The sequence below is a fragment of the Anoplopoma fimbria genome, chromosome 3 (assembly GCF_027596085.1).
Source record: "Anoplopoma fimbria isolate UVic2021 breed Golden Eagle Sablefish chromosome 3, Afim_UVic_2022, whole genome shotgun sequence".
NCBI lineage: Eukaryota > Metazoa > Chordata > Actinopteri > Perciformes > Anoplopomatidae > Anoplopoma > Anoplopoma fimbria.
The window spans coordinates 17,517,783-17,657,431 of NC_072451.1; the positions used below are offsets into that span (position 1 = coordinate 17,517,783).

Consider the following 139,649-nt stretch of genomic DNA (forward strand, 5'->3'; position numbering starts at 1 on the left):
TGTATGACCTCAGCTTCCTCATATCATTATTTCAATATAACTCCACAGTTGTTGTTGTTGTTGTAATTAATTTTGTTATTCTCTATCTCGCCATTCACCCTACAATCAAATTTTGTCTTACAGTAATATATGAGTTGCTCATCTACAGTAGTTACTGTTTAAAATACAGAATTTCCAGATTGTTATGTTTCAGTACTGCATATTTGGAAACCTGCATGCATGTGTGAGAAATGTATGGTTGAGAGCCAGGTAAAAAAAAAGTATTATCATGAAGATACAGTTACATTCAAACCTAATATTGAACTTTTATGCTCAAATCTAATATCTTTTAATTTTAACAGGATGTTAGGACTCCCCAGTTGTTCACAAGATGAGTTTGAAACATAACAAATATATCTTAATTTTTTTGCCAGTTTTCACTTTTCACTCACTTGAGAGGACCTAAAAACTCCTTAAGGGAAAAAAAATAGGCCATAACATGTGATTAGGTGTCAAAGGTAGATGCATTTTTTGAGAGTCAAAAAGGTTGGGAACCACTGTTCTAGGCTAACCAACACGTGTGGAACTTTAAAACAGTAGCGTCGTTGTGCTCTTGCATATGTGGAAAATGTTGCACAGTATTTCTTTAACGCTTTGACTTTTAGAGACAGCATGAGCATCTTTTCTGCAACAAGTTCTCACTTCCAACTTGTGGTGCAACATTTCCATTTCATCTCCTCCAGAGCAGAAAATAAAATTTGATGGGTAGCATTGAAAACAATTGGCTCTGTGTATGACTTCTCCCGTCCTACTCTGTATGAGTGTCATTCCAAACAGCATATGTGAATATTGCCATAGGGGAACAAAGTGAACGCGGTGGGTTTACGAATGCCTCTAAAAGTGTCTTCACTGCTGTCCAGGGGCTGTGATTTATCTCCTCTCCGATGTGAGGCTGCACTACCTTCACTGAAACGAAATACTTTGAACATCTGGATCAGACGCATACATCTGTATGTGTATGTGTGTGTGCGTGCATAATTATTCACGCATCTTCTTTTTGATACAGAAACCCCTGAAATGATACTCAGCCTCCTACTCAAAATATACTTCACAAGAAACGATAAGTCATTTAGATTTTATTCTTTCCTCCCTCTGTTCTCACTGTCTTTAAGGCACACAGATTGACACATATTGTTGTGCATCTTTGTGTGTAAGATATAGTTGTGGGCTTAAGATAAGTATAGAAAGATACTTGGTCTCCAACCTTCAGCACACACATGGTCAACAGTTTTTTATATACTTGTTATATTTTAATAAGGAGTGATTTTGACCGTGCCTCCAGACCACAACCAACCTGAACAAAACCTGATACTTGTCCTATTGTTCTATCTGTGAGAGCTGAGTTACTAAACAGTCACTGTTGCCTTGGTAACCCACATTAAACGAGACATTTCTCAATCTAGCAGCTCTGTGAGGCTGTACTTCGGCACAATGGTGCTTGGAGCTAAATGCTAATATGAGCACGCTCACGGTGATAATGTGCTTATATGTTAATTGAGAGCAGGTATAATGTTTACCGTGTTCACCATCTTAATTTAGAGTGTCAGAGTGATGCTAGTTTTAAGGTATTCGGTCATGAACTAAAATAGCCTATTGGAAAAAACAAAATATTGACCTGACAATGACATGAGAGGAAAAGTCAGTGGAGTACCATAGTCATGTGACTTTAATGTTTGGGGACCATGAATGTCTGCACAAAATCTCATGTCAAACCACACAATAGTTGTTCAGATATTTCAGTCTGAACCAAAGTGGTTAACTAACCAAACAACAGACTGACCGACATTGTCATCCAGTTACTGTGGTCAAAAAAACCAGAGGGATTCAGAAACACACATATTTTAATCACAAATAAATATGAGGTGAAAGAGCGGACACTTGACAGTATTGGCCTTGACAGTAAACGGTGCTGAAGAACAACTAAAATACTCAGTCAATATAAATCAAGTTAAAACACAAGTAAAATTGAACTCATAGCATAAAACAGCAAACCAAAGGTCAGACGTTGACCTTATTGCAAATTATACCTCTAATAATGATTAACCCTAGCCTAGTAGTATTATTTGAATCATCATTTGAGTGTCCTCGGCAATTGTGTGTGTCATACATGTGAGAATATGCCTGCGTACATGTGTGCATGTGCTGTTTGCTTGTTTAATGGTCTCTAAATGCTGTTTCCATGTATTTTATAGTGCCTGGTGTTACAGCCTTTATTAAACCTATCCAGAGATTAGTGAAATGCTGGAAAGACATTGTGTGCTATTTGTTACTGCGGGGCTTATACTGTTATTAGGGCTGTCTTATTGTTATTTTTATAGCATGAGTCTGTTAAATATGCCAAAAGCGGCATAACAAGTGAGTAAGGGGATCTCAAGCAGAGACTTTTTAAAATCAATTTTTAAGGTTAAGAATACATTTTCAAGCTTATACTTCACTGATTCCATTAATCCCAAATAAGTATCACAGAAAAGCAACACTAGCAAGTGGGTCTGTAGGCGTAAACTCAATAGTGCATGTGCGTCAATCCAAGCTTAAGTACTTCAATGTATATTTATCCAAAACTCATCACAATTCATTTCATGGCAAATGTAAAAAATGAGTTGTGCTTTTAATGGCCAGCCAGTCACAGAACTTTGATCCAATCCTATACATATCTGGCGTGTCACCTTTGTTCTCCCATGGTTAAACGATATAAGACTATACAGCTGCTGTAGGCCAACCAGTTTTTGGACATTTACCAAAATATTAAAAAGCCTATTATGTAAACATTTTTGTAATTTTGGCATGCTTCGCCATAGAGCAAAGATTACAAGCAAAACATGTGAGAATAATTCATGGAAAACCTTGTCCAAATTTCACTGTTCCTTTAATATTTTTATATGAATACAATGAGTCCTTGTAAAACTTTAAACCTTTTAGAACACCCGTATATTCCATCACTTAAAATATTTGTAATGTTTGATTCATAGGCAGTATTAAAGCAATCTATGTAACATACTGTAAAGAGTAGCTCTTAAAGTTCAGAATAGCAAATATCTTTTTATAATTTATGAGAGCATTTCACAGTAGAAAATGTGCCATTTTGTTGTAGTTTTGTGTCTGTACATTTGTGTTTCTCTCATCAGTTGGTGCCATCTCCAACAGATCTACTGCTCCCCCAACTGACCTACTGCGTTACCTGCCCTCAGCATGTGTATCTGTACTCAGCATTGTGTCACAGTGTTCCCAAACAACTTGGATCCAGTAAATTGGCTTTTTTTCTCTCATTTCTCTATCTCTTTCTCTCTTTTTCCAAAACACTTTAGAAGCATGGGTGTTCCTCTCTCTCTCTCACTCACACACACACACCCCCTCACACACAGACATCACTGACATGCACACACACACCTCAGCTCACACGCCAGCAGACAAACACCTTAACCTCAAACCTCATGCTAGGTGCAGACAGGACCACACATACTGTCTCACACACAAAATGTTTGGAATGCCATAAACATTTATTTCGGTTGAAAAGAAGATTTTGTTTTCTTTTCATGAGTATTCTATGTGTGTGTATATATATAGGAAAGTTGAACTACACATGTAGGCCACCAGATAGAAAGAGATCAAACATGACCAAATATTTTGGGTGTGTTGTCCATAAAACCCGACAGGTTTATACATAAAATGAGCTAAACCCATTGCTGAGTCATTGCTTAACCATGAACCATTTCAAAGGGAGAGAGAAGTAATGTTCCAAATCATCTTGAATTGGTGCTTTGAGTCGCCCTAGGAGTTTGCTATCATAAAAGACGAGTCGTGAAATTAATTTATAATAGTGTCAAAATGCTAATCCTAACAGCCGTTTATTAGTTACTTATCTTTTTAGGAAAAAGCCCAAATTTTTGTATTGAAAGGTATCATGGTTTTGCAAAAAAAATTCTGAATTCTTTTTTTGTTTGTTCAGAATTTTATATAAACTAAAAACACTACCACCACTTCCTTTGTGTAGTAATATTTTATCTGATAAATCCAGTGAAGAAAAGCTTTCATTAACACAGAATAATATGAACTTCATGTGTCACGTCAGATCGTGAAAAACAGCAGGCTTGATAATATCCCAGGTCATTCCTGTGCAGTAATTTCATTGATAGGCCGTGAACAATCGGTGCTCTCCTGAAGATGCTATATTTCATTTTTTATTTCGGAAAAGCCTGGAGCTGTCATTTCCCAAAGCAAAGACATGTTTAATGTAACATTTACTATGTTTAACTATCGACATATACAAAACCAGTCTCTTGGTCTGTCTATGTCTACATGTGTCTGTCTGTGGTCACATTCTGTCTTACGGACTGTCCACTGACTGGGAGGTCCCTCAACCACAGAGGGCAAACATGTAGACACACACACATTTAAGACAGGGTGGAAATATATGGTCAAACCACCATGGGATTCCTTTCTCTTATTTATATATTTTCTTTTCTTTATTTCTTCCATACCATATTGTATATTGCTCCTTATGTTTCCTTGTCTTTCCCAACAAAAACTTTTCACATTGTGAAATATATCAATAAAGCAACAGAACTTACTTCTGCATTAGCACACATATATAAAATCAGACATATGCTATAAAAAAGGACAAGCCTGATTATAAGATGACAACCCATTTAGCAAGAAATGGGTTGTCAAATGTACTTTTTTAACATCACAAGCTTGACTGTTGCACAAGAGCCATTAACTCCATTTAAAACAACGGCTTTGGAATACACAAATGTGCTATCCTCGAACACAAGTTGACCCCAACTCTTTCTTGAAAAAAGCATCCTATCATATTTGGGTCAACGCAATACAGACAGGTAACATAAAATGAATGGCATCAAGATGGACAAAACTGGCAATTAAAGCAAGTAAACAGAGAGGAAGTTAAATGAAAAGACAACACACACAGTTATAAAATCAGCCAAGCAGCGAACAGAGAAAAGTGCCAGCGCCTTGCGGCAGGGAGTTGCCCAGCTTTTCAAAACCCAACCCAGATATTTCCTGGTTCTGACACCAGCTTGGCTCTCAGATCCCTATTGCATGTGGAGAGAAACAAGAGAAGAATTACTCTGACTGTGTTCAAGTGAAAATAATGAATTTCAAGGTCTGGTGACGCAGACTGTTGAACTTTTGGAAGAAAAAAAAAAGCTTTTATTTGTGAAAGCCCTTGGAAAACATGCTTTGTATCACAGTTGTTTGGGTCGTTGACTCTTAACATTTTGCAGCTGGTTTCGAGAAGTGACGGTGAACAAATCTATTTGTTTTTTGGGACTTTTATTCCAATAAGACACGTAGCTTGTTAAAAAACAATAAAACAAAAGGCTTTATCTTCTTTAAAATGAAAGAAAATCCATTCACTGTAATTAAAAGCATGTACATGTACCAGAACAAAATAAATATCTCTTGCATTGTTGAGCAGCAGTGCAGTGAGACATCTTTATCTGTGGCTTGTGTGTGTTAATCTCTGACATTGGGTGAACGGGCCTGTTTTGGTTTCCACGGCAGCGGTGAGGGCCCCACAGTGCACTGGTCCTGGAAGTGGCGCAAACACAAACCACAGTCCAAGTATGTATGTGCGCTCGTGTGTGTGTCTGTGTGTGCAAATGGGAGTGTGTGAGACCACAGTTGAGTGTGTATGTGCTGCAGTGCCCACCTCTAAACTCAAAGGGAGGCTTCACACACACACATATGCGCCTTTGCACGCTCACACACACACATACACACTCTTGCCTTGGCTGTGCTCTCTCCCTGGGTGGTCTGCGCTGCAAATGTTTATGATCTAAACCAAGCTAATCCAACTGGCTTGTTTCAGTGAATTGAGAATGATTTACAAGACGCAGCAACAGGGCCAAGGAGGGAGGAGGAAATCAGAGGAAATCTTAGGGCTCCATTTCAAGTCACTCTGTGACGAGACCTGCACAGTTGTCTCTGGGTCTGCTCTCATGCCTATCTCCATCTGTTTCCACCTCAGCGCTGTGGCATTCTGTGTTTGAGTCTTTTCTCATTTGCCCCCCACTCATTGCTGAGACGGATGTCTTCATTTGAGAAATTAGCTGGGCTTTGACGTTATGCAAAACACAAGGGATCAGTGGATTTACAATTGCCTGTGAAGGCTCTCACCCTCATTCACAGCTTTTTTTTCCTTTTTCTAATTTCCCAAAGAAAAGAGAGAAAAAAAGTCTTGCTAACAATCAATTCTCTTCTTATAATGAACGTTCCATGTGCAGGACAAGATGACTTAAAAGGATGATGCTGTGGCAGCGTTTGCTGGCATGGCCTCTTCTTTCTTGTGAAGAGAAGAAAAGACATCCAGCTTTTTTATCTTTAGCAGACATGTTTGCGTCTTGTCATGTGAGCTTTCAGTGACACCGGTAAACTGCGGCCCAGTCCTCCAGTTTAGTTATGTGGAATGTCTTGAATACATCAGCATTCTGTGGTAAACCAGACGAGCAGTAATCTCTGTGAGTGTCAGTGGTTTTTAGGTTGACTTTTATTGGAGCTTTGGTTTTTTTTGTGCCAGATCCCCCTTTTTATGAAGAGAGAGGGATGCCACCTGCACACTGACAACACCTTGTAAACTGGGCGGATAAAGAGGAAAAAACAGTAAAACATAGAGGTCCTTTTGTATCTTGAGCATATTGGAAAGTTGTATCAAAAAGCAGTAAAAAAGAAGTTAGATTTTTTAGTTTTATTGGGAGATGACTTTTGCTCGGCATCTCATGAAAAGGTAAACAGTATATTACAATTTTACTTTAGCTGTCTTTAGGTTTTAGTGTGTTTGTTAGTTTGTTTATCATTCATAAATCAATTTTAAGTCTACAGTGAGTTACAAAAGGCTACACTGTCCTAACACTACAAATCACACATGAATAAACAAGTTAAGCAAGAATAATTTAGAAAATATAACACAATGTCACAGATTGTGCAAACAACAAATTTTCGTGATTTTTCGTCTATCAAACAAAAAGCAGAACATTTACTGCAGAATCTACTGATTTAACATATAAAGGTCAATTTAATAGCCAGTTATGAATACTTTTGTAAATGTCTTGCGTTGCCATGAAAGAGCTCCAAGTCTGATAAAATAAAGAAGTTATCTCAGTTTAGGCTTAAGGACCACATTTTTAACAGAAAGCCTGCATTAAAAACTGAAGGTGTGTGTTTAAAAGACGTTCCTGTCTAATGAAACACAGCTATGGGTCACATTATGGAGAAAAGAGGATGCAATGTTTTATGAGCTTGATCCAGGACATCTTGGCCTCGCTGCTTTTTTAGATCACCAACAAAATGCATTACTAAATTGCTAAACTACATGTTGGAAATGTAGCACTAGCACTTTAATAGAAGTGATTTATGATGCAACAATTAGTGGAGTAGAATTTGCATTTCTGTTTTGTCAATAAAGCACTTATACGTAGATACTTGTCAGAGCATCTCTGAGCATGAGTGTTAGAAAAATAAATGTTCTTTAATCAATAACACAAGTCCTTGTCAGGTAAATTTAAGAAATTTAAATTATAACTACATTATTTTGGCTGATTTTAATATAATTGTTTTGGATTTTTGTTTTTGTAATACATTTGTTCTTCCTGCAGTGTATGTTGTTTTTATACACGACACAGCAGTCTATGACTTGCTGCTTAAATGAGGATTGATCATTATTTATTGTCCACTACACCCCCATTCAGACATATTGAGCTGTAAGCATGCCTTCACTCCTAAAAAACTCAAGCTGAGCATGTGTCTAATCAATGCATGACTTAACTCTTAAAGGGTTACATCATCAGCTGTTCACACTACAATGACCAAAATGTGAGGGAAGTATGAGCCTGAAGCCTTTCCATTGTTTTTGACATGTTACAATAAAGCCCCTTTATGTCTCTCTGTCTGTACAGTATTGTTATCTCCCTGTCTGTTTCTTTCCCCTTCTTTTTATTCTCTATCCCTCTTTCCCTCCTCCTCAGCTCTTCTCACCTCTGACTCTTCTCTCCTCATTACTTAGGGACCCACTTTTTTCCAAGAACCTGTCTTTCTAATCTTTTTTCACTTCCTCTCTCTTCTTCCTCCAACATTTCAACCATCCAGGCTTCCTCCTTCCATCATTATCTTATTTCATTATTCTGGCAACAACAGACAGGCTGACATGCTTGTTTGTCTCCTTCTCTCTTTTTTTATGTCTCCTTCTTCCCTCCTTTCTCTCGCTCTTCTGGTTTCGCACAGGCAGCAACGAGCAGTCAAGCTCATCTCCTGGCCAGAGCAAACAAAACCAAAGCCACATTCCCCGGGCTCAATTTGCTGTTACGTCTCAGCTCTGTGAATTGGGAGTTTTCAAGCTTGACGTCTGGAGGAGCTGGGTGGCTTCTGGCTGCTAATCGGCTCACACCACTTTTTTTGTGTGTGTGTGTGTGTGTGTGTGTGTGTGTGTGTGTGTGTGTGTGTGTGTGTGTGTGTGTGTGTGTGTGTGTGTGTGTGTGTGTGTGTGTGTGTGTGTGTAAACCCAAAGAATAAGTTGTACTACAGTACCAGTCAAAGGTTTGGACACACCTTCTCATTCAATGGTTTTTCAAGGCTTTGATTTGTTTCATTGTAGTCATTCAGTTTCAGCATCTGAAAAATGAATCCGAAACGTGACACGTGAAAATGTATGTAAACATGTTAACAATAAAAACAGCAACTCATGAAACTTGTCAATAGCTCTATGTTAAGTCAACAACTTTTCTATGAAAATGATTATGATTATTGTCATTATTATTAATAGTAGCAATAGCAGTAGTAGTATTGTTGTTATTGTTGTTGTTGTTGTTATGGTTACCTTCTTGGGTGGTTGTGTAAAAGGATAATAAGCCTTCCGTATAAATGGTGTATGTTTTACCACCATGATGCTAAATTGTATTTTACGTGAGCTTATGTGGTAGGTTTTTATGATTGCAGTATAAAGAAAGCGCTTCTCTCTTTTTAAAAGAATATATACATATATAAATACTTGACCAGAAACTATAACTGCAAAGTAGAAATATAATAGTATAGTTAAAACTTAACTATATATATATTAAAGTTACTACTTTTCAGATTGAGACAGGGGCCAATCTGCCTAATGAGTACTTTCACTTTACTTTAAGTACATTTTCTTCACTTGTGGTATTGCTATTTTTGCGTAGATTATGTGAATATTTCTTACACCATCAGTTGCAGGCAAAGTCAAAGACAAATTTTCACTACTGGGGAATATCAAGTTGTTTATTGTTGCCGTTTAAAATGCAAATAATCAATGTAAATGAAAACCTTCTCTTCTCTGTAGGAACCACTTCACGGAGGAAGTAGTTTCCCACACGGACGCATTTCACTGAAAGCACCCAGGTGTCATCATTCGATGCTAACTGCTAGCTCATTTTACGAAGGCTCTGTCAAAAAGTTGAACAAGTAATTTAACTTCTTCCACCGACGCTTATCCGAGTGGGTGTTTGCTGTCCACAGGACGTGTCCGGCTGCTCGTGAGCTGTCGTTTCAGCAGCGGTATCGTTTGCTGCTCTGTGCTAATCGTTAGCTAAGTGCTAACAACAGTGACAGCAATAACTCTACATGCGTCCAGCGTTGCTGTCATTTCAAGCGGCTGCAGATCAATAGGGATCACTGACAGGTAACGTTACGTTTTAAGCTCAATGTTTAACCACTGAGCGAGTCAGCATGAGAATGTCCCCTCTTTGTTAAAGCCTTATTGTAGTTTCAGTTGGAAGTGTGCCTTGACAATATTGTGCCAGTGTACTAGTTGTGTCTAGATAAGTGTAAGCTTTGTTGCTGTGTTGAAGACCGCTCTAATTTTGACGTAGAAATAAATGATTTATGTGACATTTATGGGAGAAATATGCTTGCACAATACAACATAGAGTAAACAGTTTGTAATAGTGCTGTATTGAAATGTGTTATGAATGCTGCTGTGTTGAAACCAGCTCTTCCGAAATGCGCTCACATAAATAAATAAAATTGCATGCTTTTAGAGAGTGCGTACCTCATGTATTTTGTATTTCAACTGTCCATGTGAATTTAGAGAAAAACTATTTGCACCTTCCTCAGTGTGCAATAGTAATTTAGCTTTAGTGCTAAGTCACCAACAATGACTTGTTTAATTTACTACCAACAGGTGTAATAAGTGGCTCTCTTTGGTAAAATACTGAACCTCATAGCTGCCTCATCAACGTTTCACAAGGCCACTAAGGCACAAACATCATCTATATGAATACAAATTACACATATTAATCTGAGTTATGGTAGATTTTAAATTTATATGAATATGCCTATCTTAATCTATTCGTTTGTCCCTCTCTTTTAGCTTTCCTCAGCAAACATCATGGAGCTCCAGGCGGTGTTGATGGCGGCTGGTGGGGGTTCTCGCATGCCAGATCTGACATACAACACCCCCAAACCAATGCTGCCTGTTGGCAACAAGCCCCTCATGTGGTACCCGCTGAATCTGCTGGAGAGGGTGGGCTTTGAAGGTGAAAGCTCGAAGTATTTACTCTACTAAAACAACTACATTTGATATCCCGATTACTGTTAAACCTGCCTCAATTACTGCTACCACTACAAATAAATACTATGAGAAGGTTCATGTTTTCTGAAAATCTAAGGATACTGGTTTAAAAATGTCAATACATCAAATAATACTCCCTCACTATCCTTTATACTTTTGTTGCACTAATTAGGGCGGGACATCTTCATTTACCTGCCCTCCTTAAACCTGACCAGAGGCCTAATCAGCCAGATGATTGAAATCAACTGTGTCGGGGTGCAGGGACTTTACATTTTTAAAAGAAGTTAAACCATAGAAAAATAAGAAATAATTGAATGCTTCGCTCAAAGTCTTGCTTGTTGTCATCATTATGGAATGTGAGCATAATTTGTATTTTATGCTTCACATGATTTACAAGATAAAAGATGGCTGAAAGATGAATTTTAGAAACGCTGTGCTCTGGCAGCCATGTCTGATACTGTAACATTGCCTCGTCAGAGCCTCGCATTAATTGGATCGGATGGTCGTAGCCTCATGTGAGCTGTTAGCCCTCCATCCAGACTGTGTGACAGGGTCGGAAAGTGTTACAGGAGAGCATTGGCATTCTTGGTTTCCACATAAAATGTAAAGAAGCCAGTACTTCTACTATACGTTTATGTGGCCAACTTGGAAAACCTGGAACAAAAAATGTGCAAACTTGTCAGCATTAATGTGGAGAAAGAGCAACTTGAAGAGAAAATATCACCTCCTATTCAAACACAAGAACTATAACTTTTTCATTTAAAACCATAGAAATAGAATAGGAGTAGAACAGACATTGAACTGTTTCTGTGGTCATTTGACTAGAATAAAATATGATAGTTGTTAGTTGTTAAGGTGACAACACAAGTCAGTCGGGCCGTAAAATGTTGTCGTCCTACAAACTTAAGTATTTTATTTTAATTACCAAGAAATTAATATCAACTGTGAATGGAGAATACATTTAAAATGCATATTGCATTTATTGTGGCTGTTAAAGTCAGAGAGCAACCAAGGAACTACAAACTGTAGTACTACAGACTTTAACTTATCTATTGTGATGGATGTTCTCCTGAGAGATAGACTACAACATTTCAACTGTACATTATGGGATTACAAAATTAGTTGGGTACACCTTCTTTGACTCTGCAATGTTTTAATTGCAAAACCAAATTGTAATTCTTTATTCCATTCATGGTCAATGGTAGCTTTTCTGTTTGGTACCTACAAACAATGTGAGTAATCTCCACAGCAACTATGCTCTTTTCACTGCATTAAACAAGTTTACAACTGTGCTGCTTTTTCCAGTCATACTTTCACCAGCTTGTCATCACATCATCAGCCATTGTCAGGTGTGCATTTCCTGTCTCGATTTACAGTCTCGATTCTTGCCTCTTGTGCTGCAGCATGCAGTAGGTCCATAAACTCTGGGCTTATAAAGGGATTTGTTGCAGTATGCTATTCTTGCCAGTAAACAGGGCTGTTTGTTATAAAAGTCTGTAGGTCCTCGCTACCCTAAATAAAACTAGCTTTCTATACATAATCATCCTGTGTGGCCAGCAGTTTACTGTGTGCAGCCAGCTAGCCAAAGCCCTGCAATTTGGTTTTTACAAGGCTGACACAGCTAGAGTGAACAAATGCCCGGTAAAAACATTTTATGCAGACAAGGCAAATTAAACCAGACGGACTCTGCAATGTTCCAAATTCATAAAGTGGTCTGTTATCACCAACTTTATAAATAAAAGAGAGCAGTGGCCTTAGCCTGAATTCCAGTTTAGGGTGTATTATAGGCAAATGGACATCTTTCGTGGAACCTCTTGTTTGTAGCTTTGTACTGATTAAGGTGTTGTTCTTTGCAGAAAACATTTAACATTTAGGTTTACCTAATACGGTAGGTGCAGATGGCGTCTCTCATTTATTAAAGGATCATAGAGGAAGACCTTCATTTTTACCATTCTATGTTTCCCTAGAAAAAAGAGGTTAAGGGAAGTTTTTAAGATGATGTCCTAACCATCATTAAGATTTGTCTTTTTTTTAGGAGCAAACTATATTGTACATAAAACTTTAGTTGGCAACATGAAGTGTTGTATTGCTTTATGAAGATGTGCCATTATTTTTAATGAATTTCAGTGAGAAAAAGATCAGTTTAGACAGAATGATGCAAAGCTGATGAGCAAGAAAGGAGCACTTAACTGGAGCACTGCAAAATGATCTTGTCATTGTTGCAGCTATCTGTTGAGGTCTAATACTTATTTCCTGTGAACTGTTTTTTCAGAGGTGATAGTGATCACCACCAAAGAGGTCCATAAGATGATGAGCACAGACCCTAAAATGAAGGATGTGAAGATGAAACTGGATGTGGTTTGCATCCAGGAAGATGGAGACATGGGCACCGCAGACGCTCTCAGACACATCCAGCAGAAGATCAAGGTGTGTGTTCTCATTGTATATAAACACCATAGACTGCTTTGGAGTGCAGCATGCCAAATTAACTTCTCTCCAACAGAATAGTCTAACCTTTCAAGGTTTATACAACTCATTAGGTACAATTCAAGTAACTGACAGTGTATAGATCTTTTTTTTTTAAAGAAGTGGTTACAAGCTGGAAAAAATTAAGTTAACCAGCAAATTGTTTCTGGAAAGACATGATGCTTTTGTATTTTCGAAAAAGGTAATTGTTTAATGCTTTAAGCACTAATATTGATATTGTAGTTGCTAAATCTCATAATAAGGGCAGACAACACTACAACTACACACATGACTATACTTTAAGAAGTATTTTTTTTTCATTAGTCAGATAGTTAAACTAATAAATAACCAACCCAAAGTAGCAAACTTACATTTAATAGCAGTAATTTACGTGCAAGCACCTCGATCACTTTGAATACTTCGTTTTTATTATATTAAAATGTTTGTTGTTTATCTTGATTAACTTGTGTCCAGAATAAAGAAGACAAACTTGTTTTCTTCAAAATAATGAATTGTTCCAGCGTTTTCTAAATGAATGATTGTTTAGTCATTACGACCTTAAGATGATAATTTGATCAAGGTAACATGGTTAAGTTTTAAATAATGAACAACAGGTGAGTATTGCTTTATTATGTGGTGGGAGGGGAGAGCCAACACTTTATTATACACTCAACGATACCATTGTTTTGCAAGCCAGTGTTTTGTAATAAGTGGGATGTTTCTTGTGAAATGTCGACCCTCTAGGAGAAACTGGAGAGAGAAGTTGGGGGAAAAATGACAAAGGTTGAGGGGGAGTTTTAGGTGGGCGTTGTGTGTACTGCTGGGTGACCACTGATCCGTGCCTTTCCCTCCCCCGAATGGTCAAGGCTGCTGGAGTGCCTCATTTCACCTTTTTAAAACACACACAAACACGCAAAGACACACGCATATACACATGCCGACATGGCATCCATGACCCCCAACCCCATTTTCCAGACCCCCCTCTGTATCCTGCCTGCTGATCCCTCCATCCCTCCCTTCATCCAATTCTCTCTAAACAGATGAGGTCATGGTTAAGACTGAAACTCCCTGTGCTGCCAGTTTACCCAGTGCACCATTTATTTTTCATCCTGTAGTCATGCACATCTGTGCAACATTTGTGTTTGGGTATGTTCGGGTAAATGTCGTCCCTCTTTATACGCCATGGTTCTGACTGACCCCCAGAGACCATGAAGACATGTTTGTATGAGGGTTTTTGTTGATGTATTTCTAAAGCAATTGCCTTTGTTTAATGTTGGACTATCAATGATTCCTTAGGGTGGGCTAAGTTACGTTGAGTATATAGAAGGCTGCACTTTATATTATAATTACTGCTTCCTGTTTGGTTTCCTTACAATTCCTAGAGGTGAAAGGAAACATCGATTTACCTAATAATCCTCTATGATTCTGAAACCGATTACGAATATCCCCAAAAATAGTTTGTGTGAAATACAAAATATTGAGGAAAGGAAAAAGTGAGACATAAAAACTACCCACAACTGTGATGCTATGTTGAATGAGAAAAATAATTCAACCTGACTTCCATAAAGTCAACCTTTGGATGCTCAGACTCTTGCTTAGTGCAGTGCATTGAGCACTAGAGCAGTAAGGTAAATGAGGCTAAATAATGTAAATCAAGGTCCATGTCTGTCTGAAACAATGACAAAGAAAGCAGAGAAAAGTATGTGGGGAAATGTGGTAGTTTTTTTTAATTCAATAAGTGAAGGTAACGATAGTCATTTTAAACATTTTACCGGCAGTTTTCTGTAGTGACATCCCAAAAATGAAAAAAATGAAACCTAATAAAATACCCCAGAATTCCCACTTCCAACAGCCCCGGTTGAAAAACCTAAGAAATGTGTTTCCTGAGACCTTCTCTATTTAGAGAGCGGCGCATTAAATGACACTTGAAGACATAAGTGTGCTCCCACTGCAGCTCATTACATTGTTCACAGCGAAATCAGTCGGCTTTGCTTTTGGTAACGGATATATCAAACACTCAAAATGCCGAATTTGTTGTGACAAGTGAGTTTAATGTTTTTGCCATCTGGCATTTGAATGGTTCTGTACAGATTCTTATTATTCTCTTTGCTCAAGAGTTTTTAGATAGATGCATGCATAGTATAAACACACACACACACACACACACACACACACACACACACACACACACACACACTTAAACAGGACTAGCTCCAGCATGCTCCCATTGAGAATAGCCGAGTCCCTAATCCTTTGAGCAGTCAGCTCGATTAGAGGCATTGAGTTACACACACTCACACACTGGAGGGTGATGAGTGAGGAACTGTACCCATGGCTTGCCAAATCCCAGCACAGAGATCACTCAAACTGTCAAACTGACGCATGAGTACAGTATGGACACACACACATTCACTCATCTCTTTACACAAACACCCTCCCATGAGGGGATTTGGTGTAACCTATCAAACAAAATACTTACAGGAATCTGTGTGCACTGTGGGTGAGCAGACGAGGTCATTCCTCTTGATTATTGAAAAGAGAGATTACAAGCAGCATATTTTATTTTGTTCGCTCTTCAAACTGCAAAGTTACACAAAAGTTGAGGGATGTTCCTGATTATTGCTTAGGTCTTTCGCAATAAGCCCAACCAGTGAAAGGAGCACTTTACACGCACTTTTTGCTTTGTACGCCTAAAGACTCTTTGACATTTCTATTATCATTCAGGCTTAATCACCTGGCAGACTTGAGTGTATGCAGGCTAAAGGAACTATATATACATTGGGGTTCCAGATTCAAAGGTTCACCTTTGGTCTACATTTGTTAGTGAGCGATGTAAGACGCAAGACAAAAGGTGAAGAGAGAGCAGAGCGAGAGATGGAGCCGAGGCTTTTCATTTGAGAGGGACACGGCAAACGTACTTAGATGAGACTTGTTTTCAACCATCTTGCTCTCCACCTCCAACCAGCCTTTTCTTCCTTCCTGTGACGCACTATAGTTTACATTTTCTACTCTGCAGAATGTTGTGTTAAGCCAAGGTTTCATGTTAAAAGCAGCCCAACCTACACAAAGTATTAGATGGTGGTGGAAATGCGCTACTTTAATATACGCTAAGGACATGGAAAAATAAGAAAAATTTGAAGGTTGTATGAATCTTATGGCCGCCATCTTGGAACATAGTGTTCTGTTCTCATGATACGTCCACATGTTACTCCTGGAAAGACACATTCACTCTCATACGTAATACCATCTGAGAGGGAAAATATATGGCCAGTTCATTTATTTATTCCTGTTCTGTACATGTTATGTGATTTTATTTTTTATTTTTTTAAATAGGTAGCAGTTTTCCAGGTCAAACATGGAGAACTTGCCAACCAAAAACAGGGGAATAAATCAACTGAAATCCGCATAACGCTGCAGACTTTAGTGTTGATTCACAGTGGGATAAGTACTAGATATAACTTTTTTTGTTAAGCCTGAAAATATTTCAAAATAAATCTTAAATCTGGAACATTTTCAATATATTATACGTAAGTTTTTCCACAATGAAAAACCCTTGGTGTAGATAATATTTGATGGTGATAAAAAAGCAGGCAAGCTCAAAAACAAAATGGACACAATCACCATGCATACAAGTATTGTTAAAGTGGGTAGAGATTGTGTAAGCAGTAGTTTGGGACCACTGGGACAAGAGTGTGTGTGTGTGTGTGTGTGTGTGTGTGTGTGTGTGTGTGTGTGTGTGTGTGTGTGTGTGTGTGTGTGTGTGTGTGTGTGTGTGTGTGTGTGTGTGTGTGTGTGTGTGTGTGTGTGTGTGTGTGTGTGTGTGTGTGTGTGTGTGTGTGGTCTTGACCTGTCCAGAGATCGTGGCTGTTGAAAGGCCAAAGTGTCTCTGTCTCCCCAGCTGACTCCACTCTGCTGTCGCCTGAGTGTGTGTGCGCCTGTGTATGGGGATTGTGCAGGCGCATGTCTTTGTGTGTGTGCCGCATACTTGTGTGCTCTGGTTCTGAACATGTGTGCAGGCCTGCATGTGTGTGTGAGAGGGAGGAGAGAGTTGAAAGGTCCCGGGTTCCAGTGTCAGTAGATCTCCTGCAGACACCTCCAGCCTCGCCGTGGCAGCTTCCTGTCGCCAGGTCCAGACCAGGTTATGCTGGGAGTTACCTCTAGGTCAACTCCACGACCCCTGACCCCACTGATACCAGCGCTCTCCACACACACACTTACAAACAGAGCGCTCCACTCAGCTCTTCAACAATCAATCTTAGTGTTCATTACTTATAAAATCAAGTGAATTCTTTAATCCTTTGTAGATTCCATAACACTTCATCATTTTCAAATGTTCTAAATCAAATGGTAAATGCAATTTTAAAGCAGGATGGTGTGTCAAAGTGCTTCCTCTCCAATTATATTGTCAGTTGTTAGGAATGTAGTAGACAGAAAAAAAGATGTGCAGTTTTATTGGTTTCTTCATGTCATTCATTTTTCTTAATCAGGCTAAACAGTTCAGGTGTTGGTTGAGCTTTCTGAAATATTTTAAGACGCATCCTTTTACTTGTACTATGTACTACACTTATACACATTATACAGATGTGTTTCAGTGAATGCAGTACATTACATTTTTCCAGCATTTTGTAGATTGCATTGCTGCCCATCATCCCTTATCTCTTCACTCTTTCCTCCATCCATCTCTGCCTTATTATACTTCCAATGTTCCTCTCTTGTTCTTTCTTCATTTTTGACAGGGGTCGTTGATTTTTTTTTGCTCATGATTTTATCTTCCTTATCTAACACTGCCCCCCCTCCCCTTCATCTCTCACTCTTTCTTTTCCTTCTTCCCCTCCGTCACAGACATAGTAAAGATGTCTCTGTCATTACGACTGCTGGTGCTAATGGTGGGATTAGTTCTTATGCTGACAGCCTTCATCACAGGACAGACAGATGGATACCGCACACAGACACGCAAATGTGGGCGCACCCACATGTAAACACACACACACACACACACACACACACACACACACACACACACACACACACACACACACACACACACACATGCAGACATGTAATGTCCATGGAGGCCAGTTAATAGGATTGATGTCTGTTTTGTGCTCCCCGTTGCTGGTGGTAAAGTAAGTGATATGTCTATGGAATTCACAAGAAGTGTATTGATATATAGTTTAAGACCAAGATTGGTTTACACATTATTATACAGCTGGAACGCTGAATATAGTTTGAGTTTTAGGAGGGTGAAAATCTTAAAGAATATTCTTTTTCTGTCCTTCTTGAACAAATGATGAAGGGTTTCTTTTAAATAAGAGTGTCTTTTGTCATTTGAGTTTCGAAATCAAGCACCAAGGTCCTTGTTTTCTTTGTCTCATGATGTTAGATCAGTGCTGTTTTTGGATCGGTTCATAAGTCAGGCAGCCTAGCTTGTTGTTCTTGGTGAAAGAGGGAGCTGGGAAGTTATTTATGTGATATTGTGTCAGTCTCTGCCAGGAGAATAGAAAAATTAATTCAAACGTATTTGGTTTTTGCAAAGTTAGAGGTGGCCTTGATTTATTTTACCCACTTATTTTTCAGAGATATGATCGCTCACAGGCTGAAAAGTAAACACGTCAGATATGTCATCTATCCAGGACAGCAATAAATGGAGAATTACAACTAGTGCAAAAGAGTTGAACAAAATTTAATTTTCATTTAGCAAACACAGGTTTTGCTGTTCAGCTCATACAGCCCGGATTTACCACCAATGCACTTTATGTACAATCCCAGTAGTTCCATTAGTGCAACATTTCCAAAAGTCAACTGTTTTCTTGTTAGGAAATCTAAATATGTTTTTTAACATTGTCACTGCGGCCTGTTTTATTTGTTGCAGCGAAAAAGCCAACTTTCGTTTAGTCCTATCATATAAGTCGTTTTGTTGTTGGGAACCTCATTCATCTTTTAATGTCACAAGTTTTCACTTTTACTTAATTGTTTGTATTTGCTGCTGTGATGTCACTGTACATATAACAATATTAATGCAGCTAAAGGCAACTTGTCGTATTCAAACATTTTTACAATAGAGCACACTTTCAAACAAAATATTTGAATCAGATGATGAGAAACAGACACATTCTTAAAACAATGATAACGTTTTGACCGGTATACAAGCAGTGCTAACAAGGAAGAGCTCACTGTTTACCATGAACAGTTATTTCATCATTCCCCTCTGTCTCTGTCTCTGTCTCTGTCTCTCTCTGTCTCAAAATCCTGCTCAGTGAGCCAATTTCAGTTCAAGCTCTCATGTCCTGAGGTGTTTATGTGGAGCATTGTCGCCACATATATTTATGTGTAGTCTATGTGCGTGCTGAGACGACTGTCGTGAGTAAGGAAACCTCACTTTCTAAACATGACTCGCCCTTCAAACTATATCTGATACATTTCTGTGTTTTCATGTGTGTGCGTGTTTGCAGGGGAGACAATGGAAATGTCTGCAAATTCACAGTAGGTGGAAAGATTTTGTTCCAAAATAGAGGACAAGCCAGAATCTTCTATTTAAAAGCCTGAGAGATCCAGTATATTATGGTCATTTTGTCATGTCTTACTGTTAAACTGTGAAGTAAATAGACTGGTTTGGATGTCTGTCTCACTTTACTGTCTTTGTCTTCCCAACCTCCCTCTTCAGACTGACGTCCTGGTGGTGAGCTGTGACCTGATAACAGATGTGGCGCTTCACGAGGTGGTTGATCTGTTCAGAGCCCACAATGCAACGCTGGCCATGCTAATGAGCAAAACCCATGAATTCACAGAGACAGTCCCAGGCCAGAAGGGCAAGAAAAAGACAGGTAATAAGAAAAAGCAATCACAGGTGTATGATACTGTTACTGTAGATATTACCTTCATGCCATAATTCTGAAGTGAAGTATGAATGGTCTTGATGTATTCATTTTTAAAGAATTAATTTCAGTAAAACTCTTAATGCTTATCACTGATATGCACTTCCATAATATTTACAAAAAGAAAACGGGCTTCCTCATAAATTCATCCAAACCAAAGTGTTGCTAAATGTGTCTCTTACTCTGAGCCTTTTTTTTGTTAACATTAAATATTGTGTATTTTTTCCCAGCTGAACAGAGAGACTTTGTGGGAGTGGATCAGTCAGGGAAGCGGCTGCTGTTCATGGCCAATGAGGCAGATCTGGAAGATGGACTATCAATTAGGAAGTCTATCATGAGGAAGTAAGTCATTTTAAAAAATGCCTGGAGAGGTGGTTTATCTGGATTACAAAAACATATTTTGTCTTTTACCTCTAGTGATATATATATTTGTATCACCCCTCACCCCACTACAATAGAGCACAGCCATTTAAAAATCACATGTAGAAAATATTCTGCATAATCAACAGTTTTTACTGGGACAGTTTGTCCAATAGAGGGAAATGAAAACGGTTCACAACGCCTCTATTGCACATTTGTGTTATATTCATGGTTAAATATCGCTAGTAAGAAAATAGTTTGGTTATCAGGTGAGCTGACCCTTAAATGATCAGTGTTTGGGATAAATATGTCCTATATTTAAGGCTTAGAGAGCAGATGTCTTGGTTTCTAATCAGAGTCAGTGTGTTTAAGGCTGAAGGCTCTGAGGTGGGTGTGTGGGATTTTTGTTACAGGAAGACTACTCTAGGTAGGTTTTCCTTTCTTAGTCCTAAAATGCATGTATGTGTGAGAGCGGGTGTTTTGGGAGCTCGTAAATACTTCATGGAGCCAAAGCCACTGTAAATTCTGGCCAATAAGAGGGGGGCCAGAGCAGCTGCTCGCATGCCTCCCTGCACAGAGAAATCTTCAGCCACACACACACACATACGATATATATACACACATTCTGTCTTTTTCACATACACAGAAATGCTTATATGAACAAACGCGTAACTCGACCTCGAGGTAGACATTGATGGAGAGAAAACACTCTTGCGTTGTCATCTGTGTTATGGAAACACGAGCGCACAGCTAAACATTTATGGCTTACATTGATGGACTTATAACTTTGAAATAACCTCTGATCATTTATGCACACACGTCACACAACCATACAAGACAAATCTCTCCACATACTGCATTTATCTCCGAAGGTAATACATAGCAGGATAAATTCCAGAGTTGTGGGTTTTTATAACACCACTGGGTAGTTTTACAACATCGGACTGTTTTGCACATCAGTACCATCCAGTTCATCTCGTCATGGCAAAATGTGTGCTCACCAGTTTGATCCCAACTTAGTCCTTTGCACAAAAATGTAATCTCCATTGACATTATAGCTTCCACTTTAACATCATTCTTCACAGCCATCTGTGCTTACGTCCACACAACCTTTCATTCATTCTTTCATCCTCGTTCAAAATTAAGTTTTAAATACATTTTTATTGTTATTCTTTTACCTCGGCACTTTTAGATTTTTGTGCTGACACAGCACGGACTCCTCACAGTGCTTTTCTCAAATAAAGTCATAATTATTTTTCTTTCTTTCAGCCATCTCTCCCTTATTCTATGCATCCATTCTTTCATCCTTGTTCGTCCTCAGTCCTGTGTATTTTTTCTATCCCTCTTCTTCTGTACGGTTTCCACATGGTTGAGGTGTGTTAGCTCAAAACCATCTGCACATGTGAGATAGTTTCACCTGGAAATCGCTTAAAAGGTGTAAAAGGACTCCTGCAGAGCTTCTCCTCGTACATTATAACTCCACCTGTCAGGGTCACTTGGATGGAGGCCTGGAGGAACGGTTGACTGCATGTTAATTGACCGATTCCAAATTAAAGTTGTTCGAACCATGATACAGTTTCAAGCAAAACCATTGAGGTTCATGTTTGAGTAGTGTCATTAAATTACAGTCAGTATAAAACCTTCCACACTTTACCAATACTTGTGAATAATGTGTCTTTAATTAACGTGGCTGCTTGTGATATGTTTTAAAGTTCAAATAATTTAAAAACAACAAAGCTTGGGAGCGAGAAAAGGTTAAATTACATTTTTGAGAAACATATCTTAAGTGCATTGACCTTTAAGATATTGGACCTGGAGTTTGTGTGCATCTGTTTGCAATGATGGCACAAGACAGTTGGGCTAAAACCCACCCAATCAACACAAATACAACATGCTGTACCTTCCAAAACTGTAATAGAATAGAATTAACGCCAAAAAGTTCAATCTTGGTCTCATCAGACCAGAGAATCTTATTTCTCATAGTTTGGGAGTCCTCCATGTGTTTTTTGGCAAACTCTATGCGGGCTTTATGTCTTGCACTGAGGAGAGGCTTCCGTCGGGCCACTCTGCCATAAAGCCCCGACTGGTGGAGGGCTGCAGTGATGGTTGACTTTGTGGAACTTTCTCCCATCTCCCTACTGCATCTCTGGAGCTCAGCCACAGTGATCTTTGGGTTCTTCTTTACCTCTCTCACCAAGGCTCTTCTCCCACGATTGCTCAGTTTGGCTGGACGGCCAGGTCTAGGAAGAGTTCTGGTCATCCCATACTTCTTCCATTTAAGGATTATGGAGGCCACTGTGCTCTTAGGAACCTTGAGTGCTGCAGAAATTCTTTTGTAACCTTGGCCAGATCTGTGCCTTGCCACAATTCTGTCTCTGAGCTCCTTGGGCAGTTCCTTCGACCTCATGATTCTCATTTGTTCTGACATGCACTGTGAGCTGTAAGGTCTTATATAGACAGGTGTGTGCCTTTCCTAATCAAGTCCAATCAGTTTAATTAAACACAGCTGGACTCCAATGAAGGAGTAGAACCATCTCAAGGAGGATCAGAAGAAATGGACAGCATGTGAGTTAAATATGAGTGTCACAGCAAAGGGTCTGAATACTTATGACCATGTGATATTTCAGTTTTTCTTTTTTAATAAATTTGCAAAAATTTCTACATTTCTGTTTTTTTCTGTCAAGATGGGTTGCTGAGTGTACATTAATGCGAAAAAAAAATGAACTTTTTCGATTTTAGCAAATGGCTGCAATGAAACAAAGAGTGAAAAATTTAAAGGGGTCTGAATACTTTCCGTACCCACTGTATATACTAAATAGTATCACATATACCAAAGTCATGATCTGTCATCAAGAGTAACTGCACCAAACTTTAGGTTTGTAACACTGGTTCAAATATGTGAGCCAGCTTAATTAAGGAAGCATCTTTAAGACTAGCATGGTCTTAAGGGAATTACACACATTTTATTTTTGGCGGCAATAGTTCCATGCCCTGACAGAGCCGTAAGCTCTTCATCCCTGCTGGCTCTGTAGTGGAAACCTGACTAATGAGAGTATTAACAGTCATTCTGCTGTGTCTGAGTCATCGTCCGCTGTGGGGTTTTGGTTTAACTAAATAAGACATTATGGTGCATGTGTTTGAGAGCAAGAGAGATGTGACTCCTCTCTCCCACTGAGGACTTTAGTGGTACTTTAGTAGTCCGTCATTAATCCAAGTGTTGAGTCATCCTAGCCTGCAGAGACACTAAATTCCTGCTCCACTTGACACGGAGGTCTACAGCAACCAGAAATCACATGATGTTGCAGGAAAGCAAGATGTTTACCTTGTTTGGGAAATACAAGATGTTTGTTTGTTTCTGCAAAACGTGTAAACTAATAGGGTAGAATGTGGCCAGTGATCACTGATTTGATCCGTAGGACGAGCGACCCTTAAAAAATTGAATATATGTTTTAGTTTCCAAGTAGTCAATGTGAATACTTTCCTGCTTTAAAAACTTAAAGTTTAGGATTGAAGATGAGGAGGGACTGGATTTTGGGATTTAAAAAAACCAATATTTTATTTTATAACTTTGGTAATGCTATCCTTAAAAAGAAATATATTACAACTATTGACACATTTTAAGTTGTTTCATTTCTGTTGGTGAAGCCTAAAACAGGAAAATAATGATTTGTTTGCTGTTTTGTATTTTCTGGTGATTCATTAACATTTCAGTGAAATAAGAGGTTGAATATCATCTAAAGATTAGATTGAATGACCATTTTGTCACTACATTTGAGTCAGTGCAAGAAGGGCCAGTGTTGGTGTTTTCCCGACCTTAAATGATACTTGTGTATTTTTATTACATGCGTATAAGGCATGACTCAGATGTGAGGGTCATAGTATTTTGGAGAAAATGTAGTCTTTTTTTTGGGCACAGCTGTTTTATTTAGGTATTGAATGGGTGATTTGAATGACTGAGATCATGTCTAATCATCCTCTGAGTTACTTTCCAATTGGCCCAAACCATTTCCTACATAAGGTAAGGCAGCACCTATACTTTGATACTCCCTCATCGTCCAAATGCATGTGACCCAGCAAGTTTAGTCCTTTTACATCATAAAAATAGTCTGCGGCATAGTGTCAAATCAAACTATTTTCGCTATTGGTTTGCTTTTTTCTGTATCAAAAACCCCAAAAAAGCCTTGCATGAAATTAAAAGTGCAAACATCCAAAGGAAATTTTATAGTGGCTGGATTAATGTAATTATGGAAGAGGTCCGACTGGGTGCAGTGGGCAGAACTATCTCTTGATTGGGAGACTGACTTCGCTGTTAAACATGTTTCTGTGATGAAAGAAAAGCCTGACGTGCTGCACAACCCTTCTACCTGTTCTTCACCATGCTGCCCTACATTTACAGTAAGGGCACCTGCTCTTACTCTTGATCTCTCTCTCTGGTTCTTGCTCCTGACTAGTACCTGCAGGTGCCAAACGGTGACGTCACATGCTGGGTGTTCCCATAAATTCCACTTGAAGCCCACGATACACACGCAGGCACACACCTGGGAAATATTGTAGGAATAAATACATTTGACAAACACACACGGAGCGTGTCTGCGTGTGCACGCACATGTGTTTTTATGCTTTTTAATAAAATAGCCAAACACAGAGGGACACACGCACCGTTTGATTTATGGCTTTCAGCATCTGGTTGTAAAATACGTGTGACCAAGCAATCCTCCTGAGTCACTCTCGTTGTAGTGCAAGCCTGGTTAAGAGAGAGAATGTTAAAAGGAGAAAGGTGGAAAATTGTGGATAAGAGTTTTTGATGAAAGAGAGAGGAAGGACATGAGCGGAGCAGAGGTGGAGGGGTTGCATCATTCACTTTTCATATAATCCCATGCCATTTCCAATATCCTATCCTGGATCATTGCAGATATTTTATTTGACATTTATTTATAATTTCTATTTAGATGTTAAAGAGGAGTTTTAAAGTCTCTGAACACCCACACAGGTGTTTTCAGTTTATCTGTCTGATTAGACCTTCTCTCAGAACTGTGTGAGAGTAAATAGACTGTAATTGATCGACATCAATTGACTGAGTCTTCTGTAAGAACCTGTTAAGGCAGGACAAATTACACCTTTAGCATTCTTATTGGTCGATGGGGATTTTTGACCTAATAATCATCAAAGCTCCACCTACTTTCAACCTGAGTAGAGAGCTAATCATCATAGATAACTGGCAACACCTGTGTGGGTGTTCAGAGGCTTTAAGCCCTTATTGTGTAAAATCAATCCGTCTGTCTGTCTGTCCCATTGAGAGAATGTCTTCAAATTTGGCACACACATCCACTTGAACTCAAAGATGAACTGATTAGAATTTGGTGGTCAAAGGTCACTTCGACCTCACAAAACATAACTCGAGAATTCATATGCTAATTATGAGAATTTCACACAAATGTCAGGGATAGGATTACATTTTAAAGCGATGACATTTGCGGTAAAAAAAAAAAGAACATAAGTAGAACCGATATGTTTATACAGATGGTTGACAAATTAAAGGAAAACCATGAATAAAAGTAGAGAAGCATAATAAATACATATGCATCCAATCAGGGCATTTTTAGAATCAGAAAAACTTTATTGATCCCCAGGAGGGTATTGTTATGTTGAGTCAAATCTGATACACATGCCATGGACATGAATTTTTTTTTTTTGTTTGGCTACCACCCAAATTGCCTGTAAAATAACATAGAATCTCAGATTTAATTAATTGTTTCAATTGATTTGAGTATAAAAAACGTAAATTGGCATGCTTAAGATCTGAAAATATGAACAGTGAACCATTGTCTGCTTTTGATTTTGTCAAAGTTACGTTATTGTTGTGTGGTAATGAGGCCCAGACTTTTCAAATCAATCTGCTTTTACAACTTTAATAATCTAAATCAGTGCAGCATGCTTTGAAAACTGGTTAGCAGTAAATGGACTAAAACATGTAAAAGCACTGGTATGATCCTTTTAGGAACAATGCACCCCGCAGTTTTTACTATGTAGTGATTGAAAGGGCAGAGGAGGAGGAGGATAGGTAGTCAGAGAGGATGGAGGGGTGAGCACGGATTTGTTTATTGAAACCTGGAAGTCGACATGGTTTCCTTTGGCTCTCGCTTCGTAAATGTCACATGGTCAAACTGTGTGTTCTTGTGTGAATGAGTGAATGCATGATTGGGTGACGCTGTGTCTGTGTGCATGTGGCCCCCCGGTCAACATAAACCTGTCTCACTGGCAGCAGCTCTGCGGGGCGACATCTACGGTAGCTGACAGAGGACAATAGACAGATGTCACTATTTTCTGGCTTTTATGTGAGCCCATGGCTGTGTCTGGTTTTCATAAAATGTTCCTGTCCTATGTGCAAAGCGGAGGTAAATTAGAAGGGCTTTCAGTAAATGAGAAGCAAACATAAAACATAAAAACAGCAGGTGATGGAAAGACTCAAAGCAAATTGTCCTCAAAGTAGCAGCCATGGTTATAATGGTTGAAATGAAATAGAGTCACGCATGCAGTATGGTGGGACTCCACAAATGCATATTATGATGAATACTCTGGTGTATTGTCAGATAAAAGGGGCCATATTCACTAACAGTTCGTACGCACAAATCAGTGCTTATACCGTCCTTATGAACGTTTTACGTAAGCGACAATGATGAAGGCCCGGCCGGCTGTGTTAATGTAAACACACATCTGTCATTTTAGAATGATTCACAAAATGAGTCACCATAATACGCACTGTTGTGTGAACCAAAAATGGACTTATTTGGGGGCGAAGTAAAAACATTTCTACGCACATATTTGTGAATGAGACCCAATGCCTTTTTTAGTGCTGTGAGTTTTTACAAAGAAACTTGACCTGATGAATTTATAAAAAATCAAATTTGATTTTATTGTCCTTTCTTGACTCTGTTTATTTTACCTGCAGACATCCCAGGATGCACATCAAAACAGGCCTCGTGGACGCTCACCTCTACTGTCTGAAAAGAGCAGTGGTGGACTTTCTCGCTGACAACAAGTGAGTTCTTCAATTATTTCTTGTTATGAATATAAGAATGAACATAATTACATCATTTGCTATCCAAACATTTTTTATTTTTTTTTAAATAATTTGGAGTTGACCAGTGTATATCTGCAGGGAGCAGTATTAGTATTAAACACATGCACACACTTGCTATGAACCGACACAGTCTGTAGTAAGTGTTAAACATGGTCACATGGTGGGCAAGTCTTCGAAAGGACCCGTTAGCAGGGTATTCTAGCAAGGTGTTAATTTGTTTTACTATGTGCCACTGAGGCAGGCTGTTAGGCCTTTAGCCTCTGAGGTAAAGCAGTGTCACAGGGAGCCCTCTGTGGCTGCCTGGCAACACGAGCATGGTTACATTGGTACGAGAAATCTAAAAGACCTATATGATGTGAGCTTGTATTAAAATGTTTTGCACTTAAGATTAGGTGTTAGTATTGACATAATGGTATTAAATAGGGGTCATCCCATGATTCAGTTCATTTCTCGAAAGTCATCATGATTTGATACACCCACAACAAAGTTTTCAAAAAAGGTAGTGCTATAGAACATTTATAAGTCATTCTTCCTCACAAAAAAATCTTTTAATTTTCTAAAGTTTTTCAAAAACCTTTAGCTGCAAAATGCAAAGTTTTGCCGCTAAAAATCAAAGCGCTTACATTAATAAAGAAATCATCTGGTTTTACAAGCTGAGAATGTCCCCCAATTTATTCAATCATTTTACCAAATATAAATATGGTAATGTGATATTTTAGAGGCGGCATGATTGCCAAAAAGAAGAAGGAAAATAAGACAAAGTGTGTTCCTGGTGCTGAAGTTCTGAAGCGGTCGGTTCAAGCTGCTTTTCATCACAGCACACATCATGTGAGGATCTCATCCATTTACTGCTTATGGCCAAAAAAGCACATGAATAACAACCACAGCAGTGAAAGCCAAAATATACTTTCATGCTAAATGCAGCATGCTCATTATCGTGTTGTAAGAAAGTACTCCAATGCAGCAAAACACTCTTTATTACACTACATTTCAGTCTTCCGATTAGGCCAAGTGATGAGTTTTAACTGATATTGCAAATCATATTGAACCGCAACACTGTGTATTGATTCATTTTTGTATCGCAAAATATTGTGCCACAACCCATAAGACAGTGGATTGTCAAAAACAAATCTGACCAGTCTTCCCTGGTCTGCCCTCTAGACGATTTGTCAGAGGATGTCTTACCTCATCTCTTCCTATACATTAATATTATAACATTCTTGGCAAACTGCACACTTTAAGAGGAGATCTATGGTAGCACATAAAAAGACTCATGAGAAAAATAGAGTGTTTGATAAGAACAGGACTTGATCCAGATTCATCCCAGACAAGGTTGCGTGCTGAGGAACAGCATGGCGCCAAGCTTCTCAGAACAGGGTGGTGATGAGACTTTGCAAACATGTGTGTGCTGAACATTTTTTGGGAAATGGTCCCATTAAAAAGTGGGCGCTTTGCTAAAAGTTGGATTGTGGAAATCTGTCATTGTTTCCAATTAGAACAATTTCAAATGAAGTTCTAGTTAAGTTAAGTTTAGAGGATACATAAAATAAATCCAAAGCCAAAAAACAAAAAAGCGCCCAACTCCCATCTCTTCACCCCAGCCAAATATTTTTGGTATAGGCGAGAGGTACTCTTGAACATATTAATTTGCCATCGAGATGTAGATATAAATCTTACATCATTACATAACTAATGGAACTCTGCCGCCGCCATGTATCATCTCTATGGTTAGATGACTCATTTATTTCTTCAGCTCTTTTCTTGGACTTTCTTTTAACAGCTCCTCTCTCTTCCTTTCTCCACCATGCTGTCTCCTGCTCAAGGAGAGAAATGGACAGAGTAACTGTTGTTTTTCTCCTGTCATTCAGATGGAAATTCTAATCTCCCTTTAAAAGAAAGTAAGAGAGGACAAGTGAAGGGGGGGTGTGGGTTGGTAAAGAGGAACTCTGAGCGTAGCACAGTGCATAGAGGAGGAAAAAGACATTAAGACGGGGAAGTTACCTCCCGGTTAACACAGAGGGAGACTTGAAGTCATCATTTGAAACTGAGGTGCTAATTGTCATGACCTGCTTATATTAGATGTACATTAAATTAAGTAACAATAACTATATCATTGAATAAGCGTCTATTACATTTATTAATAATGTCCTCAATTACAGTTATGATACTCAAGCTTAATTTGACTTCCTGTTTGCAATTACTAAAAGTTCTTTAGGATTACAAAATCACTTTTTCAAGATAATCTAGATATCAGATGAATCAGATGTTGATTCGTATGATAGAATCAGATGTTAGCAGCAAAGCAAGAGGATGTGAATACGTAAAAATCTTGGAGTCAAATATTTGCAAGGTAATGGAAATGTGTTAACCTTCCGAAGGATATCTTTTTTTATTTAGTATTTCACTCACAGTTACTAGAAGTAAAGCTTTCTTCCCCAATTGAAGATGAGGAAGCCGTTATCTAATGATAGCACATTAAACCGAGATCATGGATTTAGTTATGGCTTAAGTGTGATACTGATGACTTTCTAGGATCCTTAACTGATGTTGAAATGTTATTTAATCTTTCCTGTTCTTATATTGTAGGTCCATCTCTTCAATCCGTGGTGAGCTGTTGCCATATTTGGTGCGGAAACAGTTTTCAAAAACAACCAACAGTCCCAAAATCAAAGATGACGCTGAGGATCAGAACCAGAAAACGACTGACGGCTCAACCAACCAAGGTCAGTTTTTGCTCTGACACATCCCAAAAATCAGAGATGAAGAATATACATCTATATATGTGTGTATATATATATATATATATATATATATATATATATATATATATATATATATATATATATATATATATATATATACGTATATATATACATATATATGTATATGTGTATATATATATATATATATATATATGTGTATATATATGTGTATATATATATATGTATATATATATATGTATATATATATATATATATATATATGTATATATATATATATATATATATATATATATATATATATGTATATATATATATATATATGTATATATATATGTATATATATATATATATGTATATATATATATATATATATATATATATATATATATGTATATATATATATATATATATATATATATATATATATATATATGTATATATATATATATATATGTATATATATATATATATATATATATATATATATGTATATATATATATATATATATATATATGTATATATATATATATATATGTATATATATGTATATATATATATATGTATATATATATATATATATATGTATATATATATATATATATGTATATATATATATATATATATATATGTATATATATATATATATATGTATATACATATATATGTATATATGTATATATATATGTATATATATATATATATATATATGTATATGTATATATATATATATATATATATATATATATATATATATATATATATATATATATATATATATATATATATATATATATGTATATATATGTATCTATGTTTTGCTTTTGCTCTAAGTCAACACTGACATTGAACATAAAAAGTTGACATAAAATGACAACTCTGTCTAATCCAGAGGCACGCAAATTCCCCCTAAACAGTGTGTATATGTGATCACTTACACTCTTCACTGTGCTCTACATGCCTCTCTCTATTGTCCAGAGCTCCTCATCTCCTCACGAGACGAGCCTCTCCTCCAGCTGGCCCAGGAGCGCTCCTGTTGGAACGACCACCGCGGTGACATGAGCGAGGCTTACCACGGAGGAAAGCTCCGCTGCTACGTTCACATTATGGACCAGGGCCTTTGCTACCGCGTCAACACTTTAGCTGCTTACATAGAAGCAAACCGACTGGTGAGTTGGACATAATCCCGCTGCCTTTTGTTAAACACACATTTTTAGGTGTGCATGTTCTGGACAACCTGCATGAGCATTTGAGTAAGACTGGAGGGAATTCTGTTGTATGTGCCTAGATATGTACAAGTATACATGGCTTTAATTTGATTACATAAAGTATTAGGACTGCAAAGATTGTTCGATTAATATGCAACTATTTCGATATCATTTCAAGCAAAAATGGCCAACATTCTTTGGTTCCAGCCTTTTATATGCTACAGTTAACTGTTATTTTTTGTTGGACAAAAAATGTAGTATCTTGAAGTTTCTGTTGGTCAAAAAACAAATTGCCACCATCACCCTGGGATTAATTGAGAAAATAACTCCAGTGATTAATAGTGTTGTCTCTTCTGCATCTCATATCCCTCTCATTCTTGTGGATGTTATTGTTTTTATTTTCCATTTTCATTTCTCATAATTCTGCTTTTGTTTTGCCTCCTTAATGCAGAATTGCATGCTTGTTTGAATGCTGTCATCTAGCCCATTGACACAATTCCAAAGTTAGTTAATCATCTGTCCATTATTTTAATCTCATGTCTCCCTCTCTTCTGTCTCCTCCCAATTAGGCCCCAAAGCTGTTTGAAGAGCCAGCGGTCCACCCATCTGCTGTCATTTCTGAGAGATGTCAGGTAAGTGTAATGGAGTAGAAGAACTCCTAATTAGCAGTTTTACTAATTGTCCTATATCACAGCTCACTCGCTATTATACAATTTTTATTTAGTCTAATCTGTACTTGGTCATCATTGAGAGGCCTGTGTATGTATTTATGTCTGAGTAATGTTTCTGTTTGTGCTCGGCGGACAGATGGGATCAGACAGCATCATCGGAGCACAGTGCCAGGTAGCAGATAAGACTTCAATAAAGAGGTCCACCATAGGAAACTCCACCACAGTAAAAGAGAAGGTCAAAGTCACCAACTCCATCATCATGCACGGTGTTACCATAGAGGAGGGGTGAGAACACACACATCTGTACACACACACATGCACACACTCGTTGATAACATGTACTTTGAAGTGAAGTTGCGAACACATTCATTAATCCCAGGAAAATAATTTCACCTTCGAGGCATGTTTACGAATCTAAGTTTTAATTGTCACGTCAGCTTTTGGTAGGTGTTAGTACATGAATTCGGAGTGTGACAAAGCTGGTAAAGCAGTGGAATTTAGTAAACAAAGATTTCAAAATAAGTTGAGTGATCTTATGATGCCAGGAAAAACGTGTCCTTGCACAATCCCCAAAATGACTTAGCTGTTTCCTTTTATCTGTTGACAATGTTTGGCTTTCACATATCTTCATTCACTGCGTACCTTTCCATTTAATTTTCTAGGTGCTCCTATGTGCAAACGTGGGTGTGTGTTCGGCCAGATGCTTGTGGATGTGTGTGTCCGTTGATGGGAGGTGTAACAGGTTTTGTTTTCTGTGCTCCGCGGGGTCAAACTGGGAGCGTTGCGTTAACAATGCATCTATTGGTGTGCAACCAGCCAGAGACCAGTTCCAAACAAACACAAAGCTGTTGAACTGAAACACACAGCATTCATATATTTCATTTAGCCGCTAATTTACTTGCCTACACCAGAGTTCCCACTGGTTATGGAATTCGTGGAACACTGGGGAGGATTGAAAGGTGTATTCCAGACTACAAATCTGAGCTATTTCATGATTGCATCACGAAGTAAGAAAAACTGAAATGATTATTCATTGATCAGTTCCATCAATACCAGCTAATCAAAAGACAGAAAATTTATTTTTATTTTTTTATTTTTTTATTTTGATAATCTGTTATGACATTTATTAGGTTAGTCCCTTAAAAGACAGTTTAGTTTTTTCCCATTTTCCTTATTTTCTTTAGCTTTAAGGTTGACAATATGGTATTTACAGCGACATATTTTCGTGACTGCACCATTCCATCCAATGGAAATCACTTAGAATCAGTTCTTGACATTGGAAGGAAAGTTGTTTGCGTTTGAAGAAAGTTTGGCTGTATAGTTGTAGAGACTTTTAATTAATTAGGTTTAAGGGGACACCAAGCATCTGCTGAATACATCTAATTATATTCTGAGTAATATTGTTATAATTTGAATAGTTTTTTCAACACATGTATTGCCTGTTTGTGATGGTCCCTAGTCATAGTTTCCTACATAATTTTTTACAACTGTTCTATCACATAAATTAACCTGGAAGGATCATTAATTCCAAATTGCAGGACATGGCAGATATTGTGTTTGCCATTATGTTGTCACTTGGGGAGGGAAAAAAGCCTCAGTCTGTATAGTGATGAATCATGATCAATCACTTTATTACACATCACAATTGTTAAAAGTATCAAGTAGTTAAAGTGGTCAACTGACTGCTTTGTTGCAACCTAAGAGGACTTGTGCAGAGAGCGACAGTAGCCACTGTAGAATTAGCATGTAGATTGATCTGCTCGGTCTCTCAGCCAGAAACTAGTGGAAAGAGACTCATCTTGGCCTCAAGTCTGGATTTTAATGCACTCATTCACGGGCTCCTTTTTTTAAAATCTCAATTTCTTACTCCTCCCTCCCTTTTCTCTATATCAAGGCCATCTCTCTCCTCTCTCTCTTTCTGTCTCTCTCCATCTCTTCTTAAAGCCTTTCAGGGACCCAAGCCCGCCAGCATGGGGACCCTCATCATGCCCATGTAGGTGCACGCACAAAGGCATGAAAGAAGGAGAGAGAAGGGAAGAAAGAAGCGAGGAGAAAGCAAGCTAGCACGCAAGAAAGAAACTGCAATACTTTCTTTTCTTTCTTTTTTTTTTAAGGACATAAGAAGGAAGGAGAAAGAAGGAAAGAAAGAGCCAGTGTGAGGGGATTAGCAGACCCCGGCCATGTCGCAGAAACCCCTCGCATTTCTGCGCTCTTTGTTTGGAGCTGACCAGAACTTGTTGACAAAGCGCTGCATGTTTGGGAAGGGGGATAGGAAGGGTCAACTTTACGGGGGGGGGGGGGTTGGCACGGGAGGTGGGGGTTGACGTGTGTGTGTGTGTGTGTGTGAGTGAGAGGGAGGAAGGGGTGGGGGTGGGGGGGGTCATGGCAAGGAGGAGCCCCGGTGTTAGTAATTAGTGGTGTTTCAGCTCCGCAGCTTCTTTGGTGGTCTCTCTCACTCCATCTCTCTCTAATGTTACAAAACTCTGAATCTTGTAATCTCCCATCCCCAACTACCACCACCACCACCTCCTAGGTAGTCACACACACACACACACACACACACACACACACACACACACACACACACACACACACACACACACATCCACATCCACATCCACACACTCTTTTCTCCCTCTCCCTCCAGGCCTAACCACCTGAATAGAATGGGCCAACACAAACCTGTCTGTGTGTGAGGTGCAGAGGGCCAAGTGTGTGTGCGTCACTGCACTGGGCAAGACCAACATGTGTTCTCCACCGGGCTCCCCGAGCTACTGAGGCGCACATTTCTCTAACCCACGCACTAACGCGTCCACGCCCTCCACGGTTAGCTGACACAGGACACACAAGACTGTCTGTGTCTCCCCTCCAAGAATTTTATGGTGATGGTTTGGCTGAATGTGAGCACGGTGGGTTGGCACTGCCAGCTCAGGTGGGACTGTAGCACAGCGCCAACAATGTCTTAACACAAAACACACACACACACACACACACACACACACAAACACACATAAACACATGTGGACACAGCGTGGGCTGCTTTTGTTCTTTAATATATATGCAAATTGTATGGTGATAATTTTAGTTAATTGGATGTGTTTGAGTCTTTGGAGCAGGTGTGAGGATCTCTTATTGCGAAACGGGCTGAATGTTCCTACTGGCACTTTCACCTCCAGAATGGCTATCACTACACAAATGTGGGAATGGAGAAACTTAACAGCCAACGGTTGAACGCTGTGGCTGTACTGGGAAGCTCCCAGTACAAATGTTCTTAACTGTGTGTGCGAGAACAGAATGTGAACCACAAACATGTTTGGATCTCCTGCAGGCCCAGGGAGCAAACAGCAGTCGGAAAATCATGATTTAACACCACCAAAACTTATCCTAGCAAAATATGAATCTTTAACTACTCCAGAGTTTGCAAAATCATCAATTGGTACCAGAAATGAGCCACTAGCTGATCACCACAGGCCCGTATGCAGTAAGTTAAGTTCAGAGATATCGTTGAGTGGCTGTGAATGTTTCATTATTGATTAATCTGTTGATTTTTTTTGTTTTTTTACTTTGTTTCAAAAAGTTTAAACAAACATTAAACTTTCAAGAAGGATGGAATTATTGGGAGTCTTTTGTATAAAACGGCATTATTTTTGAGCTGGATTTACCTAATGAAATTAAGCTTCCTGTGATTTCACATCACTTGTTATGACCACAATGTAGAAGAGAGTTATGAGCAATTGCACCAATGAGTGATGTTTCCTTGTTAAGGCCTTTACACACCTGGCACGGAACGAAGAGGATCCTTCTGATATTTCGCACCACAAATGAATCCAATAATGTTCTGTTGAATGGACATATTAGAAACATACCCTGAGGCTCCATAGTCCGAAACCAAGACAGCAAACTTTATTACTCTTTTCACTCTTGACAATGGCAGAGCATAACAGATCCACTCCTTCCGTTCTTACTTTTCAGAAAAACATACTGTGTTACCGTTGACCGTTGAGGGAACTTTAATTCACAAACTCAATTAAATAGCTAACAGTAGTTTAGGCTATATAGTTTAGGAATTGAAAGTGTTGACTACTCTACAGGGGAGAAAAAATCATCATAAACAGAAACATGTTTTTTCTTTCTATTCCTTTTCTATTATCTTGTGACACCATGAGGAGTACCAACAACCTTGTAAGGAACCACTGATTTAGAAATATCAGAACAATGTGACTAATGTATTTTTTTGCGTGTGGTTTCCAGGTGTAATATCCAGGGCAGCGTGATCTGCAGTAATGCTGTCATCGGCCGTGGAGCAGACCTCAAATACTGTCTGGTGGGAAACGGACAGCGGATCGAACCAGAGGGTGAGGTCCAATATCGTAAACACACAAAAAATAATGGCCCCAAAATATTTCATCCCATTCGTTTCTTGTCACAGTGATTTTCAACACACGATGCCTTGTTCAACAACCTCTCTTTGTCTCATTACCCAGGGAAGCTAAAAGTACATTTTAGGCATTTCAATGTAGCAGAACAAACAGTAGATGCCCATTTTGCATCTCCACATTAAATCAACTTGACAGTGAAAGAAGGGACAAAATAAGCAAAGTAACACCTCACATTCTAACACCATTCAGTACAACGACTTTACAAATAAATGCTATCTTGTAAAGCCCCCGGCCCTCCGACAAGGTGTTAATGTATGTGTGTGGTATCTCTAAGTGCCAAGTGTTCAAGCCAACTAGGAAAGTTTCTTAATTCTGAAGTCTGTGTGATGGAGAGATTTGTCAGAGTTTTTTTATTTTATTTCCTTAATCCTCTTGTCCCCAAAGCTGTGTGTGTGTGTGTGTGTGTGTGTGTGTGTGTGTGTGTGTGTGTGTGTGTGTGTGTGTGTGTGTGTGTGTGTGTGTGTGTGTGTGTGTGTGTGTGTGTGTGTGTGTGTGTGTGTGTGTGTGTGTGTGTGTGTGTGTGTGTGTGTGTGTGTGTGTGTGTGTGTGTGTGTGTGTGTGTCACAATGATGGAGAGGTTAGAGAGCAGGGCCAGAACAGGACCACCCGGAATTCAACAGCAGCAGCCTCCAGCCACATCCAACACTCACACACGTATAGAGAGCGAGCCGGCTACCAGACTAAGAGGCCTAATTGAGTGAACAACAGGGTGCTCTAAGTAACAACAGTGTGAATTTGAGCTAAACTCGCCTAATAAATGTTTGAGACTTTTTGCAGCATCAAAACTAATCTTGCTTCCCATGTTTTCCCCCTGGCCATCAACGAGCTGCAGACTTTATGTTATTGAACACTGGAACCTTGGACCCCTGGTTGCATAATTGTTTTGCGTACACTGCATGGCCAGAGTTCAGTCACACGATTGCAAAGTTCCAGCCTCTGTGTCTCTGATGGACGGACAGTCTCTCTTTGTCACGCATTTCAATTGTATAGTTTCTCTCTTTGATATTATTATGTAAAAGGCCTTGTTGTCTCTTCAATAGACATTTTAAAAGGGATCTGCTGTATATAGTCAAGTGAAGTCAAGTTTATTTAAATAGCCCAAAACCGCAGGTTTTACCTCAGGGAGCTTTACAGTATGTACAGCATACAGCAGTCTCTTATTCTCAAATTGAATACAGGAAACAAAAATAGGACCTCAGAAGGAGCAATAGAAGAAAGACCCTTCTCCCACGCCTGAAGAGGGGATAAAACCACATACGTTCTTGAATCACTGAGTTGTTCATAATTATAGAAATTTGGCGCATTAACTTTCTGGCACGTACAAGGTCCCATGTGGTGGATATCAAAATCCATTTCACCCTGAGCAGAATAAGAATATAAATATACCTAAACTAAACTTTTATCTTAGTCTTGGCTCATAGACAACCCTTTATGGCCAGTATCATGTTGAATACACTAAGACTCAACACTTTGTTTTAATATAAATATATATATATACATTTGTTTTTTGGGTAGAATCCCCATCTACCGGTATATGGATCAGGCTTTAATCACATTAGTTTCATCTAAATAATACATTGTCCTAATGATAAACCTGCTCTCCTGTTTGCTCTCTTATTGTAAGAAACCAAAGGCTTGTCTCTAGCTACTAATCTAGCCGGCTGACCGCAGGCTGCGAAAGACATTACACACCCACTCTGCTGCTGAAGCTGTTAGCAGCCAAGGACCACCCTGTTAGTTAGCCTCACACTCTCTCAGACACACACACACACACACACACACACACACACACACACACACACACACACACACACACACACACACACACACACACACACACACACACAAAGATACAGGTCGGTCAGGTGTTGATATTTAAAAGATGCACACCTTTCCTCTGGGTGCTATGATAAATACACACATATGCATATTTAAAACAGTGCACTGTGTCTTGAAGATGACACTATGTTCTTCTCTACTGGTGCATCCTAAGTACATTTAACTATTTACCTGACGATCAACTACATTTAGTTAGAATATGTGCTGACAACATCTGGCTTATTTCTCTCCTTTATTTGTTGATTTGGTCAGAGTTGGAGCTGTCTTTTATCACTACCCCAACAGGAGAAATTTGTAAATATATATAGTCCTAATACATTGAAACACTATGCAGGATAAGTAGCTGATGAATTAACAGACCCAAATAGAGTAACCCTCCCTTTGTCTATAGTCGCTTCCTCTGCTGCTGTCCCATGCTCCATTTGTCCTCCCCTCCACACTGCAGAGCATGGACTCCTTCTGAGCGGCAGATTCCTTCACACTAAAACCTGTCTGTGTGGATGGAACATTGGTCTCTGCCATCGTTTGCTTTGGATCAGTACCGGTGCTCGGAGATGGAGGGGAGGAGCAACGTCTGCTCTCCTCATGCTGAACTAGCTTTGGGTTGAGAGAGATAGCGGGAAAATGCTGGCAAACTCGATTTACAAGCGTCATCTATTTCTTTTTGTGAGGTTCAGGGGTAGCGGTCAGGATGACCTAAGTCTTACCACACTGAAGGTTCTGGGTGGGACTGATTTCAAATAAATCATAGCACCTTACGGTGGGTTTGCATGTTGTAGACCGATAAGTAGGGCTCTCCGAGACCATTCTTAGTCAATACTCAAAAGATTCTGTCAACAATTATTTTTTGATATAATCAACAGATCTGTAGTTTCTCCTCAAAGAATCACACAAAGCACCATTTTAAATCTTGTGTTTACCAGACATGTGCTCATAACGTTCTTGGAAATTTGTCATTTAGCATGAATAGCCTTTAAAAAATGACTAATTGATTAAACAATCTTTGTTGACTAAGACCAAAACATCTGACAAGTTGACAAATCGACTAAAAGGGGGCAGTTGTTAACTACAAATTGCATACATATGCCAGTCAGACATTGTTTTCATTTATTTCAGTATGGTTTCAAAATGAATAAGCAGAAATTACCTTATTGGTATCCTATTGGAGTAAACACTTCAGTGCCTTTAGATCTTTCCTAAGAGTTAGGTTTTCTCGGACCTGCAATAAACAATGTTAATAAACATGGATCCTTAAAGATTCTTGAAAGGGAATTAATTCAACATTCTAAAAATTGGTATAAAAATGTCTAAAATCAATCTTTTAAAGGTCTTAAAAGTGTTAAGACATGGGATGTAGGATTTAATGCATTACTCTGTTTTCTTACATTGTAATATGAAATGTCAAAATTATCGGTGGTATCTTTTTTTTTTAAAAATAATTAACCAAATGCCTTTCAGATTAATGTCACGCAGCTCATGGCATATGTACTGTCTGCTAGGTAGTGATGACATGGGGAAGTGTTTTATGTTACAATAAACATTTGAGCAAAATTCTACCTAGATTTAAGTAAATTATGGTTATTATGGTTATTGTAAAGACTTACATTTATTTCTGAGTGGCATTAAAAAAATTCTTTAATGTTGCTTGCATTGAGTTGTAGGAGCCATGTATGATTAAATCTCCTGTTGGCGAGGGTAAAGACAGGATCATTTTGCCCACAACTTGCTTGATAATTTCCCTAGCTAGTCACTTGACTTTTTTTTATTTATTTAATGATTCTTTTTTTTGTGGAGATTTATAAAGCTGAAAGTTCTTGCAGATTTATTAGGAGAAACATCAAAAAAAAAATTTAGATTTCAATAAAAAAACACAAGAATCACCAGAGGTTTAAAAACAACATCGGTACTTGCCTTATACATGTCTCTCTCTTCTTCAGCTGAGAGGACTAACGAGGTCATCGTTGGAACGGACCAGCTGATGGAGATCTAGCTCCCACGGGGATAGAGCGGCATCCCCTCATTAACCAATCAGAGAGCAGCAAGACACAGCGGACGACTAATTCATCAGCTGACTGACCAACCAGTCGCCTGGATCCAGCTTCACTCTCCTCTCATAGGCTTTTTGTACATTGTGTCCAAATAAAGACAAGTGCTTAAACCCATGAGTCAGCATGTTGGTGTTTTCATTGTTCATTTCAATTTCATTAAATTCAATTTATTTGTATGGTCCCAAATCACAGAAATATTTCAGTTAATCTTTTTGAAACTTTAGTGATTGGTCTTCTTCTTTATTTGAAAATATATACAAAAACAGTATGTTGAGTCACACACTGCAAGAAGTGGATGCCATCTGTTTGACAGAGAAATCTTGACTGTCAGTGGTAGGTGGATCTTTGTAATTGCTTTGCCACACTAGTTATTATCAGTCTGTTGCTGTCTCCTGTAATGGCAGGACTCAATTACTCAATTCATCCTGTTTGAGAGAGTGGAGCCTCGTGCACGTTTCAATGTGCATGGCTGTTAGCGTGCACACTGTGCAGCTGTGAAGACCAGAGATTGGGGGGGAAGCAGTGGGAGGGGTGACCACAATGGCGTGGGGGTTAAGTTTATTTGTACACAAAAAATGGTGTATGTGCAGGCCCCGGACCACCCAGCTTGATCCTGTATCAGTTAACACCGACACCCCGCCCTCACACACAAACACAGCAAAGGAGGAAACTGACTCGCGCCTGACACTTTTTTTTTCTGCTCTAATTTCCCTCCCTGCTCACTTTGCTGTCACCAGATTTATTGCATTCCTCCTGCAGATGATTTCTTAAATTACAGGTTTGAAGTTCCTTAGTCACGAAGGAAGAAGATGAGGACAGGGATGTCTGTGTGGGTGCTTTGTGCCTACGTGTGTTTGATTCTGTCCTCTGTTTTCTATTGTCAGCAGGAGTCATTTAGGCTGTCTCTTGTGGCCTGATTACATGATGTTGCTGTGTGTGTGTGTGTGTGTGTGTGTGTGTGTGTGTGTGTGTGTGTGTGTGTGCACACGTGCGTGTGCGCATGAGATCATGATGTCTCGTCTTCCCTACTACTGGCCATTAGATGTGCTTGTTATCCTTTCAGTTAAAGGGACATGTTTTTATCATTATTCTTTAAGAAATGACAATAACTAATGATGCTTTCGTCTGTTGCATAAACTATTCATATCCATGTACAGTATACGGCACCAAAATATGAATATTGTTGGGTATATATATATATATAAAGACTGGTCATGAATTCATAAAGATATGTTTTCATCCCCAGCCCCCAACACTGTCAAAAGTAGTTAGTTGATGTTTCTTGAACTTTTGCTCAGTTTGAGATATTCTTGAAACAGAAACATGTAACTTATTTTTTTTTTATTCACACATCAAGATCAGTTTACTCATATGAAGTAGAAACACTTGTTTAATGTCTTCTGTGCTTCTGGGGGAGCTTCCTTAAGTCAGAGAAGACAACCCTGATGATGTCATCAGGGTTATTTTGGGTTGGGATCCAGGACTTGTTTTTTTTTGTATTGGAAATTCTGTGTAGGACGTGTAAGAAATGCAGGATGCAACATTTGTCAACCAGATCTTTTACATCATACATTTATCAATCGATTTTTAGTGCGTTGATTATGTATTTGCCCACAATGAAATGCTCAAAGGAAAGGCTGCTCACAGCTGGAATCATTTAGATCATATTTAGTGGGGGGGGGATGACAGCTCCAACTACAATCCAAAGATCTTTGAAAGCAAGACAGCAAGTCTTATGAGAGATATTTAGTCTCTCTTTATTAAGTTTGATTTGCATTGACTTGCATGTGTTTCTCCTAAAATATGAAAGTTGATTTATTTTTGTTTTGTATACTAGCAGCTTGAACAGTGATGATAGTATGAAGGATGAATTTGGGATTGGGCAAGTAGTCTGCACATGGAGGAGAGCAAACCAAGGAGTCATAGTTGACTGGTTTCCTTGCAAGGATTGATTCCATAAATGTGAGTCCTGAAAAGACTGAACTGCTAAATAAACAAAGCATTATTTATGTGGCCCCACTGCTGAATTGTCTTCCCACTGTGTTTACTCTAGAGGTGGCTTCAGCTCACAGACAGAAATACTTAATTGTTCAGTATTTTTCCATTCCCCTTGTCTTACCTGTGTCCATCATCCTGTTGCATTGTTCACATTACATTCACACTGTGTACTTTTACATTGGAAGACTCCTCATTTTTCATCCTTGCATTATCAGTTATTCCCCTCTATATTGCAAATTTAAAACACAAGCAAGTGATTTTTGTAGTTTTGCAACCTGGTGTAGTCATTTTCTTTAGACGACAAGAAAGACTACATATTTCACCTGAGTTTTTAGCTAAAAAATGTGAAAACCACAGTTAAGGTTCACATTGTCCGTCTCTTTGTCTTGGCTTTGTTAACCTTTTTAGCGGTCTCACACTCTGACCTCTCTCTTCAAGCACATGATGAGATCTGGCAGCCGGGTGTGTTTGGGTAGAGGTTTGTATATTTACTCAAAGGCCCCAGAGTCCCCTCAATACAACGCCACGTTGGCTGATCCCCCTTTCAGCACATACATGTGTTTGCTGGTGTATGTGCACACATGTGTGCAGGCTTACCTGTGTGCGACCATTGTTAATCCTCTGGCACACAAACTAATCAATGCTGTCTCACACCCCTTTGAGTGAATGCATGCATGCGTGTGCACACATGCGTAAAGAAATGTGCATGTTTGCTGTGCAGATCTGGAGATCAGATGTTGAGCCTCAGATCATATATCAGGCTGTCTGTCACTCTTTGGTTTTGTAGCCTTGAGGAAGAAGATTTTCATCTAATTATGCATCTCAAACAAATCTCTTTAACACCAGAGAGAAGAGAAATGATCTGTGAAATAAAACATTTTCATGCAAGGATTATCATCAGATACACTTTTTTTAGCTGGCAGCACATTTGCCCGCAAGATTTGTTTTAAAGAGGATGAAATCGAGCATATTAATGAATGCAGATGCTCTTGCACATCTGCAGTGACATTGAAAAAACTGGCTTCTTTTATTTTGTGGGAAGAAAATGAGCTTTAAGATCTGTTTTCTGTTGCACGTACTTAATTTTTATGATATATGTGTTGTTTCCTTGTGTCGTTGTTCAAAGTGGATCTTTTTTTAGGACATTAATGTCATAAAAGTTGAGAAGTCTGTACATTGAAAGCTCGTTCACATCAAAGTCTGGTAAGGGACACAGAGTGCTTTGGGGAAAACTCTGATGGGTGTTAACATTTGGCGTTTTTAGTTAAGATAAATGCCACATGTACAACACCGTTTTCTAAATGAAATCCTGCTGGTTGGTAAGTTTAAAATGATCCGCTTTTCCAAATCGTATTAAGCATATTTCCCAAATCATCTCAATTGGTGTCTGGCCATGAAGAATTTGGATTTGTGGGCCACCTTGCAGAGTTATTGACCTCTGCCAACTGAATACAATGGAGGTGAGTCGAGCACAAAGTATTGAAAAATGACATGTAAAAAGACAGCAATAATGTTTTTTTCAGAATACAAATATCTGGCTATAGTTTTTATTGGAACCTCTTTCTACTTAGGAAGAATCTGCAATGAAAACTGTCCAAAGTAAAGTCTGTAGATTGTCTAGAGAAAGTCAGATAAAGTTGGGGAGGAAGTTTTCGACCTTCCTCATCTATGATTTATGAAGTGAGACGTTCACTAAGAAACAACGCAGTTGAGGAACAGAAAATATGCGAGCATATAGTCTGGCCAGTGTTTCTTTTACTTTTTCCAGTCGAACACAACAAGCACATTAACAGCTTCAGCAGCGGCCCATTAGTGGGTCAGGCATAATTACCAACCCAGACATTGCTTGAAACTAACAGACGATGTCTTTTTTAACGGAGATCCCAAAAGAACCAAAGATACCAAATATGTCATGTTGGAATTTAGAGAAAATGTGTATATATGATATGGCACTATAAAACTGTGTGGAATTAAATGTTTTTAACCATTTAAATGCTAAAAGGGAGAGGGAAAATGTGTGTTAAGGGCAAAAAAAATGAACGCCTTCACACATGCTGTTTTCTGAAACATGCTCTGCGAACACATGATGTCTTACTTTTGCTTCTGCTGAACCCTAAGGGGGGCGAATTAAGAAATTAAAGAAGTCCAGTCCCAGATAGATGGATCGGATTGATGGTGGAGACAAATGTGCGATGCATAGACATATTCAGATGCACAGAGAGGTTGGGTGGAGTCTGAGCTCCGGGTTGGGGGGGGTTGGTAGAGTAGCTGGGTGGCTTCATGGCTTGAGGGCTGATCGTGGGTGAGCAAGAGAGAGACAGACAGAGAGAGGGAGAGAGAGCGAGCAGGCCACCCAAGTGGCAGTCAGTCAGAAAAACCTGTGTGTGTTTGCTGCTGACCCCTACACATTAGCACAACACTTCCTCAATTTGTCTCCTGTGTTCTCCGGCCACAAATGAATTTCCACCCTCCTTTTTTTTCTCCACACACTACCTTTCAAGATGCTACCACCCTCCTCCCCCCACCAAACACACACACAGACACACCAACACCACCCCATCTCTAACTCGAACATCTAATACATACACACACACACACACACACACACACACACACACACACACACACACACACACACACACACACACACACACACACACACACACACACACACACACACACACACACACACACACACTTTTTACAAGCTTTAGAGATACAACAGTTGCTTATGTTGCTTAGCCAACAAAGAGTTTGTGTGGAGACACAGATCCCATGTATGGGATAACAACCTCGGTGACATGCCTTACACACACAACACACACACACACACACACACACACACACACACACACACACACACACACACACACACACACACACACACACACTAAGCCAGATATCCCTGTCTGTCACTGTGGAGGCCCCTGGCTAATTAACTAAACATTGACTGGGTGGCTGATTGGGTTCACATCTTAAATTGCTTTTGCAGTAAAATCACAGGAAGAAGCAAAAGACTGACCTACTTTACACCCTCAGGTGACCCTTTCTTTGTAATGGTATTACTCAGAATGTTTATAACATCCACAGCTGTAACTGCAAACAGAACATTTTTCTGTCTCAAATGTTCAATTATGTTCCCTTTTTGTTTTTGCACTTTAAATTTACTACAATCACTCTCCCTTAAAATCACCATAATCAGTTCAATTTCACACTAAGGCTACTAGTAATGAGCTTAATGGATACAGGAAATGTTTAAAATTGAGTGATTCCTGAATCACAGATTTTGTATTATACATTTAAAATAGATATACATAGTTAAAGAAAGTTCTTGTATGATTAAAATAAGGCAAATTTTCTTACTACAGCCCTTCAAAAATGTTTCTATGCATGAAAAGACAGCTGTATGTGGTCTCAGAGTGTTTGGATAGGAGCCTTTCTTCATCATTTTCTTCATCATTTGTAACAGATCACAATTGTGCTTTTAAAAAAAAACTATAGAGTCTTAGCTATGTTTGCTCACATATACTTACATATGAACACACACACAGTTGTGGGGTTCTGCGTTGTCCTTTAAAGCTACAGGTCTGAGTTTGCATTACCACCTGCTAGCTTCATCCGACAATACCTCTGTTACAACCGCACAAACAAAGACTTAAAGAAAAGTGTGTTTCTCTGTGTTTTGTGTGTTTTTCCCCCAGAAAGGCAACCATTCATTACGATGACAAAGGGGTAAAGAAATGCATTATCATAATTAATCTTGTGTGAGACTGTGGGTGGCAGCTCCGACTCTGCTCTGAGACTGACAGAGGTGCTCAATGCAGAACGTGTCTCTCTGCTACCGGGCAACTTTTTGCCTTTTAACTGATATCTGAGAAACATGTAATTATAGACTATTAAAGTTGAAAAACCTCTTCTGGGTTTTCCCCAACAATATGTACCATGACTCTGTGGACTTTAAATCAAACAGCCCAAATGAAAATGTTTTATTTCTGAAAAGAGGTTTTGATAAATCTAGAATATGGTGTATATTTGTTCCCATCATCAAACACAAAACTCTTTGTGTGTTTTTTGAACAGCTTTATTTGTCTAGTCTTTCAGCACATAGCCAAATATTCTGTTTGGTTATCATGAAAACAGTTTGTTCATTTCGATAGACTTGAACCCGGAAATGTGTTGGTGATTTGTTCCCTCTTTTTGTTATAGTTAGTCTTTATTAAGAGCTAGATGTGATGTTTATTTGTTTTATGTCTTAGTTTGCATAATGGAATTAAATAGCCCTCACACATAGATAAGTATACCCAGGATAAAATGAGACGATAGAACAATTATTATCATGTTACCTCAGCTGCCTTCAGATTGCTCAGTGATTGTATAATGGGACTTTTTTGAAAGTTTTATAACTGTGTCCCTCTTGTCTGACTGTCTTATTTGTTGAGACACAACTTCTCAGTTTTTAAGTCTTTTTGTCGTTTAGTTGCTGTGATACATTTAGACAATCATGGGCAGTTGTAGAAAATCACTTCACAATATACCTGTCTTTGACCATGTGATCTCAACACTCTCTGGTAATTGTATGCTCAGCTGTTTGAGCATATTATCAAAAAACTGGATCTATGAGGACACATTGATTTGGCATCTTGTTTCCAATTTCTGTCAAAAATATTTCCTTCCTCAGAAGATCTGCCTCATCCTTGTGTAACCTCACAACAATAGTGTTTGAAAAGGCATATCCCATAATATATTTTATTGTGGCATTTTTGCCTCATGCACTTCTACCATGTGTCCTAAATGACAACGGCCATCGCTGTTGCTCCAGTGCGAAACATTTTTTATCAGTCCTTTATTCTTTCATCTTTACTTGCTCCTTGTGAAAAAAAAGAAGAAATGCAGTCGTGAGCAGTCTCACAGCCTCTCTCTTCGATAAATAAACACTCTCTGGGCCTGAACCCTGGGCGCCTGGGCTGTTGTGCGACGGCTGAGTGCCAGAGCGGTTCCGTAGATCTGCCTATAGCACATACAGAACCCCGGACGGACAACCAGCCATGCATGCATGGATGAACGGATGGATGGATGGATGGAGTCACTGGGGAGACATGAAATGGAGGAATGGAGATAGGAAGGGGAGGGAGAAGGAGGGGGGAAGATCAGGAGTAGGGAAGCAGATAGAACGGATAGGAAAGACGAAGGTGTTAAGAAGAAAATCAGAAATAAAAGGAAGAGTAGGATAGATTCAAATGTAGAGGATAAAGAGAGGGATGGATGGAAGGAGAGGGACCATGTGGGACACAGGACATGGAGAAGGGAAGGAGGGAGAGAGAGGGCTTGGGCGGTTTGTGTTTGGAGGCCGGGGCAGTGTGATGGCAGATATCTGCACAGCGCATGGTCATCTCAGATGGTTTATTTATCCAAGGCCTCCAGACCAGGCCTCGGACCTCCCTGAGTTTGTTAGGCTTGAAGGGGCCCCCTACTACACAACCCAATTCCTCACATTCCACATTAGCTCCCATTTCCAGCTGCCTGGTTCTCTCTACCACTCAACTCGACCCAACCCAATTCAAGCAAACTAAACCGGTTCCAGCGAAGCAGAAAAAATACAGGCCAGCCAGTGCCACTTCAGAAACATGAACAGGTTATAAGAACATATGGTCGCCTCCATTTGGATGCATCGGTATCTGTAAGTGTATCATTCAAGTGCCACAGAGAGCTGTGGTTTGGTGGTAAATAAGACGATAACAACAGTATCTGTGATCCCACGTTCCAAGTCAACAGATAGACTGATACAGTCAGTGGATACATCCTGTTTTATCAAGATATAACAAGAGATCTGAGGAGAGCACTTATGATTCCAATAATATCTCTTTTAGACATGTAAGGCTTAAAGAAGATGGAGATCTGAAATAAAGAGATCAAGGAGGATCATAATGACAAAAGAGCTTTACACAGATATTTGAGCCTTTTGATATATTTATTATCCCAGCTTCTGTGAAAGCTTTGATTATTTTGCCACCAGTGGTGACCTGACAGGTGACCTGTCTGTATTCATAACCCTGACATCAATGATAAATCCTATTTTTAAAGCAAACACAAACAGGACAATTCAGAGCTGGGCTTTATATTCATTTATATTATCGTGATTGTGATCAGTGGTTTAGGTTTTAAGATCCCTCACAGTGGTTTTTAGATCCCTCACAAAAATCATAAGCTTACAAGTAAAAGTCCTTTGTTAAAAATATTATGCAAAGAAATACAGAAACTATTTCAGAAAAGTGAGTGACCCCTAATACATATTATCTTATTATATTGTTAATATGCATCAATGCGTAAGTAGTTTTACATTGCTCTAGTTAATTGAGCTCATTTGACCTATTTTATAAACTGTACGTAGTTTAATCAGCTAAATCTATAACAATGCATTGTATTAAGCTCTTGATATGTTTCCATATGAAATTCTAACATTCAAGGTAAGTATTACAACTGTCAAATAAATGTAGTAAAGTAGAGAGCACAATATTTTGCGTTGTTTTAGGGGTAGAAGTATAAAAAGCATAGCATGGGTAAAGTACAAATAACTCATAATTATACTTAGGTACAGGACTTGTACCTAGTTAATTTCCATCACTGATAATTATTTTGAAGTGACTACTAATTGAAATCTACTTTTGAGTATTGTTAAAGCTGGAAAGAAATTTGCATATCATGTTGGACACCTGTTGCTAAACTTTTTATGGATGAGTGTTTTGTTCATGAACACAAAGTCTTAGATTTTAAACTGACACTCATTTTTCATTCAGATTTCACACACACATTTTGATTTCATATTAGATTATCTTTTTATTGTTTTAATATGGAATGTGGGACTGTCACGTTGGGCTTTGTGAACTTGCGATGGACATTTACCAATTTGTTCTGACATATTAGAAAACAATTAATTAAATTAATTGAAAAGAATACTTAACAGATTATTCTATAATGAAAATGATCATTAGCAAATATAGATTACATCACACAATCATTTCAATTCATTTTGGTGACTGAGTGTAACAATCAACTTGGTCAGAATGAAAACTGTTCGTAAAGCTGGCGCAATTTGTTATTGCATTATCATATTTACATATATATATATATATATATATATATATATATATATATATATATATATATATATATATATATATATAAAGGTCTAGTGTATTGAATTTGGCGACATCTAGTGGAAGGTTGTAGATTGCAGCCATTTCTCCGGTGTGCCAAGCGTGTACGGAAAACTACGGTGGCCGACGCGAAAACGTGAAAACGAAGAACGGACCTAGCTAGAGTGTTTGGTTTGTCCATTCTGGGCTACTGTAGAAACATGGCGGCCTGCTTCATGATATATTTAAACGTCTCATTCTAAGGTAACAAAAACACAATTGTTCTTATTGTCAGGTGAATTTGCTCTAAAGAAAACATACTTATTAGGATTATATATTTCATGTCTACCAATATATGCCCCTAAATGCTACACACTCTTAATCAGTATCTCCTATATTTGTGTCGTGACCAACTGTTATGTTGTCAAAAACAGAATTAGCTTGTAGCACCAACACCTACATTCAAATTGCTTTACTTCAGCTTCAAATTGTTTTACAGTCGCCAAAGGGCCTCAAATTAACACCAGCCACCTGACAAATATCCCACACAGCAGCACAGGTTGGTAGGCAGAAGATGAGTGTGTAATCTGGCAAAGTGTTTCTCCTTCACCCCCATACTGTCATGAGTGGGGCCAATGGGGGCTTACATTAGCAAACCACCAAGACAGTTTTTTTTGTTGAGAGATTAGAAACAATCTGGTCTGAGAAGCTTCTTTCTTTCTTTCTTTCTTTCTTTCTTTCTTTCTTTCTTTCTTTGATTTTCAGATGTTGTTCTTAGGTGAGCTGCTCTCTGAACTCATGAAATCATGCATGGCAAGACATGGGAACTCTCCAAAAGTCTCCACATTTATCTATGTCCTACTGAACCAATGCTCCGAGGTGTTATTTAAAAAGCGAAAAAAAAACAATTCTTATTATCTTTTAAGGGGAAACTTTACAAGTATGAGTGGTTATACTTTTTATAGGGTGTAAGAAGACCCATCAACCTACTTTTAGAAGCTTTTGGGCACAAGAGTTTAGGTAACATCTGTTAGTGCTAAAAACCTACACACAATTCTTCTCACAGCTGCCAAAGACAAAAGGTAAAAAAAAAAAAAGTGTTGTGTTCCGTAACAAATGTGAGGCTCAAAATCCTCATCAACGAGATGACCTGAAGTGATGTGAAAAGAGTTGGAAGATCTGTAATACTCCCATTAAACAAAAAAACAAAACAAAAAACAAAACAAGAATCACATGTTTACATTCTTTTGTGAAAAGCTGAATTAACTTCTTCTTTTTTTTCTTTCACTGATTGGACTTTGCTGATGAAACTGGGGGGGGGGGGCTGTGTGCGTGCCTGTGATATCAATAGATGTCATGTGCGATTGCTTCTTGCAGGGCCCGGCCGCTGGGAATAATGTTCACAGAGCAAGTGAGGCGGGCGGGCAGCAAGCTGTGTGCGTGAGCGAGCGAGCGAGTGCGTGCGCGCGTGCGTGCGCGGCTGTGCAGAGTTTATTGAAAGAGTTCCTCTCTCCCCCCCCCCTCCTCCTCCTCCTCCTCCTCCTCCTCCCTCCTCCTCCTCCTCCTCCTCCTCCCTGCAGCAGCCTGGGTGGTCCCCCCTCTCTCCACTTTGGTGAGCTGTTGCTTAGCAGCTAATAATAGGCGATGTTTGCAAAGTAATTTGCCTCTTCCTTGGCCAATGGGAGCCGGAGCACTTTTCCATCAAACCTCCCTTTTCAGGATTTGCCGAGAGGCGAACTTCTCCAAATGTTACCGCTACGGGATCGGAGTTAGACTTGACACGGACGGCTCAGACTTAGGCTGCTGCTGCTACTACTACTACTACTACTACCAGGCTACTACTACTACTACAAGTCCTCCTCCTCTCTGAGACGTCGTTTCACAAACTATCGGGACGAATGAAGACTGGAGGATCTTTACGGATTTCGGCGCATAATGTTGGGATGGAGTTTCGAGACTTGTTTGGCTCCAGGGAAGACTAGAAAACGTCCCTCCGACTTGTCGCCGGCGGTGCTGGATGCGCTCCCCGTCTATGTTGGATTATTGTCGTCTTTTCTGAACTCGCACCGATACTCTGCCGCTTCGCTCAGCGCCCCGATCACCCTCTTTGGACTATGGCCTCGGATCGCGGGGTCCCAGGGGCCGGCGTCTATGGAGATTTACCCCCGAGTTATACGCGCTCCCAGCCGCCTGCGAACCCAGACGTGCTCCGGAGACCCAGCTACTGCCACGCTGCTTTCGCACTTAAACAGATCTCAAAGGTGACACAATGCCCCGCAGTAACAGTGTGGGTTTGTTTTTGGAAAGCGGCAGCCTCCATTCAGTCCGCAAAAAAAATGTGAATGAAACGTCTTCAGGGGCAGCTTTTCATTTAGTCGTTATCTAATCGCGAGGTGAGGGCGCATGTGGGGATGTAGGGTAGGCTGGAGCAGGATCCAGACCGGGGTCCGGGGACCACCAGAGCTCCCCGAGAGGGTCCACAGCGAAACCAGGAGTAGGACAGTTACAGGGTTTATCACTTAGAGAAACAAGTATAGAGATTGTCACCAAAGGTTGATTATAGAAAACAGAAACCGCATTATTTGTGTTTAATGGGACAAAAACCTGGTAGAAGTTTGAGCTCGCATGACATTTTGTGAACCCCCTGGAATAACAGTGATACCAACTTTAAAAACACTTTCACGTTTGTCAGCAAGTAAACGTTGCTGTTTGTTTGAATGAACAGCAGACTCTCATTCATTTATGTTGTTAAAGCCTCCGGGAGGGGATTTGAGTGAAGGGTGTTTGGTTTTTTTTTTTTATTCCAATATCGCAGCCGTGTTGTGCGTGTTTTTTGGCTTTGTGCTGGCAGCGGAGAGCGCACTGGCCCGGGGTCTGTTTGGAAATGTGGTGGGTCCTGTGAAGGAATTCACTGATTGAGTTTGATCTGACAAAGCATCTTTGGACCGCCCGGATGCTTGGACGTGTTTCAGCACTGCTGAGAGAAACCACAACACCAGTGCAATGTCTCCTGCAGCGGTGACATTTGTAGCACAGGGGGGCTGAACGGACGAGATTCTGACAAATAGTTTGCAAATTAAATGGTGAAAAAAAAAACGTGTATAATGTATGATTACTGCAGGGAAATAGATGTCAGCTTAAACTCCATGTGCTACCAACTCATTCGTATTTGTTTATACTAATGTAATAGACCAAATGTCTCTTTAACAGCAGTACACATATGATGATAACTTTGCACTGCACTTGCCATAAAGACCAAATTCATAAGGTGCCTAATACAAAGTGACACCTTTTTGATAAGACAGTATTGTTGATTTTCTGAAGCTTAAACTGCAGTTTTAATTTCGTTTTTTGCTATTACTGTAGCTTCCATTGAGTCCTGGGTTTGTTCTGTATTGGTGAACATTGTCTTTTTAAGCTCTTTAAATTGCATTTTCACTGGACTCTGTATTTTTAAACTATTAGGAATTAGTTTCCCCTGAAGGCTTTTCATTAAACAAATTGTTGCGTTCAACTGTGCAGTTTAAATCATCTCAGATGCTGAGATCCTGACCCGTGTCTGGACTGAGTTTAGGCGATAGACATGAGGTTTTAGCAGGAATCTGACAGCACGCACTCGGGGTATGACAGCACTGGCATCGAATCTGTGGCTAGCGAGATATCACCTTCACTTGACACCCTGTTATACAAGGCCTCACCTTAAATTCCACAGAAAGACGCTTCTCTCTCTGTATACAGCTGCATGTGTAATCCCGTGTTTTTAAAGCAAGTCGTCACTTTGCTTCACATATTGTTTGCACTCGTGACACTGATATAGATACAAACTATGAGACCTGCCTCTGTGGACAGTTGTGCAATGATGCGTTATTTATGTGAGGTAACACTAATAATAATTCCGTCCTTTTTCTTGCCCTCCCTCCTTGCTTCGAAACCAGGGTAAGGCGGTAGGTCAAAAAGCTCCTCTGTGGATCCGAGCCAGGTTCCAGGCCCTCCTGTTCTCTCTGGGCTGCCACATCCAGAGGCACTGTGGGAAGGTCCTCTTTATTGGACTCTTAGTATTCGGGGCTCTGTCTGTGGGACTCCGAGTCGCCGCCATCGAAACGGACATCGAACAGCTATGGGTGGAAGGTGAGTTTCTGATATTTCTCTTCATCTTTTGAGCGATGTTCTTGTGAAGCAGCAGACACTGCTGTTGTTGCTGCTTCTCACACAAATACAACATCACCTATCCTTCAGGTGGCAACACTGTGAGTTCAGAGGCAATAGTGGCTGTTTGGGAGATGGTGGACATGTAAGTGTCATCTCAGTGCCATCGGAGGGCACTAGGTGTTCAGTGACTGATAGACTGACTGCTTGTCTGGCTGAAATCCAGACTGAAGCAGCAAGGAATAAGATGTGTTGGAGCTGGTAGAATTATCAACGCCATCATCTCTGTAGGAGATGATAAGGAATACAAGTACCAAAAAGCTTGTGGATAGAGTATTCATTCTTTTGCGCTGTAGGTCTCTGCTTCCTGTGTGTTGTGGACGGGAATATTCTGTACATTTTCTCTGTGCTGGTCGCTAATGTCTTACTAAGTCACAGTTTACCTGAGAAACCCAAACACACGGCTGCATTACAATAGTCCCTCTCTCTCTTCTGTCACACACACACTGACTATGTGTGGCTTGTCCTAAGCATGACTTTGTTTATGATTCTACGCTGACTCACAATCCTTTAGATTTGACACCGCTCTCCTTTCCGCCGTTTCAGAGCATTTTAGATTTAGGTTATCTGTACATTTTCAGTGGTAGTGGCAGCTTTATTTGGTTTTCACACTGGCCAAATTCCTTTTAAACCCCCAGGCTTTCAGTGCCGGGGCTGATCCCCGCAGCAGATGGACTGTGTGAATGGTTAGCCATCTTTGAGGGCTCTGACCCCTCCCCCCCTCAGCTCCCTGTGTGGTCCCTAACTATTCTTGGATTCCATTCAACAAGAGGCAAGCAGGCAGGCAGGCAGGCAAGCAGGCACCACCTCCCTGAAACCTCCTCCCTCCTCCCTCCTCCTCCTCCTCCTCCTCCTCCTCTCCTCCTCCTCACGAGAAGAAAAAATATAAGTGAATGCAGCTGAAGTTTACCCACCTGTTTTGCACACTCTAAAAGCGCTACAGCAGTTGGTGAATATAAACAGACTCTACGGGGTTTTTTAAGCCCACCATGTCACTGGAGGACGAGCAGGCGGCTCCCACAGGAGCTGTGTGGAGGTGTTTGAGAAATCACACGCTGCTGCTGGCGTCGGGAGAAGTGTTTGGAGACTGCGCGCTTCACTTGCACAGGAATTTAAATAATTTCCAGTATCAGGCACAATTAAAACAAATAAAATAAAAATAATCTCTGTGAATGGAGAGGGAAATAATGAGCTTGAAGTAGCGAAAGCCTGAATTTGCAACAACGGCAGGCAACAAGAGTTTGAATTTCCACAGTCTCTTTTTTTTTCTTTGGTTTCTTTCTGGTTAGTGTAAAGCTTCAGGATTACCTCTCGAGCTAATTGGCGGATCCATCTCTTAAAGGAGATGTTTAGATGTTTGTGTGCCAGTTGTTTTGCTGTGGGATTGACAGAGTTGAACAAGGGGGGCTGAAAAGGAATGCTGTGCCTTTAAGGGGCCGTGGCCATGTTTCTAAAGTTTCTGCCTGCCTTGTTTCCACCAATAGCCCATTGACAAAGCTGCTAGGGCCTCAATGGAGAGTAAAGTGGTTCGGTAACAAGGAGAGGTTAGTTCTCTCTCTCCCTCATGCACACACAAACACAAGAAAACACACACACACACACACACACACACACATGCCCCATTGCACATAAGCAAGAAGAAGAAGGAATAATATTCGCTCAAATAAAACAGCTGATATCATATTAAGGGCCTCAGAATGTTTTTCTACATTAGATTTTAAGTTTTATATTACGTTTTTTCCTGTATATTTCTTAACTTAGAAGAAATTCAATATTTTACGTGTTTAATCGTGTGAAAGAGCTCTTCCAGATTGCAGCATAAACAAAGCCTTCCCACTCGATCCTCATTTGTTCAGAATAAGCTAACTGTGAATTGACACCGTATGTGTTAACACTTCCAGTATGGTGTAAGCTGTGTGTGTGTGTGTGTGTGTGTGTGTGTGTGTGTGTGTGTGTGTGTGTGTGTGTGTGTGTGTGTGTGTGTGTGTGTGTGTGTGTGTGTGTGTGTGTGTGTGTGTGTGTGTGTGTGAATGTGTTAGGGACATATGCTTCCCATCATATATTCATACTAGAGCCTGCTCCCACGCACACATGAACACATACACTTGTCATCTTTGCCACCTTTGGTGTGTACGGCCTGCTTAGCCGTCTGTCTGCCCACACGAATTTCCTGACTGCGTGCCTGTCTGTCTGCCTATGCTTTGTGTATGTCTGTTTATATTTCTACCTGTCTGTCTGCCCGCTCTGTGAAGTCAGGCCACCAGGGCTTTTTTAATTGCTTCCTCCCCTCCTACAGGATCCAAACACTGTGAAGCAGAGCACAGCAGTGGAGTCTGTCTAGAGAGAGAGTAGACAGAATATGGAGGCTGGTGAAGTTAGGGTCTGTACCTGAGTTCCCAAAGCAAACAAACTTCCGCTGTATACAGCCTTTATTTGTTTCCTCTCTGTTTGTCTTCAGGATTCTTGCCATTCGCAATGAGGACGTGCAACAAAAGAGTAAAGGGGTTAACAATGCCTTCAGTCCTCCCACCTGTGTAGGTGGGAATAAAAGCCACAGTATCAGGGTGTTTAGTCTGACAGGGAGATTATTTCTAGTTTACTGCTCAGTCACTCTGAGGCAGACATCACCTATCAAAATGCCTTCAGTTACTCACACAGGTCTTGTTAAGCACGCTGTATTTTATATGTCGTATCACAGCGTAGCATTATTTTTGTGTCAAAGTGTTTGAAGACCAGCATGTTACATCCAAAAGTGCCTGAATCTGTATTTCCACAATTTATGTTTTTTCTCTGTAAATGAAGCTTTGCATGCTGTAAACACACATAAAGCGATCCTATGCAGTTCATGCTTATTCAGGCTGCCCACCTTTGAGCGTGTGAGAGTTGGTGTGAGCTGGGGAACGTGTGACTCAGCCTGTATTGTCCACAAGCAGAAAAGAGAGAGATCGTTAAAAAAAAAGGTGCAGGAAGAAGAGAGGGATGAGAGCAGGCGTTGAGGGGGTTGGGGCAGGAACAGGGCGGAAGTTTTACGGCTAGCTGACACTTTGCCGGTGTTTTTGCCTGTCTCACTTGAACAAACATCAAGTGTGAGACCGTCTCATGCACGTCTTTCTTTTCACCATAAAGGACTGTGAGGCGCTGTGTGTGTGTGTGTGTGTGTGTGTGTGTGAGAGAGAGAAGATGCTTGAATTTTTGTACTTACAAATGATTTATTTTTGCAATGTGTAAGAATAATTGTTTTAAATCTTGGATAAAAAGGATAGATTTTTCAGCTCAGATCATTTCCCTTTTTACAAAGGCCCCATTCGAAAAGCTTGTTGGGGTAAAGAGAGGATAGAAACGGCCTCCGTGTAAAAGTGGCGGTGTTTACTCTTACATTAACTAAACTCATTCTTCTTGGCAGAGTTTGGGTGAGGCATGACAGACATGTACACAGACTCAAGCTGTCCAAATATGAGTGCAGTGAGACAGGGCCTATGTGGATAGCAGGCGCACCACATGTCCCATAAAGAGGCCATGTAGAAAGAGGATAGGAAAGGGGGAGGTAAAGACCATACACAGTCCCCTTAGCGTGAATGCATAGAGACTGAATGGCTAGCTTAGCCAGCTAGCAATGAAATCAGACCAATAAATGGATTGATTAAACGAGAGCCTGTATGAAAGACATCTGAGTTTGCGTAAATGAGCGAATGCACACGTGGGCATTTTAGGTGTTTTGGAGCAGTTTCTCTAAACAAACCTCAGAGCGGCACAGCAGGTAAATGCTATAATTCATTGGAGCACACACAGCGCCCTAGTTCAGACAGAGAAAGGGAGCTCTATGAGGCATTATTGGAGGTGAATAGTGCGCGGTGGTGCCCCAGCTAGATAAATAAACTCCCAGCGCTCAGGGCCCGGGACCTCACTGGTAGAGAGAACAAACAAGACCAGAGTCAACCTGGGTCACTTCTAAATGTTTATTTCACCCCCTCCTTCCCGCCATCCTTCAATCCAAGTCCCCCTCATTCCATCCCTTTTTTCAGCATCCCCCCCCTACAAACACACACACTCTCCAACAGTCAGACCAAGACCACCCCCAAACAAATCAACACACATTGAGCAGCTACAGATACATGTGCATATGACAGACATATGGCCTCCATGATACAGGAGACACACTGATTGCTCCCTACCTATCTTTTTGTAGTAGCAATTTTAAAACCACAGTATTCACCATGTCGCCACATTTACAGTGATATAGACAAAGCGTTTTTTTAAAAACTAAAGGTCAACGGACAGTCAGTCTTTGCAACATTGAATTCAATATACTGAGAAGGGCTGCAATGCAACCGAAAACAGAATAATGAAAACTCAATCAATATAGCTTGGCACCCTTTCTCTGCGAGCTGAAGAGCAACCTTTGTCTTTGGTCTGCTCGAAATAAAGCGGCACCAGTCACCTTAGAGTTTGCACCATTTGCTTCTGTCTTTACACCGTGAAAGTATAAAAAGTAAAGGGAGAGGGAGACGGAGAGAGACTGAACATTTTCTTGGTACTTGGGAGGGAAAAGAGAAATTGTTCTTGGGCTCAATAAATTCATTTCTGGTCTGAATGAGACCAGCAACGTGGAAAAATTTTGCCTTTCAGGCAGGGATGAATGTATGTTTCAACCACACATTAAGCAGTATTAGCGGTCAGTGGAGTGTCTAATGTGACTATTTTTCACAGTGGCCAACTCTGCCCATGATTAGCATAATTAGCAGAGGCAAGCCTATACATATGGAAATAGAAAGTGCCTAAATGCCAACCCTGGTGGAAATTTATGTGTGGTGGCTAACACCACTGGCACATCTGAATAGAATGTAAGTGAAACTGATTTTTCATGTTGTTTTTGCTGTTTTATACTTTTTTTAAGGTGTGATCTTAGGGCTAATGTTTTTTCTTGATGGTGAGAGATGCATGATTTAAACACATTGAAACTTATCAATTTTGTTTTCTCATGCTTGCACATTAATAAGGATTTTCTCCTCCTAAAATACCACAACTGTCTTTGACGATTAATGAACAGATACAGCGTGAGTGTGAAGACAAAAACACACACACACACAGACTGTATTTCTATAGGTAAGATACCAAAGTGCCAGTCTCACCCTCCCACAGCCAATTCTGGCATTGTTTTAAAGGCTGGGAAAGTTTTGGTCCATTTGCTTTTGTTGTGGGAAAAAAAAAACGTTGCCTCTTTATTTTATTCTGCTGTTTGTTGGGAAACATCTGAAAGAAATTGAAGGGGTTGAATGACAAAAGGGTCTGCATTCAGTCTGGAGCCGCAGCGCTGAAGGATTGTATGGAGGAACGGCCCATCTGCTGGGGGCAGCCTGCTTTCGGCGGTGCCCTGGCTAGGGAATGCCATATAGGGCAGGGCCGGGCTGAGGAACCCAGAGTGGGGCACAGTCCTGATTCTGGTGGGTCCACGAGTGACAAAAGGACGTTTTTTTGTGAAGCTGGGTGCCAGGCCAAGAGAATGAGTTTCTCATTTGGCTCCATTGCTGTAAATCAAAAGAAATAAAGGACCTCAATTGGAGGACATTGTGAAAAAAGCAGCTTAGAGAAAAAGTAAATGATGCATAGAAAATGGCAGTCAAGGAATTACTTTTTGTCCTTTTTTATATTGTTGCTAGTCTGTTGTGAGCAGACCTCTTTGTTCTTTAAGTTTTCATTTTATTAAAGGAGGTTCTGTGTTGATGAAGTTCCGTACTCCCCATGTTGCCATGCTGTGTAAATCAGGAAAGGGTTAGATCCGATGCACTATGCAGTATGTAGCAGGTAAAAGCATACATGTCACTTTCAGCCCTCTTCGTCTTGGGTCTTCCTCCATAGCAGCGTGGGGCCTTTCAGAGGCCCCCTAATCCAGCTAATCTACCACACTGAACGTTGAAGGTGGCCTGGTCTGACCTAGCATGGCCTGGAACTGGGACTAGGCCTATAAGCCATGAAGACAGAATGGAATAAAATAGAATACATTTGAAGCGCAGCATTTAAAAGATGGCATTGCCTCGGTCCTAGAAGCCAGATGTGAGAAGCCTCACATATTTCACAGAGTTAGGGGATTCTGGGTGTTCGTGTTTTGGAAATTGAAGGGTCAGGTGGAGAGGAAATGACTGAGTTTGGTTGAAACAGGGTCCAGTGTTTAAACCGGTGAGCACACACACACACACACACACCCACACACACATTCACACAATCATTATATCCGTACACACAGCCATGAAACCATGTCAGGGCTTGTTGTGACGTTTTTCATTTGCTTTTCACTTTGCCAGTGTCGTAACTGTTGTGAAAGTGCTTTTAGTGGTGAACCTAAATGAATTCACATGTTGCACCAAGCAAAGCGAGTTGTTTGTTAAGATTCTTAAGATGTTGTTCGAGTTTCTCAAAAACATCCAATGAAAGAACTATGGATGTGATTTGGAAGGAGTTGTGATCATTCCTTTTTCTTTTTTTTTCTTTTTTTTTTTTCCATATTTTGATCATGTTGACAAACACAGACTCATATTTCATGTTAGAAAATTGCTCATGTAGTAAAATTAGCAGCCACCGTGGTGTAGAAACACAGGGTATCCACACTCAAAGGCGCTTTCTTCCCAGGGTGGGAAAATTTCCGGGAACTGTCTCTTTAAGGCTGTGTGGAGCGCAGGCTGAGCGCAGGGAGAGGGTCGGGGGATTGAAAAAAGAGTGAGAAAGAGAAAGAAGTAGAGACGAATAAAGAGGGGGAAAAAGAGAAGAGAAAACCAGGGAAAGACCGATAAGACAAGAAAGGACAAGGTTCCCTTCTGGAGCGAGCGGTGAGCTGAACAGAGCTGAACTGAGCAGAAAGGTTGCGAAGCTCAGAGTTGGGTGTTTGGGGCCGGACCAGGGGTTGAGGAGAGAAGGCGAGAAAGAGAGAGAGAGAGAAGAGAGAGAGGACTGGCTGCCTGGGTGGTCCAGATGGGAGGAACGAGACACAAATAGCTATAATTTACTTCAGGAGGCCTGTAATTACAGAGCCAGAGTCTCTCCGAGCCACCCAGTTCCTGTTGGGATCAAAACCCCACACTGCAGAGGTTAACATACGAAATGTCAAAAAAGGTTTAACAGATGTCAAAGAGGTCCACGAACGGAAAGGGTTCCATTTTGTAGTAGCTTTTTTTGATTGGAAATCTGTGTGGCAAGGAAACGGAGCGGAGCCGTGGAGAAGTGTACCTGAAAGCACCGTTTTTACACCGAGTCAGATTCTTCACTTGTTCTTGACAGTGTAAAAAAACCCAACATCTTTATTTTCTCAAATACAAGAGTGAAGAAATGATCATCTCTTATTTGTTTTCTGTTGTGGCTCCCTTAGAAGACAAGCATTATAACTTCTCGACACATTTCTGTAGGACCAGATGTGCAAAGGATATCCAGCAAGAACATGTTGAGGTTTTTCCTTTTTCTTTTTGGGATGCACTGAGCCAGACACTTCAAAAAAAGACACCCTTGACTGCAAATAAATGAGGTGAAGTTTTATTCTGAGGCCCCTGCGTAGGTAATTAAAGCGCTGAAAGCGTAGCATAGAAATATTGGACTGTGTCTCCGAGGCCCAGAGTTCTAACCTGATCTCACACTTTTGCGGCGGAGGCTGAATAGTTTGTTTTTTCTTTTTCTCCCCATCAATTATAGGAGCCTGCTCGAGGCTGGGGGAGGTGCAGAGAGCGTGAGGGGAAGAGAGAGAGAGAGAAAGAAAGAAAGAAAGAAAGAGGGAGACGGATAGAGAGAAAGACAAAAGGCAGGAGCAGTAGAGAGTATGAAGAGTATGAGGGGAATAGATGCAGATCAGGAAGAGTGAGTTAAAAGAGTGACGAGAATTAAGAAGGAGGTAGCCCTTGTTTCCAAACTTTCCCCATCTCCCCCTCCCCCCCTCCCTCTCTTTCTCTCTCTGGGGTTGTCATGTAGTGGGACAGCGAGAGGGGCAGACGGGCCCTCTGTGATCCAGCGCGGCATGTTTCATGTCCACTTGGCACAGGCACAGATCCCCCCGGCTGGCAAACTCTTTTCAGGGCAACCTCCTGTAATTAGGGGGCTGGAGTCTACCGCACAGCACAACATCTCTCTCTCTCTCTCTCTCTCCCTCTCCCTCTCTCTCTCTCTCTATTTTTTCACTCTATTTTTCCTTCTCTCTCTATCTCTTTATATGTCCATCACCACCTCTGACATCTAATATCTCTCTCTCTCTATGAATCTATTTCCCTTTCTTTAACATCTTGTAAGTTATTTGATGTCCTTTGTTCCCCATCTTTCTGTGTGCCATACCTACACAGCCACTGGCTGTTTCCCTCTTAACCAACTCTTCACTTCTCCTCTCATCATGGCCTTCATCTCAAGTACTCAAAATGTCTAAATGGATATCTGCTGCCCCGAGCAGAGTGGCAGAGGGTTTTGGGGCATCCGAGGGGCTGGTTTTTCCAAATGAACAGGGCACATCTGTTTGGCAGAAGGAGCCAATGAGAAGCTGTATTACTCATTTCTCTTGGCCAGACACTGGCTTGTGTGAAGTGCCTTCAAAACCAACACTGGCGAGGGCCAAGGGCGTTGGTCGATATATGTGTGTGTTCTTGTGTAAGTGTGTGTGTGCATATATGCACATGTAACACACTTTGTTATAGGATCCAAATGTGTGTGCGTCTTTTGTATAAATTCATACATATGTGCTAATGTATGAGTAATACAGTAAATCAATCCATCCATCCATCCATCCATCCATCCATCCATCCATCCATCCATCCATCCATCCATCCATCCATCCATCCATCCATCCATCTCAAGAATTCAGTATTCATTTTTCCTTTATTCTTTGTTTTCCAGCTGGTAGTCGGGTGAGCACGGAGCTCCGCTACACCAAGGAGAAGCAGGGAGAGGAGTCAGTATTTACCTCACAGATGCTTATCCAGACCCCCAAAGAAGAGGGCACCAATATTCTTACCCAGGAGGCTTTGCTGGTTCACATGGAGGCCGCCCTGTCCGCCAGCAAGGTCCAGGTGTCACTGTTTGGAAAGTAAGTGGACCACGAAGAGTTATGTGAAAAAGTTTCATTGCGTGTCGACAATAACAGCAGCAAATTATAACATGTTTTCTCTCTCGTAGATCATGGGATCTTAACAAAATATGCTATAAATCAGGAGTTCCTATTATAGAAAATGTCATGATTGAAAGGGTGAGTTCACACAAACTGATTCTTTAAAGTTCTGTATATACATATCCTTTCTTGTTTTTTTATCTTTAATCATGCTTCCTTTCTTTTTCCTGATTGCAGATGATTGACAAGCTATTCCCCTGTATGATAATCACCCCATTGGACTGTTTTTGGGAAGGGGCCAAACTACAGGGAGGCTCTGCCTATTTACCGTAAGTCTTGGAATATTTCACCCAGCATACATTTCTCTTTTTGCATATTAAAACATTTCATAGAAAGTCTTGGCTCCCCCTTTGCTGTCATTGCTTCCACCTGACTTGCATAGCAGACTAGAGCTTTTGGAGAGGTCCGTAACTTTTAACACATGCTCGATGGAGACATACAGTTGGGCTTTCAGTATTCCGTCAGTGAGTGCTGTGACTGACAGCGGCGGTCAGTAATAGAGTTCTTTAACGGCCCAGAGAGAGACTGGAGAGGGGGGGGTTGTCCTGACAGAGAAATTCAAAGAGAGAAAGTGAGGACGAGGGAGGGATGGAGAGGAGATGGCTGCAGAAGCAACTGGGTGGTGGGTTGGTAGAACGGAGGGCGGGGAGGCGGCGGCGGCGGCGGTGGTGGTGGTGGTGGTGGTGGCAGGGGAGCCCTTTGGGTCAGACAATGGTAAGCATTCTTTCAGTTTACGAGTGAGTGTCCATCAGTGCAGGGGCCCCGGAGGAGGGAGGGGGGCCGGCTTTGTCAGCTCACGGCTAACACTCGGCATTCTCATGGTAATGCCCCGGGCTCCCAGCTCCCAAGTTGTCCAACAAATAAAATGGGCAGTATTCAAGCCTCAAGTCCCTCGAGAAAGACAGAGTGAAGCTACAAGACGGTTAACAGTGGAGTCTGGGCGTATTTGTGCATTTGCAGATTCAGTTTTTTTTTTCTTTTTCTTTTTTCCGGACAAAGTTCTCTTGAGAAGTTGAGTCACTGAGAGCTTTTTTTTTTGTGGTCCAAAGTGATATTTCAATTGAGTCCTTTAGTTTAGGTCATAGCAGATGTTTCTTTGCAAACAAATTATTTGTTTCTGTATGTGCTGTATTTGCCAGCACATACAGAAACAAACACAAGATTCCCATCCTTAGCATCTCCCAGCAGAGCCATGAGGGAGAACACGTCTTCAAAGTATTCCTGTCAATCACACAAAGTGTTCAGCATCTGTTTTTTAATAGTATAATATTAATAGTTTTTCTTGAAGGGAATTTGTTGTGGTCGCTTCTGCTTTACTTCAGCTTTGGTTTTAAATGCAAAAATAAAATAAAAGTGAGATGTTGAGAGAGAAACGGGAAGAGAGAGAGAGAGAGAGAGAGAGAGGCAGTTTTGGAAAGAGAAGGTGGAAGAGTGAGTGAGAAAGAGAGAAAAAACTTGGGAGAACAAAGAGCAGCAATCTATGAAAAAACAAAAGGGCCCAGGCCCGGTTCACTCAAGCAAAAACTAGCTGATAAAGGAGTGTGTCTTTGCGAGCAGCAGCAAAAGGGACCCTGGTATGTGGGAATAGGAGAGGAGCTCTCTTCATAAGCCATTGGAGGGAGAATGGGCTCAGGGTCGAGATACTTTAGGATTCTTTTATTTCCATCTCTTTCTGTCTGACTGTCTTCTTTCTTACTTTGTCTCACTGCAGAATATGTCCATCTTAAGTGTTTTCTTGCAGTGAATCATAAAATCTTGCAAAGAATGTAGAATATTATTTATTTTTTGGGTTGTTTGATTTTAAGAAGCCTCAATTAATACTATTAAAGTGTGTCGATTTGTTTTCTGAGAGATAAATACAGTCAAAATCCAGAGCAGGATACCGGGCTATGAATTGATGATAACTTATTGCTCAAGACATGTAAAACACTTCAGTTCGACATTAGTCCCTTCAGAGAGTACACTATAAAAACCAAAAGCACAAGAAATCTGTTAATATTAATAGTTAGGAGTAGATTTATAGACAAATTATGAATTTATTTCAAGGAGAGGAGGAGGATGATGGTACAGTTGAGGCTCAGAATAGTTTTTTGTCTGTAAACATCACACAAGAAACAGCGTGAGAGTTCCCCCTTTGCTTCTCCTCTCATCCCCTCACCTATTTCCCTCCCATCCATCCACCCAACCTTTCCCCTTCCCTCCTTCCTTATCAAGACGTTTGGGAGGCAGGCGTAATCGTTATGACTCAGTGCAGGACATTGAGGACTGGAAGCGAGCAGGCAGCCACCGTGCCTTTTTTCCTCGGGCATTGTGGCAGCGTGAAACAAGATAATAAACGCTATTTTATCCTGTATCTGCAGCTAGCCTCCTGCGTAGCCCGGCCCAACCAGGGAGACAGAGTTAAACCGTTTTTTTCTGCGCACAGTAAAGATTAGCAGGAATGCGAAGCCAGGCAGCCTCGCAGGCACAAAGTGATACAAGTTATTTTACAGTTACTTCTTCAAGTTATTGTCCAATATGTTTTGGGTTGATTCTCATCATATGTGTGTCTTTGCTCTCCAGGGGTATGCCAGATATCCAGTGGATGAATCTAGATCCTGTCAAGCTGATGGAGGAGCTGAGTCAATTCACTTCTCTGGAAGGATTTAAGGAGATGTTGGACAAAGCCCAGGTGAGACACTCAAATACTGACTGAATAAAATACTTGTGTATTTGCAATTCTTTTTTCTATAAACTGAGACTTAATTAATGTTGTTTGATTCCCTAGGTTGGACATGCCTACATGAACAGGCCATGTCTAGACCCCTCAGACCCTGACTGCCCTCTCAGTGCACCCAACAAGGAGCAAGGAGAGGTAAACTCACTCATATTATCATTATGTCATTATATCCTAAAGAGAGGTTATAGATGAACGTAGCACTCAGAACCATCGCCTAACATATTTCTCTGTGTCTTTTCCTTCTGCTCCTCTGCTGCTCGTCCATTCAGAGTCCTGACATTGCTGGGCGTCTCCAGGGTGGTTGCCATGGTTTCAGCCGGAAATTCATGCACTGGCAGGAGGAGCTGATCCTGGGAGGGCGGGTCAAGAGCAGCCAGGATACTCTGCTGAGGTGTGTGCTTATTAAGACGAGTAAAGAAAGATCCGAGACTGCAGTTTCAGAGGATTTTACAGAGCATGGCATAAGTTTGCTCTTGTCTTACGGGAGGATGTGATAGTAAGTGGGGGGGTTGTGTGATCACCGCCAGCCGAGCAGGCAGCCCGTCAGCGTGCGAGCCGCAGTGACTGTGGAATTTGTGTAACCCCTTATAACCCAACAGACACATGCTAGGAATGCCTGGTACCGAAAGGGATCGGTTTCCTGCATGACCCTGGTCCAGGATAGCCCAATTAAAGATGATTAACAGCCACATAAAGACCTCCACACACACCCTGTTACACGTTTGTTGTGTAAGGCACCAAAGAAGAAGAAGATACAGAAGGAGGAAAAAACACTCAAATTAACCTATTTTTCTAAGCTGACATGTCTTTTAAGAAGACACTCTCCAGAGTTTAGTGTTTTTCCATAGACTTCAACAGGATTTAAAAGCATGGCCAATACAAATGGAGTGCCGGTGTTGGGTCAGAGAGCCAAGATCATGACACATACAGGCCCAACAGAGTCTTGAATGAAAGAGGATTCCAGTCCCATCTGCAAGAGCCACACTTAGGCTACTCTTGGATGTGATTTATGATAATTTCTTTCACATTTTGAGCAGCACTGCTGCTCGCTGTGTCTGTGCCAAGAAAACTTGAGGACATCTGGGATTGCAGCCGAGAGACCGGCACACAGGAAGACTAGATAACACCTGCTTTGAGCTGTTTACATTGGCAGACGGACAGACAGGCAGGCAGACAAATCCTAGAAGAAAGGCACCTGCCTTTAGACATTCACAGAAAGGCATGCCCCTGTGTAGGTTAAGGGATACCAAGAACAGTCTGACAGGATGATTTTTAAAGTGCTAGTCATGAGATGGATGGTGCAGTAAAGGTTTCAATTCAGCTCAACACACAATAAACTATGTTTGAATGGGGAGCTAGACTTCTGTGAGGTGTCCTAAGATTGTATCTGTGTGTTTTGCAGTGCGGAGGCTCTCCAAACCATGTTCCTGTTGATGAGTCCTAAGCAGCTGTACGAGCACTTTAAAGACGACTACGAGATCCACGACATAAACTGGAATGAAGAAAAGGCCACCGCCATCCTCGAGTCCTGGCAGAGGAAGTTTGTGGAGGTGCGAACATACATCACACATTTCACGAATACTGAAATGCTCACTTACATACACAAATCAAACAAATGCTCACATAAGGCTGGATTATAGATTTTGATAGTAGCCACCAAGTAGAAGTAGGAGGAAGGTGAAAAAAAATGAGGAGGCACTTCCTTGTCCATGTGCAGTCTTGGTTTGCTTCGGCATGTACACGCACACACACACACGCACACACGCTGTGTGGGACTTATTCTGCAGTGTCCGAATTCCATCAGTCTTCAGCTCCCTTGTAAAGCGAATCACAGGGCAGACCAGGGCAGTAGGTGTGTGTGAATGCATGTGTGTGTGGGGGGGTTTGTGTGTGGTAGGCCGACCATCTCTCTCTGTCAGAGCCCTAGTTATAGGAACAAGCTGTTGCTGTGATAGCTGACACCCACCACGGTGAGGGTAAGGAGAGTGGGAGGGGTGAGGGGAATGAGGGACATATGCAATGGTGAAGGGAGAAAAAAAACTCAAAACTTAAACTGACAAGAGTCACAACACCTCCTCCTGACACATTAAAATACAGGAACCGACCTATTCTCGATTTGGATGACTAAATGCGGACAGTTAAACAGCTTTGTGGGGACCTGCGGTCCATTCGCGGCACAGAGCGCAGAGAGTAGCCCCACAAGCCATGTGATCCCATCCCTTTCACCTTTGACCTCACAACCTCTGGCATCTGTGCTCATTACTCCTCAGTTGTCATACATACACACACACTTTCACACACATTCTAGCACATGTAAAACACACACACACACACATTCATACTCACTTTCACACACACGCACATTTCAAAGGGACAGGGTGCTTTTTCGGTGAGAGGGCCCTGAATTATAGGGCTGTAGGAGAGGCGTTGGGTAGGATTGGTCAGAGGGAGGAAGTGTTTTCATGTGCAGAAAAAAATATCCAGCAGTTCAGCCCCTCCAAGGTATTGTGGTTCATGTAACTCCAGAGCTGGCAGTATCTTCTTTTGTCAATTTAATTGTTAATTTATAAGGCAATGAGCTGAAGAGTGTATCATTTGGTGTATTTTCGTTGATGATTTATTGATATTTATCCTTCAGCTGGTCCACCAGAGTATCCCATCAAACTCCAGCCAGTCCATCCACGCTTTCTCCACCACCACCCTCAACGACATCATGAAATCCTTCTCTGATGTCAGCGTCATCAGGGTGGCCGGGGGATACCTGCTCATGGTAAGCCTAATAAATTAAATTAGTCAATCGATTATGGCTAGTTAGTTCATGAAACAATGTTGAATTATACTGTAAAATAACTAATAATTAAAATTGACATCTTCTCTCTAGCTGGCCTATGCCTGTGTGACCATGCTAAGGTGGGACTGTGCCAAATCCCAGGGGGCCGTTGGGCTGGCCGGCGTGCTCTTGGTAGCTCTGTCAGTGGCTGCAGGACTCGGTCTCTGCTCGCTGCTTGGCCTCTCCTTCAATGCTGCCACCACACAGGTACAACACAAAGGGAACTGCATACATGTACTGTGTGACATTACTATTTGTAAGGCCTTTGTTTTAGGGGGGGACTTTCTGTGTTTAAAGCCAAGATTTGATGTTGAAGCTTCATTCTGATCGTTTCCCATCCCAGGTGCTTCCCTTCCTGGCATTAGGGATTGGTGTGGATGACATGTTTCTGTTGGCCCATTCCTTTACAGAGGCTGGAAGTAACATCCCCTTTAAGGTACATTTTAAGACACCCTCTATTCTCCTCTCTCCTCTCCTCTCCCCTCTCCTATCCTCTCTCTCCTCTCCTCTCCTCTCCTCTCCCTCTCCTCTCTCTCTCCTCTCCTCTCCTCTCCTCTCTCCTCTCGTCTGAACATTGTCTGTTTTTGTTTTAAAGGATCGTACGGGAGACTGTTTGCGGCGCACCGGAACCAGTGTGGCTCTGACTTCCATCAACAACATGATTGCCTTCTTTATGGCTGCTCTCGTACCCATCCCTGCCTTGCGAGCTTTCTCTTTGCAGGTATGTTTTGCGCAACCACCCTCCTCACACGCATGCGCACAGACATAAACACGTGTACACAATCGCACACCAAGAGGCCGGAGGCTTCTTTTGAAAATGAAAGAGATAACTTAAGAGAGGTGACATTCATTCAGGGCAAGGAAAGCCTTTGTTCACAGTTTTATTGCCGCTGCACCTACAGGGCCAACATTTTTTGTGTGTGATTGTGTGTATATGTGCATAAACTCGTGTGTGCGTGTGTGTGTGTGTGTGTGTGTGTGTGTGTGTGTGTGTGTGTGTGTGTGTGTGTGTGTGCGTGTGTGCGTGTGTATAATGTAGAATAATCAGAGCAAAGAGAGTGATGAACAGACAGAGAAAGAAGGAGAAGGAGAGGGAGGGAGGAGTGGATCAGTATATCACTGGCCCGTCAAGGCAGTTTGCTCTGATCTGTAACAAACTGTGGGTGGTCTGCAGCATACAAGCATACACACAAATACACACACATGGACGCACACACACTGGAAACCCCAGCCAGTTAGAATGTCAGCTTCAGGGGCTGGGGTAAGAGTGGGGAGGCAGCTGCGGTGGTGGTGAAGGGTGATGGTTTTGCTCAGATTCTCAATATATATATATATATATATATATATATATATATATACATTATTTATTTTCTCTCTCTTCCTCTCCCCTTCTGGCTCGCTTAGTATTCCTGGCTGGTGATTTAGAGTAAGGCTTTTCTTTGCTTTCTGGCCTGTGGTCTGAGTTACAAAAAAAAAAAAAAAAAAAAAATGAATAAAAAGGAGCCCTGACTCTTCCCAGCTGGGTTAGGGTGTCTGTAATTTCATGTACTGTTCTCTGTCAATTCTCACTTTGTTTTTCTCATTTTGTCTCCCCTCCCTAGGCGGCCATTGTGGTTGTGTTTAACTTCGGCATGGTGCTGCTCATCTTCCCCGCAATCCTCAGTTTGGATCTCCACCGGCGGGAGGACAAGCGTCTGGATGTCCTCTGCTGCCTGTACAGCCCCTGCTCCGACCGCGTCATCCACCTCTCTCCGCACGAGCTCTCAGATGCTGGAGAGCAGCCGCACACGCCTTCGACGGCAACGGCGCACACGCACCAATACTCGGCCGGATCGACAATCACCACCAGCACCCAAATCACCACGACAGTACAGGCGTTCACGCAGTGCGACGCAGCCGGACAGCATATCGTCACAATCCTACCACCTACCTCACAGATCTCCACCAGCCCGCCGTCCATCATCCTCTGCCCCACGTCACAGCCTCAAGGTAAACACAGCTATATCAAGATCCCAACAGTTATGTTATTTTTTTCAAAGTGTTCTGTAAAGTCAGCATGAATATATCGCAATACCAAAACACTAATTTCCTGCTTGGATCTCCTCCCCCTAGCAGTCACACCTTCCCCCACCACCACATCTGTGCCGGACCCCTACGGCTCCCAGCTCTTCACCCCTACTTCCAGCTCCACACGGGACCTCCTGGCTCAGGTGGAGGATTCCAAATCGGGAAAGGAGTGCGTCCCACTCCCTTTCATGCACTGGAACCTGTCCAGCTTCGCCAGAGACAAATACGCTCCACTGCTCCTCAAGCCCAAAAGCAAAGCCGTCGTGGTGGTGCTCTTTCTGGGCCTGCTGGGCCTCAGCCTGTACGGGACCACCATGGTGCACGACGGCCTCTACCTAACCGACATTGTGCCACGCGACACCAAGGAGTATGATTTCATCGACGCCCAGTTCAAGTACTTCTCCTTCTACAACATGTACCTGGTGACCATGGATGGATTTGATTACGCCCGGTCACAGAGGCTGTTGATCCAGCTGCACAACGCCTTCAACTCTGTCAAATACGTGGTCAGAGACAGCGACAGCAAACTGCCCCGTATGTGGCTGCACTACTTCCAGGACTGGTTAAGAGGTAAGGCTCAGTCTTTTTTTATTTTTTTTATTTTTTTTTAATAATGAGTGAGTCAGGAAATAAGTTTCTCCCGCCCCATGGGAGTTGATAATGATGTCAGAATCCCATAGAAGGTTTTTTTAGGTGTGCTTCTTTTTTCTTTTTTTACTAAGGGCAGTAGTGAATGGGTGTATGTGTGTGTGTGGTCGGGAGGTGAGAATGTGCAAAAGGTGAATGAAAGTTCAGTCACGCCGTTGTTTACCCCCGTCCACCTGGGCTCAGGGGTGGTGCAGCAGACGGGTTGGGGTCATAGGTTATCTTTGCATGTGTGTGTGTGGGTCCTCAGGCTAGAACATGTCAGAGGCCCAGTCAGGAGGAAGTGATAACTAACAAGAACTTGATCAATCAGAGCCAGATGAAAAGAAAAAGACTGAAAAGGAAACTCTATATTTCAACATCACTGTCCTCCCAGACAGAGAGCTCCTATAATTTGTATGTTAATAGAAATAATAATATTTATAAATGACAACCACAATAATCCTTTCTTTTTCTTTTCTGTGTGTGTTTTACCTCACACGCAGGTCTTCAGGCTGCTTTTGATGCTGACTGGCAGGCAGGCAGGATTACCGCTGACAGCTATCGCAACGGCACTGAGGACGGAGCGCTGGCGTACAAGCTCCTCATCCAGACAGGCTCCAAGAAAGAGCCTTTTAACTACAACCAGGTATGTCGACAAGAGCTACAGGAAATACTTTAAAACAGCATCCCTGTGTGTGGTATTGTGCACCGCTACATTATCGACTGTCTTTTTTTACAATTTATTCTTACAAAACTCAATACCGGAATGTCCATTAACTCCGAATTTTTTAATCCCTTTTCTCTAGCTTACTTCTCGACGGCTGGTGGATGCAGAGGGTTTGATCCCTGCAGAGGTGTTTTACATTTACCTGACAGTCTGGGTCAGTAACGATCCTCTGGGCTATGCTGCCTCCCAGGCCAACTTCTACCCCCATCCTAGAGAGTGGATTCACGACAAGTATGACACTACAGGGGAGAATCTGCGCAGTAAGTCATCTTATCTTAACACATTATTATATTCTGAAAACGTTTCGCAGTACAAATAGAAAAATGATGTCCAATCTCACATTTCTTCTCTTCCTCTCTTGCAGTCCCAGCTGCAGAGCCCCTGGAGTTTGCCCAGTTCCCCTTCTACCTGAACGGCCTTCGCCAGGCCAGCGACTTTGTGGAGGCCATCGAGAGCGTGCGGGCCATCTGCGACGAGTTTAGCCGCAAGGGCGTGTTAAACTACCCCAACGGATACCCCTTCCTGTTCTGGGAGCAGTACATTGGCCTCAGACACTGGTTCCTGCTGGCCATCAGCGTGGTGCTGGCCTGCACCTTCCTGGTCTGTGCGATTCTCTTGCTCAACCCCTGGACTGCCGGCATCATTGTAAGCAATAGTCCAGTTTTTCTTCCAACTCTTCATCATACCTCTTCCTCATCCTTCCTATTGCTTCTGCATTTTCCAACTCATGCTACCTCAACAACATCATTAGCCCCTTCCTCCTCTCACTTTCTTCTCACCCTTCTCAGCACAGCTCAATAATGCTGTCTAGGGGGCCCCTTTTTCTCTGCGGAGGGCCAGTACACACACACACACACACACACACACACACACACACACACACACACACACACACACACACACACACACACACACACACACACACACACACACACACACACACACACACACACACAGGGACCTTTGTCATTCTAATGTAGGCTGGGCTGGCCTTAGAAAAGGAAATGCAAAGGAGCAAGAAAGGCTTTGCCCTCCTGAAGCCTCTACCTCCAACTCCCTCACTGCTTTTGTCAGAGGGAGAGGGAGAGACTTGTGGACAGGACAGATCTGCCCAGTTGCGACCTTGGCCTGCTCAACCCATCCATCAGGGATGTGTGTGTGTGTGTGTGTGTGTGTGTGTGTGTGTGTGTGTGTGTGTGTGTGTGTGTGTGTGTGTGTGTGTGTGTGTGTGTGTGTGTGTGTGTGTGTGTGTGTGTGTGTGTACGTGAGAGAGAGAGAGAGAGAGAAAGAGACAGTCTGAGTGTTCAGCAGTTGGAAAACATTTCACACACAAGCTGGTGGGCTGGTGGTCCTTAAGGGCCCCCCAAGCTCGCACACATACACAAATCCACATATCCCCGACCTTTGGGGGGGGGCTGAAGTGTAGCACAACAACAGTGCCAGTTTGAAGTGGAATGTGTTTAATTTAAGTAGCGGTCCCTAGCAGCACTGATTGAAACAGCAACATAACACAGTGTCCTGAGACAGAGAGAGAGAGAAAGCTACATGCATGTACCATTTCCAAGTTTCGCCCTGCTTGTATGTGGTCGAGCAGTAAAACGCCTTTTATCATTTCCAATTTAACCGTGCCCCGGCTCAGAGGCCCTGCTGGGATCAAAAGCTTCCGTTGGCCGGGAACCGTTTTCTCCTCCTTGTTTTCTAAGACTTGTTGTTGGAGTTGCGGTTTACGGTAACATTGCATGTTTACTATTAAGTAAACTGAAACACTGCAGATGTTACATTAAAATATCGGAAATTATAAAATAAGCAGGCTGCTATCTAGTGAAAAACAAGATAATTTGTTTTCCACAAACACAGGCGGATGTATATGGTGTGCTGGTCGTGACAGAGTGCCCACACTCTTGTTGTCTCAGGCGCTGTCAATCATTTGAACCACCTCTGAGAAGGGAGAGGAGGAGGGGAGGGTATTAGCCTCGGGGTGGGTAATTCGATGCCATGTGGTTGAGACCCTGAGCAAAGGGTCAAAGATTGTGTGGGGTGACGAGGCAAAAGGGCTAAACTCAGTCACTAGGGAAAGGCCCATTTATTATTATTGTTTACATGCTTATATTTTTGTTTTATTGCTGGTTTTCTCATCATCCAACAATTTTTCAGCACTGGTAGTTGAAAACAATTCAGTTTGTAACGCTTTCTCTCCACGTCTTCCTCACAGGTTTTCATCTTGGCCATGATGACGGTGGAGCTGTTTGGCATCATGGGTCTGATCGGCATCAAGCTGAGCGCCATCCCCGTGGTCATTCTGATCGCCTCCGTGGGCATCGGAGTGGAGTTCACCGTTCACATCGCACTGGTAAGTCAAGACTCACAAAAACAAAGCAAGAGTACACACATGGATTAACTGTGAGGGGGACTGAGCTCCTACAATTAAACACCTACTTTACTTGAAACCTGATGCTCTGGTCTAAATGTTTAATACCTCCTACAGACTGACATGTGGCCACATGAATTGCCTACCTTGTAAGAATTACATTTAACCATTCATTTTTTATAATTGATTAAATAAAAAAAATTCACTGCAAGGATTTGTTACTGAATTATTTTTAAAGCAATAAGTTGCATTGCAAATATTTCGGTTGTTTGGAAGTCAGGGCAAAGCAAAGACTCCTGTGGCTTAATGCCTGAAATGGAAAGTGAAAAAGTTAAAGTAAGGGTGATTAAAGATTTACAAGGAAACTTTTGGCTTCCGGGTTCATGCTGGCAGCTTTCTAACATAGTGTACTGTCTTGTAGTGTAGCCTAGTGATCCCCCCCCAAAAAAAAACCAAATGCAGGAATGCCAAGCCTCGCCTCAAGCATAAGTTTTGTGTGAACGGCAAGATTTCCAACTAATTTCTTCTCCCCGCCTCCCCCCTCCACCACAGGGCTTCCTGACAGCGATTGGCAACAGAAACCATCGCTCGGCGGTGGCTCTGGAACACATGTTTGCCCCGGTGGTCGACGGAGCGATCTCCACGCTGCTGGGCGTTCTCATGCTGGCAGGGTCAGAGTTTGACTTCATCATGAGGTGAGACAACGTGTGTGTGTCTGCATCTCTATGTGTGGCGATGTGTGTTCCGATTTTGTGCTTATGTGTGAGAGAAAGTGTGATGGTACTCGCTCACACAGCGGTGCTGTCTGCACCCTCCACTGCCCATTTGTTACCTTCAGAAGTAACAGTGTTTTGGTTTTACGCCATTAGTGTGTGTTTGTATGTGTGTGAGGCCAGTTGTCTATCCTCACTTGGGGATGGGAGGAAGCCTTGTGGGGGGTCAACGCGGCATGCAGGTGGAAATGTTATACCCCTATTTATGTACACACACACACGCACACACACACACACAGTGACAAATATGCACCTGGTTCTGTCACTCTTGGCACACACACACCCGTCTCCCCAACCTCAGAGCACAACAAATGGGGAAAACATCAAGGGGTGTGTAGCAGCTGCTCGTAAACATGGAAGTGTTCTGCTACCCACTGGGTGATGTCTCGCTCTCTTTTTCTCTCCCTCGTTCACTGCGTCTCACACACACACACACACACACACACACACACACCACATACAAGAGGGAATCTGTAAAAATTCCTATCATCCGTTTGGCATTCTGTTCGTCCACGTCGGGTGCCATCATAAAAAGTGGAGCTAAATTTGAACTGGTCAGCCAGTCAGATGGGCTGAAGCCCACCAACAGACATCCCTCCCCTGTGTGTGTGTGTGTGTGTGTGTGTGTGTGTGTGTGTGTGTGTGTGTGTGTGTGTGTGTGTGTGTGTGTGTGTGTGTGTGTGTGTGTGTGTGTGTGTGTGTGTGTGTATATATGTATGAAAATGTTGTGTGCTTGTGCGTGCGTGTGTCTTCTACCACTGTTTCATGGTCAGAGTGGAAAAAAAGGCGAATAGCTCGATGTTTTTCAGCTGAATGTGGTCTAGGCCCAAACCCTGAAACCACAACCTTGAGCTCACAGACTGCAACAGGCCTCTATGACAGAAACAGAGAAAGAGGCAGAGAGATGAGGAGAAGTACTCCGAGGGTGGCTTTCTTGCAAAGGATATGAGGTCCTGGTGGGTGGGTAGATGAACGGATCCTTCCACAGTGTCGGATTGGAAAGATAAAGAGGCGTAAATTGGGAGAAATTGAGAGTAAATAGGAGGTTGGACTGGGAAGAAGAAAGTCAGCGAGAGCGTTTTCAGCGTCTTGTTTTTCTTCTTTTCTCCCATGGTTCTGTGAGAGATCTTTTCAGGGGACGGGGGGGAGGAAAAGGAGACAGAAGGGTCCAGTATCTCTGTTGGAGGTCTTGTTTAGCTGTAGCTGTGGTGGGGTGAATGGGGCAAGCCAGAGCTGCCTAGCTGGGGAGTAGCATAAATATACTGCTGTAAACATCTCCTGGCCTTGTAATGCACTGAATAAACAGCAAGCCTAATTCAGCTCTGCTCCGAGTCCTCTCTCTCATGCACACACATGCGGGGCACATATCCTCACACACTTACACACACACACACACACACACACTAGGAGAAATGCACATATGTACAGGCATGTAAACACTTACGCTCTCTCTCTCACACACACACACACACATACACACACAACTCCCCAGGCCCTGACAACGAATGGAAAAGATTACAGTTTATATAAACAACAGAATTCCTAACAGTGAGACACTGTTGGAGGTCCCACCAACGTCTCACTCTCTTTTTTTTTTTTTTTTTTTTTTTTTTTTTCTTTCTGTCTCACTCTTCTGTTTTGTTTTTTTCACAATGTAAAGAAGTTATTTGGTGATAGAATAAACAAGTGAGCTCATCGAGTGGTGGCCAATGCAGTGCAGTAAAAACAATAACAACCTATGCGTGATTTCAGCGTTCGTGCTTTATATCAATAAAACGTGCAGATTAAATGTCTGCGTGTGGTTGAAAGGCCGTCACGGTTTTGAGCAGACAGCAAGAAATTGGAAATATCTCCCCGAAGTGTTTTGTCAAAAGTGGTTAGGATGACGTGTTATGCTTCTGATAAAGGAAGAAAACAAAGACTCAGCTTAAAGAAGAAACTGTCAGAGAGAGTGGGGGGGCTTACATGATTGCGAACGGGTTGTGAAATCACACCCGACATGCAAACCATGAACTTTTTCCTGGAGAGTGACCTTTGTCAAGTGAAGTAGTAGTAATCATTGTAGTAGTCCATTCAGAGGAGAGAAGCATGTTTCCAGAGCACCACACAGCTATTACCCTTGTCCCTGTTGGCTTTTTTTTTTTCCTCCATTCCAACAATCTTTTTTTTTTTTTTTTTTTTAACTCCCTCTTTCTTATACCTCTTTAAGTCTGGCTGGTGGTTAGCATCTCACTGTCTCCCTCTTTCTGCTTTCTGTTAGTGTTTAAGTGGAGTCCTCTCTAATTTTCTTGGGAAGCTCTTTCTTGTGGCCTGCCTCCACCCCTGGCCTCCTCAGAGCTCCACTGAGAGGCACGCACACACACACACACACACACACACACACACACACACAAAAATAAAAAAACACGCACACTGTGCGAGTGAAAAAGAGAGCGAGAGAAAGACTTGTAGCAGCAGCAGTAGAGGCATCAAAGCGTGTTTTAGTTGGACTGAGCGCTGAATCAGATTTGCCCTCCCTGCCTTTGATACACAAACACTGGGCTTTCCCTGACTTCTTCCCCTGAGCTACTTCCCTTCCTCAAGTGCCAACTATGTGTGTGTTTGGAGTTGTGCACGTGCATGTGTGTTTGTCTATTCTTGTCCCTGTAAAACATCAGGCCACCGCGGTCTTGTGCATTTGTTTGTCGAATTAAAAGAGAAATCGCATAAAATTAAGACAAATGTTGTCAATTTTGTGCAAAAGTGTCATGATTTTGGCTGAAGCTCTAAATCCTGCAGAACCTAAGCCAAAATCCCTAAAAACCGTAAGATACAAAAGAAAATAAGATGGAAAGGAGTGTAGCTCTGTGTGTGTGTGTGCGCACACATATGCACTACTGTGTGTGTGCGCGCACATATGCACTACTGTGTGTGTGTGTGTGTGTGTGTGTGTGTGTGAGTGTGAGTGAGTGTGAGTGTGAGTGTGTTTGAGGCAATAGGCCAGTGGAGAAGGGCCAAGCAGACCTGTTCAGTGTAAACACAGAGGTGCTTTGGTGAATCCTTACCTCAACTAGAATCCAACTGAGTTAACAATTAGCAGCTGCTACCAGCTAACAAGAAAGTTCTTGTTTCAGACAGTACATGAGAGACTACGAGATGGAACCAGCTAGTTGTAAATAGACACGGGTTCTTTGTGGCACTAACTGTGTGTTCTTTAGGTCCATGTTTAAGCTAACATGTCTCTCTCTCTTAATCTTTCAGGTATTTCTTTGCTGTGTTGGCCATCCTCACTGTATTGGGGATGCTGAATGGCTTGGTTCTGCTGCCAGTGCTCCTCTCCATGATGGGCCCTCCGGCTGAGGTCACAACTGTCGACAACGCCAGTCGCCTGCCGACGCCTTCCCCTGAACCCCAACTTCCCCCACCGATGGCCCACCACGGCTACTACACGGGCCACCACAACCCGCGGCCGTCTCGTCAACAGGCTTTTTCGGAGTCGTCTGACTCGGAGTACTACTCTGAGATGACCACCACGTCAGGCATCGGAGGGGAGGAGGATTATAAGTACTGTGACATACCATCGCACATCAGCGTTCCACCCTCAACATCTCACATTCTCCTGGAAGCCAGCAAAAACCCCAGCTTCCCCAAGCTTACGGTACGCTACATGACCACGCAGACAAGTTAGAAAACCTTCCTGTTTGTTCAAATTCATGTGTTTTTTCTGAAAGTAAACAATGAAACTTTATTTGTTTGTAGGTGGTGAAGCCGTTCAAGGAAATCGTGTCAGGCACTGGCGGAAGGATAGAACCGTTAAATGAATCTTCCCACAACGCACAGTCACCTCTCGGATCCCAGGTTACATGCTGGGATGGAAACAAGCAGGAGAAGCAGCCGGGCCTCCAGAGGCTCCAGGCGCAACACTTACCCAGCGAAAGACCCCACTTCCTTGGGAGGACTTGTCAAAGCGGCCCCAGGCTGCAGAACGGCAGAGGGCCTCGGCCAAACAGGACTAAAGGGCCGAGCTATTGCAATAGCAGCTCTGCACTGCCGACGCAACAAGGCTCCACGGGGGGGCTGTTACCATGGTAACTGCTACAGCCTCCGTGACGGTGGCTGTGCATCCGACCTTGCCGGGGGCGGCATACCAAGGCTACATGCATGAAGGTTTTGACACGGACAGCGAGTCGGACTGTTTCGAGGCTGCTAAGAGGACTTGTGGTGACAAAACAAACTTTTCTTCATGTAAGAGAGACTCTTTGGAGCTCCAGGACTTGGAAGCAACACAGAGCCAGACAGAACATCAACTCGGCAAGACAAAAGGTGAGTTTGTTACCAGTCAATTTAAGGTTTACCTGACTTTTAATCTTCTCAATATGCATGTTGAGAGCTGACATTAAACCGAAGAACAAACAAAGAAATACATGCAGTGTCTCAATGAGATCTCCAGTGCATTCAACTTTTGAAGGCCTGTTTAGCATTATCTGACCCTTCTCTATTTTTCTCTATTTTTCTGCTGTAGGTGGTTTGAGGATCATGGCAGCCAAAGATTGCTAGACTCTCTCACACGCCTTGTCTTCTCTCTTCGAGTCTCTGGCTGCTTCTCAAGAGCACCTTGACGCCTCACATGGAGTCACATCACGTCTTGAACTCTCAACTGTACATAGACTTCACACTCAAAGGAGAGGATTTATTTCAAGGACATATTAAAGAAATAAAAAAAAAGACATTTTCAGAATTATATAAATCTATGAGTATATATTTTAATACTAAAACAGAAGGAAGCTATTTAAAAGAGTACTGTATAACTTGGGTATACTCTTGTGTAAAAGTTCAGATGTAAAAGATTATTTTTTTTGTGAGGCGGTTGATTTCCCCCCCCCACCCCACCCCACAGTGTATAGAATAAGAACTGTGCTATATGTAAAAAGTGTGTCCACAAAAAGTGAGATGTTATTAAGATAACTGCTATTAAGGCTATTGAACATACGTGGTCAGTGTTTTAATTCTATTTGTATTGCTATGATCTTTTTTTTTGCTGCTACATTTCAAAATAATTTTAAGTGATTTGCCTTAAAAAAAAATGCAGTACCTCCTCTTCCCCCATGGTTTGAGTCAGTATAATTTTTTTACACAGAATTATACTGTGAGATATTCTGCATCTGACACACACTCTGTTGAATTTTGATTATAGATTTTCTCTGTGGCAGTGTGCACTGTTAAAAAAAGCAGAGAACTCCACAGCAGATACTGTTTCCTTAACAGTAGTAACCGTCGTGCCTTCGATTTGTCCCCTTTTCCTTTTTATCACAGGAATCAGCGCTCAGTATTATTTTCCCGCTTTGGTGTAAATATGTCTTCTCTCGTCCAGACACAGAATGTTGGTCGAGAAGCAGTAGTAGACAGATGTTATCACCATCACCCTGCCAATCTATCTGAATATTGTTGAATGTGATCACTTAGCCAGCATGCTGGCAGGGTCACACCTAATTCATATTTCATGTTAAATCTTTCGTCCACTGCAGTTTTCAACTACTTGAAGGAGCTGTGATAAGATTTTTTTTTCTTCTGCAGTTTTTGTACGCTCTACAGTGGGTGAAGCTCACATTTGTCACTTTGTGTTTGACAATTGTTCACCTTCTTGTGTTATTTTGAAAGGGAATTATGAAAATCCAATGCAAAGGGAGTGATTTTATTTTATTATTTTTTATTAATTTCTCCTTTTTCCTTTACTGGCTGCTTTGGGTTTTTCAACACGTTCATGTTGTTGCGACCCTGTGCAAATATTTCATTATGTAAACTGGCTCAGCCTTAATAATGCTCCAACCTGCTCTCACTCACTTTCTAATTTCTCACTCTTCTTGCTAATACAAACCGCATATATGGCACAATACATTTTCGTCATTCTTAGGATTTTCATGTAATTTCGCTTTACAAAGTTTTTTCGTTGATGTTGTTGTTGTTCAGTATTGGTCTCATCACTGCCAGGTTAAATTGCAGGGATTTCTTTTTTTTTTTAAGTGGCAGCTTTGGTTTCTTTTTTCAAATATGAAAGAAAAGTTAAGTAGCTACTGTGCAGTTGTGAATAATTAAGCAGAATGAGCAAAGCACCATTTACAGTTTATCAGACCGTAGAACGACCGCCAGCAGGTGTTGTCAGACAGTGGTGAGGAGTTTAAAAGGGAGGGGGGGTTGAAGGGGGAGCTCCTGCATTGGTTTGTAGTTTATTTCAAAAGAAAAATTGTTAATGTCATGCCATATAAATTATTTATATTAAAATTTATTTTTGTAGTTTGTACAGATGTTAGTATCTAGACTGAAGTTCTATTTTTAAAGAGTGAATATATATTATATATAAATATATCTATTTGTTGCCGAGTTTGTTTTTGTTTTGATGTTTTATTTTGTTTGCATTTTGGGATGGGGGGTCTTGGGAGGGAGGGAGGGGATGACAACACTTTAGAGCAGAGGCCTTTTTTATTTCTTTTTTTTTTGATGGAGTAAAGGGGGCAGTTGGAGAACCATGAAGGATAAGGTGTGTAGGATTGTGTCACTGTTACACCTTGTTTTTTTTAGTTTCCTCTTGGCCCTTCCTTCTTCATTGTCATATTTTAAAAATGTTCTTGTCCATGTCTAAAACACTGTGACTTCTGAAAACTATGCTCAAGAAAAACCCTCGTGTGACCGTTATGTTCCCTCACCTGCTATAGAAATTTAACTAACAAAATAAATTGAATGAAAAAAAAAGTGCTTCTGTGGTCTTTGCCTGTCTTTTCGAATATGGGTTTTGTCGAGGGGGGGGTGTCTTTATCTGTGAGCCTGCAAAGAGCTGAAGGGTCAGCACTGTTATCACAAATTGCAGACGAGCAAACTTACAAACTGACAGTGTTTGCTGGTCAAATATACTGGTTAAATAGACCCACTCTATTATCAAGGTGCATTGTTGAGGTGTAAAACAAAAGGTTTGATTTCAGTATGTCAATTATTGAAACCCAGCAGTATCTGCATATTTAATAAGAATTTAGTTTTAGGCCTAAATCTGATTTAAACTATGAAATCAGCTAGATGCTCAAAATTCTTATTAAGATCTCTCAGCCTCATTAATCATGGGCAAACTATTCCTTTTCTAGAGAGGTCAACAGGACATATAACAAATCTTGATCAATAAGTTGATGTCTTATTGACATACATTTACACTGCTATTGGTGCTTAAACACACAACAATGAATGAGTTACATAAAATGTTAGTGTTGATAACCCAGATCACAAAAAATCACAATTATCAACTGCATCTCTATGGACAACTCAAAATTGATTGCATTAATCCCCTGATGCATCAGAACAGCTTTAGAGTATTGAACTGTAACTCCGTCATATGTCATTCATTATCTTGTAAAGTTGGTGTGCAAAGTCTGGTTAATTTTTTGCGCATCAGCTATAATTGAAACTGAACCCATGAGACGTTAATGATATCAAAGTGGATTTCATTCAACATCCTGCTCTCATGCAAGTCGTTTCAGCTCTCTCTGCCTGAACTCAGAAATATGATCCACACATAATCCAAGATCCTTTCTTAATTACCAGATGTGATCAAACACCAGTTATTCTATCCAACTTTCCTCTAGAGGAACACATCTTTGACAACTGACATGGAGGTTTTTCTTGGTCCTCAGAGGATGATCCATGGGATTTTGATAACATCTTTCACGTTTTGTCGAGTGCTACAATCACTTTTGCCTTGACCAACACTGACCCATGACAAGTTATCATGATTTCTACAAGAAAGGATATTGCTGCTGACATCACCAAGTCAGCAATCTCAGGTTCTGAAAATTGAATCCAATGGGGAATTGCCTTTATCTTGCATTTTCTCTATTGTTCATCAGGAGGCAACTCCTCTGGTTGCTAAAAGAAGTCTGATTGTATAGAAGTCTATGAGAAAATGACCCTACTTCTCACTTTTATCTTGTTGATTACCTCAGCAAACATTGTAAACATGATTTTATGGTCTCAGTCTCTAGTTTCAAGTCGTCTTCATTACAACATGATTGGAATTTATGTAAATTATGGTCCCATTTACAGTAAAATAGACAATAAAGCAGGGTATGCTTTAGGGTGTGGCTACCTTGTGATTGACAGGTTACTACCACGTTGTTGTCCCTCCTGGGAGTGGTTGTGTTTTCATCTCACAACTTTAACTCTTGACCCCACGGTGACTACATCCGCTTATATCCACTCTTATGTACAGTCTATGTAAATACTGCAATTGGAGTTTCATGTTACTTGTGTTCAGGAGACCATATGATACAAAGTCTGGATTATTGTTCTACCACAAGAGGCCATAACCTGACTTTTTTGTTTAAAAGGAAAAAATTAGTATTGTCTTAGAAACATCATGATAATAATTTAGATTGAACATAATTCAATGGATAAATTATTGCAGAATAGAATAAGATTGGTTTTAATTTTTGTTTTCTTGTTATTTTGTTATGCTTGAGGTAAGTGTTTTCATATTGTGTAATGTTCTGCTCCCTGTCATCCACTGAAAGACCCACAAACCTGGGTTAGGAAATAATCTCTCAAAATGTGTTACATTATACACGTTAGTGTCACATTCCTGTTTGTTTGATGAGATTTCTTATTGAATTGATAGATGGAAACATTTGGAAATGTGTTTTTATACTGCAGGGTTTAAAACGTCCTCATTTCATGAACAATGAATTAACACTGAGAACCACTGAACTGGCACATTGAACCACCTGGAAAGTGTCTGGGATCACTGGCTTCCTGGATCATTGTTGTGACTCGTCTGTCTAAATCGCCGCCATTGTGAATGCAGACACACACACACACACACACACACAAATATCACTACTTTGCGTATGTGCACTACACATTCTTTAAAACTCAAAACCAAAACAAACTACATACTCACACAAATACACACATATACACTTCCTTGCCTCCTCATACACAAATACACACACGCACACATACACGTACACACAGGCCACCTGTGTAGATGAAAGGTAGATGCTGTAAATTCCTTCGCTTCTCTCACAACAGCTCCTCGGTTGTCAGCCCAAGCAAAGCAGCCCAAGTCTGAATCTGATACCTCAGTCTTTTGAAGTTACTGTCATGCACATCTACCTCTAAAACATACCTCATACACCCTCACACACGCACATAAAAGCTCACAGTACAACACACCTGGTTTAGTAGTCCAACACAATCTACACTTAAATCCCATTTATTTAGTTTTTAATCTCACGTGAATCCCAAAGCTGTAAACAATAGTGGCCAGAATGGTTTGGTTTTAAAGTTGTAGGTTAATGAGAACAAATTTGCCCCCTAAGTGATGTCATCCTGTGAGCTCATGTTGTATCTAATGTCACAGCTCAGTGACAAGAAAATGAAAACCAGCAGTCCAGTTAAGGGTCAGAGCAGGGCTGGAGACTATCCCAGCACGCAAGAACAAAGTAGTATTTTTTTTTTTAAACGGCGGCGCATTTAAGAAACCCAGGAGAATGCAGAGATAAAGATACAACATTCACCCAAAAAAGGCAGCCTTAGTTTGGTGTGTCTTGCTAATCACCAAGCCACTGTACCAGATCTTTATAATTCAAATACTTATTCTGTTTTATGTGGTTGTAAAACAAAAACATTTTAATTTAAGGGTACACTGAGGCAACACATAAAAATGGGAAAGCAGCTTGTAATTTTCTTCCAAATGCTCAAAAATAAAATTAATGAAATAATCAGAAATAATGATATGATGACACAGATGGGTTTCATTAGATGTAACACACACACACACACACACACACACACACACACACACACACACACACACACACACACACACACACACACACACACACACACACACACACACACACACACACACACACACACACACACACACACACACACACAAGCATACAAAACTCTGGTGTATTTGAATTTCCCTCAGGCATTAGGCATTGTACAGAGGTATATCAGATAAGAAAGGAGAGATAACTTTGCAGTTTTATGGGGTTGACCTGAATCTTTTCTTTATCTTCGGGTTAGGAGGAGGAGACTCGTTTTTTTTGTTTGGCATGGGACAGCAGGACAGCGAAATGAGTATGAAGAGACCCTTTTTCTACCACATATTCTGACAAAGACCTCACCAGCTCCTGTTGTTGTAGATGTTGTGTCATTCCGATCCTCTGACCTTTGTGTAAAGGGAAACTACGAATTAAATTGCACATTAATTAAAACAATCAATTAAAGAATTTGTGTGGGGAAGTAGAACTTCTTGTCCCCCTATTTAGATAGTTTGTAACAGTATGTAGTGCATGAAAGACCTCCTGCTGTCACATGATTCTGAGTGTTTGTGTTGTTTTGTCATGAATGTGGTGTCATGTGGTGTCTCAAGATTCAATGATATGCGTGTGTGTGTGTGTGTGTGTGTGTGTGTGTGTGTGTGTGTGTGTGTGTGTGTGTGTGTGTGTGTGTGTGTGTGTGTGTGTGTGTGTGTGTGTGTGTGTGTGTGTGTGTGTGTGTGTGAATCAGTTTTGATCACATGAAATTGTATAAAATGATGGAATTAAGTTCTTGTCACATTTTTCAAAAAAAGAAAGTAGAAAAAGGATTGTAGAAAAAGCGACACTAATGGGACATAGTCTATACATTACAGCTTGCATCACAGAATCACAGGCAGCATGAACATACAACTTTACTGTAAAACTCCGGCATGTGCTACTCACTAGTGCACTAGTCACTAAGAGCCGTGGATGTAACTGTGGTTTATGGAGCTCGCTCCCTCCCTTTTGTGTGTGGGTGCAGTGTGTGGGCCCAGATAGCAGCTGATAGTCCAGTTAACACAATCTCCCAGTGCCAACTCCTGAACTGTGTGTGAAGGTGAGATCAATGGAGGAAAAGAAAACATAATGAAGGAACAAAAGACTGAACTCGTGATCTGGTGATGCTGGTGTTATTGTGTGTGTGTGTGTGTGTGTGTGTGTGTGTGTGTGTGTGTGTGTGTGTGTGTGTGTGTGCGTGCGTGTGTGTGTGTGTGTGTGTGTGTGTGTGTGTGTGTGTGTGTGTGTGTGTGTGTGTGTGGTGTGTGTGTGTGTGTGTGTGTGTGTGTGCACTGCCTGGTGTGTGCACTGCCTGGGAGGATGAGCGCCCATTGTTGCTGGAATTCAATAGGGCTGATTAGTAAAGAAAAGTGTGTGTGTGTGTGTGTGTGTGTGTGTGTGTGTGTGTGTGTGTGTGTGTGTGTGTGTGTGTGTGTGTGTGTGTGTGTGTGTGTGTGTGTGTGTGTGTGTGTGTGTGTGTGTGTGCAAAAACATGCACTGGCATGCGTGTCTGTGTGAAGCAGGGGGTGGTGTATGTGTTTGTACTTTTGCACTAAGCGCAGCAGAGAAGAATGGGGGAATTAGCTGTAAAGCCAGTGAGAAAGCAGACTTCAGGGTGACATACCACACAAATCCGGGGAATGGGGATTGTTTCTCTCCACATCCAGAGAAATGCTTTATTTCAATAAAATAACTCTTTTCACAGTGATACATATAAAAAAGCAAATATGACTGCTGAAGAGTTCTTGAAGGATTTGAAGATTAAAGCCACAATAATCCAGAAGTTGGTCCCCAGATTGAAACCCAAACCATTTCTGGAATTTTAATCAACTTTCAAACCCATCAAATGACCCCGTTGCCAAGTTACTTGGCGCTTGAATTATTTTCCTTCCTTCCTTACATTTTAAAGAAAATGGGTTCAATTCCTCAAAAGGAAAAGGAAAAGGCAAGGCAGGTTTTATATATCGCATTTCATTAAAGGTAGAGTCCACGTGCCATGTGCATATATGTAGACAAATACAGGTTTGGTCATACTTGTTTTGATTGTGTGCCAGTGACTTGTGTGGACTATCACATACAATTAAAGGAATAATTCAACATTTTGGGAAAGGCATTTATTAGATTTTTCCATGAGAAGCTAGATGAGAAGATCGTTACCACTCTAAGAAGAAGACGTTTAGCTTAGCTTAGCATAAACAATGGAAGCTAGCCTGACTCTATCCAAATGTAAGAAAAATTCTGCTTTTCAGCACTTCTAAAGCTCACTAATTAGCATTTTTTTGTTATGGTTTGTTTCCTGTTTTAGTTTGACAGTCCTCTCCTCTTTCGTTTTGTCTTGTATTACTTCCTGACTTTGTGTGTTTCCCTTTGTGATTGTCTGCCCTGCCCTTCCTTGTTTCACCTGTTCCTCGTTATCTCCGTCCTTTCCTGGTGTATTTGGTCTCTGTGCTCCCATTGTCTTTTGTCAGTTTGTCTTTGTCGTCTTTATTGCTGCATGGAGTTTTGTTTATCTGTCTGCTTGCTGTTTCTTCCTGTGTTTTGGACACATGTTTTGTAAGCTTTTGCTTAATTAAAGTATTTTCTTTCCCTGCACCACAACAACTGTGGGCTACTTAATTACTATCTTGAGGTACTATTTCAATTTTGTGTACATTATACTTCTACTCCAGTACATATCAGACCTAAATGCTGTACTTTTTTATCTCCGCTACGTTTATTTACAGATTCTTACAAAGAATACAAAATATAGTCAACAAATAAATTGTGATGTTTTATCATAGATTTACAATAAGACTTTATTGATCCTTTGGTGGAATTCACCCAGCAGTATTTAGGCCTTTAGTGGGAAACTGCAATGTTAAATCAAGGTACATTTAAATGCATCAATAACTTTAACCTAACTTAACTTAGGTAAGTATCATTTAGAATGCAGGACTTTTACTTGAAGCTGAGTATTTCTACACTTCGGTATAAATACTTTTACTTCAGTAAATCAGAGTGCTACTTCCACCACTGTCGAGTTCTCTGAAATGGAAATCACCTTTTTAGAGTTGAGTTCCTCTGCTGCTGCCTGTATTTATATATGTTTCTGCACCAGATTGCCGCTCCGACAGAGTTCTTCTAATCATCTCTTGCAGAAACAGGAAGAACGAGATCAATATTTATTGCAAATGCTCTTCAACATAACAAATGTGTTTGTAATCTATGCCGTGTGTGTTTGTGTTTGTGTGTGTGTGTGTGTGTGTGTGTGTGTGTGTGTGTGTGTGTGTGTGTGTGTGTGTGTGTGTGTGTGTGTGTGTGTGTGTGTGTGTGTGTGTGTGTGTGTGTGTGTGTGTGTGTTCGTTATACCTTGGCTGTGACCGGGCCTATTGAGGGGTGGCAGGAGGAGGAGGAGGAATACAAAGTTCCAGGCAATCATGCAGACTGGCGGGAGGGCCCATATAGTGTAAACATGTTTTAAATAAACAGGAACCAGCGTAATGCCCTTTTAATTGATTCATTCTGTGCTTAGCTGTTTACAGAAGGGCCTAAATATGAGCCTCGTAAGGCAGAGGCCTTGTGTTTATAAGTGGTTTGTTTAGTTCAAACAATAACAGTTTGAACACCAGACGTAGTTGTGGATATGTCCTGATGCGTTGTGCTGTGGCGTTCTGTGGCATTGCATTTTTTTTTTTTTTTTTTTTTTTTGTGTGGTGTTTTTCATGTTCTCCCTCTTTCTCCCCATCACCCTCTTTGTGCGTGTTTCTATTTGAGAACTCCATTTTAGGGGAGAATAAAGGAGCTAAAGCAGCTCTCTACAGTACCCCACTGTCTCCCCTTTACAATTTGTAGGCCAGCCAGGGTATGTTGGTGTGTGTGTGTGTGTGTGTGTGTGTGTGTGTGTGTGTGTGTGTGTGTGTGTGTGTGTGTGTGTGTGTGTGTGTGTGTGTGTGTGTGTGTGTGTGTGTGACTGAAGTTTAAATTGTAGCCACAGTGTAATGATATGGTGGCATGGCATTGAGGGGTTCTCCAAAGGGAGGGCTGGGGTTGGTAATTAAACATATGCAGACACAGACACATACAGAGGGTGAGACACACACACACAGTCAGAGGCAAAGAAAGAGAGCAAAGCTAAACACATCCAAGTGGGGTAGTAAAAGCTAATGAAGGCTCAGCGCTAGGCTGGCACAGACGGCCATTTCATGTGGTGAAGAGGAGAGGAGGAGGAGGAGGACTGGGGTAGGCTGGGGAGCAATAAGGCAGAGCCTTGCTCTGAAGCAAGTTAGGAAAACCAAAGGATAAACTATAATTGACACCATGCATATGCGTGGTTTTTCAATATGACTTGTCACAGGATCTGCCAAATGATTGTCTATGCAATGGAAAAGGCAAACAATGGCATTAACACTTTAGAGTAAGGGGTAAGAACCAGCAGCTCAGGTCCACTTAACAAAGTCAAGCTCCCAGAAATGATTCCAAACAAGAGTGTTTGACAGTGGCCGTATCAATGTTTGGAGGAATTGTACATTTTGGAAATGATATAGGAAAGTGAGCTCATTTAATAAACTATTCAACTTTGCAAAAGCAATACATCAATGTATGTATGCTACCTTGACACACAACACTCAAATTATTGTGTCACCAAGAGCTTTAAGTGGTAATGCAGAAGATTACTATTTCCAAACTTTTGTTTTTAATGATGCTGAGAGCTTTGATGATGAACCAAAGTTTTCTGTGGTGTTTTTTAACAACACTTCAGAACTCACAGTGTGGCCAACGCTGTGGTGTTATATATTTCTGTGATTTTTGTTTGTACAGTTTGACTTTCTTTTTCTTTTTTTCTTAGTCAGTTCAGCTTTCTTGGTCATGCTAACTACTAATCTCCCATTTGTCTCATACTGAATCCTGTGCTGCTTTTCTTAACAGACAGCACATTACTTATTATGAGCCAGAGCCGTTTCCCCATAAACTTTGCAGCTGAAATGGTTTTGTTTTACAAATCATCAATGCAGGCACATTTCTTACCAAGCTAAATGAGCGAGGGGTTCACAATCTTTTTGGAGAGGTGACCTAAAGATTATGTTAATACTTATATTATCCTGGTGGTTAAGGCTCATTTTGCATTTTGCATTTTTCTCTTTTTCTTCTTAGGAATACAAGGCTTTTGGGACTCAATAATATACAATAATGTCTTGATAATATTGAAATGTAATCGTTGTGGTAAGAGAAGGCTGTTAAACCCTGGGTATAAGTGTAGTTTTCTTTGAGAACTTTGGGGTCCACATGTCGCACCCTGCACTATGCAAGCAAACATTTGACTTCTTTGGTGAGCCCCGTAAAAAAGAAAAAAGAAACATTGGTGAGCTTCAAGGATTAATTTAAAAAGCACACTGACACATGTCTGTGCTATTCATGGTTTGTGGTTTTTTGCTTGGTGTTCCCTTAAAGAGGTTGCATGCAGGCCTGAAATATCTCAATCTTTATGGTTCATTTAAAGGAACTGATTGAATTCAAGAGAATGTATGGGCTAAATTCACAGTTATGGTTAAAACTTTGTTTCAGGTGCATTTAATTATTTCACTAATGTTTCAATGGAAAGGTTTTAATTAAGTTTTAAGCTGAAAACCTTATTTTTTTTACTTTGCAGTGAAGTAGCCATTTCTGCACTCTATGGTTTTAAATGGAAAACTGATGAAGACCAACAGGGAAATTGTGGGTGACAGAGTGGCCCTGTGGACTAGTTACCGACCAAATGGAAGAACAGAGAAACCAAGAGCTACACTCTGTTCCTGAACATGTGTGTGTGGTTGTTGGTGTAAAGAAATAACACTAATGGCATTGAATACTGTAGCCCACAATACCTTAATGTCCCAATAGTGCCTTAAAAGTGTCCTACATATCTAAATATTAACTTAATATGTCCCATTATATCACTTTAAATGTAAATATTATTGGTGTCATCTTTATAATTGGTTATAAAAGATCTTGGTACTTTTTTTTGGATATGTATATGGTTTACGGTGACTGAAGCTCTTGTAATGGATATACACAATGCTGAATGTCCTTCAACATCTGCAACATGCTCTGACCAACAGGGGGCAGAGATAAAGCAAAATATATTATGGTCTGTAATAAAATGTTAAACTACAAAAAATATCATATTTTATTTAAATTGAATGTTGTCAGCTGATCAATCAAGAATGTATTCGGTGCTTGTAATATAAATGAACATTGAGGCCAAAGAGGAGGATTAGTCACATGGCAGGTTTTGGAAGGGGCCTTGATTTCACAAGCGTTGCTTAGTTGGTTTGTTTTAAATTATATATATATATATATATATATATATTTGATATGCATCAAACCTTCATTATGTTTAAATAAACATTGAATCACTGAGTGGGCATAGTGTTAACTGAAACACTGCTCTCTGCATTCACTAAAAATATTATATTAAACTCATAAATCAAGCATATTTTGGTATGACACAGTTTCAGTTGATCACTATTAGTACTTTTGTGGTAGTGTAAAAGTAACCAACCTGCGGACAGACATTCCTGTAGTGTAACTGTAGCTCTGTGCACTACCAACACCACTCTTCACTGCAGAGACCAAATAAATAAACAAAATTATAGTTGGAGAAACAAATAAAATATGCCAGCTGGGCAAACTGTGGCCTGGTCTGTGTGGCACAGCTTACTGAACTATTTCACTGCTTGAAATTATGTGTTTGAAGAGTAAGCTTAGTCTATGGCAGCTTTTCTTAAACGATGGGCCAGGAACCAAAATGGGTCACTGGCATGTTTCAGTGGATCCCCACATGCCAAGAATACTAATATGCTTTAATGAGTGAATGTTCCAGACTCACTCAGTATTTACTCAGTTTGGATCTTTGGCTGGAGATGTTTTAAATCCCTGCTGTAGCTATGTTGGACGCACACTAAGTTCACTTATGAAACAATGAATCATACCAAACCATCATTTGGTTGACACTATAGAAAAGTACACAATGAAGAGTTATATTCTAATATTGGCCAGTTGGTGCTTTTATTTCCAAGCCCAGATTATGCTGTTACTGCCTGTATGTTGCTCTTTCTGTTTGTAGCTATATTGCTCTCTGCTGGCCATGTTGCATAATGCAACATATACATCCCAGTATTACAGAGATGTCAGATGGGTGGCCCTTTAATAAGATGTGAATCATTTAATAGAAAATGATTTTTACAGAAACTAAATGATTAAATCAGAAGATGGTTACCAAGGTTTTCCAGTTTAACAACATATGTGTTTTTGCTTCAATCTCCCGTTACCATATTTGGTCTGTATTCCAGCATCACTGTGAGTATTGGCTGTCAAAAATCAAAAACTATACTGCATGAGCCAAAATGACGCTGGCCCAGAACTATGCCTCTTAGAGACCCCATATATTTAAGCCATTCTAAATAAGTAAAGAGGCCTATGGATATTAAATGTAATGTTGGCCAAATGATTACATAATAGTGTCAGGAGAATAGAAGAACCAGTAGTTCAATACTCTTCTTTAATCTTTTCTTTTTTTTCCTTTGTTCCAATCACTGCTCCTCTCTGAGTCCGTCAGCTTTCTTGGGTGGTACGTGACTGTGCTCATGTATGCATATGTGTTTATTTAGTCTGTATAGGGGAACAGAGTCATGGGCTCTGCCAATTTTTTCTATACACTAAGAAAATATGCTTGTGGACAGATTGGAACAAGGGGAGCAGTTAAACAGATTTAGAGCCAACAGATACAAGACCCCTCCTTCCTCAAATCAACCACCACAACTACCGACCCTCCAGTCTGAGAAATAAGCACCTCAAAATTGTGCTGGTGCTTTTCTATGACTGCAATAACCACATTACATAGTGGTATGGTGACCATGGAGAATGCAGTTTAAGAAGAACTTCTTCCCAGTGAAATATTGAATCCTTATGAGCATGAGTAAAGCATTGTGTAACAGAGCTTGTATGAGGGAAAGGTTCAGCAATATATTTTCATCCAGTGTATGGATCAAATGAAATGAATAATTCTGGGTGAGTAAGATTCCAAAATACCAAATGAATGAACACAAAGCTGGACAAAGCCAACACTACAGCTATTGTTGAATGCTAGCTGTAGCACACATATGTACATTGTCTTATACAGCTGAGAAGAATAACAGAAACATTCATCATCACCGTAATGTCACTTCATATTGTGTGATAAGATAAAAGCCACCAGAAAGCTCAGATGTGATGTAGACTTTCCAGAGACAGACATACGTATGGAAACATTCAAATTACTAACTTAAAACCAATAAAGATAAAAGGAGTAAATACATCAATTTAAATACCATAGAAGTCCAAAGTATCATAACATTTATACATACACATCAACAGCTGTTTAATCTCCCTCTTTGTAGACTATAATGAACAGGAATTCTGTGTTTTTACTGCTAGATTTAATTGGATATGGTTTCAAAGAGAGAAAGGGATTACACTAAAGGCCTGAGTAAGGAAATAAGTAACTTTGAAAGCACCTGAGAAAATATATTACATTAATGATAAACAAAATGATTTGTAATGATCAAATGTGATCAGGCAAAAAACACTCCTTCATAACAATTTTCTCGGTGAGCTCAAGTGCCCGTATGGCATCATTTACAATTTATGTCATAATAGAGCTGACAAATGCGTACAAAAATCGTGCAGAAGGGATAAAGTAAACACAAGGACAAGAAACGTATTATTAAATGCGTCCCTTGGAAATAAAAAGCCTCCAACTCCAGCCAACTCTTTCAAGGCCACGGAGGAAGTGTTTAGCCTAGGACTGAAGCTGTGAGAATGGAAGGACTGACTGACTGGAGGGGAGGAAGGAACGGGGGAGGAGCTCTTGGAGTAGAAAGTATTGAAGGGGAGAGGAGGGTTCGAGGGAGAGAAGAGAGGAGGGTGTAGGAGTTTGTGGGATGTGAGGAAAAGAAGGAGGAGGGGAATACCACCCACTAAGCCAGTTGTGGAGAGGCTCGGGGGGTTGGGCTGCTCACAGGAAACAGTTGTGGCTCCATCCCAGGCCTCACACCGAGCAGCCCTGGGCCACCCAGTCATCGACAGACAGACCTACCAAATGGCCTGGCTGGGCCAAACCGACAGGGATTTGTTTATTTTTTCATCCTTTGGTGGTGGTGGGGGGCAGGGGGGGGGACTGTTCAGCACAAGCTGTTTATTAGACCTTTGATTTGTCATGTGTCAGCGTTCGCTTGCGTAGAATGTGTATACATAAGTTCAGCTTGTGTATAGTGAGAAGGTTTGGAGGCTGAGAGGGTGTGGGCATGGAGTAGTGGGAAGGCTGGGGGGGGGGGGGGCAAAAGAAAAGAGGAAAAATAGGAAGCCTACCACGCTGAAGGCAAGTCTGAACTGCATTATGGGTCAGCTGTCCCTGATTGTTGATGTCATGGGGGACTGAACTGTTGTGCCTGGTTTGCAACGGGTGTTGGAAGAAAGGGAGTATGTGAACAAACACAGGATTCCTGTGGTCACGTGGATGAAATGCAATCCATCAGTGGTTTAGAAGAAATGGGCGTATCTGTGTCCTGATCACTTGATGCTGTGTCAGTATCAAATCATGGATTCACAGCAGTCCTGTAAATGTAACATCGTCACTGATTTGAAACATTGTTCTCAGTGACCTACAATCACGGATATTAAAAATGGATGGATAGAGACCCTTGGTTTGCACCACATAGCAAAATCCCTGACAGTTCACACATTTCGATTTTCTCACGTATATCACCCAACCCCAGATATATTTTAAGTGTTGTGAAAATGTATTGAGGCTACTACATTGTGTGTGCTTCCTTCTTTTACAAATGCCAACTGCTAAATATTTAGAGACAGAACCTTAAATGGAGACAGCAGAGCAGTAATGATAGTACAAAATATGAGAAATTATGTTTGCTAGTGATGTGATAAATGAGAAAAAGTCATTGTGATGCAAGACAAACTCAATACTAGAAATATTTGATTTGACAAAGTTTCAGGGCACTGGTCTTCACACGTTTGGCTGAGGCGCAATGCATGTTGTGGAGGGGGCACGCTTAGGCTTTGGTGATACACAACCCATCATGAACAGTGCCATTTTTAACTAAATGTACTACTGGTGAAAATTAGTTTGTAATGTGGTTCTTACATTGCTGTTTTAGTTGCAAATGTAATATTGGCCTGATGTGAAAATTGCCATGTTTTATAAATCACAAATTCAGACAGAGACATTAAGCAATTAGGCATTATTTTCTGAAAATTATTTTATTCAAAGCATATTTAAATTAGCATGAGCTCTACTAACATGTAAACATATTATTATATTCTGTCCTTGGTATCACATTACTGTTACTCCTGGATCTTAAGTATGAGAATATTGTAGTGGTAATCAAATATTACAGCTGTGACATGTAGTTTAATGTCAAATGACTCCATATGGTGGCTAGTAGCCTATAAATTATTATAAATTGATCAAATCTTTTTGCATTTGTTAAAACTCTTTCTACAAAATGGTGACAGAGATGTCAAATTAGTGTAGTAAAGTAAAATAATATGTTTCTTTCTGAAGTTTACCCTTGTGGTGCAAAAGTTTAACATGATAAAATGATTAGCTTTTGCAAGATTAATTCCTCATGGACCTGATGGACTAGTTATATCAAAGTGTATGCCTTGTTCGCAAATTGCAATTAAGGTTACAATCACAAGGATCTTCAATTTCCATTTCATTTTAGTTACAGAAGCTATCCCTTACTGATCCAGGCAGTGGCAGTATAACAACTATTTGGATTTTAAATTTCAAAAAAAGCCCAAGAAGAAGAAGGCCGTGCAGGATATCAACGATGACCAACCAACGTACGGGACCAATCAGATCCTTCAGTACCCGGAAATGCTACCAATTTCAAACTTTGGCGTCGTTGAATAGCTCAAGGAGGTAAGTGTGTTTTTGAAGTAATAAAATATTTAAGCAAACACATAAAGAACAATAGTGTCATAACGGTTCGGTTATGTATTATGAAATGTATCGACGAGAACAGAATATAGTTTTATAGCGAGCCGGACATACTCGCTAGATCGTGTCGATAACGTCAGCGTTGACTCAAACGTTACCTGAGCTTTTGTTTCTCCGTCACAGCTCACATAAGGAGATAAAATGGAGGCCAGCCTGTCCAGACTACTTATGGGACTCTCTGTAAAAATCAGTCGCAGCGATGGTGAGTTTTCTTTTACAACTTTGCTCTCCCATTCATACCGCAGCATGTCGTTTAATAAAACTGGACGATGACTGGTGAGTTTGCTTATGTGATTCCCTTAAACCAGGTCGAGTGCATCTGGCAACGGTGAAGTCGGTGGATGCTGTCAGGTCCACGGTTATGGTTGAATGGAATGAAAGAAACATCTGCAGAGGAAAGGAGGTCAGTAACGTTAGGTCCGCAAACACAGACAACACATTGATTATGATAATATGGAGAAAAAAAAATCACTGGAAGTCAATCATTTGGGGGTGCTGAGAAAAAGTAAATCTATATAAAAACACAATAACATCATTCATTGTTTTCACATGACTTTCAATAGCTGGGATAAGTCATATATATATATATAATAGTTAATGACAGTTAACAGAATTTTAGAACAATAGTCAGCAAACTTGAATACTAATAGGTGAAGCAACTACACAGTCAAGACCATTAAAGTAAATCATCATACGCTATAATATAGTATATAGTCTATAATAATGCTGAGCAGTGAGGATACAACTGTTTTATTCAGGAGACGCACTCTGTGAAACCGCTGTTTCTGTTACTGTTTTTAAGCATGTTAACATTTAATCTAAGTTAAGATGTGTTTTGCTTGTGATTTAGTTTGAAGTGAATGAGTTATGTACACTCAATCCAGAGCTTTTGGACCATATCAATGCTGTCACCAACCACACTACAGACCTATCCCCTTCTGCTCCAGACAAGGTAAGCATTGGCTTACTTTTCCTAAGACCTAGAGCTGCTTGCTGTCAATGGCAACAGGTTGGACCATATTTCTAAGAACTGGAACATTTACACTTCCTAAAGTTTAACCTCACAGTTGTCAAATGTATCAAATAATCATATTTGAGCTTTAATGGTCTTGTCTCTTCTGTAGAAGTATGAGGGTCGACTGCGCTCATCCAGGATTCCTGCCCCGGCCCCCTGTATGTAAACGTATTGTACTATTTGTTTTGTTTTTTAAGCTCGCCATGTCCTGTAGTTTGGCTCCTAACAGCTTGTTTCCTTCCAAAAGCTTCTGTTCAAGCAGTCATCAAAGCTGAGGATACAGGTCGGCATAGCATGCACGTTCCTCTCACTTAAGAAAATTAGCTCTATTTTCTAATCACTCCTTTTGTTAATGAGATTTAGGGTGTAAATGCAAAAAAATCATCCACAATCCTTGGTGAGGTGAACTCTGCTCGGGCCTGGCCAATATCAGCTCATAAAGAATAATCAACTTTCTTTAATGATTAGCAACACAGGGATGCAAATAAACAACTTTGGGTATTGTGTGATTCTGGGCATGCAGCACTCTCAATTTGTTGACTTAAAATAACACTATTCATCTTCAGTCAGCAATATTTTCATATGGAAATATAATTGAATATTTAATTATTTAGTTTATGGTTTTTTGCACCTGTGTTAATCTCTCATGACTCACTTCTCTCACTCTGGGTTTCTGTCGGATCTTGTTTTACCTTTTGAATGGGAAATTTGTTCTGTGGTCACTTTTGATTTGGCAGACTACAGCCATGTACAGTTTATCCCTCCAGTGTCTCATGGTTTGGGTAACATTTAACCCCAGAAAGCACTCTAGCAATACTACTTTAAGTCACTGACACTCGTACTACAGCCGTTTAAGTTGAATTTGTCTTACTTTCAGTCACTCGGACTCAGACCAGGCAGACATGTATGTTCAAGGCCCCGGCTCCTGTTCTAGCACCAGTCCCGACCCCTGAGTCTTCTCAGGCAAACGTGGAGACGGTCTGCCCTGATCTCCCCTCTTCATCTGTCCCCACAAGCTCTGGTTGGTAGTGATCTTCTGAAATGAAATTCAAGCAATCCTAGTACAATATTTAATCTTAAACATGTTGCATGTGCTAGAGTAGATTTTTCAGGTACTTTCCATCTACAAATACATATTTTAATAATTTCTTTGTTCAGTAATTATCAAAACATTTTTGCCTTATCTAGCACTTCCTAATCAGCAACGTAAAAAGAATGAGGCAAAACCAGCACAATCCCTGGCTTTTGCCCGTGAGGCAATAAAGGAAAACAATGAACCTGAGAAAATGCCTCCTCCATCTGCAGCCAAAGGTCAGTAACACATTTCACATCATAATGATATAATGTATCCCCCCGAATAATTTAAAACTAATCCCATACACAAAAAGAGAAATCTCTACACATTAATGTCACAAGTGTATCCTCCCTAATCTCCTGGAAAGGGCTCCTGTTTGTTTTTGTTTGAGACAAAACGGTTTGGGGATTAGGCAAACATAGACTGTATCAACTCCATGTTCTATGAGAACAGGTGGTGCATGATCAGAAGCATGTACTCGTTCTGTGATAAGATTTGTTTCATATTGCAATGATGACAATAAGATGTGAGATCTTTAGGCGTTATCATCTCTATGCACTTCAGGCAGAAGGAAATCTGTGGCTCTCCAAGAGCTAAACAAAGGCAGCAAAAGATTGTCTTGTGTTGTAAAGCACACCGACATGCAGGTCAAGAGAGGAAAGGTGAGATACATATATATATTTTATTTTTATTTTATTTTAATGGAAAAGTCTGACTTGTTAGGAACTTTTTTTCACACCAGAAGTACCTTCTCACATGTTGTTTCCATTTACCCTTTTTTTATTTTATTTTATTTTATTTTAGTTTGGAGAGGCTTCTCGGCCAAACCAGAAGTTCTATGACATGATCCAAGACTTCAGAGAGACCTTGGAAGTAACCCCCTTGTCAACTACTGACCATGTAAGTTTGGACTCAAGAACATGGTGCCTTACATAGCTGAGAGCTGGCGTTCCATTATGGCCATACTTAAAGCACATGTTGTGTTTTCACAGATTGAACCTCACAGGATTTGTGTGTGTGTTCGCAAGCGGCCTCTTAACAAACAAGGTATATTGAGAGCGGTTTCTGACATCCTGTATTCATTATCATCTAAATATAAATACTTATTAATGACACTGCACAAAAATACTTGCCATCACAAGCTTTTTAAAAAATGTTCATTTCAATGCTGACTTTGACATTCTTATGTATTCCAGAGATTGCTAAAAAGGAGATCGATGTGGTGTCCATACCTGGAAAAGGTGTTCTTCTGGTCCATGAGCCAAAACAGAAGGTGGACCTCACCAAGTACTTGGACAACCAAGTCTTCCACTTTGACTACTCCTTTAATGAGTCCTCCACCAACGACCTGGTCTACAAGTAATGACCTCATGTGACCTTTTTATTTAGCAACAAGGTGGATCTTATTGCAGATTAATTAATTAGATAAGATGGGAGTGTTTTTTACAGATCTTCACTGGTCAGTTTTTCTTTGAGGATTTCTTCCAGGGGGGTACGATTTAAGGGGATTCGTCATCTGTCTCCACTTTTGTTTTTTCATTTCCCAGAAACTGCAAATAACTTGCTGAAAGTGTAAATAGTAGTGTTTACTACTATAGTATTTCTTCAGTAATGTTGATGGGGAGTAAAAATGTTAGAAAACTAAAGGTGCACTTTGCAATCATGCCATTATTTTTCTTTTAACGAGTATCATTTATGCACATGCTATTTTTTTTCTTTAGGTTCACAGCAAAACCTTTGGTGCAGTCCATTTTCGATGGTGGTATGGCAACATGTTTCGCCTATGGCCAGACTGGGAGTGGGAAGACTCATGTAAGCCTCTGCTTTCTGTCTGATGTTGACTTGTCTTGAAGCAGTATTTTCTGTTTATAGAATATAATTTAATTTATTTTGTTCATGGCACTTTTTAATCCTAGACAATGGGAGGGGATTTCACAGGAAGACAGCAGAACAGCGCTAAAGGAATCTATGCCTTGGCAGGTAGGACCAAAACAGTCCACCCAATGGCTGTACATGCACATCACCTGGAAGGAATGACTTACTCTGGGTTTTCATGATAAGATATTTAACAGGAAATGTGTTTTTATCTGCATAATTTGTATTTATTACAATTAACTCAGGATATGATTGAGTCCTATTGCATCTCAATTGCTTCATTCTTTAAACTACAGTACATTCAGGATTGTCCCAATTGGACACTTTCATTTAAACTTTACTTTGACTAATATTTGAGTCTTTCCCTTCTAGCCCAGGATGTTTTCACCTATCTGAACCACAGGAAGTATGCCAACCTGGATCTCTCTGCTTATGTCAGCTTCTTTGAGATTTACAATGGAAAAGTAAGAAAAACCTCCTACCGAGATGAACACATTTTGATGATATCTGGAGGAAAAAAAATATGCATATTCATGTCATCATGAAAGTGAAATATACTTATTTTGATTTAGGTGTATGACCTGCTGAATAAGAAGGCCAAGCTCCGAGTTCTGGAGGATGACCGACAGCAGGTTCAGGTTGTGGGCCTGGAAGAGGTGTATGTGTCCACAGCAGAGGAGGTCATCAACATTATCCAGCTGGGCAGTGCGTGCAGGTATTCATTAAATAGTTAACACACTTTTTTGCCATTCCTCAGCTCGAAAAAAAATATATATATATTACATTAACTTGGCTGCTTTCCGTTTCCTTCTGTCCTACGGTCTCTCTAGAACATCAGGCCAGACCTCTGCCAACGCCAACTCATCCCGCTCTCATGCCATTCTTCAGATTGTTCTGCGGCGCAACGACCGTGCCACAACGCTGCATGGCAAATTTTCACTGGTTGATTTGGCTGGCAATGAGCGCGGCACTGACGTCAGAAGCAATGACCGCAGCACTTTAGTGGAGACTGCTGAGATCAACCGCAGCCTGCTGGCTCTCAAGGTATGCTAAGGGAGCTGTGGAGGTGTGCACACACCAGATAAATAGGTGGCTGTGGATAACAAGTGGGAAGAGACCATTTTTTCCTCTTACAGCTCAGATATGTTGCCTATAAAGTAACCTGGCACATGCAAGTGAGCCCGTTAAAAAGAAAAATACAATACTGCAAACGCTTGACATTCACAGAACTCTGTCCAGATATTAAATATGCATGCACAGTACCTAAAAATATATTGAAAATCTCATCTAACATGCCCATGTGTCCACTCTTGTGTCCTGTAGGAGTGTATCCGTTCACTGGGGATGAACAGCGATCACATTCCTTTCCGACTGTGCACTTTGACCAAAGTCCTCAGGGACTCCTTCATGGGACAGAAGTCCAGGACCTGCATGGTGCGTTTAAACTTACGCTGTTTGGCATATGGTGTAATGAGGTCTAATTAAATTTAAGTGGATGATGCAGATGCACATAAAATAAAACGTGGTGTTTATATGTTTGTATGTGTGTGTCTTAAGTACAGAATGTATGTACACATATTTTTCCTGCTCTTATTCCATAGATTGCTATGGTGTCTCCAGGCATGGCATCATGTGAATACACGATGAACACACTACGTTATGCTGACAGGTACATACTTGGCTTATGAAGTATAATTTCATTCCAATTAGTTGGTTTCCCTTTTTGTAATGGAAATACTAACTGTTTACAATGAAAAGAATATCATGCCTACTAAGACAAAAGTTTAAACTTTTTTTCCCAACCTTTGGCAGAGTGAAGGGACTGAAGGCCAACACCAAGGCTAGTGGACCAGCTAAGGCACAAGAGCCTGTGAATAGCTCCACAGAGGAGGTCAGCTTGCACAAGATCAGTCCAAAATCATAATTAATGTTTATTATGTGGTAAGCAAAATTTGCTTAAATGTGTTGTAGGAATCTGTTGAGGACACCAGTGTATTTGATGCCATATCCCAAATAGCTGAGCTGGAGGAGAAGGTTTATGTACAGTTCCAGGTACAGTTTAATAATTTGGCTCATCATTACAGCATACAAGACACGTGATAATGGCTGTTTTTATCGGCTCTGTACATCCTTACATTTGTATCTCTGTTGTTCCTCAGAGGGCCAATGAACTCTTCAAAGAAATGGGGCAAACGTCTTACAATGTTGAGGCAGGACTTCCCGACCTGGTGGATCATGCAAAGAATTTATTGGGTTTGTACAAACCACAACTTGATTGAACTTTTTTCAACTGCTTCTTCAAATAGTTAATACAGAAAACGTGTGATTACTGCATGCTGACTAGGGGGAAGCACAGAAGTTCCCTTGTGCTGACTAGATCGACTACCACCATGTGCTAGGACAAAGCTGCATAACATAAAGGACCGAAATCTTGGTGGATAAATGCTTTACCATTTATTTGTTCTGTCTTATATGTCATCGGCAGACAGGGTACTGGCTTTGCAGACCGCTGTGGACCAAGAGAGAACGACAAGGCAAGGCTACTGAGAAGATCCCACCCACCCACTTACAAAGTGTGTTTATTGAAAACGTTTGTTTTGAAGCAACTAGATTTTAATGTTCATGAATGTTTTATATAAATAAAATGTATAATGACACTATATCATTGATAATGTTTCAAGTCTTTTGAGGTGCCACGTATGTATTTTGTTGCATGCAGCAGATACTGGGTTATTTGAACACTGACCAGTTTGATGCTAATTGAAGCAGCAGCAGACATTCAGTTGGATTTATTTTTCTGATATCTATTGGTGAAATGTAATAAAGTACATTTACTCAAGTACTAAACTTCAGTACAATTTTGAGGTACCTGTTCTCAACTTTATTAATTATTTGTTTCCTGTTTCACCTACTTATACTTCTACCTCACTATATTTCAGATGCAAAAAGTGTTCTTTTTACTTCACTACATTTACATGTTAATTTTTGTTCAGTACTTTGCATGTTATGATTGATAATACAAAATACAATCAAGAAATAAATTGTGGTTATAACATAGATGTGGTTACACATAATGCATTATTAATTAGAATCCAACAAAATATAAACTCTGCCTAATGAATACTTTAACTTTAAGTATATTTTGATGCCAATACCTTTTTCACCTGTTATTCAAGTACAAATTTGCACTCATGATGTCTACTTCTAAGAGTATTTCTACACTCGCATTGCTACTTTTAGTTAAGTTTAAGATCTGAGTATTCATTCCACCATTTCTAAAAGCACAAATGGCTCCTTTCAGTGGCATTAATTGAACAGATATTTAAATTCAGAGTTTGGTCTGAGTATATGCACAGAAATGAAAAATTCAGATACATTATATTATTATTGTGGAATATGTTCACACTAAAATCGTCCATCCAGTTTATGGATTGGCACATATGATATGCCACAACTGAAAATGCAAGATGATCCCATGCCTGCTCTACAGGTGGAAGTAGGGGGACACAGCTGTCAACTAGCTGTTCAGTTAACCAACAGGTTAACTAAATAATTCCTAAACTCATCCAAGTTGATATAAACATAAGTAAATACATTTCAGATACAGAATGCATTTGAGACTAAATTTGTTATATGGAGTAAGCCGTGATGTTGTCCTCCAGAGATTAACTTTTGTTTGATTGAGCTAATGCTAAAATGTGTATTTGTCATTTGTAAGGGTATTTCATAGGTTATGGAAAGAAGACACTCAGGAAAGCATTATGCTCATATTTTAAACAACCAAATGTTTTTGACCACTAGTAGGTTATATTGCTTTTTTTTTTTCCTACAGTACTAAAAAACTAAATTTTGGATGTGTCTCAATATTTTTTATGGATTTATAATAACTCGCTCAAGTCTGTTGAAGAGAAAATAACTTCATGGTAAACTAAGCTCTGTTTATGTTTCATTCATTTAACTCAGTTTGGTTTTCACTTCCAACCCACCCCTATCACACAAAACAAGCTGCAAGCTGTTACAACATGATAATTAAAAACAAAAGGGAGAGGAAATGCCTTAAACTTATAACGACAATAATATTCAGTCCACACTTTTGTGCAGTTGAGCATCCAGAGCAGTAGGTGGCGCTACAGGAGGGGGTCCACATTAGATTATAGAGGAGGAACAGGAGGGACCAAGCAGTCACTGAACAGATTAAGCTGCCTCTCCATCTGACTGGTGAGGAAACAAACCCAGGATCGGTTGGCCATGAAGTGGTTACGCTTTTCGCTCCTCGTCTTGGGGTTTTCTCGCTGTGCTGCGCCACGTCTGGTGACAGCAGCGGCGTGAAGAAGATGAAGATGCAATTTGCTACGGGACCCCTTCTCAAGTTTCAGATCTGGTAAGCAAATGAGGCCAAATTCTGGCGAGTCATTGCGAGCTAACCAGCTAAACTAGTAGGCCGAGAGCTGGCTCACTAACAGCAGGGTGCTTTATCTCGACATATTCTAGGACATGGGAGCTTTTCATTGATTGTTGCGAAATGACCCGCACACTGTTTAAACACACAGGTAGAGTAAATGTTGCGGAAGCTCCTGGTTTTTGCCACCTCTCGTGAGCATTTGTTCGAAGGCTTGGCCCCGCCCCCGCTGTCAGGCACGCGCGTTACCGTAGAATGTGTAACGTGTGTTTCATAACGGACCGTGGGGGGGTATTTCATATTCCGTTAAAGTGCAAAGTTCCGTCAAAGCTAACCTAGCGAGCTGACGCTTCAAACATTAACAAGGCTTGTCATCGTCGTTAACGTGTAACGTTATGCAAATACCCAGATCACGTGGTCTAAAGACGCTGGTGTGACTAAAGTAACGTCATGTAGTGAAGTCATAACGTATTCCTTTTAAAGTGGGCTTGCATGCTGCTAACTTGCTTTACCACTAAAGTTAACAATCTGACAGATAAAAGCGGGAATCACATGTTCCTCATCTCAAGGCTAAATTCATTATCTACCCTTTTGTCACGGTGTTGTTGTGGCTGCCTTTTGTCTCTCTGTGTGTGTGTGTGTGTGTGTGTGTGTGTGTGTGTGTGTGTGTGTGTGTGTGTGTGTGTGTGTGTGTTGTGTGTGTGTGTTTTCTCTCTAACAGTGTGTTTGTCTTCTTGCAGCATTTCCTGAGGGTACAAACGGGTGTTTGAGGAGTACACGCAGGCCTTGTACCAGCGTTACCCAGACATCCGCATTGAGGGGGAGAATTACCTTCCCGTGCCCCTCTATAGGTAAGAGAGATGGTCCGCCTTGCTACAAGTGGATTATATCCAGCTTTATTAAAGCAGCCTGAAAGCTGCCTGGGATTAGCTGTGATTGGACTGAGGTAATTCTCATGAAGTCAGGTTTATCTGACCATGTGGGGGTCTGTGGAGCTACTGGCCCTTTACGAGTCATAATTTTAGGTCAAATGCATAATTCTATTTAGTGTGGATTATTATTATGATTATTGGTCTCTAATCAATGCTATTTATTTGGACCAACGTAGAATATGTTCCTCAACATAAAGTGTCATTTTCTATTTAACTATTTTAATCAATCCTTTTATTATTAGTCCCACAATGGGGAAATTATTTCTCTGCATTTAACCCATCCCGGAGGAGCAGTGGGCTGCAATGAAGCGCCCGGGGAGCAACTTGGGGTTAGGTGTCTCACTCAAGGACACCTCGGCATGTTGCCGGTAGAGGGGCTTGAACCACCAACCTTGTGGTTACGGGACAAGCGCTCTACCTCATGTGCCACAGCCGCCCCTATTTAACTGTAGGATACATTTGTGTTACTTACTTTGGGGGGAAAAAGGGTCCATGTAAATGGGTATTTTAAGGAACTGTAGGCCTTCACACTATAGAGGCCTAAAATGTACATTTCAGTTGTCTTCTTAAGCGCTACTGAATGTTTTTCAGATTTTAATTTGAGTTAATGTGGGGGGAGTGTCTGACTAACATACATTCAGTGGCCAGTTTATTAAGTACAAGTAGCTAAAACTAATGCAGTCTAAATCAACAGTCCTGCAGTAAATCCTACCGCCGTGAAGGTTATGATGTTCAGTTTTTATTGAAACTGTTTTATTTTCACTGTCCACCCTATTTTTATTAGTGTTGTTAGGCTCAATATCGGAAACACCTCTGACCTCTCAGTATAATCCAGTACAGCTCTATAGCCTAAACTGCAACCTCCAAAAATGACTATACAGTGGAATCAGCTAAAAACCAATTTATTGCCGGACTGTTGTATTAGACTGCATTAGTTTTAGCTGGGTGTACCTAATAAACTGGAAATGGAGTGTATATTAACAACATAATTCATTTGTGGACTACATGAAAGCTTTGTCAGCAATGCTTTTAGTTCAAACAAACTGTTGCATGATCCCACCAATGTATCACTTCACTATTTTCTGACATTTTATAGACCAATGATTATTTGTGGAAAAAGTCAGCAAGTTATTTGGTAATGATTATCATAAATAGTTGGAGCCCTAGGACTAATATTCATATTTTCATATATTCATCATTTCTGCAATGTATTTCTTCCCTTATTTTATAATTGTCCAAGAACTAATTCTGTTCCGCATACATACAAAATTTTCACTCTGAAATCAGCATTCATAAAGTAGTGAAGCATTGATGGCTGTATTTGGATCAGTGCCCGAGTCCAATGTGAGACTGGTTTGTGCACTTGTCCCAGGTGTAATGGTTAAAGGCACAGCCTCACTGAGACCCTGAGGTCCTCATCAGTTGAACTCTTAATGAATACACCAGAGATTAGCTCCATTAAAGAAAGAACACAGTATCAAACCCTGGGTTTCAGACTCTCCAGGCTGGTTTAGTCACTGGAATACTAAGCCTGCCTCCACTGACGGGTTGTAGTTCAACCAGTTACGCAAATTTTAGTTTAAAGGAATTAAAACCGGATTTAACAGGATGCAGGCTCTGTGTTGCGGGTTGATGGGTGATGGTATTAAGGCCGTATCCTAGTTTAATATTTTAAGATACATTTCCCTTGCGGAATCTTAATCACTGTTGAAATTGATAATAATCATTTGTATGGGAGGAAGCCAGTGCTACATGGTTGACTCCATTTTCTTGTGTTTATTTTACACAGTGGAGCTTAATTTGTATAAATGGAGGCCACTCTTCTCTTCTCTTCTCTTCTCTCATTTGTCAATGTTGAACTAATATGGTTACCCTTGTCTCAGATTTATTTAGTGTCGGTCTCGATGTATGTCTCTGTGCTTAATCTTGTCTAACAATATTAATTGTATCTTGTTTTTATTTCCTTAGACATTTTGCTTCCTTCCTGTCTGTGTTCAAACTGCTGGTGATTGGGCTGATTATTATCGGCAGGGACCCATTCGCCCTCATTGGTATGCAAGCCCCAGGCATTTGGGAATGGGGTCAGGGAAATAAGGTAAGGTTCACTGGAACTATAGGAGTCATTAAGGTCAGATCATATGGGAGAGCTGGCACTGTAATTTTCATGTTTACGAGGGTGGAGTCAGTGTGATGCAGCTGAGCATTTGTTTTTTCACAAGTTAAGCCCACAGATATCACACACAAGCATTGAGTGAATACAATAATGAAGAAAATGGGGTTAACTTTGACTGTTTATTTTAGTTGTGTACATTCACACTACCAAGTACAACTTAAACCCATGGGATTTTGTTAGCTCGTTCAGGCTCTTCAGGCTGTGTCGTTAAGTATTGTTTTGCCTGGATCTGTTATCCCCAGGGTTACAGACATGCCAAAGGCTCAGAGGAAGAATGACTGCCAGCATCAGATATATGCAAATATTAGAATCTTGCACTTCTTGCGTTTTGAATAAGCAGTTTCATTACTTTGTAAAGATGTAATAAATATACATATGTCAATTAGATAGTTAAATGCATTAGAATTAAAGAAAATGAAAAAAGATCTCCTTATAGTGATACATTTGACCCAGAAAGACTATAATCAGTTTCCACCGTGTATCAGTTGGGCTCTGCTTAACTGTGCTGAGATGTGCCTTGTATAAAAATAAAAAAAAACATAGCGACTTTGCAATGCCAACAAACTGATAGGTGTTTGTTTTGGCTAATTCTGAAAATAAACATTTAGTTTTTTGCAAGTGACTCTTGAATTGAAGTACCAGAGTTGAGTTTTTACCTAAAATGCAAAGGGCTTATTAACTAGGACTAAACCTCATGTGGAGTTGGAGTTGTTGCCCATCACTCCAGTGTACTAAAGCAGCTTCATATTTACCTGTCAATAGAGCAACACGCTCCTCCTATAGGAACATGTCCTTTTACTGTTGCAATACTTAAACTGTATCTTATTAGTGCCTTGCCCTCTTGATCTATCGAGGGAGCGTGTAAGAAAAACATAACAGCCAGTAAAAGTAAGGGGGATAATGTATGTTATGCAGACTGCAGAGCTTTTTTTTAATTCAAGTTTTCTTCTTCTGCTTGTTTCAGATCTATGCCTGCATGATGGTGTTTTTCCTCAGCAATATGATTGAAAACCAGTTAATGTCTACAGGAGCTTTTGAGATCACATTAAATGGTGAGTTTATGAGTTGGCTGCAGATTGATTCTCTAACATTATAATAATGCTTGTGTGGCGAAAAGCAGTAAATTACAGTGAAGTGAGTATTGTTTTTGGTTTTTTTCATAGATGTGCCAGTGTGGTCAAAACTAGAGTCAGGTCACCTGCCCTCCATGCAGCAGCTTGTGCAAATTCTGGACAACGAGATGAAGATGAATGTTCACATGAACACAGGAACACACCACCTCTCCTAACCCTACTCGTCATATCCTGGCTGGAGCTAAAAGCCCCTCCATGTAAGTACAGCAGTGTACATAGCACTGCTTGTTTATAACCAGTCTTTTGCTAATCCTCATTGTTTTTTTAATTTATTTATTTATTTATTTGATTTTCTCTTCCCATCAAGGTTGGAGGTGGGTTTCTCACTGGGCTGTGAAGTGATGTTTATGAAGGTCTGCGCTGAAGGCAGGAAGACTGCTAGCACAGACTGGATGCCCCCATCAATCTTCACCATGCCCCTTGGAGACGTCCCGCCCCTGACGCCAGAGTGGGATCCATGGCAACAGTGCCGGCCATTCTTTTTGTCATTTTCTTGTACTATTCATACTACTGTAGATTTCATCCAGGTCATCAATGGTTCCATAAAGAGAGATTTCAAATTGATACTTATAGTCTTTAACTTGTTGCAATTAATTGATCTCTGTGAATTAAAAAAAATGTCTAACTTGTACCACTGAGCCACATGTAGAATTTTAAGTTTATTGTTCTAAAAGTAGCTTAGCCATATAGAAAATGCAACACTTCCAATCTGTCATCGTTGTTGTGAAAATAACATTGGGGAATTGTGTCTTGATATGATTTCTGAATAATTGTTTTTATATTTACATTAATTGAAGGAAGCCGAGAAGATTAATAAAACATATTGTAACTATTTAACCCTGAGGCTTTGGTGTTGAGGTTTACTGACTAATGCAGTGCAATCGAGTGTTACAAATGATATCCTAAGAGAGTTTAACCAGGGGGAAAACCTTTTACCTTCAAGAGATGGAGAGGAGAAGAGATGGTGGACAATGTGACTGCCATCAAGGTTTGAGTCAGGAAAAGTAGGGAAGCTGAATGGCTTGGAGATATTACAGATGGCTAAAATATGTGCACTGACTCAAGTAGGCCATCTGCTCAACCTAATGTTATTAGGAAGACGAGAGGATCTACACTGATTTGATTAGAAGACACAAAATGGATTAAGTGTGAGTACAATGTTCAATTTAAACAAAGTGACGTCCCAGTGCCATGCACAACTGTTGAATTTTGGATATTCCTGACAATAAGGTCTCGTACTTTCATTGAGTTTTGAAGTAACCAGAAAAAAATAGATGATAAATTATGACAATATAGCTTTTATTTGTTGGAAATATAATCCAGTTTGCACAAAAGACAAAAAGATCATCTTTGAGACAATTCCTTATAAATAACCCAGATTCCCTTTTGAGATATTTGGCTTTTACGTCTAGTTATTTGTATTGCTTCATTATTGGTACATCAAAGACAACTGTGAAGGCCCATATGGATAAAAGTTATTTCACTCTCACTCATCACATCAGCACTGACTTCCAGAAGCCTTTTGGCGACTTCATTGAGGTGAGCAGCTTGTTTTGTCTTCGGCAGCCGGTGATGTGATGGCGTCATCAGGTACTGGTGGAGGTGCTGAATGACCAGGCGGATCCTAATCCTGGCTGCCTGCACAAACAGGTCCTCCTTTAATACCGATGTTCCTGAAGCAACCCCAACTGTTTTACATTCATCCTGGAGAGAAAAAAAAAACAAAGGTTACTGACGCAGAGCTGGAAATGCTATAAACTGCAAGATGAACATGTAGACAAAAAAGTTGGTTAGAAAATGAAAACAATGCTTCACCTGAGAGCAGCAGGTACCCACACTGAACTTTGCCTGTTGACCTCTTGCCATGAAGGAGACAAACACTCTGTCCTTCCCGAGGATTCGGACCCCAACAGTTTTGTTGAGGGACAGGAAGACGGGGTACAGGGGAGTGGGAGTGACGCCCACGCTGCTCCAGCTCCACCGCCGAACCCTGTTACACGCCTCATCCAAACACTGACCGCCTGAACTGTTTAAGGTCAGCCTGCAATGTAAACACACACATGCAATCATCACATATTATAGGTTATTCTCATCCCATACATTAGATGCCTAATTTATATTTACCTAAAAATTAAATAAATACTTTATTCCCAAATGAATACAAATTCTTAACAATTTAAATAAAGAAATTATATATATAAACACTTTTCTTTGTACCATATGTTTCTATTGCTGTGATAACATGTCGCCTTGCCATCAGACTGGAACACGGCTCTAATTGGTTGATAGGAGGCAGAGCTGTCATCATACACTATGCAGACTCTTCCATTTTCTTCTGTGACCACGACCATGAGAGCCAAGAGACCTGAGGGATAGCTGTTACCGTGACAATAAGGATGCGAACACCCATTGTAGAGTACATGTTGCATTGCACATACAGTCCAACACTCTCCTTGTCTCTAAAAAGATAATAACATAATACAAATCTACAAACATAACACTGTGAGTGGATACAAGACCTGAGCAGAGCCATCAGGGAACACAGTAAGAAATGTCATGCCATTGGAATAATACTTCTGTAGAAAATCTGCCCCAGCCTGTGAACATATAAGATCAAACATTTGGGCATTCAGCGTGCGCAGTGAGACTAACAAAAGAAGCTACTGCACATGGGAAATGTAGGATGCCTGATCTATACTAAGGTCTGAAAATCAGGAAGATATGTTGGTTTCTGCTTTAAAACCTGTCTCTCATCTACCTTATGGAGGCACAGTAGTAAATTACTTGGGTTACGCTTTGACAACCATTTATGTTTATAGTCATAAATATTGAGCCTATTTACAATAACACAAAGTTGACATTTGTTACAAGCAGCTATTGTAGGGTTTTATGCATTGATCAGACACAGTTTGGCCACCTGGGGGCAGTGTATATGGGTGCATAGATGAATATACATTTGTAGACTTCTAGTCAAAGAAATTATGACTATTTGTGAAAATTTCAATTAAAGGGCGAGTGTGTAGGATGAAGGGGGATCCATTGGCAGAAATGGAATAGAACTTTGTGTTTTCATTAGTGTATAATGATACCTTCATAACTACATAGGGAGCGGGTCCTCTTCATGGAGTCCGCTATGTTGCACCGCCATGTTTCTGCAGAAACCCAGATTAGACAAATCCAACACAGGCTCTATAGAGAGCCTTTTGCGATTTTATGTTACCTGAAGGCCACCATATGTTCTCCAGCACACCTGTGAAACTGACGTAATGTGAACCGCAGAGTGCACAACCACGGCAACACAAGCAGCCTTCTTAATCTCGTTGTTCCTGAAGAATGCAAGTAAAAGTTCCTGAAAAATTAACAGCATTACCAAGGCTTAGCACTCAGCAGCTCACGTGACTTCAGTCTTAGAAACGGAGGGTTGAACAGAGGGGTAATCAGTTAGTTGCAACCTGCAACCACATGGCTAGATGCTACTTAATCCTACACACTGGCCCTTTAAGGTTAGGTATTGTTAGTACTGACTTTAATAAAACGAAGACATGACAGGGATTTGTGGGTACCTGATGATGACATATGCCGAAATGAAGTGGCTTGTGGTCACAAAAAGGGACCAACACCTGCTCCTCTTCCTCTCTTATTTTTAAGGGCTTCTCAGTTGTGCTACAATGATACACTGTCCAGCATCCTTTTAATGGGGCACAAGAAAGCCGAAAGCTGAGGACCTTTGATGATGGGGCTGCTAAACAATAGCACAACAAAAACTGTATCAGTCCCCACAAAGCTATTTCAAGTCACAAAGTTACCTTTTTGCAAACGGTGTGCCACTTTGTGTTTGTTTATCATGACAGAACAGATTTAAAGCTGTCAATGTGAAGGTTGCTAAATGAGCCGTTACTCACAGGGTTCTGCAATAGGGAGTTGGATTAAGTGATCCTCGTAGACTCTCAATTCTGATTGTTCTCTAATAAAGAATACAGATTACATTGCTCTTGACTTTATTATTTTTCAAGATAACCATTTTACTATATTTTTGTTTCTGTGAGTAGGATAAAAGACATTTCAGGAAGAAAATTTGTACCCAAGTCCCATCGGTAACTCCATGATGAACTTGCTGTGATCCTCCATCTCCTTGCCTTTGAAGAGAAGCTCGTCCATCTCTCCTGCTGACTTGTCTCTCTGTGATGTTGGAGTACCAGTCCTCGGGTCACACCTCCCCTCAACCACACATCTCTGCTTCACCAGCATCTTACACAGCTGCTTCCACTGGGCACAGCAGAAGAGTGGCACTGTCTAAGATAAACACAAAGTAGGATGCAAGAAGGTCAGCGGTGCGTCAGGTGTTTTGGGGTAATTTGTTTTAGTATATGCCCTTTCTTCCTCACCTCAGGCCCTTGTGCCCATGTTACATTCAGGGAAGGTTGGGCCTTTTCTCCGCAGTACTCACATTTCACTTGGTATTCCGTCATTGGCTGGGACTGGACCACATAGTATTAAAGTGTCACTTATCAGTAACCTGAAGGCGTGTTGCTGTAGATGAGAATTTAAAACAGCAAGTAGAAATTTGATATTCTTACCACTGGAAGAATGGTTGTTAAGTTTGTCCTGTAGTTCTCAGACTCCCGGTTGTACCTCAGAACTCCTGCTGCTCTGATACAATAGGTGGGGGGTCAATGACAGACTGTGGACAGCCCTCTGTTATCCTCTTACCAGAGAAAAACACAAACAAAGTTAATAATTATTCAAAGACTAAGAACATGAGATATGTATTTATACAAAAAAGACCTGAGCCAAAAAGGAAAATAGATTTGTGTATTGTCCACCACTTGATCTGTCTTACGTGGTCCAGGACAGACGGTGGCTCACTGAGATCATGTTTTAATGTAGCCGCAGCATCTAATCGCAAAACAAAAGTTATTGTTACATTGTTAGATCATCCTACTAAGCGAATAAAACACTGGCCTGATAAGGATAGGAACTTAAAGATTTTCCTTTGCAGTTATTACCTAATAATTCCATTTTTATTGTGCTTGAAGCCGACTCACATGAAGAGCTGGACCTCATCTTTCTTGTCTGTCCTTCTGACTGGGTGTAGTCATTGAGTTCAGCGTATTTGTCCCAGGAGAAGAATATCAGCATTCACTGTTTTTGTTCAGGTTTCCCTCCTCCTGAGACATAAGATAATTTATATACAGTAAATAGATTAAAAAAAACTCAAAAACTCTAAACCACATTATAGCTCTATTATACACTCTTGTTTTTGTTGCTGCTGTGTACATTCCTCCTGATGTAAATTAAAAAAATATAACAATAAACCTATTAAATGTGTCTACTTGAGAGTTTCAAAATAATGGCTTTAGATCTCAATTTGAGTGTCTTATATAACATAAAAACAAAAGCAATAAAATAAGTACACACAAGGTTATGCACTCACCTCAAGGTTTTACACTTGGTAGTGTTGTCAGTTACCTTGGAGATGAAATAGCAATGTGTAAACATACTAGCATTCAAGTTACTGTTGAGCCCAAATCTCCACAGAGACCTGACTGATCAATGTGTTTACGGCATAATGCTTGGTGCTCCAACACAGTCAAAGTTGATGGACAATGTTTTCCTCAAGTTGAATTTTTAATGTGAAGATGTTGGCCATATTCTCCACCCAGAAAATTGTTTTTGTGGCTGCTGTTTGAATTCTTTATGATGCAAATAAAAAAAAATGCACTACAGGAATGTACTACGTTTTTTGTTTTGTTTTGTTTACATGTGTTTGTTGTGTTGCTAACGGGCTACAACTACATTCCGTTGTGCATCCTGTGTTGCATAATGACAATAGATGATCCTTGAATCCTTGAATCCTTGAATCCTTCAATCCTTCAATACTTGAATACCTAATTTTGGCAGCTGGCTGATTGGTTTTAATACCCACGAATATTATAAAACACAATTACAATATACTATATAATACTGTCAAAGTGTTGACTGTTTACTCCATCATGTGTTTGCAGAGAAGACGTAAGGATGCAACTTCCAATCTTGTTAGACGGAACATGGATTTACATTTGAATATATCAAAATTACATTATTTTAATAAAAACAATCTCACCTCAAGGTCCATTTAATACATGTTCTAGAGCTTCCTCTGCAGATGGAGTTCGCCCAGTTAACACGGACCTATACATGTTCAAATTCCCATATTTTTTACTGAGTACTTGTTGGCTTAAATGTCAATTCTTGGTTTACGAAACAATTCATTTCGTAGTCATGTCACACTATCTTATAGGTCAAAATGAACTTTGAAGCTTTACAAGTAATCCTTATGTTAATATTAATGGTAAGCAAAGTCTATGTAGACAGTTTGTTAGGCTTTCATTTAAAAACATGTTTTTAAGGTCTCATAAAGTAATGTGCTTTTTCACTCAGTGTTTAAAATCCCTCTTCATCCAGTGACATGCTTTAACACAATTTATCCAAAAGATGGCAGAGTGGTTGTGCTCCTTTTACTCCTCAGTTGGTTATAGGCTGGTTGATATTGAAATATCACAATAACCAGGTCATCCCTCCCACCTTCCTGTCACGAGACCTGTGGCAATTACGTTTCCCAGGTGGAATCAATGGCAGGTGATTAGAGCGCAATCAATTTCGCAGAGTTTGATTGGTTCCTGTAGAGAATATCACAGAACAAATAGCTGAGGCAAAGCAGAAATTGGCAACTGTTAGTATTTCCAGGAGTCATGCACAACAGAATGATGCGTAAAGGGAAAAAGAAAAGCGCTGCTTTTTACTTGGCTGCAGCTGTTCTGACGTGTTATTTGGCGCAAACGATAGACTGTTATCGACTAAGAAAAACGAAAACACGAGGATGGCAAAAAGAAGCTGATGCAGCCAAAACAATTGATGTCCAAGACGGGGAAATTGTCTTCGGGAGAGGCTTTGAGAAAGGGTCGGTCGTCGACGGAACCAAGAAGACGTCCTCGAACGCTTCTGTGGAGGATGAAGCTGCTTATCAAGCGGACTATGCAGGTAAACATTTGAACCGCTTGCTGTAATGAAAGTGTGGTTCGGTTCAACTTATATTTGTTGACTGGACTAAAAAAAAAAAAAAAAAAAAAACGTTTTAAAGTGCTCAATTTACAGTTTCACAACTTAAAAAAACACTATCTCTTTCAGGCTGGTCGAAAGGACAAGCGCAAGATGCCAGTTCAAAAGAGGCCAGTTCAAAAGAGGCAGCATGGAAGCACATGTCGCCCACCCTGCAGTGTGGTGGGGACCAGTTAAAGTTCAGAGTGGTGGGACCAGGAGACTCGCAGTTTGCAGTGGAACAAGGTAAACTGATAAGATGAATTCGCTATAAGATCTATTCAAACTGTGAACAATGTAGATATTTTCACCGATGATTGCAAAGTCACATGGAGATTTTGTTCCCCATAGGAAATGCACCTCCGATGCCTCTGTCCCAAGTCCCTTCCACATGTGGCTACGGCATAAACAGGAACTCTCTTTGGCTTATCATGTCGGTCCCCTATAATGGCTGCAACATAGTTCAAGAGGTAATGCTGTTTGATACTAAATGTTGCAATGTCAGAATGGTGCAGGAAGTTAAAATCAGTGGCTTATCCTTTCATTTTTTTTTTTTTCTGGTCCTTAAATTGAAATATATCGTGTGTGTGTGTAGCGACATGTAACCTTATCTGGTTTGTCATACCTTGGTGTCTGATTTTTGTTTTCTTCCCCCAGGGTGGAAGTTATGTGCTCCCAATGCGTTGGCAGGGAATACCAGTCTCACTGTCTTGTCCAAAGCCTGCAGCACCTGCCCCACAAAACCAACAACCTCAGAAACCCTGGTACCTGCCATCAATCCCCCACATGCCCGAGGGGCATAAGAACCCAGATAATTCACGTTACTTTTCACACTACATGCAGTTTCCCAAATACCCAACAGTACCGGATCACTATCATCAGCATCCATTTATGGCTCCCCATCCACTCCCAAAACCAGAAACGACAACACCAACTAAACTGGAGCCACAGAAGTTCCCATATATGGATCACTATCATCAGCATCCATTTATGGCTCCCCATCCACTCCCAAAACCAGAAACGACAACACCAACTAAACCGGAGCCACAGCAGTTTCCACATATGGATCACTATCATCAGCATCCATCCCCATTCCCAAAACCAGAAACGACAACACCAACTGGATCACTATCATCAGCATCCATTTATGGCTCCCCATCCACTCCCAAAACCAGAAACGACAACACCAACTAAACCGGAGCCACAGCAGTTTCCATATATGGATCACTATCATCAGCATCCATTTATGGCTCCCCATCCACTCCCAAAACCAGAAACGACAACACCAACTAAACCGGAGCCACAGCAGTTTCCACATATGGATCACTATCATCAGCATCCATTTATGGATCACTATCATCAGCATCCATTTATGGCTCCCCATCCACTCCCAAAACCAGAAACGACAACACCAACTAAACCGGAGCCACAGCAGTTTCCACATATGGATCACTATCATCAGCATCCATTTATGGCTCTCTATCCACTCCCAAAACCAGAAACGACAACACCAACTAAACCGGAGCCACAGCAGTTTCCACATATGGATCACTATCATCAGCATCCATTTATGGATCACTATCATCAGCATCCATTTATGGCTCCCCATCCACTCCCAAAACCAGAAACGACAACACCAACTAAACCGGAGCCACAGCAGTTTCCACATATGGATCACCATCACCATCATCAGCATCCACATATGGATCACCATCATCACAATCCACATATGGATCACCATCACCAGCACCCATTTATGGCTCTCCATCCACTCCCAAAACCAGAAACGACAACACCAACTAAACCGGAGCCACAGCAGTTTCTACATATGGATAAGTATCCATTTATGGTTTCATATCCACTCCCTAAACCGAAGCCACAGCAGTGTCCACATATGGATCACCATCATCAGCATCCACATATGGATCACCATCACCATCATCAGCATCCACATATGCATCACCATCACCCATTTATGGCTCCCCATCCACTCCCAAAACCAGAAACGACAACAACTAAACCGAAGCCACAGCAGTGTCCACATAAGCATCCATGATGATATCCACCTTTCCAGGATCCTTTTCACTTTAGGAAGGACCATCCCGCCTAGCCTGCTCAAACTGTTCTAATAAATTATTTCAATAACAAAGTTACCCTGTCAAGTTAATTTGTACTCTGCATATCCACTGTTTTATAGTTGCATTGCTTTTAAGGAGTTTCATTAGGTTTGTGGGATAAACTGACCAGTCCATTGATGAAGGGCTTTACTTTTGACAAAACTTAGCTTTTTGATTAGAGGCTGAAAGTTTTGCTGAAATGGTTTCCTACAAATGTACACCTTCATTTATTTTTTTTAAATGTTGTGAAAGTGATCTGTGTTGACATCTTGCCAGTCTCTAGTTTTGTCAGTGGGGCTCTTATTGGGCTGTGGTAAGCCTGTCCACATGGTGGTACCATGGCTTAACAATTTCTTGGTGAGTAAAAGTAGATTGGGTGGGTCATGTAGAGGGGGCTGTGTGAACAAACTTTATTGAAAGGCCTAAGTTTTAGACTTTAGGTCAAAAGAACTGATTTCTTAAATTACTTATTGTTCAGGTGTAAAGGAGGCTGGCTTTATTCAAACTTTACATTGACGTTTTCCCTCTATGAAATGGAAAAGCCAATATATAGCCATGATTGCATTTTGACAAATGTGATCTGCCTCTTCTGCTCTCCATATGGACTGTTTACCTGCATTCAACCAAAGACTGCTAGACTGTGGTCAATACTAATTGGGACTTCAAATGGAAACCTGAATGCTTTCAATGCCAATATCTTTCCTTGTTGCCTACAGATTCATGGATGTTTTTATAATATCTTCACAATCCACATTGTTCTTCATAGGATCATTAGTTTCATCTTTTGTATTTTCTGGTATAGGATAGTAATCTATCATGATATACAGATGTTTGTCACATATGACATTGGAATTGTTTGACTCCTATTGAAGGCTTTTTAAGCTAAGGAGAGAAAAATAATGTTGCCCCATGGTAGGTCTGCATCATTCTTATATTCCTATTCACTATTTGGGATGGCTATGAAACTAAAGGGCAGCAATATTGAGCACTAAATATTGTACTGCACACATTCCTGCATGCAAAACTAGAGATAGAATTGAATACAGTGAAGACATAAATATAAAGCCAACAAACTCCCTCAAACATTTCACCTAACACACTGCAGGAGGGATTCACATAACCTGAAAGCAAACTAACCTGCAAAAAATGACGAAATTGCATGTCTCCTATTTTGTTCCATATAATATCCAATGCTGACTTTATTGATCTGAGATGAAAAATGAATCATCATAGGCTACTAACAAGACCACCTGTTTTGAGCTAAATGAGCACAGGTGCAAGCTGCAGCTGAAGTTAGACCTGATTGGTTGATTACCTGGAGCTAAAATGTGCCAAGTATTCAAAGCCTCGACTCAGTTATGCTGCTTCATAGCATAGCAGTGTTTTTCCATCTGCTCTGAGCTTGCATCTCCAGTTAGCAGGCGACGATGGAAGGAGACGCAGGTCTCGTCAAACTGCAGCAGTGATATTAGTCCTGTGCACTTTGGCCCAGAGTTTAACTTGCTTGAGCTTGAGAGGGCTGAGCAAAAAAGTTAAGCAGGATTAGGTAGTCAATGAGGCAACAGACATTGATGTAAGGACAGGAAGTATTCTCTTCAATGGGAAAGAGCTTAATGCCTAGTCAGGATCTGACTCTACTGCCGACGGAACATGGATTTTCATTTGAATATATCAAAATTACATTATTTCAATAAAAACAATCTCACCTCAAGGTCCATTTAATAAATGTTCCAGAGCTTCCTCTGCAGATGGAGTTCGCCCAGTTAACACGGACCTATACATGTTCAAATTCCCATATTTATTACTGAGTACTTGTTGGCTTAAATGTCAATTCTTGGTTTACGAAACAATTCATTTCGTAGTCATGTCACACTATCTTATAGGTCAAAATGAACTTTGAAGCTTTACAAGTAATCCTTATGTTAATATTAATGGTAAGCAAAGTCTATGTAGACAGTTTGTTAGGCTTTCATTTAAAAACATGTTTTTAAGGTCTCATAAAGTAATGTGCTTTTTCACTCAGTGTTTAAAATCCTTCTTCATCCAGTGACATGCTTTAACACAATTTATCCAAAAGATGGCAGAGTGGTTGTGCTCCTTTTACTCCTCAGTTGGTTATAGGCTGGTTGATATTGAAATATCACAATAACCAGGTCATCCCTCCCACCTTCCTGTCACGAGACCTGTGGCAATTACATTTCCCAGGTGGAATCAATGGCAGGTGATTAGAGCGCAATCAATTTCGCAGAGTTTGATTGGTTCCTGTAGAGAATATCACAGAACAAATAGCTGAGGCAAAGCAGGAATTGGCAACTGTTAGTATTTCCTGGAGTCATGCACAACAGAATGATGCGTAAAGGGAAAAAGAAAAGCGCTGCTTTTTACTTGGCTGCAGCTGTTCTGACGTGTTATTTGGCGCAAACAATAGACTGTTATCGACTAAGAAAAACGAAAACACGAGGATGGCGAAAAGAAGCTGATGCAGCCAAAACAATTGATGTCCAAGACGGGGAAATTGTCTTCGGGAGAGGCTTTGAGAAAGGGTCGGTCGTCGACGGAACCAAGAAGACGTCCTCGAACGCTTCTGTGGAGGATGAAGCTGCATATCAAGCGGACTATGCAGGTAAACATTTGAACCGCATGCTGTAATGAAAGTGTGGTTCGGTTCAACTTATATTTGTTGACTGGACTTAAAAAAAAAACGTTTTAAAGTGCTCAATTTACAGTTTCACAACTTAAAAAAACACTATCTCTTTCAGGCTGGTCGAAAGGACAAGCGCAAGATGCCAGTTCAAAAGAGGCCAGTTCAAAAGAGGCAGCATGGAAGCACATGTCGCCCACCCTGCAGTGTGGTGGGGACCAGTTAAAGTTCAGAGTGGTGGGACCAGGAGACTCGCAGTTTGCAGTGGAACAAGGTAAACTGATAAGATGAATTCGCTATAAGATCTATTCAAACTGTGAACAATGTAGATATTTTCACCGATGATTGCAAAGTCACATGGAGATTTTGTTCCCCATAGGAAATGCACCTCCGATGCCTCTGTCCCAAGTCCCTTCCACATGTGGCTACGGCATAAACAGGAACTCTCTTTGGCTTACCATGTCGGTCCCCTATAATGGCTGCAACATAGTTCAAGAGGTAATGCTGTTTGATACTAAATGTTGCAATGTCAGAATGGTGCAGGAAGTTAAAATCAGTGGCTTATCCTTTCATTTTTTTTCTTTCTGGTCCTTAAATTGAAATATATCGTGTGTGTGTGTAGCGACATGTAACCTTATCTGGTTTGTCATACCTTGGTTTCTGATTTTTGTTTTCTTCCCCCAGGGTGGAAGTTATGTGCTCCCAATGCGTTGGCAGGGAATACCAGTCTCACTGTCTTGTCCAAAGCCTGCAGCACCTGCCCCACAAAACCAACAACCTCAGAAACCCTGGTACCTGCCATCAATCCCCCACATGCCCGAGGGGCATAAGAACCCAGATAATTCACATTACTTTTCACACTACATGCAGTTTCCCAAATACCCAACAGTACCGGATCACTATCATCAGCATCCATTTATGGCTCCCCATCCACTCCCAAAACCAGAAACGACAACACCAACTAAACTGGAGCCACAGCAGTTTCCATATATGGATCACTATCATCAGCATCCATTTATGGCTCCCCATCCACTCCCAAAACCAGAAACGACAACACCAACTAAACCGGAGCCACAGCAGTTTCCACATATGGATCACTATCATCAGCATCCATTTATGGATCACTATCATCAGCATCCATTTATGGCTCCCCATCCACTCCCAAAACCAGAAACGACAACACCAACTAAACCGGAGCCACAGCAGTTTCCATATATGGATCACTATCATCAGCATCCATTTATGGCTCCCCATCCACTCCCAAAACCAGAAACGACAACACCAACTAAACCGGAGCCACAGCAGTTTCCACATATGGATCACTATCATCAGCATCCATTTATGGCTCTCTATCCACTCCCAAAACCAGAAACGACAACACCAACTAAACCGGAGCCACAGCAGTTTCCACATATGGATCACTATCATCAGCATCCATTTATGGATCACTATCATCAGCATCCATTTATGGCTCCCCATCCACTCCCAAAACCAGAAACGACAACACCAACTAAACCGGAGCCACAGCAGTTTCCACATATGGATCACTATCATCAGCATCCATTTATGGATCACTATGGATCATCAGCATCCATTTATGGCTCTCCATCCACTCCCAAAACCAGAAACGACAACACCAACTAAACCGGAGCCACAGCAGTTTCCACATATGGATCACCATCACCATCATCAGCATCCACATATGGATCACCATCATCAGCATCCACATATGGATCACCAGCATCCATTTATGGCTCTCCATCCACTCCCAAAACCAGAAACGACAACACCAACTAAACCGGAGCCACAGCATTCTCTACATATGGATAAGTATCCATTTATGGTTTCATATCCACTCCCTAAACCGAAGCCACAGCAGTGTCCACATATGGATCACCATCACCATCATCAGCATCCACATATGGATCACCATCACCATCATCAGCATCCACATATGGATCACCATCACCATCACCCATTTATGGCTCCCCATCCACTCCCAAAACCAGAAACGACAACAACAACTAAACCGAAGCCACAGCAGTGTCCACATAAGCATCCATGATGATATCCACCTTTCCAGGATCCTTTTCACTTTAGGAAGGACCATCCCGCCTAGCCTGCTCAAACTGTTCTAATAAATTATTTCAATAACAAAGTTACCCTGTCAAGTTAATTTGTACTCTGCATATCCACTGTTTTATAGTTTCATTGCTTTTAAGGAGTTTCATTAGGTTTGTGGGATAAACTGACCAGTCCATTGATGAAGGGCTTTACTTTTGACAAAACTTAGCTTTCTGATTAGAGGCTGAAAGTTTTGCTGAAATGGTTTCCTACAAATGAACACCTTCATTTATTTTTTTTAAATGTTGTGAAAGTGATCTGTGTTGACATCTTGCCAGTCTCTAGTTTTGTCAGTGGGGCTCTTATTGGGCTGTGGTAAGCCTGTCCACATGGTGGTGGCTTAACAATTTCTTGGTGAGTAAAAGTAGATTGGGTGGGTCATGTAGACTGTGGGGGCTGTGTGAACAAACTTTATTGAAAGGCCTAAGTTTTAGACTTTAGGTCAAAAGAACTGATTTCTTAAATTACTTATTGTTCAGGTGTAAAGGAGGCTGGCTTTATTCAAACTTTACATTGACGCACTAAATTTTCCCTCTATGAAATGGAAAGGGCAGGAGGGATTCACATAACCTGAAAGCAAACTAACCTGCAAAAAATGACGAAATTGCATGTCTCCTATTTTGTTCCATATAATATCCAATGCTGACTTTATTGATCTGAGATGAAAAATGAATCATCATAGGCTACTAACAAGACCACCTGTTTTGAGCTAAATGAGCACAGGTGCAAGCTGCAGCTGAAGTTAGACCTGATTGGTTGATTACCTGGAGCTAAAATGTGCCAAGTATTCAAAGCCTCGACTCAGTTATGCTGCTTCATAGCATAGCAGTGTTTTTCCATCTGCTCTGAGCTTGCATCTCCAGTTAGCAGGCGACGATGGAAGGAGACGCAGGTCTCGTCAAACTGCAGCAGTGATATTAGTCCTGTGCACTTTGGCCCAGAGTTTAACTTGCTTGAGCTTGAGAGGGCTGAGCAAAAACATTAAGCAGGATTAGGTAGTCAATGAGGCAACAGACATTGATGTAAGGACAGGAAGTATTCTCTTCAATGGGAAAGAGCTTAACGCCTAGTCAGGATCTGACTCTACTGCCGAAACAGGAATAAATGGGCTGCTGACTCTTGATTCGGATCAGTCAGATGGCATAGGTAAGATTTTGCTGTCCAGTTATCTGCTAACTTGATATACTGCATGTAAATAATAATAATAATAATAATAATAATAATAATAATCCTATCTCCTAAAGGGATGTTGGAGCAGACATCACAGCTGGGGGACAAAATGGCTGAAGCAGCAATGAAGAGCTTGAGTTGTTCTCTGCACTGTGGGTAAAGCAAGATGAAGTTCAAAGCCATGGGGCCCAGAGCTGCTGACTTACAGCTGGACATGGGTATTGTAACACAACCAACCTTGTATGTCAGTTGATATTAAAGCTGTAAACTCATGGCACAGAATAATGTATTTGCTCCTACTGTCAGGCAATGAACGTCCCCTGCCTTTGACGCTGGTGCCTGAAACTTGAAGCTACTCAGTGCGGCAAAATGCACTTGACCTTGTTTTGGATGTTCCCTATGATGGCTGCAATGTGATTCAAGAGGTAAATTCCTAATTAAAACACAGAGCTTTACATTGAGACAAATTTATAAGTCATTAGACGATCGAAGGATTTAGAGTTAAAGTTGCGTATCGCTCAACGAAATGTAATTTGAAATCGAGTTTATCGGCCACGACAACGTTCACAAACACTGAACTAGAGGTTAAGTTTGTCATCGGCTAAGCTATTTGCATATTCTTGTTTCAGGATGGAAATTACGTGTCGCCTATGAGTTTGTTGGATACTCCAGTTAAAGTCATCTGCCCCATGTCGAGAAGATCTGCCACAACACCTGCTTCAACTACACCAAAGCCTCAGCAGGCTCAGCAATCCTGGAGACTTCCTTTCCCTCCAAATTCCTGGAGCCTGAAGCGTCCAAGCCCCTTTCCATCCACGATCCTATAATTTCACTCTTACAGTATTCCTATTACATGAATATGATGACTCCGGCACCAGCCCCTGTTGCTGCTACAACTAAACCTGACATGACCACCGTAACTACCAAGCCATCTACAGAGAAACCCCCTCCTGCATATCCGCACTACCACTATTATCCTTACTACCCCTACCCACCTTACTACCCCTACTACACTCTTCCAAATCTCCCGGTGGCGCCTCCATACCCATATAATCTAATGGAACCAATGCAAACTACTCTGCCTCAAACTGTCACAACTGTTAAGCAAAGTGACAAAGTTCCCAGTGCTAAATCACCAAGTACATCAACGCCAACAATCGCTGCTGCTCTCACTGCTAAACCAACAAAACCCGGCAGTAGCAGCTATCCAGGCCCAATGAGTCCATATGTTCCTTACTACCAGCTCCCCTTTGTGTATGAAATTTACAACAAGGCTTAAAAAACTTGGTACGACCTGTGGTTGTACCTAATTGTACGGCAAAAATAATTTCATGGTAGGCATCATACAAATCTGCTCTTATAAAAATGAATTCTTCTTAAGTCATACAGCGTTCACACCCACACCCCATTCTGTCTGTTCCTATATATTGCCACATGGCGCTTTCTCCTCTGGGCACCATGTGATGACACACACACACACACACACACACACACACACACACACACACACACACACACACACACACACACACACACACACACACACACACACACACACCACTGAAACTTGGCCACACGTGACAACAAAACACCGTGTCATGCTGGAGCAAGGATGCGTGTCTGTATTTTTTCCTTTTCGTGTACTTCTGTACGTTCTGGGATGTTGGTCTGCTAAATTATGGAGCACCGAGAACAAGAATAACCACTATTCTCTATGGGATCATGAGATCCTTTGGCGGTCATTTTACAGGCTTTTTCCAGCATGGGAGAAGTAATTTTGCTTTTATGCAACACTCTGCTTTTGAATTTTAAAAAAAAGTATCTTAAGAATTGGTTTGCACTCTACAATGCAGGTGAGTCCTATGTACATTATTCGGATGTATGATTATGCTTTTTATTTTACCAGTGATTGAACTCTCGGATTGAAGACCATGCATTTGTGGTTAAGAAAGTTTGACAATTCATTTTTTAATTTATGTTCTTATAGACTAAATGAAAAAAGTATAACCAGTGACAGAAAAATCTGAGTAGGAATAGCATCTACATGGTAAATATTATAAATATTGCTGTAATTTCATGTTTAAGCCCATGCTGCAACTATATTAATCTCTTTTGTTTGTTTGATCACAGTAAACATAAAGATACCATGGAGATTAAAGAGATTAGCACAGCCAGCACTGAAATGTTTTATTTCAGTCCGAGATCTGTATCCCACTTCTGAATATCTTCAGTCCATCTGTGCTCATATTCCCAGCCAGGGCACTTAGTCCCTCCCCCAACCCTGACATTTGCTCCACCCTGTCCATACAGTTTGTCTTTATGGAGGATTATGATGTGGACATGGATGAGGAAGAGGAGGGCAAGGTATTCATGAGACAGGCCACAACAGGCCATTGGTGGGAGGACTGTGGAGATGATAGCAACTGTGACACGCAGCAGAGAGAAGGAAGAGGCTGCATGGTGAACAGTCGCAGTTGGGCCGAGGAGCTCCAGGATATCTTTACACCACAGGCAGACGGCTGTTACAGTGGAGAGCGAACAAGACTGTCCAGCATCTCTGTAAGTGATTGTCATTCTCTCTTTCTATCTGAGACACACAAGCACTGAATTGCTCCCCCTGATTCCATCTGGTCTGAAAAATTCCAGTGCATCACCTAGCAATTCAGCAAAAGTCTTGGTTTCTACAAAAAAAACTTATTAATAATTGAAAAAACACAAACGACTTCAAGTTAAAAAATGTAATTCATTTTAGCAGATAACATAAAAGTAAATGTGCATAACATTTGTAATCTAAGTATGTGAATATCTTATTTCTATGATAATCTAATGCATACCAGTATAAAAATAAGTGGGATAGCAGGGCTGAGGATATTTGGCCTCTGATCCTGATGAAGGATGAAAGATGACTCAAAATGTTCCATTGTTTAATCAGCCCACTACTGCGTTGTGACACAGCAGTGTGTGTGTGTGTGTGTGTGTGTGTGTGTGTGTGTGTGTGTGTGTGTGTGTGTGTGTGTGTGTGTGTGTGTGTGTGTGTGTGTGTGTGTGTGTGTGTGTGTGTGTGTGTGTGTGTGTGTGTGTGTGTGTGTGTGTGTGTGTGTGTGTGTTCGCACGTGCTTCCTTGTCTCTCTTACGGCTCACCACACTTGAATCTGTGATGTAGAGTGGGGCGGGAGGAGACTCCTTTAGGAGACAAAACAAACCAATACTGTGCAATTAGAAATTCATTGCTCTGCTTTGGGTTACCGAGCAGATGCAGACGCCATCTCAGTGCTGCTCAAAAGTGCTGACATTTATTGAAAGGAGCTCTTATTGATCAGCCATTTTAACGGTTTTGTTTGCCAGTGTTGCAGTCTCATTTATTATGCTATGTTTATCCTTGAATTTTAGCCCACCATATCGCAACCAATCATGTATCCCTATTTCTGTAATCTATTTAGGCCTTAGTCTCTTATGAGGACACAGATTTCTTGCCGCTGAAATGTGTTCCTTTCCTCTGATCGAAGAAAGGTGAGGTGGAGAAGCAAGAAGAAGGAAAGCAAGGGAGGAAGATGGAGGAACAGATAACAGATCAGGAGAGCATGGCAGCACTGAGCAGCTCTGTCTCTCCCCTCCCTCTCCCTTGCATTTCTCTCTCCTCCTCTGCTTCCGTCTCTTCCCACTCTTTCCTCTGCTGCTCCCACATCCCCCCTCCCTCCTCTCACTGCTCTCTCCACCCTCCCTCCCTCCCTCTTCTACACGGAGCTGCAGTATATGTGAGGGTCTCCCGGGTCTAGCTTCACTGCAGTGTAGAGAAAGGGCAGGGCGGCTGTTTCAGTACGATGCGCTGAAGGATGGTGCACCAGGAGAAACGCGTTTACCAGGTGTGTGGATTTGTGTTCATATGTGTTAGTGATTCTAAAGGTGTAGCGTTATATTTACAGGTAGAGAAGATGGGTATCCATCATGGGTGAGCTGCTTTAGATGAATCAGACATAATGGATGAGTGTGATTGTGAGGGGACGTGGGTGTGTTCATATGTGATCTTCACCTGTGTTTTTACATCTCCTCAATCAAATTTGAATTAATTTGATCTCTCATTTGATGGATATGTGTGTAATCATATAACATACTTCGTAAAGGATCCATAAAGGAAATCATTCTGCATCATATACAGTGACCACGAGGTGCTTTTCATCTGCCATGTTCTTTCTTCTGGGAGGGTAAGATAGGTTGTGTGTGTAGACAGTCTTCTGTTAAGGAGGACATCTAAACCAGCTGTCTGAGGTGGCGAGCAGGAGGCAGAGAGTTGGTCGGGAGTGAGAAGGCGTTCAACTGTGATGTATGCTCTTGCGTCACAGTCTCATCTAATGATGCGTCATGAAATAAGACTGAGGGTGTTAGTGTTGTGCTGTTTTTTTTAGAGAGAGAGAGAGAGAGAGAGAGAGAGAGAGAGAGAGAGAGAGAGAGAGAGAGAGAGAGAGAGAGAGAATGTAGACACATTGGTGCTATACAATGGCGGAGTGTAACAGGCACACACAGTATGCATTCTTCAGACATGTGGGCACTTGGCACAATCCCACAATATATAAACACTTTCCCCATGGTGCTGAAAAAGGAAATCATGTCATGCTGCAACCTTTTGTTCAGTATTTAAAGACAAAAACTGTTTGGATTTGTGCATCACAAACCCACGCAGCTCAAATGACCTAATAATATTTGTATTTGACAAAAAGAAATGAGGGGCAGCTACACAGTGGAAGCTGAAATACATTAAAAGTGAAAAACAATCAAGGGTAGGATGTAAACAGAAGAAGTAGTAGAACGAAAAGGGAGAGGAGGAGAGAGGAAGAGAGGGGACAAAATGAAAATCAGGACAGTGAAACTTCTAGATGCTGAAAAGTAAAAACACATTTCTGGTTCAAAAAGAACCAAACAGGAGGAGAGGAGAGAAAATGACTGAAGAGAGATGAGTTATATACCGGAAGTTGGCAACGAGAGCAGAATGATGTAGTGTTTGACTATCAGCATGAGGTGGATGGCACATCATTTTGAACCATTACAAAAGATTTAGTCTGTTATTGATGTCTTATATAAATTACAATTGTGTGGTTACAAATATTTACCAAAGACCATAGAGATTTGTGATATGCTGTGATTGGTTAGAATTAGTTTAATGGCATGTATCAGTATTGGAAAATACTTACAAACGGTAGGAATATTATTTTCTTGTTTATGTTGGTCACATGGAAAAAAACATACTCTATAGTTTATTTTAGGCATTTGGGCACTGTTAATTAGAATAGAAGCTACCAAATTGATTCATTTGTTTATCCCTATGGGTTCTGCATTTTTTGTTTCAGGATGGAGAGGTCGTCTGTCTTTAAGAGAGCTAGCACAGAGTGAGACAAATGCAATCATACTGGCGTATTTAAAGCTGGGAGCAGATTTTAGAGTTTCCATTTTACCTGACCTGCAGGTCTCTGAACTGTGAGGGAAAATCAGACCTCCTGAATCTGCCAGATGTGCCTTTTTAATTGCAAATGCAGTTCATTTTGTATTGTAGTGCCTCTGTAACAGGAGGACAGGATATTCTGTTTTCTGTGCATGGTGGGATGAAACAGTTTTGTATCGATGATTCAGACCTGATATTTTTAGGGCTAGCTGATTATTTAGAGAGTGTTATGTAAGGAGTGATGTCTGTACCTGTTATCTAAGCTTATGGAAGAAGAGAAGGAACTAATTATAATAAATGTGTGGGCTAAGCTTTGTTAATAACATATTTATACAATTATAAGGTCATATGTGAGCCCAGAGCTAGATAATCCTAATGTGTAAAAGGCAGGAAATTGGATTACATTTGCTACCTTCTTTCCATCTACCTTTCCCTAACGTAATCCATATCTGTCCCTCCTCCTCTCAACCAGAGGGTGCAATATCATTTGGTATAATACATGTATTTATAGCCTTAATTTAAATAGCATACTACACACTGAGCTTAATATCTCTTCTTGCTACAGCATTAGCAGCACTATTATTAATATTCTTTATATTCATGTATTTTCCTCTTCTCTCTGGCAGGCCCAGAGGAATGAGAGAGAGTCCATCAGGCAGAAACTTGCCCTTGGCAGTTTCTATGACGACGAGCCAGTCATCTACACCAGCTGCAGCAAGAACGGCCTGTCCTCCCGGTGGGTTTAGATCGTGTGTGTGTGTGTGTGTGTGTGTGTGTGTGTGTGTGTGTGTGTGTGTGTGTGTGTGTGTGTGTGTGTGTGTGTGTGTGTGTGTGTGTGTGTGTGTGTGTGTGTGTGTGTGTGTGTGTGTGTGTGTGTGTGTGTGTGTTGTGTGTGTGTGTGTGTGTGTGTGTGTGTGTGTGTGTGTGTGTGTGTGTGTGTGTGTGTGTGTGTGTGTGTGTGTGTGTGTGTGTGTGTGTCTGTTAGGGTTTGATCAATGAAGGCTTTTGAAGGCTGGCACCAATATTTCTGTGTCTTAGCTTCTCACACACTTCAAATCTTTAGATGTTATTCCAGAATTTATTCTTGGACGGATGGCAGGGAAACAGTAAGAAACGCCCTACATTGAATTAATTATTGATACACAGAAAACATTATTAATATATTTCAAGACTGAATATAAATCTTGATTTGAGGTTTTGTAGAGTTAATGTATTGTCTATATAACGAACCTCATCATATAGACATTATGACAAGGCATTTAATCATATACCTGCCCATCATATTGGCAAACCAAACAATATCAGTCTGACCCTTTTTTGTGTGTGTTGTATTGTATGTACATGTATGTAGCACACACACTGTCTTTGTAAAAACTCACTGTCCAATGAATATTTCTTATCTCCACGTTCGGTGAATTTGATTGTGCTCCTTTATGGGTTGAGGAAATTCTCTTACTTCTTAATCTAGGAAAAATATTTTACAACTCTTTTAACTATCAGAGAAAAAAACTCTTCTCAAATCACAGCAGTTTTTCATAGCTCTTGGAAAGTTGACATGGTTTTGAGATTCATGTGTTCAAAAAACAGATTTGTAGCATCTGTAACAGCTGGAACTCTATCTACATGGCAGCTAGAATCAGTTATTTAACAGCCAGGGGAGAAAGATATTCAGTTATTAAGCTGCATCTATTAACTAAGAACTATAAGTACCAAAACACACAAATCAGATAGATTAAACTGATTGAATTGGCTTGTTGGTTCATAGTTGTCAAGTGCAAATGACAGTAAATGACAACAGGTCATTAGTCGTCGTGTAGAGTCATGTAGTAGACAGTGCTACTAAGTTGATGTTGTGTGTCTGTGTTTATGTCATACTTGGCAACAAACGAGGAAGAGAACAAGTGATTCACATACCAGAAAGACATTCAGAAGGAAAATGAGAGGTTTCTCCCTTAAAGCCACAGGGCTGTTTACAGTCAGTCCAAAAGGAACTGACATTGGACTAAACAATTAACAGCTGCAGAACAATGAAACTCGAGTATGGAAAGAGTTGGCGCAGCGGAGGTGGCACAGTGTTCAACATCTGTTGCGTGATAAGTTGCTGAGAAAGAGACTTGGCGATGCCCTAGATCAGTCAGACAGATTTTGCGCAAATTCTCACAGTTAGGTTTCATATTCCAAAATTGTATATATATATTTTTTTATGTATGTATGTATGTATGTATGTATGTATGTATGTATGTATGTATGTATGTATGTATGTATGTATGTATGTATGTATGTATATATATATATATATATATATGTATGTATGTATGTATGTATGTATGTATGTATGTATGTATGTATGTATGTATATATGTATGTATATATATATATATATATATATATATGTATATATATATATGTATATATGTGTGTGTGTGTGTGTGTGTGTGTGTGTGTGTGTGTGTGTGTCTCTGTGTCTGGCTGTCTGTCTGTCTGGCTGGCTGGCTGGCTGGCTGGCTGGCTGGCTGTCTGTGTGTGTGTATATATATATATGTATGTATTTGTGTGCATTAGTCTTCCATTCATTTACTATTTATATATTTATTTTAATTGCCTGCACTGCATTGTGTCATGGAATAAAAATAAAGCTTAACTTATAGATTTATCTAAAAACATTTGTATCTTTAAGTCTTAAAGACTATTTCAATTCCAATATTTATCTTTTATCTATTATAGAGGACAATGTACATTGATCAACATCAATGTGCCAGTGTTTGACAAATAGCTTGTTTTCAACTGTTGTCCCTCTGCCTGATGTTAAAATTGGCCATTAAAACAACAAATAAAACACAACATATATAAGATATATTAGAACAGGGGAAATTAAAGCATGCTGTCAAAAGCTGAGCAGGAAAAAAAAAGCTTAGAGGATAAGTACAGAACACAGGTGAAACCAGAAGGGCCACAAAAATTGTATGTAGATGAAAATTTTCTTCACACGAAATTGATATTTCACATGAGGTGATTGAGGTTTTGGGCACATGCAATGGAAAGAGTTGCATTACATCAGAAAAAAGCTGGTTAACCAAAGCCACTACACAACACAACTCTGCTTTCTTTTTCATGGCAGCATTGACCTCCAGTGACTGAATTTTTTCATAAGGGTGGCGTTTACATCAAATGATCGGGCCAGCCCCTATGCTACTGGCTGCTGTTTGAGGAAGTGAAGTTCTGTCTGTGGCCCAAGTGCTCCTGAAAGAAGAAGTGATGTCTGATATAAGTCTGCTGCTGTAATAGGTGGAATTGGAGTCATGTGATCTGTAGTGGAGGTGAGGGTTCACCCTCTGGCGTTTAAGTTGTAGTGGAAATTCCAGCGTCAACCCAGCCGGATTGTTAAGTTGTATCAGTTATTGTTCTTATCCCAGGGTAAAAGTAGGTTAATTTGGGTTGTTAGGTTCTTTCAGCCAGAGTATCATGATCTGGAACTGAGTGATTTGAGCACTTGGAAAGGCTGAGGTTGAGGTGCAACTGCTGAGGAGAGCCTGATGTTAAGTTTGTGGCTTTATTCGTTTCGAGAACGCTTTCAATTAGTTTTGCTCCAACTTGATTAGGTCACATACTGTGACATAACTGACATCAATGTATTTCAAGGCCAAAAGTATGTGGACACCGAAACATAGCGGATACCAGCTGACTTTGAGCGAGAGCAGGATTCATCCTGAACAGGTAGACATTTATAGACAGACAACCATTCGTGCTCACATCTGGCAATTTAGAGTCATCAATCAACCGAAGCTGCATGTCTTGATGACTGTAGGAGGAAACAGGAGAACCCGGAAAGAACCCACGCTGACACAGGGAGAACATGCAAACTCCTCACAGAAGGCCGTCTAGCCTGGGAATTGAACCCCGGTCCCTCTTGCTGTGAGGTGACGGTGATAGCCATCACTCAACCGTGCAGCAGTTGTTTAACACATCATCTCCAAATATTTGGCATTGATATGCTGCTATAACATCCTTCAGTCGTCTCAGAAGGCTTTCTACAAGATTTGGGGATGATGCTTCAGGGATTGCTACAAGAGCATTAGTGATGTCAGGTTGGGCACTAACATTGGGTGATAAGGCACAGGGTTGCAGTCGAGGCTCCAGTTAATCCTGAAGCCATAAAGATGCTGGATGGGGGTTGGGGTCAAGGCTGTGTACAGGCCAGTCGAGCTTTTCCTCATCAAACTCTGAAAATAGTTTCTTTACAGACCTCTTTATGTTGAAACATGACAGGATCCTTCCCAAACTGATGTGACAAATGGGAAACACACTATTGTCATACAATTTAAAAAATATGCCTTAGCATTAAGATTCCCCCGTAATTTGAACAAAGGGGCCTCGCCCACACCATAAAAGACACCCTCAGACCAAAAGTATGTGGACAGGGATGTCCTTTTTTCAGTGTTTACTGGACAGAAATAATAATTTTGACATTATTCCACATCAATTTATCTTTTTTTACAAATTAAAATGGTAACCTTAAATGTGTTTGTTGTTATTTATTTTTAGAATTCTGCAAACGCTTGTAACTCATTTCCAAATATCTCCTGGCCTTAACCTTTTCTCTCTTCATAAATGATAGAGTACAATTTTGTAAAAATGTATTTTAGGGTCACCTTGTTAAGAATAAATATACAGACCTCAATTCTTACGAAGTCTAACATGTTGTGATTTCTGTCATTGAAATTGGGTTTGTTTGTAAAAAAAACAATCAATCAATCAGTTATATTCCTCTCTCTATAAGACATTTTCAGTTTCTCTAACTAAAAATCAACATTTCCTCTCTCCCGTTCTTCACTCTTTGTGTTTTCCTCTCAGGCTGCAGAGTGGGGTGAACCTGCAGGTGTGTTTTGTTAACGACAGCAGCAGCGACAAAGACAGCGATGCTGAGGACAGCAGGACAGAGACCAGTTTGGACACACCGCTGTCACCTGTGGTATGCACATCTTCAATACTCTCTGTTCTTTTATGCACCTGCTGCATTTCTGTTTCCGTCTCGTTCTACTACTCTCAATACTCTTTGGAGTAACTACTTGTGAGAACATTTGGCTGTTACATTATAATATCACTTACAACTTTTTTCTGTCACCAGAGCAAGCAGAGCTCATCGTTATCTGACCGGGACACGGCGGAGGAGGACTCGGACCCGTTGGATGACTGCGGGGGGTTCTGGCGGGTGCAGCGGAGGCTGCAGGAGGAGGCCCGGGTGGCGTTGGCACTGGCTCGACCCATGGCCCGTATGCAGGTGGAGGTGGAGAGGCAAATCCAACTGCACAGACGTTCACCTGTGGCTGACTTGGTTAGTCATTGAAAGAAAGAGAAACAACATGGAGAGATAAAATACGGATCAGGGGATGTGTGATCCTAATGTCCTTCTTCTATGGAAAATGCCTTTTAGGAGATGATCCAGGACAATTAAATATATTTACCATATGAGAAGGGGGGGGGGAGTGAAAACAGAATTACTTACTATAACTTGCTGTTACAGTAAACACGATTAAAATAACATTAAGGACTTGTGTTCGCTGAATAGAAGGTCAGTCATTTTTTATGACTGGATGTGTGTGTGACCAGGAGAAAACCCCTGATACTGTTAAACAAAAGAGCAGCGACTTGCATCCCAGATGGATCCAGTTGATTTTGACTTATATCCAATGTAACTGTTTCAGTCTTTATTCAAATTCTGGTCCGTTTTGCACATTTTGACATGCAGTAATTTCCTGTCTGTGTGTTTACATATGCAGCTTCCCCATTTGCCCCACATCAGCGAGGGCTTGATGAAGAGGAATCTTAGGCGAGGGGACATGAGGGACATGAGTCTAGGACAGCTGCAAGTCATCACAAATGACTTACACTCTCAGATTCAGAGTGAGTGGATCACGCACACACACAAGAAAACAAACACACAGATACACATGACACAAACATCACTGTACGCTCACGTGAAAAGCATTTTTTCTTTACGATATCAGAATTTAAGAATAAGTTGATCACATCTACCGACTGACACAGGTCTAAATGAGGAGCTGGTGCAGTTGCTGCTGATGAGGGATGAGCTGCATGTGGAGCAGGACGCCATGCTGGTGGACATAGAGGACCTCACCAGGTGAACCACCCTTTTCACTCACCTCTCTCTCTTCTGTGACTTTCCATCTGAAACATCTGTCAAATTCTCCTTGAGTTACCCTTTGCCTGCTCTAATGTGTTACCTGTCTCTTTTGCGACAGGCACGCTCACAGCCATCAGCGGCACCAAGCAGAGAAAGCTATCTCTAAATAAACACCCTGTCTACACATGTGTCCGCCTGCACGCCATCTTACCTCTGGCTCCATGGACTGTCACCAGTGTAAATAATGAAACTCCATCTGTGCCGACTGTTTCCGGAGAAATGAATATACGATATACTGTAGTGTTAACACACAGACATACCACATAAATGTATTGCGCCACAGGATGTTGTCGAAGGTCAGAGGACATCCAAAAGAAGCTGAGTGATCGCTGCTTTCAGTATGGACACTGTTGAGTTTTTGCAGGCTTTTCACTTCCACTCAGCATGATTAATCATGCCATATTTTATAGAACTAGGGGAATCCTCTCAGCGTAATTGCATCTCCTAACCCTGATTTACCTCGTCATGATTTTGCACGGTACACTTATGTTAATTCTGGGAAAGAGAGAGCGCCTGCACGCCTTGTTTCTCCGTTGTCTGATGACTTCTAGAGGCCACACCTGACTGCACTTTGTCTTTTGTTTGTCTCTATATTAAATATCAAGAGGTTGATCAGTTCTGTAGACATGCTCTTTTCCTATTTATCATTACTTTTACAAGGAGCACTGTGTCATTGCTGTTCATCACTATTAAAGACCGACTACTCTCTGAGCTGTTGCAATAGACAATTATGAACACTGAGCAGATTTGCAGCTTAGCTTCACAATGGTGTTAAAGATCTGTAGCAGCTTCAACGAGGTCTTGTAATTCGATTGCAGCTACAGTTTCCACCTGCTTTAAAAATGCATTATAGAGCTGTGCTGAACATTTTGAACTTTATTTAGACACATTTTTTATTTGTCAAATGCCTTTATGTACTTGGTTAAATACACAAAATGACATGAAATGGTTTAAAAAGATTTTACTGGTTAAACCAAAGGGATAGGAAAAAGGGAAAGTGGAGGCATGGCAGCCCCTAAATAAAAAATATTTAAAGTAATTTTTGTTATGCCCAATTTGCGAATGCTAAAAAGGGTAAACATGGAATAAATATATATACATATGGATAAATCAAAGCATAAACATATACTATTTATCTGTTCAGAGGGTTTATGGAAAAACTGTTTGTAAATGTTAAAATATACTTTATTAAAAGGATTAAGAACATGCCTCATTGTCTGGCTGTGTTTAAGTGTTTTCACTCTCGGCTCTTTAAGAATGTTATTTAACACAAAGTCAAACTTTCTTTTCTATTAAATGCTTCAGTGATAAATGTAATGTATGATGATTGTAAAATCAAAACTCCAGTAATAAATGTTTCAAGTGTGTGAGCTTTGTTTATATTTGGCTGGGTTTCATGAGAGTTAATTTGCATTTTGGTGTTTTTCATTGTTAAACTAAATCACAACCAAACTTACATAGAAATTGTTGGTGATGTTTGGGAAAGCATATCGAGTCTGCTCTCATTCACATATTCAGCCTCAGTGATGCAAAAGGGCAGTGGAGTTTCTCTGCTCATTCACACTTGTGTTAACACGTATGTCATATTAAGGATTACCACAAGCAAAAGGGGAACAACGCTTGACTGCAGGGACAAAAATCAAACTCAGTTACACTCAGTTGATCCAAATAAACTGCCACTGGATTATTACTATTATCATTATAAAACAACTGAAACAACCTTTAATTTTTATTAACATTTAACCCATACTTCAACTGGCTTGAAGAATCAATTAATAATTTCAACCTCAGATGGCTGCCAAGCATTTTTTTAATTGTTTGGAAATTAGATAAACCTAAGTGAAACAATAAATACATATTTTTTTCCACATAAAATCACATTTTATACACATTAAATGACATTCTAGTTGGTTTATTAAACAAACACTGTTTTAAAGCATTTTTCTTAATACAGAATTAATGTTTTAAAAAAATCATCCTATATAATAACAGGCATTTTTACCTTCTATCAGATTGTACGAGATGTTGAAAACAATTTATATATTTCTTTCAGTCTGGCACTTGAATAAAATTAAGTGTGTTTTGTTTTATGATTATTGATACAATGGACATGGCAGATATTGGACAAATGTTCAGCATGTGCAGGATTACATTTTGAAATAGCATACAACAGAATGCTTTCACTCTTGAAATGTCAACAATAAACAGTTTTCAGTGTGAAGCTCAATTACTCATCACTGTTTGTGTAATTCCAGTTTCACCAAAGCATTTGGTGTTATAAGGGGAACATTACACAACCTTGGCTGTACACTTCCAATTTACAGTTAGGTGTGAACACACTGCTGTATTTTGAGGAAACCCCTGCATCAGCCTGGGTATAAAACACTTAAGGATGTCTGAGTTGATTCAGTTACACCTAGAAATCTGAAGTCTTATCCAAGATGCCACTCATCAAGCTCTGTGAGTATTATGTAAACCTGACTGAATAGTATTGTCTTTTTGCAACAAAGTAGTTGAAACTGTAGATTAACTTTGTTTTATCTTTGTTTTTCTTTTTTTGTCAGACTTCACTCCTGCGCTGCTGCTCCTTGTGCTCACCTGTCCCCAGGTCAGCCAGTCTGTGCCAGTGACAGAAACCTGTGTTTTAAACGTACAGACGCTTCTACACAACATCACTGACATACTCACACAGGTATGCCAGCACAACTAAATGTACTTATACACTGTGATCTTTGATGTGTCTTTTATCTATGGTTCAAAACATAATCTTCCCATGTGCTAGAATAAACTGTTCAGTGGAATCAACTGCAGCAAGCAGAGCGTGGAGCTGAACATGGAGACTAACACGCCATCTGTGTGTTCACCAAAGGTAAAATGAAATTGAAAGAAATTGATTTCATTTGATGTATGTATTTTAAATTTAAGACATGGCAAAAATGCTCCAAATGAAAAGAATAAAATACTGTTTAAAACAAAAAAAAACTCTAAAATATATGTATGTACCTAAAATTGAGCTCTGTTTCTCCCACAGGAATCCACATGCTCAGGAATAATCAAGTCAGAATTTGATCAGGTAGGTTGTGCTCTGGCTCTGTGAAAAATATATTAAGAACACATATTTTCTTATCTTATCTTTAAAAAGCCTATGAATTATTTTTGTCAGACTTAAAATGTAGACATTTAATTTGGAAGAAACAACCTCTGAAAAGACAACCACTGTACTTTGATGAATATATATGTACACTCAGTGTCCACTTTATTAGGTACACCCAGACAATCTATTGCCATCCGACAAATATTATGCCATTGACGGTACTTTTAAAATACATATAATGTTTAGTTTGTCATGGTTATAGAGTTTTTAATCAGAGGTGTATGTTTTAGCACTGAAGTGATAGTTAGATTTATTGTTGTACAGGACGGCAAACTAATAAGAATAAGAATAGGAATGAGAATGAGAATGAGAATAGGAAGAGGTGTTTCTAATGTTCAGTATGCAAATGTATTGAACCAAAAATAGAAACACCTCTCAATATAATGTAACATTTTATTGGATTTACATATTTTTGACAGTATCAACAAAAACTGAACATTATGAGCTTTAAAAACATTGGATGTCACCACAGGGCTGTATTATATTGTAAAGGTGTACAGTGAGAGTATACACACTATCTAGATTTGCACATGATCTCTTGACAACTATCTTTGCTGTTTTTCCATCCAGGAGTCATGTCTGACAAGCATCGGGGAGGATCTGAATTACTACTATAAATTCCTCGCTGCTCAGCCGGACCCTGAGAGGTTACTGGCTCAAACTGATCTGTTCAGGCTCAGAGATATCATGGAGGTACTTTTTTACACAACACTGACAGTATTCAGCTGTTATTTAACAGCATTTTCACCAATACTAAGAGAAAACTGAATGACTGCAATCAACTGCCAAAGTTTAGATGAATAGCCATATCTTGTGAAATAAAGAATTGCTCATGAAAAACATTTGCTCTCAACAGAACTGCTTCACAATGTCTCTGCCAACAGACCTGGCTTCAAAGGAGGTAAGAGATCTCTTAATGCACGTCATAACCTTGGTTTAGGATAAAGTTGTGGGTTATGTTTTTATTAGTATTGTATTCCCCCATAGCACAAAAAGCGATTCCAAATCTAAACTTCTTTTGAAACAAAAGTCATAATATAGTTAAAATTAATAATTTCATAATTCCTCTGTGTTTCTTTAAGGCTGCTGCAGAGCGTCCAAGCACCTACGATGAAAGACTGACCCTCTGCAAAGTGCTGAAGGGCTTCCAGATCCGCACCATCACAATCAACAGAGCCATTGCATACATGAACTCTGGTGAACACACCAGTTAGACATACAACTCCAACAGATAGAGTAGTTTCAGAAAGCTATACAGAACCACCTTACAGATAGATCACACAAACTACAGTAACAGTTCATGTTACATTCAAATTATCTAGAAAACATTTCAGTCTACTTCATCACTATTTAAGAGCACATATTTATTATTATTTAAGTAGTCATGGAACTTATATTTATTTATAAAGGGTATTTATA

The 139,649-nt window shown here is 40.6% G+C and overlaps 9 protein-coding genes across 10 annotated transcripts; 8 read left to right on the plus strand and 1 right to left on the minus strand.

Annotated features, from left to right (window-relative positions):
- The first annotated feature begins 9,393 nt into the window (after positions 1-9,393).
- eif2b3 (eukaryotic translation initiation factor 2B, subunit 3 gamma) lies at positions 9,394-40,407 on the plus strand. Its single transcript, XM_054626656.1, has 12 exons — positions 9,394-9,694; positions 10,385-10,550; positions 12,858-13,012; positions 19,716-19,875; positions 20,157-20,268; positions 27,236-27,325; positions 29,954-30,090; positions 31,067-31,257; positions 31,866-31,928; positions 32,104-32,252; positions 36,219-36,322; positions 40,183-40,407. The coding sequence occupies exons 2-12, from the start codon at positions 10,403-10,405 to the stop codon at positions 40,233-40,235; spliced, it is 1,362 nt and encodes a 453-aa protein (XP_054482631.1). The 5' UTR covers positions 9,394-9,694; positions 10,385-10,402; the 3' UTR covers positions 40,236-40,407.
- A 10,815-nt stretch (positions 40,408-51,222) lies between these two features.
- On the plus strand, positions 51,223-79,629 carry ptch2 (patched 2). The gene is given in 24 exon segments (XM_054626623.1): positions 51,223-51,685; positions 53,360-53,552; positions 62,487-62,676; positions 62,766-62,835; positions 62,935-63,026; positions 65,320-65,428; positions 65,525-65,611; positions 65,746-65,867; positions 66,879-67,026; positions 68,115-68,246; positions 68,358-68,513; positions 68,650-68,742; positions 68,902-69,027; positions 69,908-70,295; positions 70,419-70,943; positions 71,504-71,646; positions 71,807-71,987; positions 72,092-72,372; positions 73,940-74,077; positions 74,648-74,790; positions 78,109-78,505; positions 78,607-78,922; positions 78,925-79,170; positions 79,370-79,629. Coding segments are annotated over 24 exon segments (4,458 nt in total). The 5' UTR covers positions 51,223-51,538; the 3' UTR covers positions 79,405-79,629.
- Positions 79,630-95,544: 15,915 nt separating this feature from the next.
- kif2c (kinesin family member 2C) lies at positions 95,545-102,386 on the plus strand. Its single transcript, XM_054626974.1, has 23 exons — positions 95,545-95,631; positions 95,833-95,911; positions 96,018-96,112; positions 96,560-96,661; positions 96,834-96,882; positions 96,972-97,007; positions 97,602-97,745; positions 97,913-98,035; positions 98,364-98,461; positions 98,604-98,699; positions 98,792-98,846; positions 98,996-99,158; positions 99,521-99,611; positions 99,716-99,779; positions 100,047-100,138; positions 100,247-100,389; positions 100,505-100,718; positions 100,998-101,108; positions 101,276-101,343; positions 101,487-101,565; positions 101,646-101,726; positions 101,834-101,927; positions 102,160-102,386. The coding sequence occupies exons 2-23, from the start codon at positions 95,851-95,853 to the stop codon at positions 102,219-102,221; spliced, it is 2,121 nt and encodes a 706-aa protein (XP_054482949.1). The 5' UTR covers positions 95,545-95,631; positions 95,833-95,850; the 3' UTR covers positions 102,222-102,386.
- Positions 102,387-103,907: 1,521 nt separating this feature from the next.
- On the plus strand, positions 103,908-109,148 carry LOC129116014 (thioredoxin reductase-like selenoprotein T1a). Its single transcript, XM_054627150.1, is given in 7 exon segments — positions 103,908-103,955; positions 103,958-104,055; positions 104,814-104,924; positions 106,974-107,100; positions 108,143-108,230; positions 108,342-108,508; positions 108,619-109,148. Coding segments are annotated over 6 exon segments (582 nt in total). The 5' UTR covers positions 103,908-103,922; the 3' UTR covers positions 108,467-108,508; positions 108,619-109,148.
- A 603-nt stretch (positions 109,149-109,751) lies between these two features.
- On the minus strand, positions 109,752-113,375 carry LOC129089314 (glutamate-rich protein 6-like). Its single transcript, XM_054596724.1, is given in 12 exon segments — positions 109,752-110,015; positions 110,127-110,352; positions 110,529-110,687; positions 110,826-110,908; positions 111,875-112,053; positions 112,214-112,275; positions 112,393-112,604; positions 112,697-112,789; positions 112,889-112,977; positions 112,980-113,016; positions 113,152-113,207; positions 113,357-113,375. Coding segments are annotated over 12 exon segments (1,479 nt in total).
- Positions 113,376-114,998: 1,623 nt separating this feature from the next.
- Positions 114,999-116,582, plus strand: LOC129089315 (protein piccolo-like). Its single transcript, XM_054596725.1, has 4 exons — positions 114,999-115,331; positions 115,479-115,634; positions 115,740-115,858; positions 116,046-116,582. Exons 1-4 carry the CDS (start codon positions 115,043-115,045, stop codon positions 116,580-116,582), a joined length of 1,101 nt encoding a protein of 366 aa, XP_054452700.1. The 5' UTR covers positions 114,999-115,042.
- A 3,239-nt stretch (positions 116,583-119,821) lies between these two features.
- LOC129089137 (tyrosine-protein phosphatase non-receptor type 23-like) lies at positions 119,822-122,295 on the plus strand. The gene is made up of 4 exons (XM_054596504.1): positions 119,822-120,128; positions 120,265-120,420; positions 120,526-120,644; positions 120,831-122,295. The coding sequence occupies exons 1-4, from the start codon at positions 119,840-119,842 to the stop codon at positions 121,788-121,790; spliced, it is 1,524 nt and encodes a 507-aa protein (XP_054452479.1). The 5' UTR covers positions 119,822-119,839; the 3' UTR covers positions 121,791-122,295.
- Positions 122,296-127,273: 4,978 nt separating this feature from the next.
- On the plus strand, positions 127,274-135,318 carry LOC129089129 (schwannomin-interacting protein 1-like). Of its 2 annotated transcripts, XM_054596496.1 has the most exons (7): positions 127,274-127,303; positions 129,501-129,610; positions 133,726-133,843; positions 134,000-134,206; positions 134,652-134,775; positions 134,920-135,013; positions 135,135-135,318. In XM_054596496.1, exons 1-7 carry the CDS (start codon positions 127,274-127,276, stop codon positions 135,184-135,186), a joined length of 735 nt encoding a protein of 244 aa, XP_054452471.1. In that variant the 3' UTR covers positions 135,187-135,318. The 2 variants fall into 2 exon arrangements, with proteins under 2 accessions (XP_054452471.1, XP_054452472.1); XM_054596497.1 differs by lacking the exon at positions 134,000-134,206.
- Positions 135,319-137,517: 2,199 nt separating this feature from the next.
- LOC129089316 (interleukin-12 subunit alpha-like) lies at positions 137,518-139,444 on the plus strand. The gene is made up of 7 exons (XM_054596726.1): positions 137,518-137,536; positions 137,641-137,768; positions 137,859-137,945; positions 138,108-138,149; positions 138,801-138,923; positions 139,087-139,131; positions 139,313-139,444. The coding sequence occupies exons 1-7, from the start codon at positions 137,518-137,520 to the stop codon at positions 139,442-139,444; spliced, it is 576 nt and encodes a 191-aa protein (XP_054452701.1).
- The last annotated feature ends 205 nt before the right edge of the window (positions 139,445-139,649 follow it).

Coding starts and splice junctions, on each gene's coding strand:
- eif2b3 (XM_054626656.1), top strand. CDS start 10,403: ATGGAGCTCCAGGCGGTGTTGATGGCGGCTGGTGGGGGTTCTCGCATG. Junction 30,091..31,066: donor TGACGGCTCAACCAACCAAG/GTCAGTTTTTGC, acceptor TCTATTGTCCAG/AGCTCCTCATCTCCTCACGA. Junction 32,253..36,218: donor GGTGTTACCATAGAGGAGGG/GTGAGAACACAC, acceptor TGTGGTTTCCAG/GTGTAATATCCAGGGCAGCG.
- kif2c (XM_054626974.1), top strand. CDS start 95,851: ATGGAGGCCAGCCTGTCCAGACTACTTATGGGACTCTCTGTAAAAATC. Junction 98,036..98,363: donor TCCTCCATCTGCAGCCAAAG/GTCAGTAACACA, acceptor TATGCACTTCAG/GCAGAAGGAAATCTGTGGCT. Junction 101,928..102,159: donor TCATGCAAAGAATTTATTGG/GTTTGTACAAAC, acceptor TGTCATCGGCAG/ACAGGGTACTGGCTTTGCAG.
- LOC129089315 (XM_054596725.1), top strand. CDS start 115,043: ATGCACAACAGAATGATGCGTAAAGGGAAAAAGAAAAGCGCTGCTTTT. Junction 115,332..115,478: donor TTATCAAGCGGACTATGCAG/GTAAACATTTGA, acceptor TATCTCTTTCAG/GCTGGTCGAAAGGACAAGCG. Junction 115,635..115,739: donor GCAGTTTGCAGTGGAACAAG/GTAAACTGATAA, acceptor TGTTCCCCATAG/GAAATGCACCTCCGATGCCT.
- LOC129089137 (XM_054596504.1), top strand. CDS start 119,840: ATGCACAACAGAATGATGCGTAAAGGGAAAAAGAAAAGCGCTGCTTTT. Junction 120,129..120,264: donor ATATCAAGCGGACTATGCAG/GTAAACATTTGA, acceptor TATCTCTTTCAG/GCTGGTCGAAAGGACAAGCG. Junction 120,421..120,525: donor GCAGTTTGCAGTGGAACAAG/GTAAACTGATAA, acceptor TGTTCCCCATAG/GAAATGCACCTCCGATGCCT.
- LOC129089129 (XM_054596496.1), top strand. CDS start 127,274: ATGGTGCACCAGGAGAAACGCGTTTACCAG. Junction 127,304..129,500: donor AGGAGAAACGCGTTTACCAG/GTGTGTGGATTT, acceptor TCTCTCTGGCAG/GCCCAGAGGAATGAGAGAGA. Junction 134,776..134,919: donor CTTACACTCTCAGATTCAGA/GTGAGTGGATCA, acceptor CGACTGACACAG/GTCTAAATGAGGAGCTGGTG.
- LOC129089316 (XM_054596726.1), top strand. Junction 137,769..137,858: donor TCACTGACATACTCACACAG/GTATGCCAGCAC, acceptor CCCATGTGCTAG/AATAAACTGTTCAGTGGAAT. Junction 138,924..139,086: donor GGCTCAGAGATATCATGGAG/GTACTTTTTTAC, acceptor TGCTCTCAACAG/AACTGCTTCACAATGTCTCT.